The sequence below is a fragment of the Pipistrellus hanaki genome (assembly GCF_964339955.1).
Source record: "Pipistrellus hanaki genome assembly, chromosome: 10".
NCBI classification, from domain to species: Eukaryota; Metazoa; Chordata; class Mammalia; order Chiroptera; family Vespertilionidae; genus Pipistrellus; species Pipistrellus hanaki.
In genome coordinates this window covers 18,729,925-18,874,103 of record NC_140512.1, presented here as the reverse complement: position 1 = coordinate 18,874,103, position 144,179 = coordinate 18,729,925, and the positions used below count along the sequence as shown (strand labels likewise).

The following is a 144,179-nucleotide window of genomic DNA, read 5'->3' as shown; positions in this document are numbered from 1 at the left end:
AATAATAATGGTTTTCATCATGGTAAGTGGCCCTGACAGGTGCAAGTGGACAGTTTGCAATTTTTCTCAGGTTTGCTGTTATTTCTACAAAATTCTGACAGAGGGCAAGTGTTATTTGAGCATCACTTGGGATGAAGGCTAGCTTCTGCAACTCAGCCAGGCGCTGTATCCAAAATAAGGCAAATGACTATTTCCCCTGACTTTCTCCTGCTCATGCCCACGCCCAGTCTCTTCCAAAGCCAGCGGGGGCTTGAGCTGGGGCTTGGCTCTGGCTCGTATTTAGGGAAGGGAAGGTCAGGATCAGAGCAATGGTGACAGAGCAGGTGTTCTGGTCCCAGCCTTCCTTGCTCAAACCCAGGAGACTTTCCACTAGTATCCATGGCTGAATTCTAGTGCTCTGGGTTCAGCTGGTCGGAGTTTCTTAGATTAATTTGGCATCCTCACCATAAACGTCTGCTGGAAGCATCCAAAAGGCCTCTGTGGGTTTTGAACTTGGACTAGTCCAGACTCCCTTTGCCTCTCTACTCTAATTGTGCGCGCACACACACACACACACACCACATATCCCATTGACTTTCTGCCCAGGCTCCTGTCAACCAGCCATTAAGTGACCGTCCTCTTGGCTGGGCTGCTCCAGCCAACCTCAGCCCTGCAGCCAGGGCCCTGACACCCACCCCCTGGCCACTCTGATGAAGAGACTCCGAGCTCCCTGCAGGGACCTCCCATGACCAAAGACCCTCAGGGTCTGCTCTCCTCCAACCTCCCCTCCAGCTGAGGCAGATCACTCATAACCCACCCCAGGACATATGCTCGCTGTTTTTAATCTGAGCCAACAGGTACAAGCCAAGATTTTTGTCTTTGCCTTGACCAAGGAGTTAGTGGTATGAGGGTTGGTGGGGTTTTAGAGTAAGCTGAGTACAGATCTCTTCAAGCATGAGGAATCACCTGGAACACGTTAAGGGTCGAGCAGCCAGGGGTGATTTTGTCCTGATTACTCTGCCAGCACATGCTCTTTTCTTTTTCTCTTTCAGATAGGAAGGGGGTGGGGGGAGAGAAGAGAGAGAAAGGAGAAACATCAATGATGAGAGAGAATGGTTGATTGGTTGCTTTCTGCATACTCCCTACTGGGGATCAAGCCACAACCCGGCCACGTGCCCCGACCAGAATTGTACCTGGGACCCTTCAGTCTGCAGGCCAACACTCTACCCATTGAGTCAAACCGGCTAGGGCTACCAGCACATTTTCAAGCAGAAGCAGTGAATTGTCTGAGCCACTCCCCGGAGACTCACTGCTGCAACGAATAAACCCGCCCTCTGCCCGCCCAAGGCTTACTGATCACCCAGCTGCTGCTGGTTGAAGAAGCGCTTTTCTCCGGTTAGTGGCTCAGAGGCCCACATTCTCCTCCTCCCGCGGCTCCCTCTGCCTTGCTTCTGACAGAGCGGTCTGGGTGCCACCAGCTCTGGCACCCCAGGGAGCGCGTTAGAAACGCCTGGTCTCCGACCCCACCCTGCACCTACTGCCCAGCCCTGCCCTGTAAGAGCCCAGGAGGGGGGTGACTGAGGGCACAGAAGCCGAGAAGCTGTGCCCTGGAACCTCAGAAGCCTCTGCACCCAGACAGCAGGGCAGGAAGGAGGGATGGAATGTGCATGCCCCCCCCCCCTTCCTTTAAGTCCCACCTGCACAAGACAGGTCCCAATCTCACTCCCAGTCCCACTCCACTCGTGAGAACCCGTCATGTGGCCACAGCCGGGGCAGCTGTCTGGCAGCGACCACGTCACAGTCTGGACCTGGGAGGACAGACTCCGGTGGACAAGCAGACATTTCCGACTCACACTATTTTTTGTATTTTTTCCGTGAGAAGAAAGATTTCCCCTTCTCCCCTAGAAACCGCCTTGGGGTGAGATGACAGGGGAGTCTTTCCAGTTTCCTTTGGGGGTGGGTTCCTGCCCCCAGCTTTACTGAGGAAACACTGACAAGTAAAAGGATGTATGGTTTCAGTGTATAATGTGTGGGTTTGATGCACGTATCCTTTGTGAAATGATTCCAGTGAATGAACACATCCATCGCCTCACATAGTTCACCCTGTGTGTGCGTGGTGAGAACTCCCTCCAACAGATTTCTAGGATGTCCTCCATATTATGACCCAGAGCCGCCAGCCGCTCCCTTTGGGACGCTGGCCCGCCTCCTCCACCTTCACAAAGGAGATGAGAACTTGCCTGTGGCATGGTCCCTGAAGTTCATAGTACGGTATTGGATATGTGATGTCTCCTCGGAGTAGATCTGTGTCCTCACCACACACACCTCCTCGGTGAGCCAGCAGCCAAAGGGAGACACTGTTTTGAAAGCAAATACCAGGCCTCACCCCAAGCCCAGCACCAGGCCTCGCACCACATGTGTGGGCAGAGGAGAAATAAGCAGGACTCTATTAACAGAAAGAAAAAAAAAATTTTTTTTTAAATATTTTTCATTGATTTCAGAGAGAGAGGGAGGGGAGGAGAGAGAAACATCAATGATGAGAGAGAATCATTGGTTGGCTGCCTCCTGCACACCCCACACCCGGGATTGAGCCTGCACCCAGGCATGTGCCCTATGCAGGAATCGAACAGTGACCTCCTGGTTGGTAGGTGGACGCTCACCCACGGAGCCATGCCAGCTGGGCTAACAGAAAACTTTATGGTGAGACTCCCAAAATCAAATATGTAGGCTCTGAACAAGTGCAGAAGTCACACTGAAGGGATTGTAGGAGAAGAACATTTGGTCAAGGTCAGGAGCAGTAACAAATAGCGAGGAAATTAGCATTTGATTAGCATGAGCTGTGTGTCCAACACTTTCACTTATGCTGGCCAGTTTTATCCTCACAAGTATTCGCCCTACTCCTCCAAAATACTGCTTTGGTTAAAGGCGAGCTATCTCATTCTTTGTTGTGGGAGACCATCCTGTGCATTGTAGGATGCCACCTATCAAATATGACAACCAACACCATCTCCAGACATTGGCAGATACCCTGCAGGGGGGGAGGAGACAAAATTGTCTCCAGTTGAAAAACCACTGAGCTACCATAATCAAGATTGTGAGGTACGGGCAAATGAGAGAGACATAGATCAATGGAACAAAATAGAGAGCAACACATCCATATATACATACATGGTCAATTCATTTTCAACAAAGTCTCAATGGCAATTCCAAGGAGACAGAATCATCTTTTTAACAATTGGATAATCACATGCATAATAAATAAATAAATAAATAAATAAATAAATAAATAAATAAATAAATAAATAAATAAAGTACCTTGATGCATATCTCACCTTGTGCAGGCATGCCTCGGAGATAATGCGGGTTTGGTGCCAGGCCACTGCCATAATGTGAATATGGCAATAGAGCAAGTCACATGGATTTCTTGGTGTCCCGGTGCATATAAAAGTTATGTTTATACTATAATGTATTGTGTACAATAGCATTCCATCTAATTAAAAATACTTTATTGATAAAAAATATTATCGATCCTCTGGGCCTTCAGCAAGTCATCATCTTTGCTGGTAGAGGGTCTTATCTTCAATTTGTAAAAAACAATATCTGCAAAACACAGCAAAGCAAAGCACAATATGAGTGGGGTGTGCCTGATCCCGTTGTCAGATGCCCTTGATAGATCGTGCTGCTCAGTTCAACTCTGTCCTTTCTGATTTTCTGCCTCTGGATCTAGCCTGGCTTACATCCATGACCACCACAGGACCTCTCTCTGCCTCTATGCATTCACTTATCTACACCACAACCCTGGCTCCATCCAGCTCTCTGCATATGCCTCGTCTGTCTCTCCACATGCTGACTCTGATCAGAAAAAAACACCCAACCGTGCTGACTGAGCTCTCTCTAAATTCATGGCCACTGACCGCAGGTGGGCCTTGTCTGTGCCCAGCACACAGACAGGCATGTTCTGGTCCATTCCCAGGGATGAACCCATTCCCATACCACTCTCATGGATGACTACTTCCTGCCTTCTCATCACCCCTCAAATCACTAATACCTCCTCACTAACCCTCACTATTTTCCCTCCCAGCAGGTGACTTCGCTTCCTCCTTCGCTGACAGTGTAGAAATTCCCACCACATAGCTTTCAAGGCCTTGGCTCACATTTAAAAAAAGCATTCCAGCCGGCGGCATGGCTCCGTGGTTGAGCATCGGCCTGTGAACCAAGGTTTCCTCTCATCAGCGGATCAATGGTTTTCTCTCATCACTACGTTTCTATCTCTCTTCCTCTCCCTTCCTCTCTGAAATCAATAAAAAAATATTTCAATGCATTCTGCATCATGTCTCAGTACACACGCACACCCCCACATACATAATTTAAACAAAGGTTTCACAAAACTGTACATATCTTTTAACATGTTCTGCTGGTTTTCCATTCTGCTGAATTCCGTTTTCTAAGATGTGGGTGAGACCCACAGATAGGTATAGAGAAACCCACCCCTACCCACAACCCCCAGACAGTTCTCCTCGAAGACCAATCCTCTCCAGGGTCAGGCATCTTCCAGGCGTGGATTGTTGTGGGCTTGACGTTGTTTTTCCAGGCGAGTCTGGTGACAGCATCTTCTGTGCCGCCTGGAAACCAGAACCGTCTGCCTTAGCAGATAGGGGAGCTGCGGGCGGGCTGCGTGTTCTTGTGAAACCCAAGTGGCTGGGTGAGTGTGCCTGCAGGAGAGCCGGTGACGGCTTGCAGCTGAGCTGCAGGAATGCAATGTGGCTGATGCCATCTCTGTCCCGCAGGAGGGTTCATACATCTCAAAGACTACGCTATCCCAGCAACTGCTACAGCCAATCGTTCATGACGGCTGTGTCTCAATGTCTACATGGTCTCAGAGACACTGGCATTCGGTGCTTGAAGCTCTGATTGTAAAGGGTTTCAAAAAAATCACTAAAACATTAGCCACCTTACCTGGTTCCAAATGGCGTAATTCGTGAAGCTAATGAAAAATTATAGCAAAGCACTTTCCACGGAGTGCACACTAATCAGGGAAGCCCAGAAAAGCCGGTGCTGATGAAGTGCCATTAGGCTACGGCACGCAATGCCATCTGTGGGTAAATCTGGGTCTAATTTGCAAGTAGTTTTCTATTTATTTGAATGTGAAATGAATCCAAAGGATGGTAGAGGATAACGATGCTGACCCTTCAAAATTGATTTTATTTTAAATGTATTTGTCCTTTTTTTTTTTTTTTTTTTTAATCATGTGGTTCAAGATAAATATGTTTCCCCCAATAAACCCTTCTCAAGTTTTCACTCAGAAGTGCAACCCGAAGGGGAGAAATGCCGGCTGCCCCCACCCCACCTGGGGGTGAAGGTGCCAGGGAAAGGAAGATGCTGGAAGACTAAGAACTCAGAGAGAAATCAGGAGTGACGAAGGAGAGTTCTCTTTCTCTTGCCTCTCCTTTTTGGCCCCCAGGCCCTCCCCTTCCCTGTGGGCGGTGCCCTCTTTATGTGAGGTCAGGTGGCCTCACTCTCTCCTCTTTTGTGTTCATTAAAACATTCCTGCCTTGGGTCTCCCTCCGGTAGGATCACAAACAGGTTTAGTGGATTTCTCTATTCAGGTAACACTTTTTGTCACCACAAGGAAGCAACAGTCAAGTCCATCATGTAGGAAATTCTACAGGACAAATGGCCGTGTTTTTTTGCCACCACGTGAGTAGCAGGGATGTGGGGGGGGGGGGGGGAACAAAGGTGTGATGGGGAGAGGGGAGGAGGAGCTTATAAAATAAGAGACAAAGGACATTTCATCAGATACTGTCAAAGTAAAATGGGTCTCCAATTACCCATCACCCAGCTTCAACATTTACCAATATTTGGTTCTTCTGGCTTCAGTTATCCACTCCACAGATGTTTGTTTGTTTGTTTGTTTTGTGAAGAATTTTAAACAAATCCCAGCATTCATATTATTTCATTTATAAATACTTCAGTATGTGTCTCTTACAGAAACATATTTGGCAAGAAGACTTCACCCTTCAGAGAAGACCTCCACAGGGGTACCTCTGTGACTGAGGACATTATTGACATTTATAAAAGCATGTTGCTCCTCTACACAAACCCACAGGAAAAATTCCTCTGGGCTTGGCTTAGGAAAAACACCATCTCAACAAAATCCTGAAATTTCAGTGCATAATTACTTTTTTTTTTTTTTTTTTTTCCATACAAGGTGTGCTAGGAGCTCGGAGACAAACCCCATGGCCAATCATGGCACATGTCTGCACACTACAATTGAAGGTTTGTATCAACATCATTTCCAACCCTAATCTGCCCCTCTCCTGGCTGTTCCTTTTTCTTTCTCATCTACTTCAAATCCGAGTTACCTTATTGTACTTGTGTATCCCTGTCAGCAGAGATGTGCTGGTGAATGATTCATAGCTGGTTCTCTGAAAAAACACATCTACATAAATAGACAGATAGATACATATAATTATTAAAAATTTTGCTATTGTAAATGTTTAATGTACAATAAGCAAATATCAATAAAGTACACAATGCTGGTGATTATAAATTTTATGCAGCCAATTAATTCTCATAGAATGCTTTTATTGATTTTTTCCCAACTCTTTATCCATAGCTAACCTATGGTTGAAATCAACAATCAAGAATAGTTCAGCCTGGCCAGTGTGGCTCAGTGGTTGAACGTCAACCTATGAACCAGGAGGTCACAATTCAGTTCCCAGTCAGGGCACATTCCTAGGCTGTGGGCTCAATCCCCAGTGTGGGGCATGCGGGAGGCAGTCAATCTCTTATTATTGATGTTTTTATTTCTCCTTTCCTCCCTTAAATCAATAAAAATTTTAAACAGACTAGGTCAGACATGAATGTTGGTTGATATTTTTATTTACTTTAACAAGGATGGTGAAAGAGAAACAATAAAGGCCTATGTCATATGTTAGAATTTCACTCTTTCCTCAGAGCACGTTCTTTGCTAAATTGGTTAATTGTTTTCAAGTACTAGAGGATATTTCCTCATTCTTTGTGCTATTCAAAATGTAACTGCAATATACATGACATATTTTTAAGTTTATTCTGCACTGTTAACATTCTATTCATCATTTCATAAAGTCTAAACAATCAATAAAGCAATAAATGCAGCCTTGATTTGTGGCGTCTGCACATTTGCATGGTTAAATACTCCCACTAGGGCCATTTCAAGATACCAACATGAGGCTGCTCAAAGTGGGCTTAGGAAGATGTGCAGTAGAAACCATTCTGTAGCATGTTTACCACACAGATACTACAGGCATAAATGACCTCAACAGAAAAAATAATAGTGAAGCTGTCTGGCGTTGCTCAGTGGCTAGAGTATCAGCCTGAGAACTGGAGGGTCTCGGTTCGATTTGGTCAGGGGCAGGTACATGAGTTGCAGGTTCCCTGGTCCAGTTGGGTCATGTGCGGGAGGCAACCAATTGATGTTTCTCTCTCTCTTTCCTCACATTGATGTTTCTCTCTCTTTCCTCACATTGATGTTTCTCTCTCTTTTTCCTCTCTCCTCCTCCCCTCTCCCTTCCACACTCTGTAATATCAATGGAGAGGGAGGGGAATCCTCGAGGGAGGAATAACAAAAAATAATAATAATAGTGAAACAAAACTAGGAAGTGATGAATATGAGTATTTATTACCTTTGTTTTTAATATAATTTATTTAATTGTAAGTTGATATAATTTAATTTTTAATAATGGCTGTATTTAACTAATGACTTGCAATATTCCTGGAAGTTTAACAATAAATGTTTTATAAATCTGCACAAAATAACTCCAGCAAACCACTGGAGCCACCTAAAATAATTTCGGAATTAGTTGGGGTATGAAAACTGAATAGATCAACAAACTTGTGGGATTCCTCTCCTGCTAGGATTATGGATTGCTATTATGAAAATCCCTCCCTGAGAATACTAGATCCTGGATTACTTATGACAAATATACTTTTTAAAATACAGCTGAATTATTTACAATAGCCAAGACATGTAAATAACCCGTGTCCATCAATGAATGAGTGGATAAAGAAAATGTGTTACACACACACACACACACACACACACACATAGGAATACAGCTACATAAAAGTACAGCTACATAAAAGAAGGAAATCCTGATGGACCTTGAAGGCATTATGTTAAGTGAAATAAGTCAGACAGGTAAAGACAAGCACTGCATGATCCCATTTATATGTGGCATCTAACAATAACCAAACTCATAGAAGCAGAGATCAGATTGGTGGTTGCCAGGGCCAGGGAAAAGGGGACTGCACTCCAAGAAGACTGACAAAACAACCCCGATGAGGGTGTTCTGCACCAACAGAAACTGATCCAAGGAAGGATGCACTTCAGAAGATAAGACAGAGCTGAGGACGGACTGTGAGTGAAGACAATGGTAAACATGGAAGTAAATATAAACACTAACTATACAAAATAATAACAATTTCTAATTTTTATGATAAAAAAAGCATTGAAACACTTATCAGTGGATTGGAAAGAAGGAGAGGGGGCTCTGAATTAAAGAATCAAATGTCCTTAATGTCTCATAAAAAAAAGGAATCAAGATATGATTAAGTTTGTACTTTGGTAAGTTAAGACAAACACTAAAAAAATAAAAATAGAAGATATAACCTCCCAACCAGCAAAGAGGGAGAAATGAAATAAATAAAGTAAGCAAGCAAGCAAAGAAAGGAAACCCACTGACAAGACGGTGAGGGAGGTGAGGAAAAGCAGCTGTGTGTTCAATGGTGAAGTTGAGGAGAGTCACGGGAAGAAGGGACTGACTTGGGGATCTGAAAGAGAAGTATTTGTCCCCTTGACTCATGGACACCCACCCCTCTGCCCCCTTAAGGCAAGTTGTCTCCAAGCTCTGTAGCCACCTGGCAGGGGGGCGGGCAGGAGGGAGCGAAGGGCAGGCAGTCAGAGAGCCCAAGCTCTCTAGACACTCCTCCTGCGAGAAGAGGGAGTCCCAAATCCATAGACTTCTAGGAAGGACCTCCTGATTGACGTTGGCTCAGTCTGATGCGCCCTCTCCCAGCTGCCTCCCGGAAGTCTTTGTACAGTGACGTGGAGTGTCTGTCTGCAGCCCAGGCTCCTGGGGCGCAATGACGATGGAGTGGATGGGCCTGGACAGAGTTGCGTGGCCCGAATGCCAATCCCTGACCGCACCTTTGTGCAAACTCAGGACACAGGTGTCACCTCTGCGTTGCTTTTCCTCATCTGTGCTAACGAGGAGGTTGAACCAGACAATTGGCCAGGCCCTCTAGATCTCTAATAACCCTTGATAATGCTCTTCACTAAATATGCATCAGATACATTCCACTGTAAGCTTTATTTTCTGGGAATAGTAAACTCTGTGCTTCGTGCATAGAGTTTATAACGTGCTTGTAGGACATATTCATACAAAACACAATAGCAATGTTCTCTCTAATAGCCTTGAATTCAGTTATTGCCTTTCTTCATATCACTCTTCTAGGACCTCAAGTGAGATCTTTAAAAAATAAAATAAAAAACAGAAGAAGTGAAAAAGCCTCTGTGACTCTGCTTTACTTTGATCTGTCTCCTTGTGCCTTTTTCTCATGTGCTCGGGTGCATCAGATCTGTTGAATTGGCTCAAATCTCTTTTAAAAGATATGTTTTTATTGATGAGAGAAAGAGAGAGAGAGAGAGAGAGAGAGAGAGAGAGAGAGAGAGAGAGAGAGAGAGAGAAAATGGAGGGGATAAGGAGAGAGGAATGTCAATGAGAGAGAAACATAGATCTGCTGCCTCCTGCAAGCCCTCTACTGGGGACTGAGCCACAACCTAGGCATGTGCCCTGATGGAGAATTGAACTGGTGACCTCTCAATGAATAGGACGAAGCTCAATCAACCAAGCCACACTGACCAGGGCTGGTTGGCTCAAACCTTAAGTCCTCCTCTCTAGGGACTTAATGGACCTTTATCTGCCTGAATTTAGAAGCCAAGTCCTACTGACAATGCACTATTAAGAATTCCAAAAATGACCTTTAAGTAGCTAAATTAAATGGTCGCTGTCTACCAGGATTCTACTTGATTTAAATGATGCTTTGGATGCGATTAATCATAGAAAATTGCTTCACTAACTGTCCTCATTAGACTTCCAAGATTCTGCACTCCGTTCTCTGGTGTGTTTATTCCCGCCCATACCTTTCCCTCAGACAGCTTTAGGGCCCATCACTCTTGTGCGGAGGACACCCAACGCCTAATACTCCTAGTTATTCTCTTGCCTTAGTACTTCTCAGGCTCACATGTATCCACCTGCTTCACTAGAACAACAGCTGAGAAATGGAGCATCCTCCGGGACTGACCACTCACACCTCCACCCATCCCCACCAGCCCTCTTCCTTGTCTCCAACGTTGTGTTCAGGTGGATGGTCCAGATGCCACAACGTTCAGAGTCCAAGACCAGGATGCCAACATCTTGCCCCCACCGTATTGGATTTATTCTCCAAATCTGCAAGAATATTCTCTCTTCTTTGAGGTCTTCGCGGTGTTCACAAAAGTCTTGCCTCAGTCAGACCACTGGCACTTTGTGTAATCTCAGAGAAACCACTCAGTGGCCAGCGCCATCATGATAATCCCAGCCACTTCGCATCACTAGGCCAGGCCCATTTTATTCTTGTAATACTCCCAAGAGGCTGTGTATTCAGCTGGTTAGCACCAGTAAGTTTCAATGAGCGAGTTACTATCTACATCGATTCTCCTTGGTCTATGCCTATGCCGCACCAGTTGTGAAATATATGAAATAGGGCCTGGAGGTAGCTGCCACTCACAATTTGTAAGTGAAGAGACTGAGGCTCTGAGTTACATGGGAAGAAGGTAGGGCCAAGGCATCCATTCTGCTGGTACAGACCGTGACAGAGGTGGGGTCTTGGTGCCAGGGCGTGCGGCAGCTTCCTGGTGTGGCCAAGACAGCAGCTCTTTGGCAGCCCTGTTTGGTAATGTGACCAGGAGGGTTGTTCCTGGAAGCCTGACCTAGAGTCTACTTCTTCAAGCCCTCCTAATGCTACAAAATCCCTTAACAGATGTCTTTGTGCGTAAAGGAGTGCTGGTGGATTCTGTTACCCGAAACTAGAAACCTGGCCAGCATAACTAGTCACGGCTATGTTTTGGGTGTCAGAACTAAATTACAGCGAGGCATTAGGGGGCTAGCAAAGAAGATGGTGAAAAGTAGGACTCCTAGCAGGAGAAAGGGGAAAATGGAGATAAGAATCAAAGGCACTGTGTGGTTTCTTCTAATAATAAAATAAAATAATTTTTAAATAAAATAATATAAAATATTTTATATCTTGGTAATAAAATAAAATAACAGATTGTAAAGTATTTTGAGGTCATTAAGGAGAAAAGAAAGCCCGTTTTTTATGAGGTTGCGTATGTCAGGATCAATTACCTGCCTTCTTACTGCAGTTGTTTGACAACCTCATATGGATGCTCCCTTGGGAAGAGCACATTGTCTATTCCACTTGATATCTGGAAACTTTGTTTTGTCCTCCTTAGGATCCCCTGATCTCTAGAACCTCAGCGGCTTTGAGGTGGGAACTTCATAAATACTTGTGTGCGAGTGAATGAATGGCAAAATCCACCACAATGCCAGGCACTGAGCAGTTAATCAGTGTTATTGAAGAAAAGAATGATACGTATAGTATCACCTCTAAATACTTAGAGAACCGTATTGGAAAAAGTCTTTACCCTGGGGGGGGGGGGGAGATTAGAAAGAGAATCAGCAATAATGAAGCTCTGATGAGGGTCAGAGTGGGCAGGAAGTTGATATAATAAGATCAATAGACAGCAGGCAGGGAGAAGATGGTCAGATTAGGGAGGGGTGTTTTCAAAATGTGGTCTTCGGTACCTCACACCACAATTAACTGGGAAGCTATTCAACATGCAGACTCCTTCGCCCCATCCAAGACACACATTCCCTAATTAAGAGCCACCCCCCAGGGGGGAAATGTTAAAATATGTACACAGATAATAATTTAATAAAATTTAAAAAAAGAGCCACCCCCCAACCCTTACCCATTCCAACTTGAGAACCTGAATATTATTTGCTGGAGGTGAAGATAATGGTTCAGCTATAGAGCTAACCAGAGGGGCTGAGAGGAGAGCCAAAACAATGCTTTTTGAGTCTAGATATTGATCTTGACTCTTCTGAGATAGAACTTCAGGGACTTGAGGAAAAACTGGAAACAGAGATAGCAGGAGGTAGGTCAATCAGGTTGTTTTAGGCTTCAAATATCAGAAAGCCCACCCAAAGCTGCCTTGTTCGAATAGCAAAAGTGTAGTCTTCCAAAACTAAAACCAAAGTCCAGGTTTCAGGATTGGCTCCAGATCCTTGCTGCTGCAGTTCTCTTTTAGGGACCATTGCTGACTTGGGTCATAGTTTCTAAGCGAAGAGTCTTAGGAACCCTCCTGGCATCAGATGCTAGGGCTTCCTCGCCAAAAACTCTCCCATAACAAACTCTGTTCTCTATTTGAAGGTCTTCACTGGTTGGCTCCAGACACTCTTCTCATCTTACTCTGAGAGATCCTCATCCCAAAGGAATATTGCTGGAATCTCCCAGATGTTTATCATTCCCACTCTCCTCAAGTGCCACTGCCCTGCTCATTTCCACCTATAAAATCCTACTTATCCTCAGAAACCCAGTTCAAATCACTGCTCTCCATGAACTTATCCTTGATCACCCCAACAGGAAGCAGGGGTTCTCCTTTGAAATTCAAAGGGAGTCACTGGTAAACATCTATACTACTAAAAGTCTATGTGGTCCTTGCACCCTCACGCAACGTTCTCACGCCATCAGAAGATGACTGCCACCAAATGGCCACCCTCACGTTGTCGCAAGATGGCCACCACAAGATGGCTGCCCTCACATTGTCACAAGATGGTCGCCACAAGATGGCCACCCTCATGTTGTCACAAGATGGCCACCACAAGATGGCCACCACAAGATGGTTGGCAGAGGAGGGAAGTTGGGGGCAACTAGGCCAGCAGGGGAGGGCAGTTGGGGGCAACCAGGCCTGCAGAGGAGCAGTTAGGTGTCAATCAGGCTGGCAGGGGAGCAGCTAGGGGAAGATCAGGCTGACAGGCAGAAGCAATTAGAGGCAATCAGGCAGGCAGACAGGCAGGCAGGCAGGTGAGCGGTTAGGAGCCAGCAGTCCTGGATTGTGAGAAGGATGTCTGACTGCTGGTTGGACATCCCCCGAGGGGTCCCAGATTGGAGAGGGTGCAGGCTGGGCTGAGAGACATCCCCTTCCCCCATGCACAGATTTCGTGCACTGGGCCTCTAGTCTTCTATAATCATCTGATGAAGAAAACATATGACAAGGTACTCCACTCTTAAATATTGAAGGAGACTGTGAAGCCCTGAAGAGTAGGAGCTCTGCTATTGTGTTACTATCCCCCTCAGTAACAAGCACAGAAAAGGGGCTTCACAAATGAATAAATGAGTGAATGAATGAACAAACGAATGGACAAACAAAATAAAGGAATGTCTGAACTTTATGTCCCATCTTCTGAGCTCAAGAAACTGTCGACCCCTTAAATTGAGATAACGCTCCTCTTCATGATAATTTTTAAAAAAATATATTTTATTGATTTTGTAGAGAGAGGAAGGGAGAGAGATAGCGAGTTAGAAACATCGATGAGAGAGAGTCATCGATCAGCTGCCTCTTGCACACCCCCTACTGGGGATGTGCCCGCAACCAAGGTACATGCCCTTGACCGGAATCGAACCCGGGACCCTTCAGTCCCCAAGCCGATGCTCTATCCACTGAGCCAAAATGGTTTCGGCCTTTTCATGATAATTTTAAGCCATGTGCAGCTCAAACGATATGCTGGTGGGCCAGAGAGAAGGTCATCAATGATATGAAGCACTTTGTCATTGGCACTAAGTATAAGTAACTTCATCATTTCTATTTCCCTTCCTTTCTAATGATGAAGTAAATATCCGTTCCAAAATGGCAAATCTCTATTCTTAAAGTGCACTTGGATTTTACTAATTTACTTTGCTTATACATAATTCAAAGAAAGATTTTACTTCAAGGCTTTATTTGTGCCTGTCAGTTATTATTCCTTCTGGAAATGCCCTTCGCGTAGGTTTCTGGGTGTCTCTGTGTGTTTTTTAACTACATTCTCTCAAGCCTGGGAAGTGGAAGACTCCGTTTGGGTGATTGCTTCATGGTGATATTCAGTTTCTAGGACAATGTCAACCCTAATGAGGAGTGAGGGAAAGAAGAGGGATGAGATGTTGAAATACCAGAATATAGGCTTATGGTTTCTCGGAAAAGATCTTGTTTGAGCCAAAAGTCTGTAATTGCAGAGGAAATAGCCTTATTCTGAGTTTAATAGGCATTTCTCTTAAATGCCAGGAACTAGGTACCCCAGTGCCTGGATAAACATGTTACTTTGAAGAAGAAAGAATGAAATCCATCTTACTCAGGCACTGAGATATAGGAAACTATATCTATATATATTCTATACTGTGGGGAAACTACAATAAGAATTTCAGGGCTTAAGAGAAAAGTAGTGAAACCCCCAAGAGGGACAGGCCAAGAAGGCAGCGGCCCCATGCATCCGGCTTCCCAGGCTGCCTCCTGCCAAGTTGGGTGAAATCACTGTGTTGTCAGAGTTTCCTGCACCTTTGTGGGAGCAGAGATAACCCGTAAGAGGCTTAGATAAAACTTGGTTTTAAATGTTGCGTTTAATTGCATGCCCAGGGCATCAGAAAGGCTTTATGGACAGGAGAAGGGATCAGAGAAAAGAGGCCTTCCTGTCTGTGCCTCTGCGTGGCTGAGCCCTGGCATGTGCCCGCTTTCTGGGTACCTTGTGGTGCCCTAATTCGGAGTTGTCCTGCAGGAAGGCATTTAGATACCATAGAGCCAAAACAGCAAGCACAGGAACCACTTTGCAAGGCCTGGGAACCTAACGTAAGAGGGTCACGTGCCAAGCTGAAGCCAAGAGTCCTTGGCAGCCTGGCCGTTACTCAGTCCTAAGCTCCGTCCAGGGGAGCTGACCTCAGGCTGGCTCTGCCCTGGGCCATTCAACAATGGCCTCTAGCAAGACCACAGCACCGTAGACTGAAGGGGGCTTGGAGACCACCAGTCTAGCAGCCCAGATGAAGAAGCTGAGGCTTCCAGCCAAAACCAGTTTGGCTCAGTAGATAGAGCATCAGCCTGCGGACTGAAAGGTCCCAAGTTCAATTCCGGTGAAGGGCATGTACCTTGGTTGCGGGCACATCCCCAGTAAGGGGTGTGCAAGAGGCAGCTGGTTGATGTTTCTCTCTCATCGATGTTTCTAACTTTCCATCCCTCTCTCTTCTTCTCTGTAAAAAATCAATAAAATATATATATTATATTTTAAAAGCATTAAAAAAAAAAAGAAGAAGAAGAAGCTGAGGCTTCCAGAGATCAAGCCCTTGCCTCCCACTCTCTGACTCCTGACCGCAGAGCCCAAATTGCTTGCATCTCAGTGGGAGTGTGCACCCTAAGGCTGTAACCTGCGTGGCCATTGGCTATGAACTCGAACGCATTAAAACATAATGGTTTTACGAGCCTCAAAATAGAAACCCAATTTCTCTCCTGACATCTTCTATCTACCATCCTCCTTGCTGAGTTTTCCCTTAGCCTTCTGCCGCATCTCTTGCTGAAACAATTCAGGCTGTTATGCTCCTGAAGAATGTGCTGTAACTGCCTGGTGTGAATTCATTAATATGAGCCTAAGTCCGGAGCTCTTCTGTGACCGGCTTGGGGCGGTGGTGGGGAGATCTAGTATTATCCCAAAGCTTTGTTTGGAACAAATACCCAAGAAGGTAAGAATAATACGAAATGACATTTCCATTTACAAATTCTTTGAACACTGGAAGACTCAGCCGGTCCTTTTGGTGTTGTCTGTCATGATCTGCTTAATGTGGAGCCCTTGTTTTATGTAATCAATTCAAAAACCATAAGCTAGCTTCCTTTCATTAGTGTTTAAAATGCTATTAAGACCTGGGCATTCAGCGGTGAATGGTTGTGTTTGTGTTGTATAAAGTGACACATCTATTTTAATTGTGATTAATGCTCTCAAAATAGTCAACTAATGGCTTTAACTATTAATGGGAGGGAGAAGATACAAAGGATGTTAAAATGAGCTCATCAAACAGAGCAGGATTATATGATACCATCCTAGATGGACTTCAAGACTTGCTTTCCCCCCATTTAACATCTTTCAATCAATGACAGTGCTTTTTCTTTCTCAGGAACATACAGAATAATTATATACTCTATTGTAGATGGCATCTTAGACTCTATAAAACATTTTTCTGACAAGCTACTTGTTCATATGTATGTGTAATTTGGGGGGAAATAGAATGTAGCCACTTCCTTCAACCAACATTTGCATGTGGAAAATAAAATTGTCCATAGCATGTCTACGATGTGATGGAAATTCCAAGGATGTTTTCCTTCGCTCCATTCCACGGGGACCCACTTTCCATTCAGTGTCTGGCAAGACCAGATGGCCGAAGGCTTCCATCATCTCCAACATGTTTTATTCTATCAGAGAAACAAACTCCGTGACCATGGGTCTATGATTGTCAAAGATGGTCTAAAAAAAAATTAAAAAAAAAAAAAACAGAGAAAAATGGAATATAAAAGTTAACCTAGTTACAGTGGAATACACAAAGAATTGAGGCCCTAACTTCCACTATAGGATTACTAGACTCAAAAGGGCTTTTGTTTTTTTTTTCCTTTTCATAAAAAAACAAAACAAAAACAAAAAACACCACCACTACCACTGAGCTATATATATATATATTTTTAATCCTCACCTGAGGATATTTTTTTCCATTGATTTTTAGAGTGGAAAGCAGGGATGGGGTTGGGGGGTGGGGAGGCAGGGACACATTGATGTGAGAGAGACAAATTGATTGGCTGCTTGGTTTCCTCCTGCACACACCCACCTCCCCATGATACATTTTAATGTCAGTCATAGTGATGCTGATCCGCCCTGTTAATAGCACTTGCTATGTGTCAACATGCTCAACCTCCCACGGTGATACACGTCATCTCTGGAGTCCAAAAGAGGGGCGGGTGCCAAACAGGCCTTTTCAGCTTCTATGGTGTAGCCGAAGCATGATGCAGACAAGTGACAGCCGGTTCAGACATGAGCATCAAACAGTCTTACTAACAACAGGTTCGATGGAAAACTGAAAGGATGGGATTTTGTGATAGAATAAGGCTCTGAGCGCCAACCTTTCATCCCCATTTTATTTCTGGCCACCTTTCTAAAGAAACGACTCCCTTCCACACAAGAGGAAATGGCGTCTCAGAGCGGAAGGGGCTTCCCCCAGAGCTCACCACTGCACAGGGAGGGCCGGCCCCGCCCCAGGCCTACCTCCAAGGTCACTGACACTTAAACTGATGCTGCCGCGCATGGAGGCTGCTACTTGTGACTTTGTTCTTGAACAAGCGGACTGCAGGCCCCGAGAGCAGTCCCGCAGGCCGGGCCAGGGCAGACTCCAGGACTAGCACATTGCACCGGGCTCTCCATCGGCAGGGCTCTGTGTGCTGGGCAGACCCTAGCCAACCTGAGGCCTGAGCTACGCCCCTGGGGAGAGATTGAGGAGGGGGCGTCCTGCAGGGGGCGGTCCTGCTGGCACGTGGCCAGTGTACAAACCTAAATGCTTGAGGAGAAAGCTTGGGAGCGAAGGCTCTGCTCTCAGGGCAGCGTGCCTGTGGCTCTCCCTCCTTGATGGTGCTCCCACCCCCCACCCCACCTCTCACTCCGAGACTTTGAAGGAAATTCTCTTCTTTTTGACCCGGCCTGAAACCTTGGGAACTGGAGACCCAAACTCAAGCTCCAGAGTGCTCTCTTGATTTGACCTAAGGGCCCTCAACGGGTTGTAAAAGGACTCCTACAGCCCAATGGCACAGCCCAGGGTCCCAAGGTGGGTACACAGGCCAGACCCCCTTGGGGCCCTGCCCACAGAGTCAAGATAAAATCAGACAATGCCCAGAATGGGATTCAGGCCAGGGAGCTTTCTGGACGTCAGTCAGTTTCATTCAGTAGGCGTATTTGACTCAAACATCATTTGGTGTACACCAAGAACTTGTACAATTCAGCATAGGTGACCACTAGCCACACCACAGGAAACTCTCACAGAACCCAGCTTGATTTTTTAAAAGCTATTTTTAAAAATATATATTTTTGTTGATTTCAGAGAAGGAGGGAGAGGGAGAGAGAGATAGAGAAACATCGATGATAAGAAAGAAGCATTGATCAGCTGCCTCCTGCACGCCCCACCCTGGGGATTGAGCCCGAAACCTGTGCGTGTGCCCTGCCCGGGAATCGAACCATGACCTCCTGATTCATAGGGTAATGCTCAACCACTGAGTCACGCTGGCTAGGCTTAAAAAAAAAAAATAAAAATCTATTTTTAGTATAAATATGGTATGTGCTCATTGTAGAAAACTTGAACAGCAGAGAAGAGAAAGAAAATAGACATCACACGCATTTTCATCTCCGGGAATAACTTCTGCTAAGTTTTGGAGTTTCTCTCTCCAGCAGCCCATCCGTGTATGGGCACGCAAGAGCTGAACATCAGATTCTTGTCTCTTTCAGAACTGGGAGCTTTCGCAGGATCTATGAACAGTCCATGTCCTTATATTTAACGTCAAATGCAAATTTTCAGCTAGAATATAACCACCTGGCGTGTGTCCTTTACATTTTGATAGTACCCGTCTCAATGTGGCATGTACACGATAAGCTGGTCTGAAACTACACCCGCAATGACACCATAGAGCCTAGTTTTCCAAGCAAACAGATTCAGACTCTGTTTTTGCTCAGTCCTATTGTTTACAAGGGAAAAAACACAGGAATGAGACCCCTGTGCAAACTGGTGGAGTGAGGTTTTTCCCAGCGGCTGGAGGGAGAGCGGCTGTCTGCACACTAGGTGTCTGTGGTGCAGGGAGAAGTCCGCGGCCGGCGTGCTCACTCCGCTTTGAACTCCCTGAGAGGCTGCAGGTGATCGCTCAGCCGAAGTATTAAACCCAACGAGGACGCCACATCAAGAGATCATCCTTTTTGCTTTTTTAATGAGTTGTAGTCTTTTTATCCCAACCCTGACTCTACATCTGTTGCACATCAGGTGAAAGGGAAGGTTCAGAAGAAAGGAATTAGGCTTGAAAGGAAGCACGCATGTGCTGGGGGATTGTTATCACTGGTGGGGAGTGCTCGGGGCAGCGGACTCTATTCCTGACATAACAAACGTGGGTAAAAGGCCCCAGAACAAAGACGGAATCTAAGCCATGCAGATGAAATACCTGAACGGCACTCGGGAAAGATGAAACTGTTCCCAAGAAGAGAATTGGGGGACTAAGAAGAAAAGGTCAGACTCCCAGCAACGCTGTAATAGGCACGAGGCTGTGTTTCTTTTTTAAAACCCAAACACAGAACAGGCACAGTTTGCTGCACTTCGTGACCCTCCCCGGGGGCAGCCTGCCCATCTCCTCTCTGTGTCTTCCACCTCCTGCCAAAGGAGTGGGCACGTCACCCAGCTGGCCAGTCTCGGTTCCCCAGCCCCCTGTAAAGTCTGCGGCTCAGGGGACGGGTGTGTGACCCACGCAAAGCCTAGGAAAACGTCTTTGGGGGGCCGGGCCTCTGGGTGCACCTCTGTTTCTGTCTCTGGGCTCCTGAGCTCAAAGATCCCCCTGAGCCAGAGCTTCTGGGGCACGTTCTGTGGTTGAGCAGAGAACAAAGCCAACAGAAGCAGGCGGGAAGGGAAACAGGCAGAAAATGGGATGGAATCAAAGGAGGGAAGAGGAAATGGAAGGAAGCCACGAGGCAGTTTCAATGCCTGGTTTACATAACATGTCTACCTAACCTCCTAGTTAAGATGCTTAAAGAGGACAGGGAAAGTAAGGTGTAAACAGAAGGCGGCACTAAACAATGCACCAGGAGCCAGTGCAGAGGGTCTGTCACTACCTGGCAGGGGGCACTCCGAGTCCGGTACCTGGTGAGGAGTGGAGCGAGGCGGGAGGAACGAAATGGAATTCAGTCAATGGTTCCATCTCCCAATTCTGGGACTCACCTATTTTAGATTGAGGCAAGCCTGGAGAAAATTTAAAAAAAAAAAAAAAAAAAAAAAAAAAGTTGCTACCAGAGTTTTAATATGGGAGGGAGATCAATGGGAGAACAAACTTCTGTCCCCATAGTTTTAAATAAGGGCACACTAATAAGATGTGGTCTGATCAACTCCGTGGTGAGATGGTAAAATGCCTAAATTGAGACATGATTTCAAGGAAGTAGGAACACATGAAACTGACGAGTGTCTTGCCTGAACCCCAAGACTCTGTTCTATAGTGTGATTGCTGCCTGGCTAGTGTGTCTTAGTGGTTGAGCATCAACCCATGAATCAGGAGGTCATAGTTCGTTTCCCAGTCAGGGGGCGTGCAGGAGGCAGTCGATCAATGATTTTCTCTCACAATTAATGTTTCTATCTCTCCCTTTCCCTCCCTCTCTCTAAAATCAATAAAAATATATTTTAAAAAATAAAAATCATGTGGTTGCTTAATCCCAGCAACCCAAAACATGTGAAAAAGTCTAGTTTACTAAAGAGATGGGCCATGGTAAGAGACAAAAGTGTCTGTACTATGTTACCTGTCCCATGAAAAATAGGTTTCCTCAAATTAGAACAATTGATTAAAAATAGAACAATTGGTTTAAACAGACTTCTGTTAGAATAATAGAATAGCTAAATTTCCCCACAGAAAAACCTTTAAATCTCCTTTGAGAAACAAGATGCTTGTAAATTAAATATTTATATTAGAAAATTACAACTGCAGTCTACTCTCTGAGAATAAAAGAAATCCTAATTCTACTGCTCATGAACAGCAGAGAAAGGAAAGGAGAAGAAAAAAAAAGTCTCAGAATGGTACAGCTGAATGGGACTCCCCATTAAGTAAGTCCAATTCCATCCCATCTATGTACAGACAGAGGGTAAAGGGCAGCTACAGGGCACCTAGGAAATGCGTCTAAAAGCCAAGATACAGACCTAGGTTCCCCATACTCAGAGCAGGACCTTCCTTCGAGCCATTGAGATGGAAGCCATGCCATTGCAGATGAGAAAACATATCAGATCACCCACCCCGTGACAGAGCATGTGTAGAATCATAACGTTGAGGAGGGCCAATGCATCTAATAAGCCAGTCCTTGCCTCCAAGCATGTGAACGCCACAACCGCCTAACGCGTCTCTAGGTTGCAGCCCCCGCAGCTTCTAGGGGTCTTCAAACTACGGCCCGCGGGCCACATGCGGCCCGCAGAGGAGTCTGATCCTGCCTGCCAGGTTTTTTGGGCAGTGAGCGCAGCCGAGGTGTTACAGTAGGAATTAGTAGTTCATATAGTCCGGCCCTCCAGCTCTCTGAGGGACCGTGATCTGGCCCCCACTTTAAAAAGTTTGAGGACCCCTGTATGCCCTTCTGTGCGGAGAAAGCACTCGGCACTTGGTGTGCGCGTGACTGACCGAAAGTTCACAGTGCAATTCGTCTGTTGCTTCACATCCTGGAGCTGATAGAGAAAGGCCGATCTGAACCCGGGCTGTGAGCTGTCACACCCTCAAAGACAAAACCCGCAAGCCTTCTGTTTTCCTTTTCATTTCCACATTGAATGATCCAAGTGTTTCGGCCCAAAGCCTTGCTTTTCACCCCTGAACAAGCCCATGCCCGTTACAGGCCTTCGCTAATTCCATTCTCACGAGAACCACACAGGCTCCGCTCCCTTCCTCTCACAGTCGAGGATCAGGCGCTGAGTAACTTGCCCACAGTCAGACCCACGCGGCAAAGAGCCCCCGCTCTGCCTGATTCCAGAACCCAGGATTCTTATCACAGCGCAGAGGACTTGGGTTATTCAGCAATTTTTTTTTTTTTTTTTTAAAGAAAATGACTTAACTTTGCAAATAATTATAATGTAAGCCCACCACCCAAATGTGGAGAAACTGAGCTCAGTTATGATATATTGGGTTCACATTTGTGCTACGTCAGCTTTTTGTTAACTACACAAAAATTCTACCTTAGAGTGCTTAACACGCCTACAATGTTAAGTTAAAAAATTAATTATCAGACGAGAGCTGTCCGTAAGTGTCCCAGGGAAGAATGCGACACCTCAGTTTAATATTCACCGAGCAACTCTGACATGCCGCTACCAGGCTGTCCTAATCCGTGAGGATAAAATTGAAACTCCCCCTCGGCTTCACCAAGTCCCTTCCCGGCATTATCTCCCATCCCTTGCCTGTACACGTCCTTCTCCCAGCCTCACCGCTGGCACTGATGCGGACACTGCAACTGCGTGACAGCTCAGACCCTCCACACACTGTGATTTGTTTGCATTGCTGCCTCCCCTCCTAGCCTCATGTGAAATGAAATGAGGGACTATATTTTAATTCTATATCCCTCGTACCTAGCTCAGTGCCTAGCACATAATATTAAAAAACTAGTCATAGATTGGAGGATAGAAACACTGAATAAAATTGCAATTTTAAAAGTATGTGGTGTGTGCCCTAACCGGTTTGGCTCAGTGGATAGAGCGTCAGCCTTCTGACTCAAGGGTCCCAAGTTTGATTCCGGTCAAGGGCTTGTTCCTTGGTTGCGGGCATATACCCAGTGGGGAGTGTGCAGGAGGCAGCTGAGCGATATTTTTAACTCTCTATCCCTCTCCCTTCCTCTCTGTAAAAAATCAATAAGTATATTTCCAGTAGGACATGATCTCACTCATCTAGGGGAAATGGTGAACAACATAGACTGATGAACAAGAACAGACCCAGAGATAAGGAGCCATAGGTCAGACTGTTGGACCTCAAAGGGAGGGTGGGGATAAAAGGGAAAGATCAACCAAAGGACTTATGTGCATACATATAAGCCTAACCAGTGGTCAAGGACAATAGGGGGGTGGGGGCATCAGTGGGGAGGGGTGGGGGATTGGAATGGGGGGTTGAGGACAAATATGTGATAACTCAATCAATAAAGAAATATATATATATATTTAAAAGTACGTGGTGTGTTTCTCATACTTCCTAGGCTGGCCTCTCACCTACTGTCTTCCCCTGCACAGCCAAGTTCACGTGATGAGAATCTTTCAGCATGATTAATCTGACCTGGCAGTGCAGCCGAGAGCAAAAAGGGTACAGAGAGCAGGACAACTTCCCACCCAGTCTGCATTTCCAGTCAAAAACAAGTAAATGCATTTGCAAACACTGGGTATATAAGCAAAGGAATGCAAATTGACTATAGCCTTGGGCAACAAGACAATTTTGCCTTAATGCACATCTCTTATACTAAGTGTGGAAAACCAGAAATTCCCATACATGAATAATGGATGAAAACCTGTGAGAGATTTGACTGAGACAATCCCAAACTCCTGAAAATCTCTTAAAATTATTAAATAACTACAGGAAATCCAGTGATTAAATTTAGCAGTAAGAGTTGAATTTATTTAGCTTTGAAAAAACAAACAAAAAAAGTCTAAGTGACCATTGCATCTGAAATTGGATGACTAAACAGGCTGCATTCAGACACCCCCTCCCCCAAGGGGTCCCGGATTGGAGAGGGTGCAGACTGGGCTGAGGGGATCCCCCCCCCCCCCCCCGCCCCCCGCACGGATTTCGTGTACCAGACCTCTAGTTTATAAAGAAAATAAATTGCGTCCTACCCTGGCCAGTTGACTTGAGTATTATCCCATGCACTCAGGCCACTGGTTCCATTCCAGATCAAGGCACATACCTAGTTTGTGGGCTTGATCCCCAGTGAGGGGTGTGCAGTAAGCAGCCAATCAATGTTATCCTCACATCAATCTCTCTCTAAAATCAGTAATAAAAACATTTTTAGCCCTAGCTGGTTTGGCTCAATAGAGCATCAGCCTGCAGACTGAAGGGTCCCAGGTTCGATTCTGGTCAAGGATACATGCATGGGTTTCAGGCTCAATCCCCAGTGGGGGGCGTGCAGGAGGCAGCCTATCAATCATTCTCTCATCATTGATGCTTCTCTCTCCCATCCACTCTGAAATCAATAAAAATGTGTTGTGTGTGTGTGTGTGAGGAATGATTCTGAATTATGTTTCATATTTGGCAGGGATGCAGATGGTACCTTATGCAATATGAATGGTTTTGCTTGGAAATTTTTGTGTCTTCTTTTGGGTGATTACTTATTTGAAGAGGCAAGAGAACCACCAATGTTCATGTACATCAATACATGTCAGTTCTTGTATCAGGTGCTTTACATGTTATCTTATTAATCCTCTTAATAGTCCTGCAAGATAGGTTAGAGATTAAGTAACTTACCTAAAACTGTAAAACAAGTCTGACTCCAAAGCATGTGTTCTTTCTGTGGGCCACACTGCACAGTTAAATAGGGAGATATCAAATGAATTGGCTTTTCCTATTGCCAAGGCTTATTAGTTTATCTATAACCTCACTACAAATGCAGGAAGATAATTTATCAATAGTTTTGTCTTCCCCAGAATTTGCCTATGATTAAGTATTGTGATCGGTCAGGAGGTACACATGTACTATTACAGAATATACCTTCAAAGGGGAGAAAGAAGAGTGTACGCTCTATCATTAACTAACTAGTTGTGCACCTTAGGCAAGCTTTTAACTTTTTTGTGGGCTCAGATTTTTTATCTACAGAAATGAGGATTTTGGACTAGGTGGTGTTTAAGGCCCTAGGTGACTCACTCCATCCATCCATCCATCCATCCATCCATCCACTCATTCATTCAGTGGGATTTTTCTATATGTCAGACACTATATTATTTTCTGGGAATAGAGCAGTGAATGAATACAATGAAAATATAATGAAATTCACATTCCATAAAATTCCTGATCTTAAAATAGTCCTCAATGTGCCGAGGAGCGAGAGTAATCCTCAATCGTGTGGAAATACTCTTTTGAAAGTACACTCCCCGGGAGGTAAGCACTGTGGGGAGCCAGTGCTGTTGATAAACATTTGCGGGATCCTTCATATAGGCTTGGCAGAAAAAATGTTGATAATGTCTAACATCATTGATAAAAGGCCTGTGTATGTATGATGCTTTCATGTTCTGAGAATAACAAAATCTGAAATGTTAGGAAGTTTTAAAAAATTTATTTCCACTCCCTTCAAACCAAAAAGCTATAACTAAAGATTATGCTATAGTCAAATAAAATTATCATAGAAATGTATATGACTTGAAAATAAAAAACACCTCTAGCTTAACTCTGTCAGTCATACAATGTTTTATTTTAAACCTGCTGTTCAAACTTTCAAATACAACCCATGTGGCAAAGAAATAGTTAACACACAATATCTGCCACAATTCTATCTTTGAACTGCCTTTTTTGAATTACGTGATATTATAATTTCTTACATTCATGGTATTCTAAAAGGCAGCAATATCAATTTTTCTGCTTTGAAAACAGTTCATTAATGTTCTGAAATTGCTTAAAACGACAACTTTTTCTCTTTAGTATTTTACGGTAGCCCACATTAGTGAAATAACTCAACATATTATTAATAAATTGTTGAGAGGTATATGGTACACAGTTAAGTCAACTCCCAACTCCAAGTTAAAATGCACTTCAATCCAAAACAAGCACTTCCCTAAATCAGTATAGTCAGCTACTTTTCTCAAAAATATTTCCATTCTGAAATAAGTTTTTTTGAGATACAATAGTTTCTTCTCTTATTCTGAACAGAACTCATGCTGTACTTTTTTTCTCAAAATATATTTGACATATTCTGTGCAAAATGTTAAGTTCTGAATAGCTTTGTACCTTATTTTGAAAAAGTTTATAAAATATAATTCCTAAAAACAACTTCAACATTAGACAATAGAAGAAACATATCAGACAAAGCCTAATTATTCACATGAGAAAATAAGTATGTTCTTAAAGCTCCAGTAATACATTCCTTGAAAAAACTCAGAATGCACTTTGGTCATTATTAAACATATTAGAACATAGGCAAATAAAACACAATTGCTTTTGTTGTTTTCTACAGAAAGAAAATATACTACAGAGGCTGAATTGAGGCTGATCACAAGGAATGGAAAGAGCAAAGTGACATCGCGACATGGCTCTGTTCTCTATACATTCCTGATCTTAAGATGATGATTTAGGGATTAAAACTGCACCAATCAAAGAAATCATTTACACTTATTTTAAATTCCCTAAAATGTTTAAAAATGTGAAGATATTCAACATGATACACCTTGCACCAAGAAAACAGATTGTTTCAAATAAATCCTGTTTTAAAAACTAGATGCCCAGTTTTAAAAAATTGCAAATACATTTCATGTTATAATTATTTCCTAAAATATTCTTGATTGTACAAATATAACAACTTAAAATCAAGGCCCAGTAAGATACTATCATATTTGCCCTATTTACCTAAGGTGCAAATACGGTAAGTTCTCATTTGGACACTTGGCAAATTATTTGGGGGGAGGGGCAGGGGGGGGTGGGTTAACTTTCCAGGTTAAAAACATCTAAAATAGCCCTTATATAATTAACTGGGTGGAGATGGGGAAGGGGAGATGTACCAGCTTAAGTTTAGAGGATAGCATTTGCAAGCTGAAGCTGTCTTTTCTGAAAATTTGGGTATACAGTACTTTTATAATTATCAATCAGGAGTATTTTATTGGTTCTTAAGTTGTTCATTTGAGTGTAGTATGAACAGCATACACTACAGTGTACCATGGGGAGAAAATTATTTTACTTGAGTAAACATAATGTACTTTAGTAACATCAATAGGCACTTCACCTGTGAGATGAGTATATACCTCACTCAAAAGGATACCATGTCATGCCCTAGTACACTATAACATATCCCATGTAAAGATAAGCATTAAAAGCAACAATTTTAAAAAGTGCACATTTTGAGCATGCACAGTTAGAGCTGTGCTAACAGCCCAGTGTTTCAAATAAATACTATAACTAGTAAATTTTTATCAAAATATCTTACAGTATGGTAACCATTTACAATTATTGCTCTATTAAGAGTTTTATCATCAAAAAGAGCACTTTGTTGACCTGTTACGTAATACTATATATATTAATACTGAAGGGTGCTTAACTGCAGCTTAATCAGTTTAGATCCTGGCATTGATCCAAAATAATTTGAGAGAAACCCTGACTGGATCTTGATTTACTGAAGAAAAAGCTTTATGGGTTTAGCTGAGGCCACCGCAATATTTCAAAGTTAAAGAAGTTTTCCTCAAGTAAGGCAAGTTCATGGCATTGATGGAGAAACAGTGCTTAGCAATGGCTTCTATTCTCACGATCTGTTGTTTTGTCAATCATGTATGATCAATTACCAGGATCTCAAGTATATGGATATCAGTTTTATCACCCTTTTCATCAACAATTAAGTACACATCAATGCTAAAAATAAAATATAAAGACTGAAATAAATGTAAAAAAAAACAGTGAACAAGTAAAATAAATATAAGAATTGCACAAGACAGTGGGATGTAAACACTTCAGTTTCCCAGCTGAGACTCCTGAAGCAGAGTCAGGGATGCTGCTTCCAGGCAGCTCAGTCGGTACTCTTATTCTGGAAAAGAGGCTACATCTTCTTTCCTCTGAATTGTCATGACTTGATCTTCCACAGCTGGTGAAAAATAATAGCAGTGACTATTAGAGCCAGTTTTAATATCATAATTTATTAAGTTACATCACATAACGCTATTTTTATCTAAATTTCACTCATAAGTATTGCTTTACTTTTTAAGCTCTTTTATCACTTTATTTTCAAGAATTCACCCTAAACATGTAAAGTGAAAATCAGGTTTCTTTTGCTTTCTTTTACAGGGAAGTGGCAATACACATATACAACTAGTTTAATATGAATAGTTTACACCTTATTCACTAACAGCTGAACATATGTTGGAGGGCGTATGCATTGCTATCTTATATAATAAAAGCCTAATATGCTAAGTGTCCAGTCATCCGTTCAACCAATCAAAGCATAATATGCTAATGATATGCTAAGGTCATTCAACCGCTAGCTATGATTTGTACTAACCACCAGGGGGCAGATGCTCTGACTGGTAGGTTAGCGTGCTGCTGGGATCCAGCCAATTGGGACTGAGCAAGAAGGGCCGAACATGCCCTGGAGCCCTCCTGTGGTCCCTCCCCGGCTGGCTAACGTCCTGTGTCCCTTCCTGGACCCGATCATGCACTGGTGGGGTCCCTCGGCCTGGCTTGCATCCTCTAGCAATCCAGGGCCCCTTGGGGGTTGTTGGAGAGCTGGTTTTGGCCTAATCCTGAAGGCCAAGCTGAGGGACCCCATGAATTCTCTAATTATAGATAAGTAATATAACTTTAGACCCCCCAAAAGAAATAGGGCTTTCTTTTTTATCACCTAAGTCAGATTCAGAATATATGAGTAAAAATAAATAACCCCACTTATTCTACACAAAAGTTGTATTTATAATGAAAACTGTTCCAAACTAAAAGTTCCAACAATATTATAAACCAAGAATGCTTATCATTCTGTGAAATTATTTTATTAATTGTATACAATATTATCAAAATGATTCCATTACTGATCTCAAAACAGCGAGGGTAAAATAAATGCCATTAAAATATAACAGTGCACTAAGTAATAATAAAAAAAAAATCTGTAAATTCTTACCTTTAAATTAAATCCAAGCAAGTCACTGATAACACCAGAAACGGCTGACAGGATGACAACCTGGGTGATGTTATAAAGCAGTGGGTTCATTGTAAGCCCATATAACCTAAAGGGACTGTCCAATTCCTAGAAGAAGACAAAATCATGAGCCAGATTCATTAAGAATTATCAGTTAAACAATTCAGGGCAATATATAATGAGGATTTTTTTAAAAAGTTACAAGTTATGACTAGTTCTAGAAAGAATAAACACTTTAAATAAGTAACTATACATTTTTTCTGATTGTTTTGTTCTTTTAAGGCGAAGGTGACTTCCTTTAAAACAACTCTATAACTAATTGATGGGAAGGGGGTGGGAGATGAGGGAAAAATGAAGGGATTAAGGAGTAGAAATTGGCAGTTACAAATAGTCACAAGGTATAAAGTATAGTATAAGGTACACAATCAATAATACTGTAATAACAATGTATGGTCTCAAATAGGTACTAGATTTATCAAGACATCAATCACCTCATAAGTTATATAAATACCTAATCAGACACCGGAAAACTAATATAATATTGAATGTCAAATATAACTGAAAAAAACACACACACAACACTATATAACAAAATTTGAAACTCCAACTTCTCTCCCAAATGAATGACTAGAAAAGTGTTGTCTAATAGCTAAAGTTTGAGAAATTTCTTAGTGTAAGAATATAAATTTAAATAATATCTTTTTGCAGAAGAATGAGAAATTTAGCCAATATTCTGCCAATATTAATACATATGCAAAAATTCCTTTGAGAAAATTAATTTTTGGATGAATGAATAAATGAATGAATGAATGAATGAATTGGCTTATTCAAACATTTAAAGTCCCAGGCCCTGTGCCAGGCTCTGGAAAATTAAGATTCAGTGCTTACGCTGAAGGACCTTACAGTCTAACAGACCTGCAAATAAATAATTTAACTATTACAGTTCCACAAAATAAGTATGTATAAAAGGCAGTGGGACTGAAACTTAGTGGCAGGGAGAGTAGGAATGCCATCAAGACAACTGACAACATGGCACCTTTGAATTGCTGGACGTTGCTCAGCATTGTTAGAGCCAAAGAACAAGGAAAGAATTACTTCAAATTTATAAAGCTGGCTATGTATGTGAGGGTCATTCTTTAGGCTGATTGTACTGACAAACTGACACCAAAGGAATTTAATTAGGGGAGTAACTAATCAGCTGTGCAAGTGAGAAAGATCACCAGTCAGCAAGGTGGAGGATGGATGAGAGAGTAGTGAGACCAGAAGCAGGAATACCTTAAGAGTTCAGTGTACCTAAAGCTTAAGTGAAAGATGATGAGGGTCTCACTTAGGGCAGTATTGACAGGGAAGAGGGGATGAATTGGAAGATATATAAGAGGCTGAATCAATGTGCCAGAGAATTTCTTGGCTGTGAACAATGAGAGAGAAGAAGCAATTTATATTAAGTCCCAGGTTTCCAACTAGAAGGCTGTATGATTAAAAAAAAAAAAAATAATGCTGTTGTGCATTTGTTATTTTTATATTTCTCTCTACTCTGACAGATGGCAGCTGCTCTTAAATCTCATCTTTACAGCTTCCTCCTGTCCAGCACAGTGCCTACACTCTGAAGATACTCAATATGTATGTATCAAACAAACCCACACATCCCTGCTGAACCCTTTCAATGCCTAGTATACTGTTAGGCACAGTCTAAAGCAAAGTAATGCTTTTTAGTTGAGTGAAGAATTAACCATAACACTAAGGCCCAACTAATTTCATACTGTTTTCTGAACACTTATAAACAACTCTAAGAATATTTCATTTGTTATAAAAATTGAGAATTTAAAAAAGATTTTCACTAACACTGCAATGCAGTAATAAAAATATTTTATTAAATTACTTCCAAAGAGGTAATCTGAGATCAGATATACTGAAATTATATTTTTTATCATCACCAAAAATGATATAAAAATGTTTACTGGCAATATATCCTATATAATAAGACCCTAATATGCAAATCAACAGAACAGCAGAACGACTGGTCCCTATGATGCACACTGACCACTAAGGGGCAGATGCTCAATGCAGGAGCTGCCCCCTGGTGGTCAGTTCACTTCCACAAGGGGAGTGGCACTCAGCCAGAAGCTGGGCTCAAGGCTGGCAAGCACAGCTGTGGTGGCAGGAGCCTCTTCCGCCTCCGCAGCAGGCAGACATCCCCCAAGGGGTCCCAAACACGAGAGGGCACAGGCTGAGCTGAGGGAACCTCCCTCCCTAGTGCACGAGTGTCATGCACTGGGCCTCTAGCATTATGATGATTATGTATTACCACTTTGTAAGTTAATGCACATGGGCCAAGTAGAAGATTGCTTTGAGAAATACAAAATGAAAAAAATTTCCAAATTGACATCAAATCTCCTTTTGTGAAATCTATTTTAAGTTATAGGAGGCAAAAATTTCCAAAGATACCAACGCCTATAATATTCTAAACAATATTAAAAGTCTTAAAATTTCAAGTTATCAAAATTTCAAAATTAAATTATTTGAATTACTTTGGTTTTGCAATGGGAAAATATAAATTGTGTGATATGCTTAAATATAACTTGGAAACACGGTGGGATAGTCATGACCAAATACAAGGTAGAATCTACAAAGGACTCAAATATAATGTCAAGCAGCCTATTCTACATTATATCCATTTGAAATTTTATTTTTACCTTTAGCAGTTTAGTAGCCAGTTTTAAAACATTGTTCACTATTGTCAGTTCCTCTTTTTTGTTAGGTTTCTTCTCCATTTTCAAGTATAGGTTTATCTTTTATAAAAAAACGGAAACAATTAAAAATACTTCAAGTTATAACAAATACTCATTTTTAAAAGATATTTAAAGACATTCGCTAAAATATTAATGGTAGGTCTCTGGTTGTTGAGATTATAGGTGATAATAATATTCTTATTGTATTTTCCAAATTTCTTACAATAAACTTATAAGAAAATAATTTTTAAATATAATTAAAAGCTACAATAAGGAAATGTAAATAAATGTCATTATTTAAAAGTTGAAACACTTTAATCCCACCGTCAAATCAACCTCAGAATATAACAACTAAAGTGAATCAATTGGATCCTCACCTGTTCAGTAAGTAATATTGAGGTATTACTATATTTTTTACTTGTCTCTGATCCAAGAGTAACAAATCTCAGCAGAAAAAGTGTTAATGAGATACACCAGATCACCAGTTCCCAATTGTAGTGACAATCAAGGAAGATCTCATGCACATGAAGCAACTGAAAGTGTTTAAAAAAGGAAACATGAAGAAGTATTGTCATTCACACAATGTCTTCTTAAGAAAAAAAACACAACATATTTTACCTCAAACAGATTGATCACAAATATAGTATTACATTTAAAAAAACATTTCACATTTATTAATATTTCAAGCACCTAAAAATTTAATGTAATCAAAACCAATGGGGCCTCTACCCATTTTTGTCAAATTTTAATATTTTGCAATATTTCTTTCAGATTATTGAAAAATAAGGTAAAAGATTCAGTTGAAATCCCTTTAAACTTTTCCTTATTCATTATTCCTTCTTCCCTATTCTTTCTGTTATCTTTTCCATGCAATTTATAGTTCAGCTACATATCTATTTCTAAACTATATTATTTTATATATACTTTACAATTTATAAAAATGTTATCACATTGTCCACACCATTCTTTAATTCGCTTTTTATTCCACGGAACTTTGTTTTCAAGATTTATCCATGCTGATACATGAAGCTCAAAATCATTCATTCCAGCTTCAATAATGTGAAAGAATCAAGCACAATATACTGGTCTCTTCTCTCCATTAACATTTATTTTGTTGTCAATTTTCCTTATTACACACAATGCTTACATTCTTTTATACATCTCTATGTGCATAGAGGTAGAGCATTCTTTAAGAGTTAAAATATGGGAATAAAATTGCCGGGTCCTTGGATATTATTCACATATTTAACTTTATTAGGTATTACGAATTTGTTTCTGAACAGTTGTAGCAATTTATACTCTCAGCAGTGTTATCAGTTTCATTTGCCCAATTTTTGCCCACAAAAATATTTATCCAACTTGGTATTATCCAACTTCTTAATACCTGTCAATCTGATGAGTGTAAATTGTTTTCTTACTGTTTTGGTTTTACTTTTTCTGATTTTTAGGGCGGATATTTCTCATATGCTTATTGATCATTGGATTTCCACTTCTGTAAATTAACTTTTTCTATTCCATACCCACTTTTTCTATATTAGTTGTCTATTTTTCTTATTGATTTCAAAAGTTTATATATTTTGAATAACAATGCCATTTAAGTCACATATTTTGCCAATATCCTTCCTTATACTCCATTTTTTTCATTATGGTGTCTTTATAGAACTTAAAACTTTAAGGGAGGAGTGAGGGAGAAGACTATATGAAACTGCATGAGTTGGCAAAATTCTAAAATATTTTCTATCTGGCTCTTTGCAGAGGAAATTTGCTGCTCTCTTGCTTCTAGGACAAAAATTAAATTTTTTATGTTGATGTAACCATTTTTGGTATTCTTGATCATCTAAAATATATCACATTTTTAATAAATTGTCTATGAAGTCACTTGGATGTTCTGTATAGATAGTAGTCATATAGTATATGATTTTGCTTTTTTCCTTTTCAATCTTTATACCATTTATTCTTTTTCCTGTCTTCCAATGGTTAATATCCTCTATCAAAATGCTCACTAGAAGTGGAAGAGAGGTTAAACGTCTTATTTGTTTTTAAAATGAATACCTCTAAGGTAATAAATATTTATGTACAATGTTTGCTCCAACTTTTGAAAGATATACTTTATCAGATTAAGGACAGTACTTTCCAGTCATTGTATTATAAATCTCCAATGGAATTTACCAATTTGTTTTCTTCATCTATTGAGATGATCAGATGTTTCTTGCTCATTTAATCAACTAAAGGAGCTCAAACTAGATTAGTGGATTTTCTAAAGTTGAAAATCCTTGCATTCCAGGAATAAGCTATGTTGGTCATAGCATATTTTATTTTATTTTATTTTTTTTTAAATATATTTTGATTTTTTTTTGCCCCCCTCCCTCCCTCCCACACATCCCCTCCCTCCCCAGAGTTTTGTGTCCATTGGTTGTACTTATATGCATGTATAAAAGTCCTTCGGTTGATCTATTATCTCCCCCAGATCTTCCTCCCCTCCCCGCTGTAATTTGACAGTCTACTTGTTGATATACTGTCTCTATATCTATCTTTTGGTTCATCAGTTTATAATGCTCTTTATTATACACAAATGAGTGAGGTCATGTGGTGTTTCTTTTTCATTGATTGGCTTATTTCACTCAGCATGATGTTCTCCAATTCCATCCAGGTTGCTGCAAATGATGAGAATTCCTTCTTTTTTATTGCAGCATAGTATTCCATTGTGTAGATGTACCATAGTTTTTGGATCCAATCATCTGCTGATGGACACTTAGGCTGTTTCCAAATTCTGGCTATTGTAGATTTTATTAAACTCTGGTTTCATCTTCCTAGTATTTTGCATCTGTTATTAATAAGGGAAATTAACTCATGGTTTCCTACTTTCATACTGCCTTTCTGGTATTGGTATCAAGGTCATATTAACTGCAAAAAATGAATTGGGGAATATGCTGTTTTTCTATATTTGTATAGGATTAGGACTACCTATTTTATTGGTATCAAACCTGGGACCCTTCAGTGCGCAGGCCCAACGCTCTATCCACTGAGCCAAACCAGTTAGGGCAGGACTACTTGTCTATTTGAATATTTAGTAAAATTCACTGCTAAAAACAGATGCATCTGGAGGTTTTTGTTGGTGGCAGATTTTTAAATCATTGAGTCAATATTGTTTTATGGTTATAGGCCTCTTCTGTTTTTCAATTCGTTTTCGAGTCAGTTAAACTGTCCACCTAAGCTTTCAACTTTAATGATATAAAGTAACTTATACTAGTATTCTTTTTTAAAAATCCTCAACTCTGCCAGTATTTCAATTTAATACTTTGCTTTTTATTTTTAAACACTTGTTATTTATGTTTTAAATTTTCCAAATTTATGAGGTCTTTTGTTGCTGTCACTTTTCTAACTGCATTATAGCTAGATCAAGTGGCCTGGATAATATCAATTAGAAATTACTTTGTAGCTTAGAAAATGGGAGTTTTATAACTGTCCTTATGCCTGAAAAGAATATGTATTCTCCAATTTTAGAATAAAATTCTGACTATCTTGTTTAGATGCATATTTTCACTATATTTTTTTTGTCCGCTTAACCTAGCAACTACTAAAAGAAATGTGTTGAAACCTCTCAATGTGGTATTTTGCCATAGGCTTTGGTTATATATAGATATATTTAAAGTTATATGATCACATGCATACAATTAGTCTTCTTAATGAATTACTTTTTAAATTTTTCTCAAGCTTCTTGGATCATAGTCTATTTCATTTGATATTAATGAAAATTGCCAGCTTCCTCTTGGCTAGTGTTTGCCTATTACATTCAAAAACCTTCAGTGTTATTATGTTTCATGGCTTTTGTTGCTAGCAATAAATAGATTTTATGTGTTTTTGAGAGACAGAAGAATTATAAGATGTACTTCAGGAACATGGAAATTAAACCCTGAAGAAAAGACTGAGGTGTAATTAGAAATTTTGAGTAGAAATTAGAAATCAAGTCATTTTCCTTTGGTTGCTCTTAAGATTTTTCTTTTTCTTTTTGGTGTTTTGCAGTTTCTCCACAATGTGTCTAAATGTGGTATAAAAAAGTAACATCTTTCATAAATTCAGAAAAACTCCTAGCCATTCTCTCTCCAAATATTGCTCTCCCTCTTCTTTCCATCTGCAATTTGTTAGATGTATGTTGAATATCCTGTCTCAATCGCTTTTTCATATATCAACCTGTTGAACACTGTCTTATATTCTGGGCAATTTTTTCCCCTTCTCCCAGTTCACTATCTTTAGCTGTTTTCAATCTGCTATTTTTTCAGTTTTTAATATCAATGCCATATTTTTCATTTCTCTGAAGTACTGTTTGGTTCTCTTTTAAAGCAATCTCTTTTTTTGTAGTGTTAACCTGTGTCTTTAATCATTTTAAGCAAGCTAACCTTATATTGTAGTTTCTATCTGCTCAGTCTATTGTCTGAAGTAGCTGGAGATCTATTCCTGCTGTTTATTGATCTGTTGATGCACTCATATTCTATTGTTTCTTCACGTGTTTTGCAACCTGAAGAGGCTTTATCTGTGAAAATCTTTTGAGTCCTAAGTAGAAGTCACATACCCGAGAACAGTCTTGGTTATGCATCCACTAGGTATCCAAGAGCTTACAATCACCTTTTATATAACTTTTTGACATAGGAGGTTACAGGACAAGACCTGTAATGTACATTTGAACCCTGAACCTACAGTTCTTAGGAGAGACTTTCCCCCAACTCCTTGCCAGAGTGTAGGCAAAGTTAGAGAAGAGATTCCTTATCGTCTTCCTGTGCTGCAGGGTAGACTGCTTTTCTTTTCTTTTCTTTTTTTTTTTTAAATATATTTTATTGATTTTGTACAGAGAGGAAGAGAGAGAAATAGAGAGTTAGAAACATCGATGAAAGAGAGTCATCGATCAGTTGCCTCTTGCACACCCCCTACTGGGGATATGCCCGCAACCAAGGTACATGCCTTGACCGGAATCGAACCCGGGACCTTTCAGTCCCCAAGCCGACGCTCTATCCATTGAGCCAAACCGGTTTCGGCTAGCCTGCTTTTCTTATTCCATCTTTTCATGCAGACTACAGGCCTTTGAGGGTTTTGGCTTTTGTATAAGTATGTGTAAGAATGTGTGCATGCAGGTCGAGGCCTCATCTTCTGTCCTCATGTGGGCATAAAATCTCAAGTCTCTAAGATACTAAGACTGCCAATGTACCTCACTTTCTTATCCTAGGGCTGCCATGCATTAACACGTATACTGAACTGCTCTGTTGTTCAATGATCTCTTTATTTTGGTCCCTTACTGTCTTATAAACTCAGACATATAAAAGGCTGGATTTTATTTTTTCAGCATCGTATGATGCTTTAAAGCAGAATTTTCAGTAGGTCTTTTACTTGAAATAGAAGTTTAAACTTTATAGCACAAAATATATTCTGAGATACTCCTGTTTCCTGATTAATCTTGGTCAACAAGAATTCTTTCACAGAGCATGAGGCAGTCAAGACACAGTAACAATTAAGGTATAAAATAAATGCTAAATGTGAGTAAAGCAGAGATCCATGGAAAACAGTATGAAACAATTGATAACTATAGTCACTCATAAGTTTGTTTTGGGAAATAAAGATAAACAGGTGAACTAAAGGCAAAAAACTAATTATCATGTGTCCAATCAATACACATCTGAGAATATGCTAGCCACCAGTGTGACACAGAAATGAATAACTTCCAAATATTTCATTTACTTATTCTACTGAAAAAAATAATAAACTGCAAGAAGCCAATTTCAAAATTGTATGACTAGGTTTACTTATATTATTACTTTCATTCTTTTTTATTAGAAAACGTTTGAAGCTGAATATTTATAGGTCTGATTATCTAAGTTTTACACAGAACAAGTTAACTCACCTGAGCACAACAAATAAATACAACTGAGATCGTCAACAAGAAAGCAGAGGAAACTATTACATCAACTGATCTCTGAGGACCTCGACGCTGGGGGGAAAGGGAAAACACTTTTAAATACAGTCACTAGTTAGCAGTCAATTTCATGCTTTCAATTAAGGTGCTTATCCATCACTATAAGTTGATCATCCTATATAATAAAAGGCTAATACACAAATTGTCCCCTCGACTGGGAGTTTGACCAGGAGTTCGACCAGGGGGCAGGGCGGGCTGACCAGCCCTGTCTACCCCCCCCCCCCCCACGGCCAGCCTCACCCCTGATCTGATCAGCCAACCTCTGCCAGGCTGGCTGAACACCACCTGTGCATGAATTCATGCACCAGGCATCTAGTAACTTATAATATTGAAAATATACCTAATTTGCTAGGTGAATTTTTATTAAAGTGTTACTATTTTCTAAGGATTTGCAACACAATGGAAATGGTGAATATATAGCCTAGAATTCTAAGCATAACTTCCAAACATTTCATTTTTTAAAACACTGTTCATTCAACAAATGTTTCTTAAGCACCTGCTCAGAATGAAGTACTGTGCTAGGGGGTAAGAAATACAGCAGAGAACAAAACAGACATAGTCCCTACCTTCATTAATAGGGTGTCAGGCATCAATTTCAAAAGCATAGATAATACGTTGTGATAATAATAAGTTGTGATAAGTGCTATGAAGGAAAGGTATAGGATGCGTTGAGAAAATTGGTGGGAAGTTTTATGTAAATATCACTTCCTTAGAGAGTTCTTTCCTGGCCCACCTGCCTAACCCCCAAATATAAGATCGTGTGGGCCTGGGAAGATTTCCCTAAGGGAGTGATATTTATACCAAACTCAGATGGCACATGACAATGGTTTGGTGGAAGGAAGAGCACAGAACGGGAATGATCATAGTGCATTGAAAGAACTGAAGCAGTTTACAGTGGCTGGAATGTAGGAAGAAAGAAAGTGAGACTATTGGCAAGAGCTGGGTCATGAAAGGCATTATAAGCCCTGGAGATTTTATTTTTTATCCTAAGAGCAATGGAGAATTTCAAAAAAATTTTAAGTATATGGTCAAATCTACATTTTTTAAAAAGAGATCTCTGTTGGCAGAGTGAAGTATTAGAAGGAGGAAATCTGAATGCTGGAAGGCCAGTTAAGAGACAACTCCAGTAGCCCAAATTGTTTTCAATTAAGGTAATGGAAAAGGAATCAAATATAAGTAAATTAACTCAAGATACATTTTGAAAGTAGAATGGTGGAAACTGGTGATAAACTGTAAGTTGGAAATGCAAGAGAAGAAAGTAAACTTCAAAGATAACTCATAGATCTGGGGTTAAATGCCACTGAAGTGTAAACTCAGAAGGGTAGAGAATTTCATTTCATGGGTAGTAGATGGCACATGGTTAACATCCTATCTAATAAAAGAGAAATATGCAAATTGACCATCACTCCAACACACAAGATGGCTGCCCCCAGGTGGACACAAGATGGCTGCCACAAGATGGCCAGCAGGGGAGGACAGTTGGGAGGCACCAGGCCTGCAAGGGAGGGCAGTTGGGAGTGATCAGGCCTGCAGGGGAGGGCAGTTAGGGGAGACCAGGCCTGCAGGGGAGCAGTTAGGCATCAGTCAGGCTGGCAGGGGAGTAGGTAGAGGGTGATCAGGATGGCAGGCAGAAGCGGTTAGGGGCAATCAGGAAGACAGGCAGGCGAGCAGTTGGGAGCCAGCAGTCCTGGATTGTGAGAGGGATGTCTGACTGCCCGTTTAGGTTAGGCTGATCGATGGGCAGTCAGACATCCCTCTCAGGGTCCCACATTGGAGAGGGTGCAGGCTGGGCTGAGGGACACACCCCTGTGCACAAATTTTGTGCACCGGGCCTCGAGTTAAATAAATGTTTGCTGAATAAAGTAATCAATGTAGAAAAGAATGTAATATCTATATAACATTGATAAAGAAGGGAAATTCTGTGTGGCTTCTCACTAAGCCATGCAACAAAGACATATTCATCCTCTGTACCACAGAAATGTCACAGTGACAAAAAAGAATCTTCGCCAATTTGTAACATTTTCCAATGGAGATTAAGTTAGTTGAATTTATCAAGTTAAATAAGCAATATGAATATTTTAAAAAGAAATGATTTTAAAGAGAAAACTAGATAAACAGTGCGAAAATTTTTTCTTTTATTGTTGCTTCAAAAAAAAAGTGTTATGGGGGAAATAAGGGACATACATAATACTTTTAACAATAAAGATTTTTTCAAAAGAGAACAAAATAAGAAGCATTAAAGATCTAGATATGTTAGAGGATATTTGGTCTTTAGGTAACTCCATATATAATGAAATTCATTGCTATTTAATGCAACAAAGAAATAATCCTTAGTGTTTTTCTAACATTAATTCAGATGTTTCCCATTTCTCTCCGGAGTTGTGTTTTTTATCTACTTCCATAAGTAGAAAAGTTATTTAACAAGATTAAAGAAAAGAACAGCATGAAAGGAATGGCTTTTTATAGAATTATAAGCTAGTATTTTTAAATAGCAATAGGCCACTTCACAGAGGTGATCCTGATTACAGATATTTTAGAAACTCTTTTTTAAGCAGTGGGCTCCCTCTACTGGCTTGTGACAACCATTTTAGGTAGAAACAAAATCTTTAATCTCGTTTTTGAATGAGTAGAAGTTGGTGAAATTTATGAACAAAGATAAATTAAGGACAACTTGATCTTTAGTCATCTACCTCAAATACATTTAAGCCGTTTAGACTTCAGGTGTTTTACTATAAAGAACCAGTTAAATATTTATTTTGGATTTCTGCATATTGAGTATAAAGAACACACAGCACTATGTAAGTACTTGTGTGAGTACACATTAAGACATACCTACATATTGACAAAGAAAAGGGAATTTTTGTTTTAAGAGTATTTTTGTCACTACCATTCTACCTTAAGATAGGACCGAAGAGATAGCCACATTTTTATATTTTGTACTTTCTTCAACCGGAAATGAGGAACCTCAGATTTTCGAGCCCTCCTTGCCGATGTTAAATGTCCAAAAAGCTTTGCAAAAAGTAAGCGCTAAAAAAGACAAAAGGCAAGCATTAATTTTCCAGTATATTACCACGAAAAAACAAAAATCAACAAAATATCGACTGCTAGAATTTTATTTAGTTAAATACTATAAAAACAAAATGAGAAAAGAATTAGCAGCTCAGAATGATTTAATGAGATACTAAAATACTTCAAGAATACTTTGAATATTAGGGGAAAGACAAAATGTTCTCTATTCAGAAATCTACTGTATACTCACCTGTTTATAAGTTCTTTCTGCTACACAGAGCAAAAAAAAGAAAATCCACACAAGAGACACACGAACCACAAAACTTATAAAAACCATAGAAAGAACTATGATATCTTCATTAGAACCGAATGCAATTGAGTAAAGTTCAGAAGCCGAATGTGTAGTGAGTTGTTCCAAGTCTGTAGCTTGGGAGAGTCGGAAAACAAATGGAGTTAAACCCAGGATTAGAGAGATTGCATTTCCAAAAATCTGGTATCCTATTCCTGGTATATGGCTATTCACCTTTATAAGAGAAAAGAGAAAAAGAAAAAAAAACAAACTTATACAAATTTTACCTACAGTAAAATGAATTTCTATTAGGCATAATTTTATTTATAGCAATATAAAATCAGTTTCTTAAAATGTATTAGTTTTACTACATGAATAATAAAAATAAAATTTACTCAAAGTTGAAGAGTCTATAATGTGTAAAAAGTAAATCGTTATTTCTTCAGTTTTCAAAAATAGTTCATTATAAGATCCCTAATTCACTAAGTAGATGCAAAGAGGATTAACTATCTTGGTCTTACCCAGATCTTTAAAAATATTCTATGTATCTCATAATTTCAAAAGTTAGAAATATCCAAATACTGCAATATTAAAAAGAATGAGATCTCACATCAACTTAAATTTAGTTCATTAAAGATTTAAAAAATCTAGAATTATATTTAATTATTCAATAAATTTGTGATTTGTGTTTTCTTCCAAGAGCTCAATATACAAATGGATGTATCTTTAAATTCTAAAACCATTTAGAAGAGAGAAAATGTTAGAGGGGGGACAATTAAATAAGAAAAGGGAAAAGATGGTAGGGTAATTATAAAAAAGGAAACTAAAATTTAAATAATGGAAAATATAAGAATGGTAGAACTGGGAGAAACCTTAAATATCACCTAGCTAACTTTTTATCATTCTATAACCTGCTAGCTCACAGATAGTTAAGATATAGAACAGTAACTAGAGACTCCTTGTCAATAGCTTTTCATTGCTCACACTGAGACATGAAAGAGGAAGTATCAATAGATCAATTTCTATACCCAGTTATTTTAATTCCTGTCCTACATGAAGTGTGTAAAACAGTTCTAGCATAACAATATACAAGAAATTAGAACTGCAAGTTAAATCATGACTAGATGTTCAGAAGAATCGGGTAAAACTTTAAAGGAGCTATGATCTGATTTTTTTTAAAAGTAAAATTAAAATCCACAGTATTCTCATCTAACTCTACTTCCAGCTACTCAAGATGTTTACACCCAGCTGCATTACTTCTATACATTTAATTAGGCAAGGAAGTATCAACACAAATCTTCTGTTTGAATTATTTAATGTTCTGGGTACTAATAAATAAATGAGCAAAGGGGGGTGATAAAGAAAAATATTCATCAAAACTATATATATCTAGCAGCTCTTTAATTTGATCCATTGAAAGCAAAAGAAAGAATAATATAAAAGAAGAAAATTTTAGATTGTATCTATTCTTGGTTGCAAGAATGAAAACAAAGAGATGAGTGGTATCACTTGAAATCAATGACAAAGGAAATACAAATAACTTTTTTTCAGGTTGAAGAGTGAGGTGAGTAAGTTATAAATATAACATTCCAGTAATTAATACTAGGGCCTCATGCACAGATTCATGCACCAGTGGGGTCCCTCGGCCTGGCCTGCACCCTCTTGCAATTTAGGACCCCTCAGGGGAGGTCAGAGAGCCGGTTTCAGCCCAATCCCTTCAGGCCAGGCAGAGGGGTCCCACCAGTGCACGATTAGGGCCAGGGAGAGACAGCAGGAAGGCTCCAGGGCTGGCCCATATCAACCATCCCAATTGGGGCTGATTGGGGCCGGCCAGGGAGAGTCTGCGGGAGGGCTTCAGGGTGGGTGGGCTTCAGGGCATGTCTGGCCAGTCTCACCCAGTCCTGATCGACCAGACCCCAACAGCAAGCTAACCTGCTGGTTGGAGCATCAGCCACCTGGTGGTCAGTGCACATCACAGCGACTGGTCGAACAGTTGAACGGTTGGACACTTAGCACATTAGGCTTTTATTATATAGAATATTAATAATCACTGTTTTATCTTTGAACTAAAAGAATAAAATTTTAAAACTTACTCTGTTCATGATCATCCCACTGATTTCAAGTACAGACATATCTGCTTTCTTACAGTCATTGCCTTCCCATACTATAGCACTTATTTTTTCTAATCCTGGGTGGGAACTGTGGAGCCAGGGCAAATGACTCTATAAAAAAATAAAAAGAAATTGGTAAATACGGTTATCCCATTTCATAAATAAGACACACACACACACACACACACACACACACACACACACACACACATATATATATATATATATATATATATATATATATATATATGTATATGTATATGTATATCTATATTATAAAAGGCCTGTGGCCCTAACGCCGTAATGACCAAAGACCAGCTTGGGTGGGCGAGGCTGTGAGCCAGTGAGGCAAATTTATATGAACATCCGCATTGAATAAGAGTTTTTTCTTCACATTCTTGCCAACATTGAAATTGATCAATTAAAAATTTTTAGACAATTTGATCAATATGAAATTGTATCTCATTGTTCTACTTTACATTTCCCTAATTACTAATAAGGCTGACCAATTTTACTTGTTATATATTAGCCATCTAGGTGAGTTGCTTGCTCACATCCTTTGCCCATTTTTCTACTGAGTCGTATACCTTTTACCTATTCATCTGTTAAAGTTCTTTGTGTGCTCTGTGCAGTAACACTTTGAGTTATTGTGTTGGAAATATATTCTAGCTTGAGCTTGTCTTTTAACAATATTTATGACTTAATTTGTAGCCCAAAGTTTTATACTTTAAGATATTCAAATTTGTCAATCCTCTATTTGAGAGAGAGAGAGAGAGAGAAAGAGAGAGAGAGAGAGAGAGAGAGAGAGAGAGAGAGAGAGAACGCACGAGCAAGAGGGAGAAACATCGAACAGTTGCCTCCCCTAAGGGCCCTGACCCAGAATCGAACCCACAATCCTTTGATGTACAGGACGGCGGTCCAACCAACAGAGCCACACTGGCCAGGACAATCCCCTATTTTTAGATGTTTGCTTGTGCTTTTTGTATCTCGTTTAAAAAATCCTTCTCATAATTGAAGAAACAAAGGATTTTCTCCTATAATTTCTTTTAAGTATTTTAAAGTTTTGCTTTTTCACACTTAGGAACTATCTGGAATACATTTTTATGTATGGATAATCACTTGATCCACAAGCACATACTAAGTAATCTATGCTTTTCCACTGATTTGGAATACCACTTATGCCATATATTAGGGATCCATATAAGCATATGTCTACTTTTGGGTTTTCTATTCTGACCCATTGGTCTATTATTCTGTTTCGGGCTGCTTTAACAAGATAGATTGGATGGCGTAGAAACAGAAATCTATTTCTCATAGTTCTAGAGGCTACAAAGTCCAAAATCAAGGTGCCAACAGACTCAATGTCTGGTGAGATTCCCACTTTGTGGTTTAGAGAATGCCCTCTTTTTAAGGGCACTAATGATAATCATGAGAGCTCCCCCCTCATGCCTAATTACCTCCCAGAGGCCCACCTCCAAATGCGATCATATTTTGGTGGGACACTTTCAGTCTATAGCATAAACCTATACCATACTACCTTAATTACTATATTTAAAAAAATACATTTTTATATCCAATATGGAAAGTTCCTGTAGTTCTTCAAAACTGCTTCTGCTATGATGTTTTGTTCTTTAATGTGAACTTTAAATCTGTCTTAGAAAACAGAGCATACAAAACTGAAAACAGAGACATACAAACATACTGTAGAATTTTAATAGAAAAACCAGTGTGATGGACACCTCTTGTTCCTGCTTTTAATAAAAATGCTCCTAAAATTTCAACATTAAAGGTTCTTTGATATATATATATATATATATATATATATATATATCTTTTATCATAAGGTTTTTTGATAGCTACCTTTTATCAGATTAAGGAAGTTCCCTTCTACCTCTAGTTTTCTAAGTTTACTTGTTGGTTTCATTGTTAGGATTTCATTGAGGACTTGGATAAGAAAGAGAAGAAAGTAAGAACAGTGAGGATTTTAAATGACTAACCGGTTTCTGGACAGTGAACAGATGAATGAAGATGTCATTCACCAAGATTTTGAATGTCATAAGAAAAACAAATTTATGAGGAAAGGTGGTGTATTTGGTTAAAGCTGAGGCAATGGTGTAACATTCAAATGAAGATGTTCCATTGACCTGTGTTGTCCAATATAGTACACCCTACTCACATGTGGCTACTGGGCACCTGAGATGTGACTAGTCCAAATCAGATGTACTGTAATAGGTTTTGAAGACATTTTGTATTAAAAATATACACTGAGTGGCCAGATTATGATGATCTCTAAACACATAATAATTTGGCCACTCAGTGTATTTGTATCTCAAATGGGTACCAAAAGTATTCTAGACTTTTGCTGGAGATCAACCACTTATTTGCCCTGAGCTTTCTCTAAGCCAGTGCAAAGGGGAAAACTGATCAGGTGCACGATTTATAGTATCTTTGATATCAAGTAAATGAGGTACTCAAGAGAAGTACACTGAGTGGCCAGATTATTATGCGTTCAGAGATCATAATAATCTGGCCACTCAGTGTATATTATTTCATTATTTTTCATATTAGTTATATGTTGAAGTCATATTTTGAATATAGGGTAAAAAAAAAGATACTAAAATTAATTTCACCTTTTAAAAAATTTTAATGCAGCTACCAGAAATTTTTAAATTACATAGGTGACTCTCATTATATTTCTATTCAACAGCACTATTATAGGAACTTGGAGATACAAATCTGATATTTATGAAATATAGCTCTGTGAATTACAATCTTACACTGGAGTTAAAATCACAGGTATAAATAAATCTGACCATGAAGTCTGTTGAGTGAGAAAAACACTATTGCATTTAAAACACAAGTTGACTTATAAAAATCAATTTACCAACAACTTTTCAGAAACATATGTGTGCAAGGTCAGAAACATAACCATAACATAAATGATGAGATTCTATGCTCCAATGAATCCAGACTACTGCTCACATTAAAAAAAAATTTTTTTTACCAGAATATTTTAATTAAATGTAAGCTCTTTCTTCACCTCTGTAAAATTTGTACATTCAAAGGAGAAAAGCCTGTAGAAACCACCAGTGGCTTAAATTATCTACTACTAGAAATTAAAATCATCCTAGAGACTTAAGGGACAAATTAGCCCATGACAACTGGAAACAGACCTGGTGAAAAGGATCATCTCTATATTCTTTTTTCACACATGGATTAACTTGAGGATTTTCCACATCGGTCTCACTGGTACAAGATGATCGGCATTCTGCACAGTGTAACAAGTCTTCCCATAATACATCTTCTGTTTCAGATTCTGGCCTTGTGCTCTCAGAATCCTGTCTGGAACTTGAACAGCGAGAGCTGCAACTAGTACCGGATTTGGGGGCATCCTGAAATCAAGATATTCTTTGACATTAATACAATTTATGTACCCTTTCCAATTCAAAGGATTCTATTAGAACCACATATTGTTACTTTTTGCTAAAACAATAAACACACTGTCAAATAACAGTGAAACAGCAAAATATTAAAAATACATATTAATTTTTAAGGAGTAACAAAATTTCCTCATATCAAAACTTATTTCACATTTCAGCTGAAGAGTTACTTTGCATTAAAAGATTATGACTTCTTTCTCTTTGTATTTATTTACTGTCTAAAGTTTTATATATGCCCCCCCCTCCCCGACTTGACATCCCTTCACCAATGACTTCTTTATCTTAAACTTTATACAAAGTTGAAACTTCAGGCAGGCAAAAACTAGTCTACAATCACATGGACTGCAAAGTCACCCACTTTAATTGATGGTTTAATGGAGTTTTCTTACTTAGTCTATTTTAGCAATAATTGATTTAATGTATCTATTGTCTTAGTTTCTCAAAACAACAAGTTCAATAAATTGATAAAATGAATAAATAATCATAAATTATCTCAAACACATGAATAGCTACAAAGTGCCAGTTCATGTGTTTGAGATAATCTGATATGAAAGTGAAAAACTAAAAGAAAGAAGTTATTAAATAATTCCTAATAAATTTACTATTTTCTTAGTAAGTTAAGTTTTGAGTAAAATTTTAATTTAAATAAATTCAAAATAATTTTTACTGAGTAAAGAATAACAGCCATCCTTATAGCAAAGTGTGATGAAATTTTTAGATTTTATTTTAGTTATCCTGGCACTAAGATTTAATTCTACCTTTAAAATGTTTTATATTTATTTTTCTATGCTATCACCAAATATCATTCATTCTTCGTTTGCTAGAAGAGCCTCCTAATTGACCCCTACCCAAAAGGCCTTCCCTCTTTCCAGGTTAATCTTCCAAAAGTACAACTGTTCTTTCACTCCTCTGACCAAAATCCTTCTGTGGCTTCCCACTGCTGTTCTCCTGGATAAAGTTCAAATTCCGTCACCTACCACGCTCTCTTCAAACGGCTATTTTTGGACCTTGTTTTCCATTTCTCAGTACACAGGCTTCTCTTGCAGTGACAATGGGCTATTCCTTAACTCCTAAACACAATTTGTTCGTGGCCACTCCAGCCTCTCAGTATATTCCCACCTCTCATTATAAATCCTTCTCTCCTTTAGAGCCCACTCAGCAAAGTGTCAGGAAATTACTATCTCTACCCCTTTCCAGCTGCTTACCTTAGAGACTATAGGGACAAATCAGCCCACGACAATGGGAAATAAAACTATAATACCTACCTTAAAGAGATATTAAAAGTTAAATGAGCACTATAGTTTTTAATACAAACCTGTACAAAGCAGAGGTTCAACAAATGTTAGTTTAAACTCTTCTATTCAGAGTGAATACTTTGTCCCTGAAATGAGTTATTTTATTTATTTGACAATAAATTTTGTCTTGCTATCTAGCATCTACATTATCTGTGTTAGTTAAATGTTCATGTATTTCATATATATTCAAATAAATCATAACTCTCAAGTATACTGTAAGTCTACCAAAGACAAAAACCATCTTTACCACAGGTAATATAATATCTTGAATGAGTGAGTTATATTATTGATAATTAACTTGTGTATATTAGAATGGGGCACCATGGATATTTAGTGTGTGATAGAGCATTTGTAGTAGGGTTGTTTGAGAGAAAAGTAAAAAAAAAAAAAAAATTTTTTTTGAACGAATTGAATAGAAAAACAAATAAAAAAATAAAAAGAGAAAACAAAATTACAGAAAAAGGGTAAAAATCAGTCTGCTTTTTTTTTTTTACTCCAAAAATATTTCAGATTCACTGTCAAGAAGAATACTTGAAACATAAGTAGTTTTCATCATAACAATTTTCATTAGATAACAAGGACAAGTAATAAGCAACCAGTAATTAATTGCTAATTTAAATTTTTTTTCATAAAACTAGCTTATTATCTATCACTAATTCTGATGCAGACTTGCTGTTCAGATATAGAAAAAAGTATCAGATTAAAGGGCAAATGTTTAACTGAAACTAATGGGTGATTTCCAGGAATAAGGAAATACCTATAATTCCAGATAAAAGTATTTTGTCAAATACTGATTAATAATAGGACATTTTATAAAGGCATAACATAAAAATTATTGCCTAGAATTGCTTATATTTCAAACACTATTTTATCTGCAATATTTAAGTGATTAATGGCCACTGAATTTCATTACAAATTGCTGATTACAGACTAAAAATAGGTAATTTTAGAATTAAGGAAAAACAGCTCAACTTAATAGCTCATTTAATTTGATTCACTCTGCTTATTTCAAATCTTTAGATAGATAAAACAGCATATAGTCAAATGAAGAGGAGAGGATTATTTATTTAAAAGGAATAAGCATTTATAATATGAATGCTTTGAATCAAGCAATTATACATAATTTTATTTAATCCTAACAATCTGATGAGGCTGCTCTGCTTCTCTCTCCTCCGGATTATACAGGCAGAAACTGAGACTCAGAGAAGTTAAATACTTTTTCCAAAGTCATTTAAATAGTTTGATTCCAAGCCCATAGTTTCTGCATTGTACTTTCCACCAAATGCATTTATTAAATGGAATAAATTATGAGAATCTTATCTACAATAGGAAAGAAAAATTAAAAGAAACTTGTAGAGTTAACAAAGCAGGGACAGAGAAGAAAATAAGTCAAATGCTTAAACAAAGCTATCAATTCCCCAGGAAACCTTCTACATTCCAGATAATCAAGTAATCCATCATCTTCCCAACAGGTGACTGAAAGAAGCCAACTAGATATAGTGTATCACAGAAAACGATAAGAAAGTGGGGGAGTATGGAAAGAGGGGTTAAGTTCACACTGAATGACAGAACACCACCACATTCCCAACCCCTTTGGTACCAATACCATGGCAGCCTAATCTAGTGTTGGCTCTCCAATGGACCAAAGACTGGATAACTTTTCTTGAAAACAAAATGCCCCTGAGGAGAATCAAGTTGGTGGCATAGGTAAACATGGGTACTTGATGCCTTCCATAACATCAAAATTACAACTAAAATATAGAACCACCATCATTCAGAACCACCTGAAATCTGGCTGAATTGAAGTCCTACAATTAGAGATGTACAGAAAATACACTGAAACTGGTAGAAGGGGCGGAGGCATAGAACCACACCTATATGTGGTGTGTTTTTCAATTCGGAGGAATATCTCCACTGTGGAGGCCTCCTCTGAGAAGCAATTAATTAATTTGCCTTGAAGGGAGATAATAAAATGTTCTTAGTTCTTTAGAATAAAAACTAAAAATACAGTTGAATGAAATTCTTTTACTATTTAAAGAGCTTCAAGAGATGTGATAACTTCGAGAGATGTGATAAATTAGAAAAGGGTTTAGAAAAAAACAAACAATAAAGAAAAACAGAAAAAATGAGGGAAAAAAAGATTGAATTTAATAGTACGGGCAACTTAATAACTGGTGACAAGAACATAAAGAAAGTCACTTAAGATAATAACTTTGAAATAATCAATTAGTCATAAAGACATTCAAATTGTGGGAAAGACTAACCCAGGAGTTCACAGATTGTCTCTCCAGGATGGACTTCTTTAAAGGTAAACAATGAACTGAATGTATGAATCTTCAGAGAAAATATACAAAATGAGTACAAATGCATGGCTACTTATCATATTGAATATATGCAACACATAAATCTAAAACTGCTACTCTATCAATCCAGAATATATAACAATAAGATATTGATACTGAGGGGAAATATGTTCGTTTAATAATTATTGTTAATTGTTAAAAGAAGTTGTAAATAAGTAACATAAAAAAAAAGGTATGGCCCTAGCCGGTTTAGCTCAGTGGACAGAGCGTCGGCCAGCAGATTGAAGGGTCCCAGGTTTAATTCTGGCCAAGGGCACATGCTCAAATTGCCAGCTCAATTCCCAGTAGGGGGCGTACAGGGAGCAGCCAATCAATGATTTTCTATCATCATTGATGTTTCTCTCTCCCTCTCTTTCTCTCTCCCCCTTCCTTTCTGAAATCAATATATATATATATATATATATATATATATATATATATATATATATATATATAAAAGATATGTATGTATACATGTAAAGCCAAAGTATATACCTCATTAGGGTAATGTTTCTTATAATGGTGTGACTTTCTATTCCGAAGAATGCTCTCAGAAGTCCTGTCCACATTACGGCGTAATGGGTATCCCGTTTCAGGTCCTTCCTCGCTAGAGACTTCATCAGAAACATTTGTTACTGTCCTTTGGGTATCCTAAAATGGGAGTACACAAAGAGGATTATGGTAATTTCTAACTTAATTTGCAGTTTTGAAAGTGCAAAACTTTCAATTATATAGCTTCACATATAGCTTTAAATACCTTCAAACCCCTGAAAGTGACTTGTGCTACTTAGTTTTCTGAAAAAATATCTTAAATCAGTGACTATCCTGGCACTTCATCTACATATAAATTTGTAAGACACATCCCGATTTCACTGTGCTTTCTTCACCGCTCTAGTTGTGGAACTTCCACTCAGTCACCTTTCCCGAAACTCTGGGTGGTAATTGTTCTGCCTTTTAGATGTGGTTGTATAAAGGCAGCAAATATACGTGTGTTTACGTATGACACCATCTTGGTTCTCTCAAGAATTTTTTTTATAACTAACAACAAATGTGTTGACACCAATGCTAATAAAGGTAGGAAAACAAGGTAGTATTTTCTTATGGAAAATCAGGTTTCTAGTTTAGTTTCTAGAATAACTTAATGTTCAGTTTAAAACAAATTCTTATATACATGGAAATGGGGCAAGTAAAGCTAAGGTTTAATAAGAATCAACTATGAAATTATTCAAGTGCTTTAACATTTTGAAAATATTTGAGTCATTAATCAATTTAAGAAGGCAATAATTATATTGACAATGAAGTTTATTCATATTACTTTAACTAATTTTCAGCTTCAACAGTGTGATTTTTAAAGGCTCAGAGAATAAATTCAGGAGAAAAAAATATAGTTCAAAAAATATAGTCCATTAGCTAATGCAAAACCATACAAGCAAATTATTTTTTAAAAATCACACTTACTTTACTGGGAATGTTCCTCAGTGTTCCCTTGTTCCAGGTTGTCTCTTCTGATCGGATAGTTTCACATTGAGGTTCATGGCTTTGTACTCCACCTTCACTGGTTTTAACGGTCTTTTTCCCATCAAGGGATACATAGCCATTGTCAGTCTCAGTTGATTTATCAATTGAATTCTTTGTTTTCTTTGATCTAAAAAAAAAAAAAAAATTCAGAAGCATGTTAAATGGACTTACCTTATTTTGGATGGTTACTGATAGAAATTATGATCTGTTAATAATAAAATCCGGTAGTTACTTCTCAGAATTTTAATGCCCACCTCATTTTTACAACAAATAATTTAGAAATATAGTATCCATCATATAAAATAAAAGTGTATATCAGTGTCATAGTTCAGCTTATTTTACAGGTTCTGAGATCTTACAAATAACAATTCTAAGAGACATGGCTTAGCTTATCAAACAATTCTTGGTCAAAATTACCTGGTCTTTGAGCAAAATCTAGGATAAAAACTTTGTCCATTTTATTATGATTAATAATGTTTTTAAAGTTTTATTTTAAAAAATATATCAGTAATTATCAGGTTAAGTTGCAGTTAGTGGTTTAAATCAGTTTTAACATTCTCATTTACCCAAATATTTTCCCATTAGTATATATACATAAATATCTTGGATAAATTTATTTTAATACACAATGGAGATATAGAACCTTTGTTTCGTAAACGTATATAAAAAAGGAAAAACTTTATATAAGGTTCTAAATAATGAAAGTAGAAATAAAGAACACAAAATAATAAAGAAGTAACCTCTTTCACCCACTGAAATATTCTGAAAAAATATCAGTAACCGTGTAGCTACAACTGAGGTTCTTTATTTAGGAATTAAAATTTTCTCAGTATGTAAGATACGATATAGAAAATAATAAACAAGACATTTTTGATTAATAGGCAAATGCTTGAAGAGTCTCTAGTGGGTGAAATAATCGCTATCTAAAGGTAAATTTAAAATATACAAGTCTCATGACATATTAGTAAAGCCAATTTGACCTATAGTACTAATAAAAATAACCAATTTAATAGAAGTAGGACTTGAGAAATCACAAAAGAAATTAAAATTTATAAAGTCAACTATACTCTGATGGTATATATTCATTTAGAAATGTTTACATATATCCCAAAATAAACTTTATGGTCTCTATTTTTCATTATCTATAGCATTATAATTGATCAAAACAAAATCTGTAATAGATTTGTCATATGTAAAGTCATTAATATTCATTACCTGAGATTGAAGTGCCAGAAAAGAGACAGTGCTCTAGCCATATAAAATCTTGGATACAAACCCTGATAAAAAGAAAGCAGCATGCCAAAGATCTCTGAAGACAGCGCCGACACTGTATGAGGTGCTTGTACAGTGGCTCTGAACGGTTGCCTCCTGTGAATTATCTGTGGTACTAGAACCATCTCCTTCTCTGTGCACTTCCAAATGGGCTGCTTTTCTTAATTTCCTTTATTAGAAGAGATTAAGATTGGAAAGTAACCTTAAAATTTTAACAGCCATTTTCTCAGTAGTACGTTCAAAAGTTTTGTAAACATAAACACAGGAATTGTAATGCACAGTAAAATTCAAATTTACCCAAACATAAAGTACATGTTCAAAACCAATTTCTATAAATGGTAAGATACTGTTCCTTGCTTATACTGCCAGTCAATGAATATTAGGTTGCAAGGTCACATTAGACAGGTATTTACAAAAGTATTTCTTCCCATTTGAATGCCACTTAACTGCAGGGAGGAAGAAAATTTGAATAAAAGAATTATAATCTAACTGACTATATGTGCTATTTATCTATTTATCTTTTCAAAATGAAAAGGGCTTAAATTTTAACAACTCCAAACTGCATATGTCACAATCTCTTAGCAACAATATTCAAAAGAGGAATTGCTCCAAGAGACCCTTCAAACAGAACTCCATTACACAGACTGGCCAGTGAGACCTGCTATGTTTACTTAACCTAGGGCAATATTACAGTTTCAAATAGCATGTATTCATTCATTCATTCATTCATAATCCTCACCCGAGGACATGTTTATTGATTATTTTATTTTTTGAGAGAGAGAGAGAGAGAGAGAGAGAGAGAGAGAGAGAGAGAGAGAGAGAGAGACATCAATTGTTTGCCTCTTGCACATGCCCTGACCAAGAGTTGCAACCTTTATTAAACAGGATAAAGCTCCAACCAACTGAGCTGCCCAGCCAGGGCTCAAATAGCATTTAATAAATAAAATTCAGCTGAAATTTTTTTCTTGGTTCTTGTTTTTGGCAAAGCATCTTATAAGTATAAACCTTTTTAAAGAGTGGGAATTATTAGCAACTCCAACTAACATATATTCCCTACATTGATATTAGGTGCCTAGAAATTAATGTTAGAAAATAAAATAAAAACAAAACAGGTGTGTGTTCCCAAAAGTACCTTGAAGCAAATACAGAAAACAAAATCACATTTGGTAGCTGATTCTGAAGCTCACTGCTTTATTTGAAAGAGTAACTTTACAAGACAGCATTTTATTGAAGCCAAGAATAATTATATTAATAGATTCAAATTATAGAAATCTACAAAAAAGATCATTTTTAAACAGGCAGTACCTTCTTCTTTTCCCCCCTGTACTGAGAGGCGGCTTGGGTGTCCTTGTTGAAACAATCTGGCAGTGCACAGTTCCCAGGAGCAGCATCAGCCATATCGGCCCGATCACTTCTGTCAGAGGTATGTTATGTGGGCTGGAAGCGGAACAGAACAATACTATTGCGGCAACTACGAAAAGGGAAAGAAAACACATTATAGATCTGATAGTCACCCTTTAAAATCTTTAAAACTTGTTTTAAACATTGCTTCTTCCCAGATTATTTTTCTAAATTTAAATAAGTTTAATTCTTTTTTTTTTTTTAAATATATTTTATTGATTTTACACAGAGAGGAATTGAGAGGAACAGAGAGTTAGAAACGTCGATGAGAGAGAAACATCGACCAGCTGCCTCTTGCATACCCCCCACTGGGGATGTGCCCGCAACCAAGGTACATGCCCTTGACCGGAATCGAACCCGGAACCTTTCAGTTCGCAGGCCGACGCTCTATTCACTGAGCCAAACCGGTCCCGGCTAAATTTAAGTAAGTTTAAATGTTTCTCCAGACAAGCTCTTTCAGATTGACTAGCCATGCTTGCTCTTCAGTAATAAACTCTTGGAACAAGATAACACTCAACATGGTCTCTAAAATACACACCTTAAAACTACAATGACAACTGGATGCATATGAATCTCAAGCCACTGCAGGTAAAATTCCAGAGAGGCAAAAGAGCCATACTAACCTCGAGTGCACTTATTTCTTTGTTTAACAAACACGGAAGTCTATGATAAGGCATAACGAGCTTCTTTTCAATAGAGGTCTATGTACTCAAAATTAATAACATATATTTACTTGGACATACTTTTCAGGAAAACACTAAACACCCATTATTGCTAATCATTTCCACAGGAAGAAGAAATCCTGTTTTTGCTTGCTCAGCATCCCTTAAGCCTTGTAGACACAAATTCTTCATCTTTTGAGAATTTGCTTCCTTCATCTGTCACTCGAATGTTCTTATTTCTCCTACCTCAGGGACAGACCTGTAATCTAGATTTGTTACAGTCTTAACTTTGGGCATAGTAATTAATAAAAAGATGGGCATGTGATTTAAGCAGGGCCACACAGAAACGTTTACAGGGAGTAATAGAGGTGCCTAAGGCCTTTCTCCTAGATAAAACACTAAGGACTATGAAAATAAGGAATTGCCAGAGTACCTCAGCCATCACTTAAAAAAAGCCTTCCTAAGAATGAGACCAGTTTAAGAAAAGTAGTGGGGACTGCATAAAAAGTGAAGACATCATCTAAGCCTCTAGATCCAGTAATACTTGAGTCAAGAGCCTAGGAGTACCTAACTCCTTTTAACAGCAATTGGAGAATTAGAGTATTAGGAGATTTCTGTTCATTTTGTTAGGTGTAATAATTATAATGTAATTGTGTAATATTTTGAAAAGATTCATATTGATGCATTCAGGGGTAAAATTCCATGATGTACATAACTTACTTTGATAAAAAAAAAAAAGTAAATATGCCAAAATATTAATTATTTAATCAAAGAGATAGGCATGTGGGTGTTTAAAGTGACTATGTATATTGTCATCTAAATCAGAACTCTCTTGAGAGTGAGATGAGACATGTTAATAAAAGCATAAGGACAACACAAGTCAACTTTGATAGTTAGATAGTCCCAAGCAAATAGTCACTTTGGTTTTTGCACAGGTCTATCTAATTTCTTGGGGTTTTTTTCTGAAAACTTTCATGATAAACAGTAAAGACAAAAAACACTCTTTACAAAAGCTAGTTTGCATTTGGTTTCTGTCACCTGCAACTGAAAGAATCCTGGCCTAGCATACCAAGGTTTAAGCTTAAAATGACACTTTACCACTTAGATGTTTAAGAATTGTCATACAACAAATTTGAGCTTTATATTCTCCTGAGTAGTAAGATTCTTTGAAAAGGAAAAAAAAAAAATGAACACTTAAATTTTTAAAAATGTCAATCATCTTTATGAATTACCCTGAAATTTAACTCAAGTTCTCTAGTTGTTTTATAATAGAATCTGGAATTTGGAAAAATATAGAGTTTATGTTGTTTTTATTATGAAATCTAATGTGTCCTTTATCCAGTTTTTAACCTTTTTGAGAACCAGTGGTTCTCAGCCTTTCTAATGCCTCGACCCTCTAATACAGTTCCTTATGTTGTGGTGACCCCCAACCATAAAATTATTTTCGTTGCTACTTCATAACTGTAATTTTGCTACTGTTAATGAATCGTAATGTAAATATCTGTGTTTTCCGATGGTCTTAGGCTCTATAGCGGCGGTTAGCAGGGTCGCCTAAGACCTTAAATCCTTTTGTGAGAAAAGCAAACACAAGAAAGTAACTCTATAAATAAATTAAGATAAAAGTACATTTAAAAGAACTAGCATATAATGTAATGGTGTTATATTTAGCAACAACAAAGGTCAACTCCTTGAAAGCAGTGACAAGCTATATGAAAATCCTTGGAAAAGTTACTATATTTAATTGCAGGCATTCTAGGAATTTGTCATAAGAAAGTAATTCAAAGTATAAAAAAACTTCACAAACTGTATGTTCACTTCAGCATAAATTATAATAACAAAAGACAGCAAAGAAGCTTAAATGCCAGTGTTGTAGGGTACTGATACGGTATTTTCTAATAACTTAAAATTATATTTATAAAAACTCTGATACTTGCTATGACATAAGGCAGAAATAAAAATACAATCATTTACACAGAATAATCTCAACTATATAAAAAGTGTTACAAAGTAAACTTAAAGGCAAGATTATAGATGGCTTTTCTCTTCAGTTTTACCTACATTTTCCAAATTTTCTGTAATGAATATGTATAATTTTTTAAATCAGAAACACACACACACACACTCTTAACAAACACAAAATCTTCATAGTTCACTCTCTTTTATAATATGTATATAAGATGTACCCTGGCTTAAGGAAACAGCTTCACCTAAGTAAAATCTGTAGTTTTTATTATATTTTCATTTACTTAAAAAATATTATCTTTTACTTAGAGTTTGTGAGTAAAAACATGCTGAAATAATCATTTAGGATTAAAATCGTGTTTTAAAAAAAGACATTCAAAAAGACCGAAAGAGTACCAACCAAATTATAATCACTGCTTTGCTAGAGTGATGGAATGTGAGTGGATTCTTTCTTAAGACTCCAAGTGCTTTTGTGTTGGATAGTACGCATTGTATAGTATAGGAGGCACACTAGAATGCTGCTGTGGTGAGAGGCAGTGCCACACAGTTGTTAATGTGTGGCTCTAAGTTAGTTTAAACTTGAAATCTGGTGATTGTGTGACTTTGGGCCCTCAGGTTCTTCAGGATCCCATGTCTATAATCTAGGCATAATAACAGAACCTATACTTCACTGGGTGGTAGTGAGAATTAAATAAGAATCTGTGAAAAGCAATCACAATAATGCACGGTATGCACAATTTAAGGACAGAATGAGGCAGTTTCAGAGGCAGGACAAATGAACTTGTACAAAAAAAAAAAAATGATTATGTGGTATGTATATGTGGGAGGTGCATTTTGAAGAGACTTTCTAATTTTTAAAAATCCTCTCAACTTGTTTTTTTCTTTAGCCAACCACAGATTCAAATTTTCACAAAATTATATTGGAAAATAATTGCTTTGTTTTCTCATTTAAAATATCAAACCAGTGTCTAATAAGTGAAATATTACAATAAATGTTTATCTTTATACTCGTGATTTTTTAAAAGCCTTTGGTAACCCTATTAATGTAATATCCTGAAAGTTAAAAGCAAAATGCATTTCTACCATTTAATTGTACCTTGAAGAAGATAAAGGACAAGAAGCCAGAAAAAGATGACTTTTGATGTTACTTGTAACCACCACCGGAAGAAAAAGGGAAAAAATACAACTCGAACAATCCCTTTTCTAGTCAGAGAAGTCCAAGGACTTTCAGGTTTTGCCTTAGCAAATGCAGACCCTGAGAAAAGTAAAATAAGACAACAGAGTACACTTATTAGTCTTTAATTTCCTTAGAGAGAAAAAATTCAACATTTGAAGAAAAGCAAAACATGTATTATTTTATACTATGCTATGAATAAGAAATGTCCAATTTTGGGTAACACACTTTAAAAAACATTCTTCATGCTATCATATTAACTCAGGTACTTTGAAAACAACTTTTAATGAAAATAACAGAATTTCTCCTACATATTTTATAAATATATTCAAATGTCAGTTCCAATTAGGAATTCTAAGTTATCACTTTAACCCCGAAAACTAATACAATATTTGTATGTCAATTATAATCCCATATAATAAAAGACTAATATGCAAATTGTCCCCTCAACCAGGAGTTCGACCCAGGGACAGGGCCGTCCAGCCAACCACCCACGGCCCTGACCCTGATTGGCCCCGCCCATCTCAATGGGGGGAGACAGCTGGACCCCACCAGTGCACAAATTCATGCACTGGGCCTCTAGTTTAAATATAAAAATTTTTAAATGTTACCACTTTAATTTTTATAACCAAGCCTTATTATAGCCTGCTAAGCAAACACGAGATGTTTTTCTTTTGTATGTACTTCTTGTAATGATCTTTAGCGGGAGGAAAAACTAGTCAATGGCTTTAAATGCTTCCATTTTCTGCTTTTTATGAAATTTCTGCTTACATTTCTTCATTTAAGCTCACATTACTTTTACTTCTACACACATATAAATCTAACCCATTTTGAATTGTTTTTACAAGGTCAGTTTCTAATTGCATTAAGCATTTATTTATCCAAGGCTCACCTCTCACAAGATCAACATCTATGAGGTCTGGTTTCACATGCGCTGTTTTCTTTGGTTTATTCCTTAGTCCCTATAATATATTAAAAGTAGTATTGGTGAGACTGGATCACAAGAAAACATTTTATAATGTATGGGGACAAATTTTAACTAGACTTATTGTGGTGATCATTTCATCAAATCATTATGTTGTACATCTAAAACTAAAATAACATTATGTCATTATGCTCTAATAAAAAAATAGTATTAGAATACTATATATATATTTAAATCCAGAAGAGCAGAAAAAATATAATCTTTCCAAGATAACTTTAGAAAAAGTAAAAAAGATAAAGTAAAGTTCTAAAACAAAGACAACTGCTACCAATAAATTTGGATGTACAGCCTAAGAGAGCCTTTGTTGGCCCAGATTTGCACAGGAGAGTGTTGAGGCTGGCTGGGGGAGCAGTGGCTCTGAAGGACCTCCAAGGTGTGATGCTGAGGGTGTTGCTGCAGAAAGCAGTGGACCACAGAGCCGAGGACAGACAGGGATGCAGACTTCTCAGCAGATGCCAGCATGTAGGGGTGGTATTAGCTAAGACCCAGAGAGAATGATGCATATCTCAGAGATGCCACTATGTTCACATGCGTAACCAGACCCCAATGCCACCTAATCAAATCAGAAATTAGAGGCCATGCCCAGTAGGTGGAAGAAGAGAAAGCAGGACTCACAAATGTAATTAATTATAAAACTTAAAATTACTAAACACTAAGATTAAGTTTTTGCCATCAGCATATAGAATGGGAGTCAGGTTGGAAATCAAAATTAGTGGGAGAAGGGACTATGAAAAAATAAATTATAACTTAACTCTAGGATATTAAGGTTGGAAGAGCGCCAAAACCGGTTTGGTTCAGTGGATAGAGCATTGGCCTGTGGTCTGAAGGGTCCCGGGCTTGATTCCAGTCAAGGGCATGTACCTTGGTTGCGGGCACATCCCCAGTAAGGGGTGTGCAAGAGGCAGCTGGTCAATGGTTCTCTCTCATTGATGTTTCTAACTCTCTATCCATCTCTCTTCCTCTCTCTTCCTCTCTGTAAAAACTCAATAAAATATATTAAAAAAAAAAAAAAAAAAAAAAAGATTGGCCGAGACTTGTTTGGCTCAGTGGATAGAGCTTCGGCCTGAGGACTCAAAAGTCCCGGATTCGATTCTGGTCAAGGGCATGTACCTTGGTTGCAGGCACATCCCCAGTAGGGGGTTTGCAAGAGGCAGCTGATCGATGGTTCTCTCTCATCGATGTTTCTAACTCTCTATCCCTCTCTCTTCTTCTCCCTCTCTGTAAAAACTCAATAAAATATATATTTAAAAAAAAGATTGGAAGAGCTTAGGTTACATTCCTCAGGAGCCAAAAGCTAAGAAATGACATAGTGTTTAAATGACTTGTTGATTACTCATTCAATTAACCAAGTAATAGCTATTCAGTGCTTTGTTTGATCCTTCCAAGTAATCCAAGTAACTAACAATGACCACTAAAAGTAAGAATCTGATTAAGTACTGTTTGCATCTAAAGCAAAGAAGACAGCATTTGAGCTCAGAATTAAGTGAGATGTTTAAACAAAGTACCCTGAATTCAAGATGCAATTAACCTCTGAACCCCTGCAAATAGTCTGTTCATCTGATATTACAAACAACCCAGGGATACAAAGATACAAAAACAAAAGAGAAAGGGTCAGGATTAAAGATATACTATCCATGATAATTTTACATTCAGTCGATCTTCATATTCATAGTTTCAAAATTTGCAAATTCACCTACTCACTAAAAATTATTTGTATTCCAAAATCAATACTTGCTGTGCTTTTGCAGTCATTTACAGACATGTGCAGAAAGATATGATATACTGACAGGAAATTTTGTCCAATAAACCTAAGTTGTGTATAGATAGCAAATTATTTTCACCACTTAGAATTTTTGAGGTTACATAAATTTTTGAGTACTAAACTCTGTGCTATTTTGTTTGAATGTTATTTGCTCTAAACCAATTTAAAAATTTCCAATTTAAAATATATACTTAATTAAAATCATTAATGTTAGAAGATTTATCATTGTAATATTTCTTTTTCTAAACCCTCAAAATATTCTCATAGGCTACCTTGAAGAGGAAGTTTTATCAAAACTGATAACTTGTTGTGACTCTACAGTGTAATTGAAAATAATTGCTTTAATGAAATATAAAATAGAAAATGAACTACATATAAAAAGACAAGTAGAATGAATATGGTGAAAAACAACATAATTATGTAAATCAAGGTCACTTACTGTTTCTTTTGTAAGGACTAAATTCTTAAAACAATCTTGGTTAAAAATCTTATGTATACAGCAATAAATGAAGTTTTAGATTTGTTGTAAAACGTTGGCTATAAGGTTATTTTCAAATTACAGTAAACCCTCGATTTTGCAGACCTCGATTTAACAAACTTACTAGATCTCTCTGCTGCTCTTTATTTGCTTGCCTCTTCCAACTCCCAACTATTTCAATTCACCAAACTATGGATATCTTACTTCTCTTTCCTCCTTCTTTACATCTCCTCTTCCTTTACCTACCTATTAAATATTTCTTTCCCAATATTTCATTCTTTGTTTTCTTCTTTCATCATTCAATGTAAATCCAGTCACTCCTACAGCTTTATTTGTAGAATATATAATTTATATATATGTGTGTACACACACACACACACACACACACACACACACACACACACTTACTTTACATAGAGAGGATTCCCAAATCTTTCACCAATATATCATCTGGATATTTTTAAAACAGAATTCTTTATTTGCTTCTCTTCTAGTATTTGCCATCACACTTAGCAAAGTTGTTAAAATATAAATTTAATCGAGGAAACTTTTCTACTTAAAATCCTTCAATGTTTCCCAGATTTTTTCTAGACTGTTGTAAGGCAATGTAATGTGACTACCATTTTCATTTCTAGTTTTGCTTTTAACTACCCTAATTTCCTTCTTCCACTCAACCTATTACCAATCAAGCTCCTTCAAGAGTCATGTTCCTTCATTACTTTATGTACCATATATTTTCATATGCTCTTCATTTTGTCTGGAATGATTTCCTCATTTTCCCTAAGGTCTCTCAAACTTAGCTCATGAGTCACCTCCTTTGTGAAATATTTCCTCATCTCTACAGAGCTGCTTCCCCCTGAGCTCCCCACAAGAGACCTACACATCTTTCTCTTACCTGGATTAATTTCATCTGTAATTATGTAACTTGTCTACAAAATTAGAATCTATTTCATTATTTTGTTCCTATGATTTAATCCTGCATTTAATACATGGTAGGGTACTTACTGAATTTTTGTTAACTATTAACTCCTCATGAAAATAGTTTAAAAATTGAAATTAACAAAAAGTATCTTGTGCTTTATTATAGATGTCTAAGTTGTCTAAACACAGATTTTTTGGATAGATTTTTAGTTAACTAGAGACACTGGTTTTCAATCTCATGTAAGCCTTTATGTACAAAAAAGAAAATGTCAAGCAACTCAAGTAACATTCTCTGGGCCCAGATTAATTTTAGCTCGTGCAGGACCACACTGATTAGTATTACCTATGCAAATGAAAAATATAAATCTTATTCCAAAAAAGGAGTGATTGCTGAAAAACAATAAATTTAGTTAAACAATAGTTTTCATGCTAGCAAGGGGCCTTTGAGAATCTCTTATCAGCATAAGTGATTACATGTTCAAGAAGGAACTATCTACTACAAAAACATTTTAATTAATGCTTTATTTTCCTAAATTCTTTTTAAAAATGACCAGATTTTCAGCAGCTCTGTTTGCGTCCAAGTCATTCTGTTAGTAGCACAAAAAAAGCAGATCTCAATTAAAAAGAGTAGCATTTGCACAGGATCATTCAGGCGGGAAAAAGTCCTGAAACACTTACCAGTTTAATAAACTGTATTGAGCAATGACAGCATCAAAAGGGAAGAAAAGCAAACTAGAAGTATAAGGTGACAAGTGAAAGGGGAAAAAAGCTGACAAAAAAATAATCATTAAAATTAAATTTTAAAAGAATAGAAATATGCTAAAAAGAAAAGAAAATCAGAGGTAAAGACAGAACTATGCTATCATAAAAGGGTTTACCTTCTTCATTTAAAAGTTTGGATAGAATAATATTAATTTATACCTTGAAAGTATATGGAAAGTATTATATAAAATGTGATTAATAATCAATTTATAGAACTTTGTTTCAGAATACACAAAATAAAATAAACATATTACCTTGATTTCTCTTTGTTCAACAGATTTTTCCCATATTTGTTGATCATATGCTCCGATCTGTGAAAATAAATAAAAGACAACACTACATTAAATGACCACTGTGGGTACCCATCCTATGGGTAGAACTCTGCTTGCATTACAAGAACTCAGCATTCATTCAGCACAGCTTAGCTTCAGTTCTGTCTCAGACTTCTGTGATCAATACTGTACTACCATGGCTCTCAAAGTATGGTTTCTGGACCAGCAGTTTCAGCATTACCTAGGAACTTGTTAGAAATGCATACTCTCTTCCTAGAAACAATCTTCCAAAACTGAATCAAGAAGAATCAGAAAATCTAAACAGACATATTACAATTAATGAAATTAAAGCAGTAATAAAAACACTCACAATAAACAAAAGTCCTGGATCGGATAGCTTCACAGGTGAATTTTATCAAACGTTCAAAGATGAACTAACACTTATCCTGCTCAAACTGTCTAAACAATCCAAGAAGAGGGAAGTCTCCCAAGCTCATTGTACAAGGCCAACATTTCAAAACCAGATAAAATCACTATAAAATAAGAAAATTATAGGCATAGATACAAAAATCCTCAACAAAATATTAGCAAACCAAATCCAGCAATACATTAAAAATATGATACATCATGACCAAGTGGGACTGATTTCTGGGATGCCAGGTTGGTGCAAATCAATTAACTTGATACACCACATTAACAGAATAAGGGATAAAAATCATATGATCATATCAATAGATATAGAAAAAGCATTTGACAAAATCCAGCACCAATCTATGATGAAAACTGTCAGCAAAGTAGGAGCATACCTCCACATAATAAAGACCATATATGACAAACCCAGGTTATGCATCAACTAAAACCACACCCTTTCCTGTATTAACCCTCAGAATAGTATATTATAAGGCCACATACATATAATCAAATCATGAATCATGACCAAGTTTCTATTGCCTAAGGAAAGCCAGTTAATGATATAATAAAACACTGACTCAGATTAGAAAAAAGCCTTGAAGAGTATTCTTTAATTCAACAGAGAGATGGTTATGATAGGATCTGCCTTTAAGAAGTTTCAAATCCAAAGAGAGTTAGTTATAATTCAAAGCAGAATAAAATAAGCATTATCTATCTATCTATCTATCTATCTATCTATCTACAATATCTATCTATCTATATTTAAAAGCCAAGCAACCAAAATGCCAGAACAACCAGTACAACCTGTCACTATGAAATGCAAAGCGGTGGCCAACTGGCCCAATCAGGATCCCAATCAGGCCCCCAACCCTGATCGGGGGCAGGGCCAGCCTGGCCCTGATCGGCCCCCATCGAGGCAGGCTGGCTGGACTCCACCCATGCATGAATTCATGCACTGGGACTCTAGTTATACTAAATATTAGTGAGAGATGGTCTTCAAAATAACAGTATCTTACTAGATATAGGAGCATGGGAAAAAGATAAAAATGACAATTTTTGGCTTAAGTATCTGGGACTGCATTAATATCATTAACTACAACAGAGAATAAAAACAGGTTTAGAAAAGGCTGTTGGAACTACACAACAGCTAGAAATTATGGCTAGAGTTCTAGAAAGTTGAGAAGGTACAAAATTTGGAACTCGGTGGCATAAACTATTAAGAGAAATAAATATTTAACTGGAAAGAAGTACCGGTATTAAAGTCAGGTAAGAAGACAGAAAAATTAGTCAGAGGTGTAGGAAAAAACTGGAATAATATACTATAGTAATAGCTAAACAAGAAAACATTTCAAGATAGAAGGTCAAGTTAGAAAAGCTAAAAATATTGAAACATTTTGAGGCGGTCAGGTAGTTAAACATGATTGTGTCAAATAGTCTTGATCTCACTTAAATAGTAGGCAAAGCCATTAGCTGAGATATGGCAGTTGGGGAAAGGGAGCAATAGGGAAGGTAAGAACAATGACTCAGGGACTCAGTGCTAACTACAATAGATAGTTAGGTTAGGGACACCAGGAAGAACAGACATATCTGAATTGGTATTAGAAGCAGTCAGCTGAGTTATGTTTGTATTTTTTCTTTTATCACCATGCCTCTCAAAAGCTCCGGATAAGAGAGAAAGACTTAAAATACACACATACACACATGCCCTACCACTTAATACATGAATGATATATGTAAGCATGAATGATATATGTAAGCAGAAGGGTTTAATAAATAATGGTATTCCTGTACAATAGAACATTATAGTCATTAAAAAATTTATGTGTTAAAGGGATGGACAGTAATGTGAGAAAGAACTTTTGGTATGTTATACAAAAAAACGAAATACAGTATGATCCTAATTTGGGGTGGAAAAATTCACAATGTTAACAATAGGGTAACAATGTGATATTATTTTTTTATGCTACATTTACTTTTCCTATGATAGTTATGTATTACTTTTACATTAAGTGTTTGGCACTGAGCTAGGAGTTTTTGAATACATTTTCTCCTAGAGGGGGCAAGTTGTTAGGAAACCAACTGCCACTGCTCAAAAATCAATTTAATTAAGTCCCAGTATGAAAATAAATAAGGTTTTTTCTATGAGTTGTATCATAGAAATTTTCAGCCAAGAAGTTATATCTTAATAACAAAAGTGTGAGAAACTAGCATTATAAAAGAGCAGATAGCTACCTACAGTCTAGAATATCAAGGGGGAAAATGCGTTAACGAACCAAAATGGTAAATACCAAGTGCTCAAGAAAAGAACAACATGCTGTATGGGACTCTTGCAGCAGATGGGTAACTTAAATTGCATTAGGTGGTGATGGAAAAATTCAGTCGGTTAACACAGGAAAGGGAGGGAATGAGAGGAAAAGAGCCTGGCAAACAGCTTCCTGACAGAACTGAGAGAACTCCAAATTCTGGAAGAATCCAATGAGAGAAGGCCATCACCAGCAGCCATCTAAGAGAAAGCAGCAGCCAAGACTGGCTCACTTGATTCCTCTCTTCTGTTCCCCTTTAATGAAGAGATTAAAAAGAAACCTGGCCAGTGTGGCTCAGTTGGTTTGAGCATTGTGCCAAATGCTGAAAGGTGGTAGGTTTGATTCCTGGTCAGGGCACATATTCAGGTTCAGGGTTTGATCCTCAATGCATGTCAGGAGGCAACTGATTGATGTTTCTCTCTCATATCAATGTTTCTCTCTCTATTTCTCTCTTTAAAACAAGAGAGATTAAAAAGATTCTCAGAGCTAGTAAGACTTATTAGATATAGTGTGATTTCAGGGATCTCACAATAACCCCCCAAAATGCCCAAGGCTCTATCTTTAATCTTTAAGATTGAAAAGCAAGTATCTAGTTGATTCAACACCTATCTCTCATTTATACTTAAGTAAAAGAATTAAACTACTAAGCAAAAAGGCCCTTCTTTATTCTGAGGGGACTACCAAGGACCATATCTCTACGTGTTTCCCTGAAAATAAGACATCCTCCAAAAATAAGACCTAGCGCAACTTTGGGAGAAAAAATTAATATAAGACACTGTCTTATTTTTTTGGGAAAAGGATATTATATTTTATTGTGCACATGTTCCTTCCTCTCACACAGATCCAAAGCTAGATAGCTGACTCAAGAGAGTCAATCAGATTCTCTCTCGATTCTAAATGTTAGATAAATCAGAGAAACAGATAGCTAATAGCAGGGATTAAAATTAACAACAAGACTCCTATAGAAAAGTTTCTAGAAATTCTGCTGCAGAGACCCCAAAATATCCCTGGTTTGTCTTTCTTTACCAGGTCTTGGCTGTGTGCTATTGGCACAATTTATGTGTAGTGAAAACTAGAAGCAGAATACATTGGTGTTTTTTCCTAAGTCCAAACCTTAATGAGAACATTGCTGTTAAGGCAAACCAATACTACTCTGCATAATTTACGAAGTTTGTTTATTTTCCAACTTGCTGGTACATGGCTGTATGTTCTCAGTAGATTTATTAATAAAGGTACTGCCGATTAAGAGCCTTTTCCAAGAAGTCATCTTTTCTACTTACCCTAACCTTGTTTCATAAATTGTGAAGACCTTGCTAAGAGGAAAATATTTACTTTACTGTCCCTTTTATGGCCCAATTGAAGATGATGAAATAATGAAAAAGCTCTCAGATATTCCTTGCTAATTGGCATCTATTATTTAATAATTATTTTCTTAGCTATACCAGAAGGGGAAAGGGGAGTTACATGATCAATTACTTCATCAATTATTATCATACTTTCAGGAAATTGGAATAATATTTAATTATAATAGATAAGAACAAGATTAAAAAAAATGTCCCTGGCCATTGTGTCTCAGAGGTTGAGTGACTCATGAACCAGGAGGTCACATTGCAGGCTCAATCCTCAGTAGGAGGTGTGTAGGAGGCAGCCAATGGATGATTCTCTTTCGTCATTGATGTTTCTCTCTTTCCCTCTCCTTTCCTCTCTCTGAAACCAATAAAATATACTAGAAAACAAACAAATCCTACAGTGTAAGCTAAAACAGGAAATGATCAGTAATATATTAGAAAACAAACAAATCCTACAGTGTAAGCTAAAACAGGAAATGATCAGTAATATGTCAAATTTCTAGGATTGATTATTGTTTTTGTGACAAGTAAGTAATCTCTTTTCCTTTTGATTTTATCGGAAAAGACGTAACTGTTAAACTACAACAATTCAAAGACTTTCTCAGACCCCACAGGACTGAGTCAGAATCTCCTGGGAAATCAATACTTAGCATGGCAAAGAAGATCTATTTATGTCTTATGCCGATTTATATCTTATAGGATTTCAAAACTATAGTAAATTCAAATTAAAATTGTAATACTCAAAGTAAAAAACAACTAAAAGAAATAGTTATGCAAATTAAACCACAAAAAGATACCACTTCACACACCCTAGAATGGCTATAATAAAAAAAGACAGGCAATGACAGGTGTTGGCAAGGATATGGAGAAACTAAAATCCTCATACTCTGCTCATGGGAATGTAAAGTGAAGCAGCCACTTTGGAAAACAGTTTGGCAGTTATGACCTGGTAATTCCACTCCTAGTTATCTACCCAAAAGAAATGAAAACACATATGACCATACAAAGATGTGTGCCGAAACTGGTTTGGCTCAGTGGATAGAGAGTCGGCCTGCGAACTGAAAGGTCCCGGGTTTGATTCCAGTCAGAGGCATGTACCTTGGTTGCGGTCACATCCCCAGTAGGGGATGTGCAAGAGGAAGCTGATTGATGATTCTCTCTCATCGATGTTTCTAACTCTCTATCCCTCTCTCTTCCTCTCTGTAAAATATCAATAAAATATATTAAAAAAAAAAAAAGATGTGTACATGAATGTTTATACCTGCATTATTCATAATAACAAAAAAGTGGAAACAATCCAAATGTCCATTAATTGTGAATAGATAAAATATGATAACTTTATAAAATAAGATTCCACTCAGCAATAAAAAGAAATGAAGCATTCACACTTACTATAACATGGGTGAAACTCAGAAACATTATGTTAAGCAAAGAAGCCAGACACAAAGACCACATATTGTATGATTCCATTAATATGAAATGTATAGAAAAGGCAAATCTTACAGAATCAAAAGATAGATTAGTGGCTGCCAAGTGGTGGGAGTGGGAATAAGGAGTGACTACAAATGAGCAAAAAGTTTCTTTTGGGGATGAAATACTCTAAATGAAAAATAGTAAGAATTATTGAATTGTTATACTTAAACAAGTGAATGTTATGCATGTAAGTTATACATCAATAAAACTGTTTTGTAAAAAATAAATATCTATATTTTTATATGATTTCTTTAAACAAAATACCATTACAAGCATTTACAGGAATATATTTAAGTAAATACTTTCTAATAAAAGAATAATATGCAAATTAACCATCACTCCGCTACACCCACCAGCCAATCAGAGTATGCAAATTAACCCAACCAAGATGGCTGCGGCCAGAGAGGGAGGCTTGGGTTTCCCTGGCGATGGAGGAAGCCAAGCTTTCCGCATACCCTGGCCAGTCCAGGCCTCCACTCAAGGCTACAAAGTTTCAATTATAGAAGACACATAAATCCCAACAGAAATGGCAGCAGCCACAGAGCGAGCAGGAGGCGTGGCTCTGCTCCAGGCTACAAAGTTTCAATTGTAGAGATAAATAAATCCCAGATACCAGGGCCTCTGTTTGGGTTGCTGGGGGGCATGGCCAGCCTGAAAACCACCACAGGCCCCTCGCTCAGGCTGCCCCACGCCCCAAGGGAACTCCCACCCTGATACAGGACACCCTTCAGGGCAAACCAGCTGGCCCTCACCCATGCACCAGGCCTCTATCCTATATAATAAAAGAGTAATATGCAGACTGACCATCACTCCAACACACAAGATGGCTGCCCCCATGTGGTCAAATATCCTGTCCCCATGTGGACACAAGATGGCCACCACAAGATGGGCAGCAGGGGAGAAAAGTTGAGAGGGACCAGGCCTGCAAGGGAGGGCAGTTGTGGGCAATCAGGCCAACAGGGGAGGGCAGTTAGGGGTGACCAGGCCAGCAGAGGAGGCAAGTTGGGGATGACCGGGTCTGCAGGAAAGGGTAGTTGGGGGGGGGGGGGGGGGGGGAGAAATACCCAGGCCTATAGAGGAGAGCAGTTTAAGGGACCTGGCCTGGCAGGGAAGTGGATAGAGTATGATCAGACTGGCAGGCAGAAGGGATTAGGGGCAATCAGGAAGGCAGGGAGGTGAGAAGTTGGGAGCCAGCAATCCTGGATTGTGAGGTGGATGTCCAACTGCCCGTTTAGGCCCGATCCTGGTGGGCCTAAACAGGCAGCTGGACATCGCCGAGGGTTCCCACATTGGAGAGGGTGCAGGCGGGGCTGAAGGACACCCCCCAACCCCATGCATGAATTTTGTGCACTGGGCCTCTAGTCCTATATAATAAAAGGTCAAAAGCATCATGACCATACAACCAGGAGGCAACCAATCAATGATTCTCTCTCATCACTGATGTTTCTATCTCTTCTTCTCCCTTCCTCTCAGAAATCAATAAAAAAATATTTATAATAATAAGAGCAAATAGTTAGCATTTACTATTTATCAAGTGTCAGATACACTTTTCAAGTATTAACTCATTTAATCCTCACAACTCTATGATGTAGATATTACTACTATCCCTATATTATAGTTACAAAAACTTAAGTTGTATAGTTAAAGAGTAAGTAGTAGAATATAGGAATTCAAATCCAGATAAACTGACTCCACAGTTGAGCCCTTAGCTAACAGTAATTTCACTCACATCCTTACATAAAAACCACCATTACACAAAAACCACCCTTACACAAAAACCTTGGTTCTGATCCCTAAGAGAGAGGGTAACACTTAACTGCTGATCATTTCCAGATACTTCTACTCTACTGACTAGGGCTACCTTGCCAGGAGGGAAGCTATCAGGCCCTGTTAAAAAAGCAAATAAGAACATACAAAACTCATCAGGAAGTTCAACTTAGCCTTAAAAATATGTAAGCCAGTTAATATTATCAGTAATCTTAGGGTAACTTCAAGGATTAAATGTATTAGTGAGCTAACAAGATGTGACAGACACGTAAGAGCTCAATAAAGGTCATTTCAATTTATTACCTCATGCTTCCTTTTCCTTTATATTGCTGCATAAGGAAGGAATATATATGCTTTATTTGCATTCTTTTAGTATTTATCACAGGATATACTCTGGTTTGTTATTCTAAAACATAATTCTGACTAAACCATGTGTACGCAATATGACTCAAGACTATAGCACCTTCCTTGTTTACATATTTCTAAACGTTTACTATAAATAGCATAAAAAGTTGTATTATATTTTTAAAGTAATTTAAATGCCAAAAGTATTAACATATCTTGGTTATTTAATTGTATTTGTATTTTAGAAAATACCTAACAGATTACTGCTGTTCATTCAATCATTTGAAATAAAAAATAAGACTATAAAACAGACTTAAATTATTCCAAATCAAATACGTTGTTTGATTTCCACTAATTTATACAGGGTAAAATTAAAATGGAAAAATAATTAAGATAAATTGCTGCTGGGTGTTTAGTCCAGATTCCCCAGAATTAGAATCTAAGGGACCTAGACCATTGTCTTCACTGGTCAAGAAAAGATTTGCTATAATTGCAAGAATCAAAATGGCTACTAAGAATGAGTACAGGTATGCCTACAGAGGTTACACCTTTAATCCTCAGTACAGAATCAGGGAAAGCTATGCAGAGGAAGAAATAAAATATTCAGAGAATTTGTTAAATGTATAATGGACTATTTACCTGGTTAAAAAGACTGTGCTAAAATACTAATCTTTGTCAAGTACTTTGTAAAGAATCTGCAATCTCATGCTGTACAGACCAGTATTAACTTCTTGTATTAATGAGACAACTGAGGCTTTAAGAGGCGTCAGAAAGTTCTACATCTAGTATTTTGGGGCAGAAATCCAAATTATGTCTTATAACTCTAAGCCTTTTCCCCCTGCAACACATTTGTTTATATAACTTGGCCAGCATTTTCCTAAGTATGTTCCATGGATACTCAAGGAAAAAATAATAAAGTCAAATAAATTGAGAAATGAAGTATTCTCTGTTAGGTAGCCAGTAACACTGAACATTATTCACACTAATAAATCCGGTGGGGTGACCGGTGGGGCGATTGGGGACCCCACTCACACCTGCCTTGGCCATCCAAAAAGTACACAGTATCCTTAGGTTTGACTAATCGCTAACGTGTTCTAATTACCACTTATTTCCAATTCAATTAAATTTTTAAATTGTCTGATCTTCCCACACATAGGAAAAGCTTTAAATATTTTGTTAATAGGGACCTGAAGAATAAGAATAAAAAATGTTTTAAAATGTGAAAATAAACACAATTCACCATGAAAACTAAAAATCTAAGATACTACATGGAACAATATGCATTTTAGGGAGTGTAAACAATACTCTTAGGAGTAAACAGTACTATTTTCAAAAAAAGGCATTTATTCTTTTGAACTTTATAAAGAATACATTACATTGGTAAAGTGTATTTTGAAATGTGTAGGATGACACAGCTAGTTAAGTAGTTACAACAATAATCCTAAAATATCAAAATAAACATTTCAATGTTTCAGTTTGGAAAATACTGAAAGTTTATTTTACTGAAAAGATTCAGCTGTCGAATTGTGAACATATAAGAAAAGGATCAAAACTGCAGTTCCTCTTGATACAAAAGTTATAAAATTTTACAACAGCTCTGCTAACCTAGCTTTCTTTTAAAAGAAACACAAAAAAAGTTTAATGCTTTTATAAAATTCTAATTATATTCATAATCCTGGACATTATAACTGAAAATAATTAATCTAGCTACTTTGAAATTGTGGATTAAAAATGGAGAAAAAATATTTTTAGGCATCATCCTTCTCATTTATTTAGAAGTAAAATTGGCACAGAAGTAAAATATTATTCCCCTTTTCATTCGAAAGGTCCTGAAATCTATTTGTCATTATTTTAGGTAATATTTGACATATACCAATAGCTCTCATGCTCGTGCTCGCGCGCTCTCTCTCTCTCTCTCTCTCTCTCTCTCTCTCTCTCTCTCTCACACACACACACACACACACACACACACTCAACTCAGAAGCATTTTCAAAATAAAAGCACTTAAAAGGTTAAAAGCTTTCATTATCAACTTACTTTTTTTTGATACCAGACTATAGCATCAGTGACTTTGGACGCCATTTATTCCACTGAAATCACACGTTTGTCATTTTAAGCTGTTCAAGAGAGAAAAACATACAAATGACTTTACTTCCACCTTCCAAAGGAAACTGAGCAACATGCACATCTAGTACTCTGGTTACTTGTACAGCAAAGTGTGTATGACTACACTTACATTACACCCTTCCCTTCCTCATTACTATTTTAGCAACAGGTTCTCTTAAGTAAACAAAATCAGTTGCCATAATAAAAGAAGGATCTTTCTATGTGATTATAACACTTGAATTTTCTTACAAAATAGTTCAATTGTGTTTTTTTTAAAAAACACTTTTAAAATAAATTTCAGAATTTCCAAGGTTATACTGGAAATTTTTCATTTATAAATTCACATATGATAGGAATTCATATGTGAGTGGACTCAGCAGATGATTTTTGGTATAGCTTCTATCTAGGAACTAATGTAAATTACTGTTGCTAAAGGATGGGTTGATAACAATATCAAAATTTATAATCATTTTTAATTTTCCCTTATACCTAGTAAACAAAATTGAACTAAAATAAACCTAACATTTATATTAAATACTAAGCCAGTATTAGAGCTAGTTACATAGGAATAATTAATATGAAGGCCTTCCACGATATCACAGGTTACTAATATTTAGAAATTTACCACAGACCATTTCATAAGCATCTTTTTTTGTCTAAAACACTTTTCAGAGAAGAATTAATTCCTAGAGATAATTAATCCCAGGCTGATTCCAGTAATACTCTTCTGGTTTTAAGACCAGGCTGGACAGAGGGCACCTCTGGTATGGTGATAAGAATAAGCCTAAAAGGTTCAAACACAGATACTTGCCCCTGAACTCATTACCAGGATCATTCAAGGCCACCTGATCTCAAGAAAATCCTGAAGTAAAGCACCCAGCTGAGCTGCTCTTAGCACATGCAGATCTGCAACTGGAGCCAGATGCTAGCACTACACAATGTGCCCAGTCAACAAAATACCAGAAGTTTATTTATCATTGCGAGGCGTCCTAAACAATTCAGATCAACCTCTAAAATTTAAGGCAGCATTTACACTTAATGCCTATATTTTTTTTTACAGTGCTATAGATCAGATTATTTTATTACCTTCCTAAGATACTGATTTCATCCTTTTTAAAAAAAATGTTTTTACTGATTTCAGAGAAAGGAGGAGGAAGAGATAGGCACATCTCATCCATTGGCTGCCTCCTGCATGTCCCCTCCTGGGGATTAAGCCCGCAATCCCGGCAGGTGCCCTGCGCTGGAATAGAAGTGGTGCATGGGATTACGCTCAGCAAACTGAGTCACACCAGCCAGACCTGATTCCATCTTTAATTGATCCAATTTAAGCAAACTATGGTTTGAAATTCCTGACAAATGCTCTGGCATTTGTTCTGGAAGGAGTAGAGTCAAAAGACCCAGATTCAGATATTGTCTTCCTCTACCTAATATGTAACACTAGAGGCCTGGTGCACAAAATCTGTGCACTTGGGGGAAGGGTTCCTCAGCCTGACCTGCACCCTCCCACAGTCCGGGATCCCTCAGGGGATGTCCAACTAAACCAGCAGTTGGATGTCCTCAGCGCTGCCTCAGAGGCAGAGGCTCCTGCCACTGCCGCTACACTCACCAGCCGTGAGCCCAGCTTCTGGCTGAGCAGCGCTCCCCCATGGGAGTGTGCTGACCAGCCAGGGACAACTCCTACATTGAGCGTCTGCCCCCTGGTTGTCAATGTGCATCATTGCAACCAGTCTTTCCGTTGTTTGGTCTATTTGCATATTTTGCCTTTTATTATATAGGATGGAAGGAATCAATCTCTTGAACTCAGTTTCTTTCACTAGTACAGTAGGAATAACTGTACCTACCCATCCCTTGACAAGAACAAATATTCTGAGATGTTCTAAAAGAAACATAGCTGCAGAACTGCCAGGGTTGACCAGCAGCCCCTGAATGGCAGATGAACAGATTATTCCAACTGTTTCACCGTGGGGGAGAAAATAAAGGACAGTCTGGCCAAAGAAGCCAGGCCGCCCAGATTGCCTGGCACTTTAGCCTTTTATTGCATTTTTATCTTTAGATACAATCAGTAGGGTGAGTGATCTTGGGAGGACACATGTTTATGCTGCTTTTGACACGCCCCTAAATTTCCCCTAAATCGGAATTCTGAAAAATGGGGCAGGTGGCCTTCCACACAAACCATTTTATCAGAACGTCCTTACAAACTTTCCAACCAAGTCTCAGGTTTTCTCCACTAGTACAATATTACACCTCCACTATATAGGTGGGTAAAAGTAGGTTTACAGCTGCTCGTATAGAAAATTCAAATTAATAAGCAACAGTACACAAATAAAGTCTGTATTTCGTGTATTCCCAATTGTAAACCTACTTCTGCCCACCCCTGTCTTTGTTTAAGACAATCATGCATGTTTTCCAAACTGGTTATAACTCTCCCTCTCTTTCCACTCCTGGCCACCACGTCACCAAAGCAAACTATCAATACAAAAAATGGTACAAAAAGTATGAGAATATCAACTTATTACTTTACTCCCGCTTTCCCTTTACCCAACTTTTATGATTATTCCAGATCACATACCAAAATAAAGATCCTCTTTCCTAATTCCTCAAAAGTGTAAATAATATGCATCTCATATGCAAAATGTGAAAGGACATTTTATTAATCCAATATATTAAATGTATAAAGTATTTAATATATTTGAGGAATACTTAAATGGTCACATATAAATACTAACAATTTTTTAAAAGCTTCAATGGAAGTGTGGAAAATGTTGCCTGCTTTGTTTAATAAATGGCCTGAAAGATAATTTATATACTATGGTTTACAACAAGCTACACTTAGGATAATTTTTAAAAAATCAACTATAATAGTACACTGGGTATATAAAATGTTTGAAATGTTTCAATTATGTTTATTTGGATTTATAGAAATAAAAATTCAGCCGAAACCGGTTTGGCTCAGTGGATAGAGCGTCGGCCTTCGGACTGAAGGGTCCGGGGTTCAATTCCGGTCAAGGGCATGTACCTTGGTTGTGGGCACATCCTCAGTAGGGGGTGTGCAAGAGGCAGCTGATTGATGTTTCTCTCTCATTGATGTTTCTAACTCTCTATCCCTCTCTCTTCCTCTCTGTGAAAAAATCAATAAAATAAAATAAAATAAAAATAAAATAAAAAGCATCCCTTATTTTTTTTAAAAAAAAAAGAAATAAAAATTCAGTCAATTTTGTTTTAAAAAAGAAAAACGCCTTTCTTTAGTAATGGTAAAGTTTGCTCTGCAAACTCATTTGATTTTTGCACTGTGTCAACAAGACTTTATGACACCAAGTGGCTTATAGCTATTTTTAAAACAGGTTTTATAGCATATTGGGATAGATTTCTAAATCAGACAAAGTACACTCAAAGACACACAAATTTCAATGAGTATAAAAAACAAAAAGTAATAAATTAAATAATTTTATGAATAAAGATTTCTAAAGCTTTTCCAACTTCTTTGATTCTGACAATTCAGGAATACCAGTTTACAGACTATTATCTTAGTTCGTGTTATATAACTTTTAAAGCTAAATTATAACATTAAAGTTAATTTACAGAGAAAAAATAGCATAGAAAGTTTACAGAGTATCTTGAATAATTTTAATCTTTTTCAATCAACTGATCTGAGAGATGGATGGATATTAAGATATGAAAATAACCCAATTATAAAACTAGAGTTAACTGCAGATATAACATTTCAATCTTACTATAGACATTTACTCCAAGTTATTTCTATTATTTTGTGTGAAAGTGATTATGACTACTTGGGGTTTTTTTCTTTTATTTTATTAAATTCAGGTGACATTAGTTAATAATATTATATAGGTTTCAGGTGTCTAATTCTATAATACATCACTTGTATATTGTATTGAGTGTTCACCACCCCAAGTCACGTCTCCTTCCATCATCATTTATCCTACTATTCTCTCTTCTACCTCCCTTTCCCTCTGATAATCACCATACTGTTGTCTATGTCTGAGTTTTTATTTTAATTTTAATTTTTTGCATAATCCTTTCACCTTTTCCACACAACCCTGAAACCCCTCTCCCCCTGACAGCTCAGTCTGTTCTCTATCTACGAGTCTGTTTCTATTTTGTTAGTTCATTTTGTTCATTAGATTTCACATATGAGTAAAATCATACGGTACCTGTCTTTCTCTGACTGGCTTATTTCACTTAGAATAGTGCTTTCCAGATCCATCCATGCTTTCACAAAGGCTAAGATTTCCTTAGTTTTTATGGCTGAGTAGTATCCCATTATATAAATAAATGTATCACAACTTTTTTATCCACTCATTTACTGATGAACACTTGGGCTGCTTCCAAATCTTGGCTAGGGGGCATACATTCTTTTGAATTAGTGTTTTGGGTTTCTTAAGATATATTGTCAAAGGTGGAATCACCGGGTCATAAGGCAGTCCCATTTTCAATTTTTTGAGGTATCTCCATACTGCTTTCTACAGTGGCTGCACCAATCTGTATTCACAGCAAAAAGGTATTCTAGGGTGCACTAGAATACCCTTTTTTTTTCCTCACATTTTTGCCAACACTTGTTTGTTGATTTAAAGATGATAACCATTCTGACAGGTGTGAGGTGATAGCTCATTGTAGTTTTAATTTGCATTTTTCTGATGATTAGTGCTTTTCATATGTCTATTGGCCATCTGTAAGTCCTCCTTGGAGAAGTGTCTATCCAGGTCCATTGCCCATTTTTAATTGGAGTGTTTGACTTTTGGTGTTGAATTTAAAAATTCTTTATAATTTCTGGATATTCACCCCTTATTAGATGTATCTCTGGCAAATGTTCTCCCATTCAGTGGGTTGTCTTTTATTGTGTTGGTCGTTTCCTTTGCTGTTCAAAAACTTTTTAGTTTGATGTAATCCCATTTAGTTTTAATTTTGTTTCCCTTGTCTGAGGAGATATATCAGAAAATATATTGCTATGAGAAATGCCCTAGATTTTACTGCCTATATTTTCTTTTAGGATATCTATGGTTTTGAGTTTAACTTTAAGTCTTTAATCCATTTTGAGTTTATTCTTTTTTATGTGTATAGCTCTTTTTTATTGTCTAGCTCATTTTTTTTTGCACATATCTGTCAAATTTTCCCAACACCATTTACATCATTGTATGTTTTTATCTCCTTGTTCAAATATTAATTGATCATAAAAGCATGGTTTATTTCTAGGCTCTCTATTTTGTTCCATTGATCTATATGTTTGTTTTTATTCCAGTACTATGCTGTTCTGATTACCATGGCCTTGAACTATAGTTTGATATCAGGTAGAGTGTTTTCTCCAACTTTGTTTTTTCTCAATATTGCTGTGGCTATTCGGGCCGTTTTGTGGTTCATATAAATTTTTGGAATATTCGTTCTAGTTTTCTGAAATAGTTATTGGTATCTTGATAGCAATTGCATTAATCTATAGATAGCTTTGGGTAGTATTGGCATTTTAATTATGTTAATTCTTCTTATCTACATACACAGTATATGCTTCCAGCTACTTGTATATTTTTAAATATCTTTCTCCATATCTTATAATTTTCTGTGTACAGGTCTTTACATCTTTGGTTAAATTTATACCTAGGTTTTAGGGTTGTGTTTTTTAGGGCTTTTGTGTGTGTTTTTTTAAGCAATTGTGAATGGGATTGTTTTCTTAGTTTTCCTGATAGTTCATTATTTATGTATAAAACTGCAACTGAATTCTGGATACTTATTTTATATCCTGCTACCTTAGGTAATTCATTTATCACTTCTAATAGTTTTATGCTGAAATCTTTAGGGTTCTCTATATACAGTATTATGTCATTTGCAAATAATGACAGTTCTTCTTCCTTTCCAATCTGGATGCCTTTTATTTCTTCTTCTTGTCTGATTGCTGTGACTAAAAGTTCTAGTACTATGTTAAAGAAGAGTGGTGAACATGGACATCCCTATCTTGTTCCTGATCTAAGTATAATGGGAACACAGAACAGGATGAGAAATCTTTAGAGGGTCTAAATACAAGTCCGAAGGGTAGAATATAAATATGACTCTAAGGGTAGTAGGGAGTGCTATAACGCTTTTAGTTTTTGCCCATCAAGTGTGACATTGGCAGTGGGTTTGTCATATGTGGCCTTTATTCATCCAGTATCTGATCACTTAATAAAAAAAATTATTTATGAACACCTACTTATACTGTATTGTTCTAGGCACTGAAGATACAACAATGAACAAGAATCAAAGTCCCTACCCTGATGAAACTTATATTGTAAGAGAGAATATAGAAAATGAATATCAAGTAAGATAATTTTCAATGCCATGAAGGAAATAAACAGAGATGTGATTGGGGTGGAGAAGGATGGTCAAAGAAGTCCCTTATGAGCCATAGCAAACAACCTTATCATAAAGATAGGAACTCACTACAGAGATTCCAGTAAAGCAGTGATGATCTAATTTGTAAAAACCACTCTGAGAGCTGTGCAGAAAATAGACTGGACCACAGAGTTCAGAGTGGAAGTGATAAGGCTAGTTAAGAAAGTCTTATGCCCATTGAGCATACCTACTAAACATAAAAATAAAGATGTCAAACAGCATTTAGATACATGAGTCTGAAACTGAAAATAAAGATAAAGATGTTTACGTGCGTATATGCATTTGTCACAACTGAATATTTATTTAAGATGTATGACTTTCACAGATCATTTCAATAAAATCATGTGATTGACTCATGTCACCTAAGAAGAGTATAATTAAAAAGTTAATTATACTCTTTAAGGGTCCAGCCCTAAAACTACTACTATTCAGAGGAAGTGAAGTAAGAAAGGCCAAGCACAGAAAATGGTGATATAATGTCACAGAATCCAAGAGAGAAGAAGCTCATGTAACCACCATGGATAGTGACATTGAGAACAGGCCAGGTGAATTCACCATGCCAGTTCTGGTCTGCCTACCTCATTGCTTCTCATATCAAAGACTATAAATCTTTCTAGTTTTAGTCATGGTTATTAACAGCCAAACCAAGTCTAACTGAGACTGCTGGGTATATGTAGGAGTTCAGAACCAGTGATCCCTCCACAATGTGCCTCTGTGGTATGCAGGCTGTTTTGAGCTAAAGGCAACCATGATCCCTGTGGGCTCAAGAGAAACACCTTTGCCTCTTCTTAACTATCTAGAAGAATATGACCTATTTATATGGCAGTGCAAACTTTTAACTGCTGAACAACTGCTCTTCTCACATTCCTGCAATGACCTTCCTCCCCTCTGAAGTCCCAAGGTGATCTTTAGCTCACAATGTCATATACACCACATTTCCCCCTTTCTGTCTGAATCTCTCATGTATGTGGGATCTCTTGACTCTCTCATGTATTTCGGGTTCCCATACATATGCATGGAATTAAATTTGGCCATTTTCTCTTGTTAATCCATCTCAGGTTTATTTATTAGCTCCTGAAAGAATCTTGAAGGCAGAGGAAAGTTTCCTCATCCCTGTGAAAAGAGCTATGTAGCAAATCTGACAAGTTCAGGGGCTACATGACAGGCCTGACAAGCTCAGTAACCCAAAAGTAAGCTTGAAGAATGATCTGATCAGATGTTCCTAACTGGGCAGGTCGTGGTGGGCAGTCACGCGCTAGGCCTATAATTTTTTTAGTGAAAAGCTCAATCTTTGCCTTAAGCAAGTCTTGTCCATTGTTCATATGGCTCTTACATAACACACCTTTTTGAAATGTAAGAAGAAGTTCTTTTCCCTACCCCTTTAGAGGTGAGTCAGAACCACTCTTGTGGGAACGCCTTATCTTGTTGCCTACTCACCATCCCTATGTGCTGCAAATGTTAAATATCTTGTACCCACCGATATAAAAGATGTTTCTCTTCATTTTAGTTTTTATCCAGTCAGAGAGACTTTCCTACCTTGCCTTCTCCTGCTTCTTTCATCTACCACCAAGGGATTACATGTAACCTTCCTTAATCTCTCCTGATTCCAAATGCATTAAAAAGAACCACAAAACGGCATTCTCTGGGGCATTTTCCAGTTCTTTGAGATCTTGCTTCCTGGCATGTCCTCAGTTTGGCTCAAACCAATTTTTTATAGGTTTGGACATTCTTACATTGACATCCTCCACACGTAATACTTTTGGCTCATGCTTTTTCCCCCATCAAACCTTTGTAAGCATTGTTCTACTTCTGGAGTTGACCATAAGAAGCTTGCAGCTGGTTAGATTACCACCCCTTCTCTAGGTCACGTTCTCTTTTTGGCCAGGATGCCAAAATAATTCTCTCCTTAGTTTTTAAATTAGTAACTACTAGAATATAGTCCATTTTAATCTTTTCACAGTCTCCCCTCAGTCCACAGGCTGACACTCTATTCACTGAGCCAAACCAGTTTCGGCTAATCATTTCTTTACTTTCATCATTTACCTTCCTAAAATACTGACTTCGTCATGTTTCTCTCCTCAAAAATCTATTTCCCACTGGCTAACAAAATTAATCAGTACAGTATACAAAAAACCCTTCTTTTACAACCTGATCATAGATTACTTTTACAATCAGTAGTGTCCATCAATCTCTGCCTTCCACACATGACCTCATACCTTGCCTCTCCAATCTGCCATTCATCTACATATCCAATAATCCTAAATGTACCATATACTTTCATGCTTGTTCTCTAGTCTAGTGATATTTCTTTTATTGAAAATAACTTTCTCCCTGTCCTAACCTTGACAAGTTACTTCATATTTGTTTAACCCCAGATCATTACAGGAAATTAAATTGTGAGAACATCCAAGCAATGGTGTTCAAATTATTTAATTACTTAAAGACTAATTTATGATTTAAATATTTCAAACTACCAGGGGAAGAAAGTTAGACTACAACACAGGCATCTAACTTCACTCCCTTACAAAGTGCAATTGAAACTATAGGGAAGGCATACATAAAAACCCAAAAGAGCAAGGTCTGGAGTTTCTGGGTTGGGAAATGATTCCAGGATAGCAGCATGGAAGCTTCACCTTCCCTCATACCTTGCCCTGTATATCTCTTTCCATCTGACTGTTTCTGAGTTGTATCCTTTTGTAATAAACTGGTAATCTACTAAGTACCCAAAATGTTTCTCTGAGTTCTGTGAGTTGCTCTAGATTTAAAGTAACCCCAGCAGGGGGTTGTGGGAACCTCTAATCCACAGAATTGGCATTTGGAGGGTAAGGGGCAATCTTGTGGGACTAAGCCCTAAACCTGTGTGATGTGATGTGTCAGAAGAGAGGCACCCAGCTGGTGTTGGAGACTTGCTTGGTTTTGGTACCAATGGTTGAAATTGGTACCAGAAGTGTACTCTTAAAACATATATGTGTAGCCCTAGCTGGTTTGGCTCAGTGGATGGAGAATTGGCCTAGGGGCTGAAGGGTCCTGGGTTCGATTCCAGTCAAGGGCATATGCAGGGTTGTGAGTTCGATCCCCAGTCGGGTGCATGAAGGAGGCAGCCAATCAATGATTCTCTCTCATCACTGATGTTTCTGTCTCTCCCTCTCCCTTCCTCTCTGAAATAAAAAAAAAATATATATATATATATATATATATATATATATATATATATATATATATATATCTAAAACAAAAACATGTATCTGTAGAACTTTGTTAAAGATTACAATGTGAAATAAGTTTTAGCCTTCAATTCCAAATAGTTATAGCTTCAGTAAAATGGAATCCTAATGTTATAAATATGATTCAATTATGTGAATATATTCCAAATATTCATTTAACATATTGGACCTCTTACCTAAAATAGTCTACTTTCATTATTTGCAGACTCTGTTATTTGTAAATCTGCTACTAGCAAAACTTTACTTGTAAGCTTGAAATAAATACTCACAGTACTTTTTTTGCAGATATGTACAGAGTATCAAAAAATGTGAGTTGCCTAATGTACATGTTTCCAGCTAAGGTCGAATAAGGTGATGCACTTTTTTTTTTAAAACAATTCTCAAACTGTTTAAACAAGTGCTCTTTTTGTGGTCTGCTTAGTGATGCGTTTGTTTTTTGCTCATTTTCTGTTTAAAATACTGCCCAAGAATAGTGCTGAAGTGCTGTTTCGTGTTCCTAAGTAGATCACAGCAGTATTTTTAGTCACTGTTGCAATATTTTCCCATGATGATAAACGAATTACAACACTCTTAGAGAAATAAACACTTCTCATTAATTTCCCCAAGTAATAATCTAGTCATGTTTTTCAAACTCACTCTTGCCGTTGTTGAGAAGTTCTATATAATAAAAGCATAATATGCAAATTGACCAAAGAGCACAATGACCATTAGGCGGGGGGCAGGGTTGGCAAGCAGGTGGCACCAGGCCAGCCAAAGTGCATGCCAGAGGGCAGAGGAAGGGGATGGTGATGGGGAAGGAGTGGTGGCGACCAGTGGCGGGGTGATTCAGGTGGGGCCGGCCACTTGCAGTTCCCAGATCAGCCTGCCCAGGTCACCTCCTGCAGAGGGAGGCCAGACTGCAGCTTAGGCCCACTCCCTGCAGGCCCAAGCCATCAGTTGGACACCCCTTGAGGGCTCCCAGACTGTGCAAGAAAGTACAGGCTGGGCTGAGAGACCGCCCCAAGTGCACAAATTTTCGTGTACTGGGCCTCTAGTTTGTTTTTAAAAGAAAATGCGCCCTACCCGGTTTGGCTCAATGGATAAAGTGTTGGCCTGCAGACTAAAGGATCCCAGGTTTGATTCCAGTCAAGAGCACATGCCTGGGTTGCTGGCTCGATCCCCAGTGGGGGACATCCAGGAGACAGCCAATCAATGATTCTCTCTCATTACTGATGTCTCTCTCTTTCTCCCTCTCCCTTTCTGTCCGAAAAAAAAAATTTTTAAAAAGCAAATGCAATTAGTTGCTTACCTTTTAACTCCTCATACATTCCTACATTTGTTTCAAGGGAAAGAGGAATGTCCAGGAAGACAATCACATTCATCCAATCAAACTATACAAAATATTTTGGGTATGGCTATGCAAAGGTATACATTTTTTTAAAATATATTTTTATTGATTTCAGAGAGGTAGGGAGAAGGAGAGATAGAAACATCAATGAGAATCATTGATCAGCTGCCTCCTGCATACCCCCTACTGGGGATCAAGCCTGTAACCAGGGGTTGTGCCCTTGACAGGAATCGAACCTGGGACCCTTTAGTTCACAGGCCGATGCTCTATCCACGGAGTAAAACCGGCTAGGGCCAAAGGTATACATTCTAAAAGGTTGGTATTTGCCCAAGCTGGTGTGGCTCAGTGGTTGAATATCTACCTATGAACCAGGGGGGTCACAGTTTGATTCCCAGTTAAGGCACATGCCCAACTGCAGGCTCAATCCCCAGGAGGCAGCCGATCAGAGAGCCTCTTTCATCATTGATGATTCATTCTCTCTCTCTCCCTCTCTCCCTCTCTCTCTCTCTCTCTCTCTCTCTCTCTCTTTCTCTCTCTCTCTCTCTCTCTCTCCCTCTCCCTTCAGCTCTGAAATCAATAAAAATATATTTTAAAAAAATGTTTAAGCTTGGTATTTAAAAATACACTAAAAATACTACTTTATGTGTTTTCTATTTAAATTATCATTTTAAAAACTTAATATAGAAGATCTTCCACTTCTAGCCATGATAAAGTATCAGGGACCCCATTATTCCTCCCACCTTACAAACTAAAATAATGGATAAAATCTGTGAAACGTTTTAAGACATCTGGCAACAGGCAATGAAAAACAGTAATCTCTGAAAAGAGGACACAAAAATAAGTGTGCCCTGTGACTCCCAGGAGCACTGCACGTACAGTTTCCATGACACAATGTAGGAGGGGAAAACCAGAGTCTGCTCGAGAAGCCCAAGTTGAGAAGACAGATTTGATTGTTTAGGGAAACTAAGGCAGCCAAAGTTCCTAGGGCAAAGTACCAGAGAAGAGAAAGTCGCATAAAGAGAGTCTGGAGCTCTGCAGAGGAACCCCTAAGTCTTCATCTGAGTATTGATCAGCATGTGTATATAGGAAAACCCACTGGACCAGGGATAGAACCAAAAAAAAAAAAAAAAAAAAGGGCAGGTTGGACAATTAACCCAAGTTCACAGAGAAGTGGTAAGAGTTTACAGCCAGAGTAAAGAAATCCTATAATAATGGCAGTAGCTAAAATATTCTGAGTGGTACTGCCCCAGTAGTAAAGCCAAATTAGTCTTGTACTAATTTGTTAGGTCTTCCCTAACGAAACTTAGAAAGCAAACTGGGGAGGGTTAAATTGTATCTAAGTAACTCAACTATGTGCCAGAACAAAGCTCAAACATTTAAAAGAATACAAAAAGCAGCTCCAAACAACAAAATTCACAATGTCTGATATCCAAACAAAAATCAGTAAGCATGCAAAGAAAAACCAACACAAACAGGAAAATATGATTCATAAGAAGACAAATCAGTTACTTGACGAGAACTCAGAAATGACAAAGGTGTTAGGATTAGTAAGCAAGGACATAAAAACACCTGTTACATACAAAACATTGCTGAAAGAGATTAAGAAGACAAAATAAACGGGGGGGGGGGGGAAGCTTCTGTTCACAATTTTTGTATTATATTATTACTACATTAATATTATTTAATATTCACATACCTAAAGAGATTCAATGCAATCCCCATCCAAATTCCAATGGCATTTTTTTTTTTTTTTTGCAGAAATAAAAAAACCTATCCTAAAACTTATATGGAATCTCAAGAAACCCCAAATAGCCAAAATAATTTTGAAAAAGAACAAAGTTAGAGGACTCACATTTTCTGAGATTTCAAAAGACATTATAAAGCTATAGTAATCACAATAGTGTAGTACTGGTATAAAGGCAAATACATTGATAAAATAAAATAGAGACCAGAAATACACCCTTATATATGGTAAAATGATCTTTGACAAGAATGCCAAAACCACTCAATTGGGAAAGGACAGTCTCATCAACTAGTGGTGCTGGGAAGACTGGATATCCACATGCAAAAGAATAAAGGTACATCCTTTTCTTTTATAACATATATAAATAATTCAAAATGGATTAAAGACTTGTCCAGCCAGTGTAGCTCAGTGGTTGAGCATTGGCCATGAACCAGGATCTTCAACATTTCTGTAGATATACTTTTTATATGTTTGTGTGTGTGTGTATTTATTATTGATTTCAGAGAGGAAGGGAGAGAGAGATAGAAACATCAATGATGAGAGAGAATCATTGATCAGTTGCCTCCTGCATGCCCCCCACTGGGGATCGAGCCAGCAACCTGGGCATGTGCCCTTGACCAGAATCAAACCCAGGACCCTTCAGCCCACAAGACAACGCTCTATCCACTGAGCCAAACCTGCTAGAGCTGTAGATATATTTTTAACGGCTCCTTTCCCCTACTGTTTCTGAAACTGGAAAGCTGCATATAGTGCACTTTTCCCTCTTTTACTTCCTCTCATTAAATGTCAAAATTAATCATGTTATGATTATTATCAGGTAGTGGTTCAGCCATAGCCACTTCCTGTCCCAGTTCCTGTTCACTATTCAAAGTAAGGTCCAGTATATTTTCCTTCCTAGTACTCTAAAACTACCTGTTCTAGGAAGCAGTTGGTTTTTCTTATCTGAAAACTCACTTATATATTTTGTGTCATTTTAGCAATTTGTATGAGACTAACAAATTGGACTAAAAAGGCAGCTTTCCTAAATGTTATTTAACATTTTCAACTTAAGTCATGATTCTGGTCATCAAGTGAATCACATTTATAAATTGAATGTATTTATGGTTCTGTGCTATTCTGAAGCATGAGACTTTTTCTTGTATTTCCAAGGACAGTCCCAATTTAAAACATTCTGTCCTACTGTCATATCTCAAGTTTGGATTTGGAAAAGACAGTCAACATATATGCAAAGGGTACTTTGCAACATTGATTCTATGTGGCTACAGCCTAGGTAAAGAGGTTAAAGGAAGACAACAATCATTTTAAGATTCTTCTTCTATTTAAAATAATCCCAAAAAACATTCCACAAATTAAGTACAAATGCCTCCAGTAGTATTAGTCTTCTTCAACAACTTAGAAAATGAAAAAGTTGTTTAGATGGACAGGTTTAAAAATGAAGTTTTCCTTGCCCAGATAGCTCAGCTGGTTAGAGCATCGTCCTCATACACAAAGGTTGTGGGTTTGATCCCCAGTTAGGGCACATATAAGAATCAACCAATGAATGCATAAATAAGTGGAACAGATTGATCTCCCTCTTTCTCTCAAATCAATAAATTAAGAAAAACAAGGAAATGGATGTTGTAATTGACACTGGGGAAAATAAATATTATAGATAAATCTTAAATAAAAATATAACACTGCATAAGCTGTTGAGGTTTTCCTATAATTTTAGTATCTATGTATGCAATTCCAACTAGCAAAATTGGGTAGTAATCCCTTTTCCCAGGCACAGTTATATACAATTATGATTTAAATTAGGCCTTCACAAATGGTTTTGTGTTTTTTGTTTTTTTTTAATTCCTCACCTGAATATGTGATTTTATTGATTTAAGAAAGGGAGAATGCCAAAATCACTCAATTGGAAAAGGACAGTCTCCTCAACTAGTGGTGCTGGTAAAACGGAATATCCAACTGACCAGGTGGCTCAGTTGGTTGGACGCACCAAAAGGTTGTGGGTTCAATTTCTGATCAGGTTATAGGTTTGATCTTCAGTAGGGGCATGTATGGGAGGTAACTAATGGGTGTTTCTCTCTCCCTTGCCCTCTCTCTGAAGAAATTCAATGAAAAAGCATATCCTTGGGTGCAAATGAAGAAAATAAAAATTGGCCCTGGCCAGTGGGGCTCGGTTGGGCGATATCCATGCACGGAAAGACTGCTGGTTTGATTTTCAGTCAGGGCACATGCCCGGGTTTCAGACTGGATGCCTGGAAGGGGGTGTGCGGGAGGCAGCCAATGGATGTTTCAATTTCATATTGATGTTTCACTCTCCCTAAAAATCCATTTTAAAATATTAAAAAAAATTTTTTTGAGAGGAAAAAAAAAATGGACAAGAGAAACATCTATTGGTTGCCTCCCATACACGCCCCGACCCCTAGGATCAAACCCACAACTTTCTGGTGCACTGGACCAACTGAGCCGCCCGGCCAGGGTCACACAGAGTTTTCATACAAAGCCACAACTGCTTGCCATTCCTTCAACTATCCATATTCCTGTTCAGTTCTGTGTAAAATGCCCTCCTTCTCTGCCAGTGGAATCAACCACGCACCCTTTAAAGCTCCAGTGATAGCTCCCTGCTAACCCTCAATCCCTCTTCCTCCACTGTCTCTTAAAACTATTTGTTCATTCTTCTTTATTCACGGCTTACTAATGTGCCAGTACTTTACATATTTTGTTTAATGCTCAAAACTCCCCTTTGAGGTATTATCATCTCCACTGAACAGATAAGGAAACTGAAGCTAAAAAAAGGTTTGGTGTCTTGTTTAGGGTCACAAAGCCAGATAGGAATTCAAATGCTGATCTGTCTCAACTTTAACTGCATTCTATTTCCACGAAACCAGGCTTCACAGCAATTTCTTACAGAATGTATCCTCATTTGTTCAAATACCTATCTCTCCCACTAAACGAAATTCCTCAAAGACAGGGAAAGGTGACTATCCTTATATCCCCAGCAACACCCAACAGCGCCTATTGTACAATGACCTTAAAGTATTAATGAATATCTACAATACTCTTATTCAGGTTATGGTGTGCAGCATTGTTTGCCACTAGTCTCCTTCTACCGAGTTTCTAAGAAGCCACGTTTATTGTGGTGGTAAAGCATCACGTAGGCTTCGTAAGCACATTGCTTAGATGTGACTCACACCTCCATCAACTTATTAGCTAAGAAACCTTGAACAAGAAGTTCATCTATGTTTTGGACAATTCATTTATAAAAAGGGAGTAATGCAGAATTTACAACATAGGATTATAGGATTAAGTGAGATAACATATAAGCAATCCAACTACTTTTTGATCCCCATTTTTTTTGGCATGCCACCCTGAATTTTATTAGCCTCAGTCTAGTAATTTTTTTTTTAATCACAACTTCTTTGCAATTTTACATGAAATGGATTAGCCGAAAAGGTTCATGGTTTTTTGCCAAAACCGGTTTCGCTCAGTGGATAGAGCGTAGGCCCATGGACTCAAAGGTCAAGGGCAAGTACCTTGGTTGCAGGCACATCCCCAGTAGGGGGTGTGCAAGAGGCAGCTGGTAGATGTTTCTCATTGATGTTTCTAACTCTCTATCCCTCTATCTTCCTCTTTGTAAAAAATCAATAAAATATATATATTTTTTTAAAAAGGTTGATGGTTTTAAAATTGCTTAGTACCGTGGTCGGCAAACTGTGGCTCTTTGGCCCCTGGAGTGTGGCTCTTCCACAAAATACCACGGCCTGGGCGAGTCTATTTTGACGAAGTGGCATTAGAAGAAGTTTAAATTTAAAAAAATGTGGCTCTCAAAAGAAATTTCTATCATTGTACTGTTGATATTTGGCTCTGTTGACTAATGAGTTTGCCGACCACTGGCTTAGGCCATCTATTGATTCTTAGGACTCTCAAGTTTGCTCTTGGAGGCTCGACTATGCAGGAGTGCTGCCCTTGTACTCTCTAGCTCATTTGCTTACCACATGTTTATGCCCTAGCAGAGAGTGGTGAAAATGAGAACAGAGACTTCCTACCTTACCGACACCTCCCTTGTACTATGCTGACAGCTAGCCTGTGTGAGAGGCAGGCTATTTCCCCCGCGAGACATTTTCCTGTAACAGCTTGTGTCTGGTCTCAGGCATGGCTCATTCTCCCCAAAACTACATTCCTTCGAGACACGGAGCCACTTCAACCAACAGTGGATACCCATTTCCTTCTCCTAGCAACCCTTCCTCCAAAAAGTTAGCGTTTCAAATGGTTATGCTATTTTAAGGCTCCCTAGGCTAAAGTACATAGTTTCCAAATTCTCAGAATTCCCCCTTCCAACTAAAAAAAAAAAAAAAAAAAAGAAGAAGAAGAAAAAAGAGAAAAAAAAATGTTATGAGCAAGTCCAGTTTGGGAGAAAACAAGAGCAAATACTAAGGCTACAGTTAAAGTATGGGGGGTGTGAGGGAGGGTGTAAAATCCCAAGATGTCTAGTGTGCTAAAGCTAAGCAAAAACTATAAAATCCCAAGTATCACAAGTAACCCCCCACCACCAAATTTTTTTTCAAAGTAAGCAAGATATACCATTAACAAAAGGATCAAGTGCACATTACCAAACATTTAATGCATTCACAACGGATTTAAAAAATTACGACTTGCTACGCAGACACTTACATTAATAAATTGTTCCACATTCTGTACTTCCCTACTCAGTATATGTTGATATAAAGCAGTTCCTTTTTTTTTTTTTTCTTTTCTTGCCAGGCTAAAAATAAAATGGGTGATAGGCCAGTGGCAGAATGAACCCCAACATGATACAGGAGGTTCTGCGTTGGGAAAAGCCAGACAATAGCAGAAACACGGGCTGTCAGCATGCAGCAGGCAGATAAGAAGAAGAAGAAAAAGGCGAAGAAGACGCGGATGGACCGCCGAACCGTTTCCCGGCAGGAAACATCCCTCAAGGCCAGCGCGAAGGACGGGCGCTCCGCTGGGCAGAGCGCTGCAGCCAGCACACCAACCACGCCGCTGCCTGCTCCGCGGGCGCGGGCGGCGACCCTCCCTTCCTCCCTGCAGCCGCTCCCCCCATCCCGCTCCTCCGATCCCGCTCCCCGGCCGCCGGGCTCGGCCCCCCGGCGCCCTGCACGCCCTCCCGCACCCGCCGCAGCCCCGGCCCGGCGCGAGGGGAAGGAACCAAAGGAGGGAGAAAGGCCGCGGGAGGGAGCGAGAGAGGGAGGGAGGGAAGGCGGTCGGCCCCCTCCAGGGGGAATCCAAGCCGGCGATGGCTCGGGAGGAGGGCGGCGGAGCCTCGACCACCCGCCAAAAGGTGGCCCGAGGCCGCGGCGGAGCCCGGCGCGCAGGTGCCCGCGGCCGCTGGGGAAGTCGCCGGCGGCAGGGGGCGATGCGTTGGCCCGGGAGCCCCCCACCTCCATCCCGCCCGCGGCTCGCCTCGCCTCGCCTCGCCGGTGCCGCTCCATCCTGGGGATTCGGTCAGAACCCAACGACCTACCCACGCGGCGCCTGCCCAAGCGCGAAGGGGATGCCCGATCTCACCTTAGGAGCGGGCGCCACGCCGCTAGGAGGCAGCTGGGGGTGCAGGGAGACGCCGAGGCGAGCGCCGCCGCCGCCGCCGGAGACCTAGGACTCGCAAGGAGGCTGCCTGCGGGCGCGCTGCCTCCACGGCCTTCGCCCCACCCCCTTTCCCCGCAGGATTTTTGCGCCGGAGCTTGCAGTCTCCGCGCGCGCTGGCCGGGAGGGCGACGGGAGGGGCGGAGCGCTCCCGCGGGGGCGTATCCGAGCGCTGGTTCGTTTGATTGGCACCTACCTGTCCAATAGGGGCTACGAACACGCCAACCTGCACTTTGACGGACTTTCCTTCTATCCAGTAGTAATGGGGAGGCGGGGCAAGTGGGTGTGTCTTTTCGTTGCCGCCCTTCTGGCAAACCGGAACGTAAGGAAAGATCGGTTGGTTTGCACTGGCGGCCAAACGGTCCAATGAGCGCAGGCAGAGGGGCCTCTGGACGCAGATTGGCGTCCTCTCTAACCTATAGGGAGCCCCCAGGGGCGGTGAGAGCCGGCCCCGGATGTGGGCGCGGCCCCGAGCTAGAAGTGAGAAACCCTCTACCGCGGTCGTTTGGAGAGCGGAACTGGGATCTCTTTTTTGGTTATCATGTGACGGGTCCTGGATTTAATGGGGGGAAAAGTGTGGAATAGGCCAAGGATCCACACTGGCGAATCCCCCGATCTTCCCGTCCCTCTTCGGTCTCCGGCCGGCGGCGCAGCCAGGTGAGTCTGGGGCTCCGACGCGCTGACGTCCTGCCCGGGCCTCCAGGTGCCAGCGCGGGCTGTGCCTGCGTCCCACGGCCCCAGCGTCTCCCCTTCACACCCCCAGCCCCAAACACACAGGAATGTGCTTGGCACCAGGCTTCTGTGTGCATGGTGGATCCCGTCCTGCAAGAACCGCGTTCAACTCCATAATGCACTACTTGGGTCCCAGCAAAACGGGGGGCGGGGGGGGGGGGTGGAGTCTGGATGGGACCCTCGCCCTTGGAAGACGGAGGACAAGGGTCACTTAGGAACGTCCTGCAGTTTTAGGCACAAGGAGGCGCGAAAAGCAGATACGTTGGTAAGCAGACCGCTGTTCCTTGGAAGGATGGTTACGTTGGCCAAGACTGTAGCAGCCAGGCCTTTCGAAAGCGGAAAGCGGCTCATTAGTTAGAATTCTGAGTTCTGTGTTGTGGGCTCATTAAGCAAGACTGCCTTTGGCATAAGGCAAGCCCACTTGGAAGAGGAAAGGCAGGAGCGAGAGAAGGAAAATGGGGGTGGTGTGGGAAGCACCGTGGACAACAAATGAGACCACACACAACGGACACCGAGACACGAGCTGTGGGCAGGGCGCTTTATTTTTCCATTGTGGGCGAGGTGGGGGGGGTGGAGGGGAGGGCAACACAGAGTTTTAATAGATAAGGAAGCATATGAACTAATAATACTTAACTCTCTTCAAGGTGCCAGAAGTACCTACCTCAAATGGTAAATATTTAAGTTGAGCAAATCTTTGTTTTGGAATATTCAGACCCCTCCCTTTGAGGAGAAAGAAGAGTAATAGGATACAAATAAGACTGCCTGGATTAATAATTTATTAATAAATTAATAAAATTGGGGTCGTATTAATCATTGTAACTCAGCGAACACAATCCTTCAATCCTCATTTAAATATCAGCAGAGTGCCTCCCGGTTGAGGGCATTTTTAGTACAAGTACTTACAGAACTTTGTTGCATCCCACATTGTAAAACTTGCAGCCACGAGACTTTGCATCCTCTCCACCTTCCATCTTAACATACCTGTATCGAGTGCAGGTTCCCTTCTTATGACTAGTTGCTGCTACTCAGTCCTATAAGGAAAAGAAAAAAAATGAAGCCTGACTCATCAGATGGAAAAGTTACATGTAAGCAACTATATTACCATGGACTTTTGAAAGGTTCCCAAAATGGCCAGATAGATTAGAGATCAGGATTGAGCAAACTTTAATAAACTCTATCCAATAGTTATCAATCAATACATACCCTCCACCTTTTCATCCAAGTTCAGTCCCACATCCCACTGTGACATCCTTTGGCCAGGAAAGGAGACCAGCACAGAAGAGAAAAAGCATCTGCTTTTCATACTGCAGTATGAAGCACCTGCCAGCTAAATAAACAAGCTGAGTGCAAGCAGATGGGTATAGGGAGAGGAAGGGCACTTAGGTGACTCCTAAGTACTACTGAGATAAAACCCATTGTCTAAAGTAGTAGAGATACAGCAAAAAACAAAGTTCTAAAATATAATTTACTAAACACACTAGCCTAGGGCGTTTGATTCATCTAGCCAGTTTCTTCACCCTTTCCTTGTTTTGTTTTTCTGCATTTTTACTCTTACTACCCATGCTGTTGTTACCATCACAACCACCATCTGATCTTTTCCTCTTCCCTTCAGGTATCTATCCTCTCTCATCTTCAATCTCTCTCTCCCCCGTGGGTTCATACTCATTCTTAGATTTCTCCTTTATTGAAAATTTCTTCTTGAATCTCAGTCTCATATGTCTTACCTTTCATCTTCTCCAAATGTTTCAAGGGGAAGTAATATGTTGTCAGCTGGTATTATCTTCTGTTGGCTCCTTATCCACTGCATGTCGTCTGTCTTCTGATTTCCCATTCTACTTACCTTTTTTCCAAATGGTCACAAGACTGATATAAAAAAACTCAAATATATATAGAGCATACTGTAAACCTATGTGAAGATTAAATAAATACTTAAATATAAGTATTATAGATCAACGGCCTCCCAATCAAAATTCCAAGCTTTTAAGAATTAGTGAAAAAATGAAAGGACTAAAAATAGTAGAAAGTATTCCAGAAAACAGTGAATAGGTACTAGGACTTCCAGATATTAGAATGCATCCTAGTATTAGTGCAAAACAAATATAGAACAGTAAGACCGAAAAAGGATGTAAGAAAAGCCCCAATTGTTGAATAATTTAGCATCTAATAATTATAAAATGTCAAATTTTAAGTGATAGTTATTGAAAAGTAGTGAGAAAGTATATCACAAAGCAAAAAAAAAATTAGACTAAAATAGGTATCTATAAGAATTTAAATGAGAACATTTAAAAATATAAGACCTATAGATTAAACTGTGTGAAAATAGTTTTATCTATGTGTTCTATATTATTTAGCCCAATGATGTATTTATAATCTTAATTATACTTAATGTCTTAATTTTTATTAACCATTCCTTTCTTACTCTTCTCTCTTTTTTTTCCCACTGCTTTGATTTTGGATGCTTTTTCTTAGTACTCCTTGAAATTGAATGAAAATTTGTAAGTGTGTAGATGTTAAGAACAAGTTAAGAACATTCCTAAGGTATAGGAATCATGTCATGAGTGCCTGGACTTGAGTGATAGCAATGAAAAGCAACAGACTTTCTTGAGACATATTGAATAGCTTATATCTAGGGGGTATATTAAATATTCTCCTGGGCTAAAAGAATAATCGATATAATGTTGTCAAAGATAGCTACAAATTTTATAGGTTTTGAAAGGAAGAATGATAGAATGTTTTTAAAATTGGGAAATCTGTGAGTGGGAAAGATGCAGCTTTGTTCACCAGAATTGGAAGTGATTTTTCTGGTATCAAAACCATCTTGACTCTCTTTCCTTCTCTTAGGGTGTATTTCCCATTTTTCGACGCTGCAACAGCCTCTTTAAAGTGTTTAAATGAGAATGTCCTTGGCTCAGAGAGTACTGCTCACCTGGCTTTTCACATTACTCTTCTTGATCATGTTGGTGTTGAAACTGGATGAGAAGGCACCTTGGAACTGGTTCCTTATATTTATTCCAGTCTGGATATTTGATACTATTCTTCTGGTTATGCTGATTGTGAAAATGGCTGGGCGGTGTAAGTCTGGCTTTGACCCTCGACATGGATCACACAGTATTAAAAAAAAAACCTGGTACCTCATTGCAATGTTACTTAAATTAGCCTTCTGCCTTGCACTCTGTGCTAAACTGGAACAGTTTACTACCATGAATCTGTCCTATGTCTTCATTCCTTTGTGGACCCTACTGGCTGGGGCTTTAATAGAGCTTGGCTATAACGTCTTTTTTGTGAGAGACTGACTTCTAAGGACATCGTCTTATTGCTGTTCAACAAGCTGTCATTAAAGCGTTCTGAATCTTTGCAAGCTTGAAGAATACCGAGGAAAATACCAAATGTAGTTTTATACTGCTTCCATAAAATAGTCTTGGTAAATCATGGACTTCCAGCCAATCCAAAGCTTAATTATTCAATATTTGAGTTGTTAATATCTTTATTATCTCTATTTAAATAAAGTTTGTTTTGGACCTTGTATTTCTACTTGACTTTTAAATCTGTTGTAGGGATGGATCAATATTCAAAGTAAATATAAGCCTTCTAACCTATATATTTGGGGAGAAGTTTAATATATCATAGCCCCATTACAACCAATGTAAAGGTCATTTGTGCCTCTAAAAATTGAAGGGGAAAAAATTAGTTACTAGAGGGTGCTACTTCATGTTTCCATTAGAAAGAATCGGAGAGTTTGACAAATTTTTGTCTAGGCAAAGTACTTTGTTACCTCTACCTTTTGTTTAGGACAGAAGCAGAAACTTGCCAGACAGGAGGATTTTGTAGTTCAGTAAAAACTATACATGCATGTATTATCAAAATGTAATCTCTTACAGGGAAAAGGAAAAGAAGGGATAGCCCACATGCAAACAGTTGGCCCAGGAGTCAGCAAAATTTTTCTGTAAAGGGTTCAGGGGTCCTCAAACTTTTTAAAGTGGGGGCCAGATCACGGTCCCTCAGAGAGCTGGAGGGCCGGACTATATGAACTACTAATTCCTACTGTAACACCTCGGCTGCACTCACTGCCCAAAAAACCTGGTGGGCCGGATCAGACTCCTCTGCGGGCCGCATGTGGCCCGCGGGCCGTAGTTTGAAGACCCCTGGGTTATATATTAAGTACTTTAAACTGTCCGTTGCAACTACTCAATTCAGGTTTTATGTCAAGAAAGCAGCCATAGACCATGGCTACAAATTTCATATAATTTCCACATTTGACAAAATATTCTTTCCATTTTTTGTTTCAACCATTTAAAACTCACAGTCCATACCAAAAAAAAAAAAAAAGATGACCTGTGGGCATTATTTGCTGACCTCTGAACCAGGTCATAAAACAAAAGTAGAAGATCTATATAAGATAGCTGAAAGGAAAGGAAGAAGAGATCTCTGAGGAAATTGGGTAAGAATTGTATGTAAAAGCAACATCATAAGTGTATTCTTACTTAATTTGGTATACTGCCACACTAAACAAACAACTTAACGCAGCATAATAAGTTATCAATGTGTGCCGCTCCAGTTCTGACACCAATTCAGGTATGTGGTTTCCCACCACCACCAAAGAACTAATTCTGACACTACCTGGAGATGGCATCACATTTACAGATTAAGGGTTCAGTCCCAGAAGACTAATCCTCAAACTTCAGAGGCCAACCCTGGCCCATGTGGCTCAGTTGGGTTGGAGCGTTCTGTCATACACCAAAAGTTTGGATTCCCAGTCAGCACACATACCCAGGTTGTGGGTTCAATCCTGACAGGATGCATGCAGGAGGCAATGTTTCAAGTCTCATTGATGTTTCTCTCCCTCTCCCCTCCTTTCTACAATAGAATCAATAAAACAAAACCAAAAATAACCAGAAGCCAATCCAACATCCAGGTTGTGCTTCTAACTGGCTATACTAGTAATTGGAGGTGTCCATGACCCCTTCCTCAAGTTAAATTAGTTCACAGGACTAAGAGAAACATTTTACTCACTAGATTACCAGTTTATTATAAAAGGTCATAGCTCAGGAGCAGCTACATGGAAGAGATGCATGGGGCAAAGTATAGGGAAGGGGCACAGCTTGCCTGCTCTCTAGGTGATCACTCTTCCTCTATCTGTTCACCAACTTGGAAGCTCTCTAAATCTGGTCCTTTGGGGATTTTATGGCGGCTTGATAACAGTCATTAGTTACATCATTGGTTATTGAACCCAATCTCCAAACCCTCTACCCTGGGGAGGTGAAGGGATTACTGAAAAGTTACAATCCTTTAATTACAGGGTTGGTTCCCCTGGCAACCAGCCCCCATTCTTAGGTTGCCTAAGAGTTCTCCAAGTCACCTCATTTACTCAAAAGACATTTTTATCACACTTATCACAAGGAAATTCCAGTGCATTAAATTCCTGTTCCAGATATATATTTTTAATGTTTTTTTTTTATTAATTTTTTAGAGAGAGAGGGAGAGGGATAAAAGCGTTTATGAGAAACATCATCGGTTGGATGCATCTTGCAAGCCCCTACTGGGGATTCAGCCCTGACCAGGAATCGAACCTTGATGTCTTGGTTTCTGGGTCAACACTCAGCCACTGAGCCACACCGACTGGACCAGCTATATTTCTTATTAGAAATCACAAGTTCACAGCCTTAGTAATTAAGTACTGAAAGACATAAAAGATAGATAGTGCCCAACCGGTGTTGCTCAGTGGTTGAGTATCACTTTCTAGGCCTTATGGCTTCTGTTGAAGACACAGAAACAAGAACTTTTAGACAACGAGATGAAAATAAAAATCAAATGTAAAAAAAATAATTACAAAAGCAAAGGTAAAAAGATTATGGTTATCAATTTTAATATTTATTGAAAGGTGGAAGACAAGGAAAATCCTCTCAAACTCCAAAAATAAATCTTGCGCCTTTGCTAAATGTAAAATGAATTTTGAGTTACTTGAATTACATGACAATTAACTTGTTAAAAAAAAAACTAAAAAAAAAAAACTGAATGCAATTTACCAAACTAGTGCTAACCTATTATTTACAAAAATGATCTCACCTGCCATGTGTGTTTGAGGGGAAAAAAACTGTTACACTTGGGAATACTAATGAAATACTTTGAAGATTTAACCCAAGAAATAAAATATTTCCTACCTTCCAAGATCCACCACCCAAAGTTATAGAGTGAACTAAAAATGAATATATGTGGAAGCAAACATAAGTATTTCCAATAATCTTACACACATGCACACACATACATAGAATGTGCTAGATTAACCTAATCTTTATTGAAGGTCAACAGCCCTAGTGAAAGAAAGATCATGAATATGGCTTTTGTAAAGTTTTCAATCAATTATCACAAACGCTTAATTCTTTCGCTAGCTAACCAGCTAACCTGAGTATGGAATATGTATTACTTAGTTAAAAGGGTGTAAACAAAAATGATTTTTTTAAAAAAAGCACTGTCATAGATACCACTGAGGTACTTTGGCTTTTTTCTGACAGTCTGTGTATCAATTTAATAATTTACATAACTGTTTATATAAGATCATATAGAAGATGTATCTTAAATGTGTTATTGTTCTGGTCCAAGAAATTTGAAGTTACAGCAAAAAAACGTGTTTTCAGATAAAGAATTGGAATGTACTAACTAGGAAACCATCGATATACTGCAATATTGAAATAGAAATTGTGTGTAACAAAAGTAGTCAAAAAATTCTCAGATTAAATCTGAAGAGGATTTTAAAATCATAATCCATAGGACAAGGAACTTTAAGCATTATTCAATGTAACAAGGCTATATTGTGAAATCTGAATTTGAAATTGATTTATATTTCACATCCACAGAGATGTAGGTATTTTACAAAACGTTTTCAAAAGATGGAGAAGTTTGACTCTAGGCTATAAAGGAAACAAAAGGAAACCACTGTTTTGTTATATATATCTTTAAATTAAAAGTTTCATTAAGGCCCAGCCAGTGTAGGTCAGTGGTTGAGCGTTGACCTATGAACTAGGAGGTCTGATTGATTCTTGGCCAGGGTACATGCCCGAGTTGCTGGCTAGATCCCCAGTAGGAGGTATGTAGGAGTCAGCCAATCAGTAATTCTCTATCATCATTGATATCTATCTCCCTAACCCTTCCTCTCTGAAATCAAAAGTGTATTTAAAAAAAATATTTAATTAAGGCTCATATATTTTGGAGGGATACCCAAGATATTTCATTACAGTATAATCTTATATATCTATGTGTATGCTTCTGGAAAATTGGAATTTAAAATCCTGTTAAATATATTACCCTTCAATTAAAACCAGAAAAATATCCCCTATTTCTCAATACTGGTTTGTTATGAACTTTTGTCTTCCAAAATGGTGGGTGCAAATACATAAATTTAGCTTTAAGAGAAGAATAAAGTGAGGGGTAGGATAAGACAGAAAGATATATAAGTCCTTATTTACATTATCATGATTTATACCTTCCTTATTCCATGAAAATCCCTATGTTGCAAATATATTGATTTCCCACAAACAATTGAGATTTCCAACAATATTTGCCTACTCTTTTCAACTAGGGGCCAGAAATGATATAATTGCTATAGTTTATATTTTTCTGATGAAATCCCTCTTTCTAAATGGCTTCTTTCTAACCAGAAAAATAAGCAGTTTTATGGGTATCACAAATGAGGCTGGGGCAGAAAGCACTAAAATGAGAATAGCAACTCTAGCCCAAATGGCAGCATGAAGAACCCCAGTTGAAACTCATCAACCAAAGTATAAGCCCAGGAAAATAACAAAGACAAATAAAATAGATTTGTAATAAGCAGAGTTGCTGAAGTCCATCACAGTAGACAATTACTTTAATAATCTTTAGCTAGGCACTGGCAATCCTGTTTCCTACCCCAATTTTACTTTTTAGAACTTCTTTTGAAAAAGAAATGCAGTTGACCCTTGAACAAAAGTTTGAACTGCATGGATCCACTTACACACAGAATTTTGTCAATTGACCTGTGCAATTCAAAACTACGTTATTCAAGGGTCAACTGTACTCTAAGTTATTTACCTTGATAAGGTAGGCAGAGGGATCCTTAGAAAGGAGAACAGATTTTGTTAGTTACATCTCTGTATGAGTCGTGTCCTTATTTTAAGATTTTATATTTGCCATATTTTCTACCTGCTTTGCAAGAAAAATGTAAAAGGATTTCAACTGCCACAATTAAACTTTCTGTAAATATTTTTTACTCAACTATTGTTAGTTATAGCAAAGGCGCCTATTAATAAGAAAATCATCTCAACGCATCATTCCATATACTACAAATAAAATTTATGTTAGGGTTATGTAATCTGGCCACAAAACTTCATTAATTAGAAGGGTTAGATATCACTAACAGACTTGTTTTGCCTAACTTTACAAAATTATTTCTGTTACCTAAACTGCTTTCTGAATGTTGAATATAAATATTTTAAAATGAATTCCTGGGAGTAGGGCTACAAAGTTTCACATATTCATCTTATTCAGCAATTTAAGAAGTTATTAAAATGATATATATATATATATATATTCCCATACATACACACACATATAAATATGCTTTCATAACTGAATCTTGGTTTAAAAAATGCTTATACAATGTGGGGATTTAAATATTCACTAGATTTGAATATGTACATTTGTACTCCTTTACCATTCTAAATGGATACACCAACAGACACATGATTAAATAAATGATTTAACTGAATTATCAGTTTGTCTTTTGCACACCCGACAGAAAACATATTTATTATGAACCTTTATTAAGTGGCTCACATTTCAATATAAATCACACTAAAAAATTTTTTAAAGCTATTTACACTACAGTGCTGACACATTTAAAATGAAAAAAAAAATTGATATAAATAAGCTCTATGGAAAAGCCTTAAATTGTTGAAAAAGAATTCTGGCTCATATTACAAAATATATATATTTATATATGTTAATGTCAGCTCTATTCTAAAATCTACAGCTCCAACACAAATGACGTTTTAAGGACTCCATTTGTTTAAACCTGCAATGTTTACAGTGCATCTGGCCCTAAGTGCTTGGATACTTCACAGTTATGGACAGGCACTGAGGAATGTTACAAAGCTACATAAACTATATTTTGTAACAGACTTGAGAGCAAGTCCTTGGCTTGCTTTCATAATTCATGAATCTTTATTACATTATTAAGTTGTTGTTTTTAAAAAAGATTTTAAATGGTATGTACATTTTTAGCACAAAATGTCATCATCTTTTCTATTTTGATGTGAATGTACTGAACTATGTTGCCTTGTATGAACGAGACTTAAGAGATTTTCAGGGCACAATTCCTCCTTTAAATCTTTGTTGCTATTTTCAAATTTGGAGTCCACTTCAATCTTAAATTCTGTAAATTGAACATGATCCAATTTTGCTTTAACATTCTTGCCATCCATATTATTCGGTGTTCTAGTTTCTTCAGAAACATAAACATTCACAGATTCTTCATTGATTCTTACAGATGCAACAGGTTCATGTTTAATCTGCTGTGCTTCATATTTAGAATGAAGTGTGTCTGAAAAAATAGAATCCAAAGAGGTTTTGCTTACAGCACAAATCCTATTATCACTGTGAGGTCCAAGAACTGATGATGTAGAACCTGGTGATGTGCCCGTTTCATGAGTATCTGTTTTGTGAGCAGTGTCCTCCTCTGAGTGATATAACTTGAGCCGAACGTGCCATGCTAAACTACATACAGCTGAAACTGTCTTGAACTGATGAACAACATTCCTTGGAATAAAATAAATGTCATTATCATACAGCTGAATCCTGGCATATCGAATGCCTTCTCTCCTCAGTTGATTAAGTTTTGCATCATCAACCCACTGGACACACTAAAAAAAAAGAAACAAGGAATAGCAATAAGTCTTTTTCACAATAAAAATTCAACTGAAGACAATAATGATTTAAAATATACCTGGGATAATGGAGGCTCATGTAAATCTAGCTGCATTCGTTGAACTACTTCTAAGAAATCTTCAGCATGAAAACAAATGACATCTTTGGTTATTCTGGGTTGATTAAGCCTAAAAAAGAATATGAAATAAGGAAAAATGTGCCATGAATGTTTCATTCTGTTAAGACCTTATTAAATTCAAATTAAAAATAGTTTTCACAGTGAAAACCAAATTACTGCTTTAGAAATAAAGTTAAATTATAATTAGCAGACCACTTTACATATTTAAACAAAGGGATAATACCATGGGTTTCAACCTAAAATAGGTAAAACAAAACAAAACACTCACCTCATTTTATTATAGCTATGTGTAACCACAGTTTGAAAAATTAAAACGATCTGAACTGGCTAATTATGTAAATAAAAACTAAGTATTTTGTCTTAAAGTTAAGGTTAATATTTCAACCTTAGAAATATTAGTAATTCAAATTGAGAGATCTGAAAATAATATATAAAAGTTAGAGTTAATTATATTTGGATTCTATTTTTTCAAACACACTTCATTCTAAATATGAAGTACATTATTATTTCAACCTTAGTAATATATTCAAATTGAGAGAGCTGAAAATAATATATAAAAATTAGAGTTAAATATGGGGGAAGAGAATATTTTCTTTCAATAAAAACATACATAACTACAATGATACTTAAAACCCCTAAATGACTCTTAATAAAAAGACTAATAAGCTGTTACCACTCTATTTTCTTTTAATATCTATCCATCTACCTACCTACCTATCATTCATTTCACCTGAGGATATTTTTCCATTGATATTTAGAGAGTGGAAGGGAGAGACAGAGAGAGCAACATCAATGTGAGAGAGACACATCATTTGGTTGCTTCTGCATGCACCCCAATCAGGACTGGGGATCGAGCCTGCAACCAAGATATGTGCCCTTGACCAGAATGGGACTCTTCAGTCCGAGGGTGACACTCTATCCACTGAGCCAAACCGATTAGGGCTATCTGCTTGTCTTTAAATATAACCCTAGAAAAATGCCCAAATTCTTTAACTAATTGGGATTGTACAAATACATCTTCACAAAAAAAAAAAAAAAAAAAAAATGGGGGAAATTTTTTTTGATGAAATTACAAGCAACAAAAAAATTATACCAAGCAAATTACAATTTAAAAAAAAAAAATAGTGATAAAGAGAAAATATAAAACTCATGCATCACAATATATTAAGAAAGAAGGATGAGGATGATTGCAGGCTTCTCATCAAAGACAAATGCACACCAGAAGACAACATACTATCTTAGATATTCAAAGAAAAAGTCAATCTAGAATTCTATAGCTATCAACAATATCTTTCAAAATGTGAAATAAAAACATTTTCAGACAAACAATAGCTGAAAGAATCTGTCACCAGAAGATCAGCTCAACAGAAAATGTTAAAGGAATTTTTTTCAGACTGAAGGAAAACGATACTTAGATGAAAATATAAATCTATTCAAAGGAATGTAGAGCACAAGTAATAGTAAATATGAAAGGTATTTTATTCTCATTTTTAAAATCTCTTTGGGAATGTTTCCTTATAGCTAAAGTAGTATATTGGGGGTTTACAGCGTATGTAAAGTACAAACGTATGATAGTAATTAGCAAAATGTCCAGAAACTGGGGGAGGGGGATTAATAAGTGGCAGTATGCTATTGAAAGGTTCTTAACACATTACATAAAGAGGTTTATATTTGAAGCTAGATTCTGGTAATTTAGAGCAACCAATAATAAGCAAATAGTGAAGGTATAAGGAATGCTAAAAAATATAAGAAGGGGGAAAGGAATAAAAAATAAGAAGCAGCCGAAATCGGTTTGGCTCAGTGGTAGAGCGTCGGTCTGCGGACTGAAGGGTACCAGGTTCGATTCCGGACAGGGGCATGTACATTGGTTGCGGGCACGTCCCCGGTAGGGGGTGTGCAAGAGGCAGCTGGTCGATGTTTCTCTCTCATCGACGTTTCTAGCTCTCTATCTCTCTCCTTTCCTCTCTGTAAAAAATCAATAAAATATATATTTAAAAAGTAAGAAGAAGAAGAAGAAGAAGAAGAAGAAGAAGAAGAAGAAGCAGCAAATGAGAAAAAGATGATAAATTTAAATCTAAATTTACTGATACATTATATGGAAATGGTCTAAATACTCCAATTAAAAGAGGGTTTATCACTGAATTTTTTAAAAAGCAAGTTATATGGTATCTACATTAAACATATAGATACACAAATGAAAAGATAAAGAATGGACAAAGACTAATCATGAGAAAGCTAGACTGGATGTATTAACATCAGACAAAGTAGATTTCAGGACAAGGAATATGACCAAAGATAAAAAAGGATAGTTTGTAATGATAAAGAGGTCAATTTGAAAATAAATAATAATTCTAAATGTGTAGTCATCTATTACCAGAGCTTCAAAATGTATAAACCTTGAAAACAAAGTGTAGTCATCTATTACCAGAGCTTCAAAATGTATAAACCTTGAAAACAAAGTGTTCTATTACCTTGGTTGTGGTAGTGGTAACATGCCTATATACATTTGTCAAGTGTACATCAAACTCTATATTTAAAGTAAATTACACTTCAACTAGAAGCCCAATACACGAAAATTCGTGCACGTGTAGGCCTTCCTTCCCCCGGCTGTGGCACCAGCTTCCCTCTGGCCGCTGGCAAGGCACCTGGGACCCGGGTGGCTTCCCTCCAGCCCCGGCTTCGTCCCAAAGGACATCCAATCTAATTAGCGAATTAACCTTTTATTCTTATAGATGGTTGGTTTTTAAAAAAATTGAATTTCAAAGAAGCAACCTCAAATATATAAATCTGCCAGGTGGCCAGGAGATGTGGCTCAGAACATCAACCTATGAACCAGGTCGTCACGGTTGGATTCCAGGTCAGGACATAAGCCGAGACTGCAGGCTCGATCCCAAGTTTGGGATGTGCAGGAGGCAGCCAATGATTGATTTTCTCTCATCATTGATGTTCTATCTCTCCCTCTCTGAAATCAATAAAAATATATTTTTTAAAAATTAATCTACAAGATGGAGCAAATTAAGTTTATAGGTATAACTACACAACAGAGTTTATTCTTGTATTACCATTTTTTATTAATTACTGAATTACTTTCCATTCAAACTGAAAAACTAGTTTTGCTCCACCCTGTATATGAATCCTTCATAATACCTAAAGAGTGGTATAATTTGATCAATACTTCATAAGCCTATCTAGCTGATGATTTCTATAAAGTCTAAATCAATACTGGTCTTTTATTTAAAATTGGTATTAAGCCTGGCTCTAAGATAAAGTCAAGAATCTGAGACTAATACCCCATGTCTTCTTGAGAAAAAGAGCAGAATTCAAAATACTAAGAGGGAAAAAGTTAGTACCAACTTCCTTAATACAGTTTAATTCAACACCAAGGAATCATAAAGGGATCATAAGCCACGTTTGCATCATAGCCAAGAAGCCCTCTTATAATACCTACAAAGTTATTTTCTTGCAATCTTTAATATAGGAAGCAAACTGTATTTTACAATAGTAAAATTGTAAAATAGTAAAATTGTAAAATACAAAGTAAATAGTAAAATACAAAGTATTGCTAGCTTTGAATTTTTCCAATAGTAAAACTGGAAAAATTCAAAGCTAGCAATATCTCATTCCAAAATCTGTCTCAAGCATATTCTCAAATCTGGCCAACTAACTTAGTATAGTAGTTTGGCAATAGTCTTCATACTATGAAACTGCTAGCCACAGAAGTGTTTTTTTATTCAATAGTAGATAGTTATTGGGAACTATGATGGGCCCATGAAGGATAGTACACAATCCCTAACCTCAAATCAAATACATAGTGGAGGAGAGAGTATGTACCAACAATAACTTAAAGAAGCTTAAAAAAGATTTTAACCAAGTATTACGGCCATGAAGCAGGAATATTTATCTTGAAAGAAAGTGCAAATATGGCCGAAACCGGTTTGGCTCAGTGGATGGAGCGTCGGTCTGCGGACTGAAGGGTCCCAGGTTCGAGTCTGGTCAGGGACATCTTCATTGGTTGTGGGCACATCCCCGGTAGGGGGTGTGCAGGAGGCAGCTGATCAATGTTTCTAACTCTCTGTCCCTCTCTCTTCCTCTCTATAAAAAAACAATAAAAAATAAATAAAAAAAGTGTGGAGTCAGATCTGAAATCAGTCTCAGATTTACCATTTATTAACTATATAACTATGATAATTTTATTTGACAGCCCTCAGCCTCAGTTTCCTTGTATGATCAATATAAGCCTAAAAGTAGCTGATAAAAATCAAATGAACATTTGTAAATAGGCATATAGTAAGCACTGAGTGAATCTTAGTTTTAACTGTTTTCACCTATAGTTACTTGGAAAAAAATTACTTCAGTCAAACCCAAAAGACTAAATAAAACTAGGTTCTAGTCATTGAAAATCTTTTTCAGTGCAGTTACAATATCCAACTATAGGGAAAATAAAATTCCGCGCCCACCCTCCCCCCCCCCCCGCCAGAAAGGAAAATGATTGAGAAACTTCCCAAGAAAACATTTCATTAAAATAGCAGTAGTTAATATATACCACTCTCCACAGTGCACGGCCTTCAACACTCCAACTGCAGCTGTAGTCTTTCGTTCAAAACCTTGTCCTATATGATCTGCATGAGCTCTTGTCCTGTCTTCAAAGAGCATCTCCCGGGGCTCACTAGTTCGAGGTAGGTACTGCAGGTTTTTTATTTCATTGGTAGTTCTGTTTAAAAAAAAAAAAAAAAAAAATTACACTTATATTTTATATAGACGGGGGCAGGCTTATGTGTTAAGGATTAATTGCCCTCAAATATTTGTATTGATGTACTCTGTTTCCCCGACAATAAGACAGTGTCTTAAATTAATTTTTTCTCCCAAAGTTGCGCTAGGTCTTATTTTCAGGGGATGTCTTATCTTTCCACGCGCTAGTCAGGGGTCTTCAAACTATGGCCCGCGGGCCACATGCGGCCCGCAGAGGAGTCTGATCCGGCCCACCAGGTTTTTTGGGCAGTGAGCGCAGCCGAGGTGTTACAGTAGGAATTAGTAGTTCATATAGTCCGGCCCTCCAGCTCTCTGAGGGACCGTGATCTGGCCCCCACTTTAAAAAGTTTGAGGACCCCTGCGCTAGATCTTATTTTCGGAGGATGTCTTATTTTCAGGGAAACACGGTACTAAGGCTTAACTGCCAACAAGAATTGAGTAATCACATAATTCAGTGAAACTTCATCTGCTCCATAATCAAGTTTTATTTTTCAAATGAATACTTACAAATAAGAACACATATATAATCCACTCTTTTTCTTAACACACCCTTCATAAGTGAAAGTTCTTTTTATTTGTTTTTATTCCTCACCTAAGGATATGTTTTTATTGATTTTGAGAGAGAGGGAGGAACGGAGAGGAAAGCAAAGGAGAGGGAAACAGTGATGTGAGAGAGAAATATCAATCAGTTGCCTCCTGTATAGGCTCCTGAGGTCAAACCAGCAACCTAGGTATGTGCCTTGACTGCAATTGAACTCACAACCTTTTGGTGTACCAGACAATGCTCCAACCAATTGGACCCTTCGGCCAGAGCCATAAGTGGAAGTTTCAAGGCAACATAAGCTTAGATAAGACACTAAATTACAGATGGTGTGGTTTATCCAGGTTTCCCTGTATGCTGAATCTTTACCTGAAGTTTGGGTCTAACCTGAGGAAGCATGCCCCAAACAGGGCATGTGGCTAACATAATGTATAATATATATCTGGAACAAGGAGGTAACTTTAAAAAATGCATTAATATTTGTAGAATACCTATAATATGTCAGGTATTACCTAGGCAATGAAGCTAGTGAACAAAACAACAGTGAATAAAATAAGTTCCCTACTCTGGTAGAAGTTCATGTCCTAGTGAAAGGAAAACAAATAAGTATCAAGAAAACAACAAGCATATAAGTGGCTTCCACAAAACACGCATGGCTTATTGGGGACAGAAAAGAATCCCTGAGCTTCTTCTTACATTGGCCCTCTTCTCTACTGCTCACACTTAGAATCTGCATGCACACAAGCGGCTGACTACTTAGCCTCACTCACTGTAAAAGCCCTCTCAAATGTTGCAGTAGAAGAGGAAAAGGCTGAGAAGAATTTCTTTGATTGGGAATCATTGTCTTACTTATCTTTCTGTATGGTTTGTTACTTCCAAAAACAAATACAGATTGTCCCATAATTTTTTCCTCTTATCCTAGCCTATCCCTTAGGGTCTCTTCCTTATTAGTTCCCTAATTTACCATCAATCTCTACTACTTAATAACTGCTCTTTGTGCAATCCTGCATTACAATCTTTTTACATACTTACATAAACATACTGGTGACTCTATACTTTTTTTGCTCTTTGCAATTAATGTTCTACAGGTATCAGAAAGCTACATGATAATGTTGCTTACTGTGGAAAGTTAACAGGCTTGGGGGTAGGCTTATATGTTAAGGATTAATTGCTCTCAAACACTGCATTGATATACTAAGGCTTAACTGCCAACAAGCATTGAGTAATCACATAATTCAGAAAAAGAAAATTTTAAGTCATCTGTTCCAAAATTTCTCACTACTATTGCCATTATATGCTTTTATATTGCTTAAAAAGGTCTCTTCTAGGCTTCAAACTTTTATTCTATTATTTTTATTTTTTACCTTGTTTAAATATCAAACTTCTTTATGAAGTAAGAGCTATGGCTTCTCCTTTTACATGGACTGCCAATTATGTCATCATTATGCATGAATAAATCTTCCCTTTCCCAATATACTTTTACCTATTTGTGTACTCTATCCTATTCTAATGATCTTTTTGAGCTTTACAGTAATTTTTATTATATAACAACACAAGGACCCCTCACTTCTCTTCTCTTTCTCAATTGTCTTGGCTATTTGCTGGCTTTATTTATTCTTCTTTATAAAGTTTAAAATAATTTATCCAATTCTAGAAATATTAGTCCAATTGAAATGCTAAGTTTCAAAGAAATATTATGTTTATCAAATCCAAAATACAGTACTGTTTTCCATTTGTTTAGATCTTATTTTATATCTTCTATAAGATGTTTTAGTTTTCTTAATATGGGCTCTAAATATTTATTAAATTTATTCCAAATAGTTTATAATGCCTCTAATGTGAATGATATTTTTCCCATTTCTAATTACAATTTATTGTCATCTGCCTTCATTTCTCAAGTCTTATTTATATTTGGTACATTTTTAAAAATTATATCAGCATATGCAGCCATTTTTAAATTTACATTCCAATTATGCCCTAAACCCTCCTCTCCTTCTTCCTCCAATTTTCAACACATACACACACCCAAACATACAAACACCCATCCCCAACAATACAAATTTGTATATCCAACATACCTTTTCCTTTTGAAAGGTGACTTTGGCATATCAGCCACAGGGATCATTTGTTCTCCTGGGCGTACCCACATGATAGGACCATCATCACTATCTTTTCGACTCTCTAATTTTAGACTAGATAGTGTCCCCCATGGCAGTGTACACTAGAGGCAAATAATTATATAAAAATGAATTATTTTCAAAATATATCTTTATGCATTAAAGAATATTGCCCCCCTTGAAAACTTTCATGTATACTTTTATACTTATGCCCTTGAAAGATATACCTATACTGAATATATTCCTACATATGCACAATTTTCCATCAAAAATTCTATTCCAAACACACAAAGAGAATTATTATTTTGGAGTGATTTCCTCCCCCAACTCTGTCACGGACATGATTCACTATATTCCTCATTTGTTATTCTTTTTTCTATCATATATATGTTAATAAGTTGCCAAAATAAGCAAATATTCTCCATGAGAACTTACAAAAAAAAAACAGATACCTCTTTGATTAGTTATAATCAAAACCTAGTACCAAGAGGAAAACCAAAATTTATTTGTTTATAGTTGCTTGAAAAGATTATTAGATTGAAAAGCAGAGAAGAAAATCTTTGGGGGAAAAAAGAGAAAAATGACAGAGTCCATGGAATGATGACAATGGCATTAAAAAAACACACAAAAAAACAACATTCATCCCATACCCCTTTTCAAAAAGGGGAGAATTGTCAAATTAAATTTCTCCAGAAGGAATGCATTTGGCTCATTTGTTTTTAATTTAAAATCTCAAAAAAATATTTAAGTAACAGTATTTTAAAAATACCATTGAAAACAAATGCAACCAAATTCCATGATATCACTAATTGGGATAAATAAAAAAGAAATAAAGTTCAATAGAATAAAAAAGAAATGAAAGGGAAATAAAAAGTACATATAAAATGTATATATAAATATACACACACACATATTTATGTACACACACACACAACTAGAAAATTGAGCAAGCAGAAGTAAAAAAGAGATGTTCAACAGATTAAGTACCAGTAGTAGTGATAAACTGATTTAAAAAAAAAAAAAAATCTTTAGTTAAAAGTATTACATTTGTCCCCTTTCCTCCCATTGACCCCTTCTAGCCCATTCCTGTCCCCATCCCTGCACCACCCTATTGTCTGTGATAAACTAATCTTGTCACATTTTAACCTTTGAGTTACTAATTAAATAATCTATCTCAGATATTTCTCTAGCTAGAAATCATTTAAAGACTTTAAAGGGACCTTAAGCTATTTATTTGTTTGTTTGTTTGTTTGTTTTAATATATTTTTCTTAATTTCAGAGAGGAAGGGAGAAGGAAAGAGAGAAACATCAATGATGAGAATTATTGATCGGCTGCCTCCTGGACATCCCCCACTGGGGATCAAGTCTGCAATGCAGGCATGTGCCCTTGACCAAATCGAACCTGGTCAAGGGCATATGCTGATGCTCTGTCCACTGAATCAAACCAGTTAGGGCTAAGCTATGTATTTTAAATGCCTATTTTATGGATGAGGAAAATGAAGCACAAAAATGGCTTGCCTAACCCAGCTAGGTGTAGCCAAAAATGGAATGCAGCCCGACAGGGTGGCTCAGGGGCTGAGCACTGACCATGAACCAGAGGTCACCAGTTCGATTTCCGGTCAGGGCACAGGCCCCAGCTGTGGACTTGGTCTCCAGTAAGGGGTGTGCAGGAGGCAGCCAATCAGTGATCCCCTCTCATCACTGATGTTTCTCTCACTCTCTCCCCTTTCCTCTCTCTAAAATCAATAAAAGCATATTTAAAAAAAAAAAAAAAAGGTGGGGGGGGGGGCCTGTGGGGGGAGAAGAAGAAAAATGAAAGGCACATGTACAATTTCCCAGGCCAGTTTTCCACAATGCCAAATGGCCATTCCCTTTTCCTAAGCACTTATACATCCTTCCTGTACTTCTTAAATCCCCTAATATTCAATCTATAGCTAAGAAACAGATGAAACCTAACTTCCTAAAGTGGCAGTAACAGGCAAGTGTTATTTTCTGGTCCACGACTTAGCTTTGCCATAATAATTAGTACCAGAGAAGTCATAAACATACACTACACTAGAATTTAATTTCTCATCTCTTCTTTTCCTTCCCTCCAATTCAAATAAAATAAAAAATGTTACAATTATGAAACAACCATCTGTACCACCTGTAGCGTAAAAGTAACACCCCCAATTTAGATTGCTTGATATTATTTTTTCCTCTTACCTTTAAAAATGGCGAATCTTCCAACATATCGAGGAACTCAGGGAAATAATCTCCCACTTCTTCATCAACGGCTCCTACCAAACTGATTTGTCGCATTGGGCCAGCTCTGTAAGTACCATGAGAATATGTTCTTTTTACCTGAAGGATATTGAATTAATTAAAAGTTATACATAAGATAATATTTGCTCTCACTGTGTAACACTAAATTATATTGTCCAAAAATATTAGAACATAATGTGAGGCAAGCAAAACAAAAAACCTTTACAAACAGTAAAAAAATAATTAAAGAAAAAACCATCTGCACTAAATCAAGCTATTTTACCTTCCCTTTACCTACACATAGCTTACAAAAACAGTTGAGAAACGGCATAATTTTAGACAACTGAGCATAACTTCTTATAATACCTAGTGGCCTTGAGCATGAAATTCGTGCATGGTCAGGGGGGAGGGGTGTCCCTTAGCCCAGCCTGCACCCTCTCCAATCTGGGACCCCTTGAGGGATGTCCGACTGCGCATTTAGGTCCGGATGTCCGGGCAGTCAGAAATCCCTCTCATAATCCAGGACTGCTGGCTCCCAACTGCTTGCCTGCCTGCCGTATTGCCCCTAACCACTTTCTGCCTGCCAGCCTGATCACCCCCTAACCACGCCCCCGACAGCCTGGTTGCCCCTAACTGTCTTATCCTGCCAACCTGGTCATCCCTAACTACCCTCCCTTACAGGCTTGGTCCCTCCCAACTGCCCTCCTCTGCTGGCCATCTTGTGTTTTGGAGTGATGGTCAATTTGCATATCACTCTTTTATAGATGAGTTCATTTACTCAACAATGCCACTGTAATTATATTAAAAAATTTATATAGCTAAATTTTTCTAAATGGTTCATATTTTTTTATCAAAATTTTCAAAAGTACATACTGTGAAAACATTACATTTAACCATCACCAGTAGTTGATTTGTCTAAAAGGCCAGAGGGAATGATCTTTCCTCCTAGAACTTATCATGTTAATTAGGATCCAATTTATAATTCTAACTCTGATGAAAAACTATTAGAGATTAAGAACCAGAGTCCTAGGTCCCAAATCTACCTTTGCTATCTACCAGCAATATGACCTTCAGAAATCACTTAAATTCCCTGAGTTTTAGTTCCACACTAAAGGTGCCTGTAGCGTGTTAAACAATGGGTATTACTCAAATATCAACCAAAATAAAACAGCCTTCAGCTCAACAATCACTGGTAAATTAATTTTCACAAGTAGATTTAAATCCTAAAAAGAGACCTATGCCTTTTCATATGCTAGCAATAGTAAAGAAGTCTTTTTTAAGTAAAACCTATACATAAACAAATATTAAACTAAACCCCAAGTATCTTTTTCTGGATTAGCCTTTGTGGCCACATATTTAGGGAGATAAAATTGTCTTTTGCCTGGGTCTATCTATCCCAGTTTTAAAAAGATAAAACAAAAACCTTACTATATTATTAAACTAGTAGAGGCCCGGTGCATGAAATTTGTGCATGGGTATGGTCCCTAGTCAAGGCCAATCTGTGGGGCAACTGGCGGGGTGATGGGGGGTGGGGGGGAGGCCACTGGCTGGCCTGGGGGGGAGTTCCTGTGTTGAGTATCTGGCCCTTAGTGGTCAGTGCACATTATAGCGATTGGTTGTTCTGCCAATTAGACTTGCATATTAGACTTTTATTATATAGGAAAGAGAAGGGATAGATACAATAAACAATCAAAAAACAAGAATTCATTACTAACAAATTTAACATTCAGCTTGTTAAGAGTAAATTTTCTGTGTTAAAACGATAAAAACCTGTATCATTTAGTAACCTACAAATACATTAAGCTTCTTGAGTGGTAATATTAAAGACAAATTATATGTTTTACCTTATACCTTAAGTACTTCACTATCTTTGATTTAACCAGATGTTGTTATCTTAGGTTCAAATAATAATTTTGTTGACTAAAGAAACAGCTGACCTAGCCAGGTCACTTCATTCAAATTACACCTCTACATTAATTTCCAAGTTTACAAATGTTTAAAAATAAAATGAAACACGTCTAGTACAGACCTGTATATAAAAAATTTTATCACAAAATAAAAGAACAAACTTGATCCCCCCATGTCTATTTTGGGGTTACCCAAAAAGAGGCTATATCTTTTGAAAATTTTTTAAGTATGGTCCTATTAAAATTCATAAATATTTCAAATGATATTGGAAAAAAGTAAAATAGATAGATAGATAGTAAAATAACATAGACTCTATAATCTTAAATATTGTATTTGAATCTTTATAGTTAATTCTTCTCACCTCATGGATAATACATATATATTTAAAATTCACTTACATACATAATTTGCTCAATAAAAGTACAGGTCCCTTTCCTGTCTTCACCAAATTGTGCTACAATTATAAAGTTCATTCTGTTTGTCCACTAGTGAAGCAACAGGTAAATTCCACTAGAAAGCATGGTCTTCTAAAAAAAAAAACTATTAATACTTAGCTGTCATGTTTAAAACAAAATAGCAATTATCTTCTAAAACATTCAACGTAGGACTCTGATAAACTAACGGGATGTCTACAGCCATCCCACCCAAAATGTGCTCAATCTCATCTGATTTTATAAGCTAAGTAGGGTCTGGCTTGGTTAAGTACTTGATAATCTAATAGAATTTATATATTTAAACTTAAAACTAAAATTTGAAAATTAAATAAAAGTCATCAAAATATTAGTTTGTGAAACTAATTTAAATATTAAAATACATTGTAATATAACTTTTAATTATATACCATTCAAAACTTTCTAGCTTAAAAACCTAATACTTCAAACATATACTAATCAGTTGGAACCAATTATTTAATATTTTAAGCATGGAAAATTACATATAACAATGCATTCAAATTCAAAAAATATATACCTCTTAATAAAATATATAAATTGCACTTAAGCTGCTAAAACAAAATACAAAAATATAACCCACACAGTTTTCACACAAAAAGTAAATACTTTCAGTGGCAACAATTTTACTGCAATACTATATATATAAAACAAATAACAGTTTCCCCTATTACATGGAATAAAAGTAAATCTATAATATAGGAAAATTTTTACAAAGCTCAATTCCCCAAAACTCATCCATCCAACAGTTAAAATTTAAGAGAAGTGGGGTGAGGGAGGAAACAGGTAAGGTTTGAAAGACTTTCTAAAAATATATACCAACAAAGACGATGACTCTTAAAAGGGTATTCTTATTACATATGTTTCTACATTTGGCATTATTTTAACTAATCTTTAAAATAATAAAAAATACAAATTTACAAAGGGGAGGGAGGCAAGAGGCAAGCACAGCTACAGCTCCCATAGGACATCATGACAAACCCAGACAGAAAATAAAGGATTAAGCTGCATATGCTCAATAAAAAGGTTATCTTCATTAAAATCTTAGTACTTAAAATTATATGCTGTATTGTCTAGAAAAATCACTTATCTGAAAACCTCACACCCTGATGACACTGGACATGAGCTTACTATATTTCTATTCACTTCAGTAAAAATTAAGCTACCCATCAGCTTTCTGATACAGTTAAAAAATAAACCTCAAAATATGAAAACAAGTCATTGCTTTAAAATGTATTCTGTATACTTCCTAAAAGAGAAATGTAGTTATAGAGTATACATACATGCTCCCAATTAAGGTATAGCATTCTCAAAAGATGACACAATAAAAGACAGTAATGATATTTGTATAGTACTTGCAAGCACTTAATTTAATTAGTAAGTTTATATTTAATTAGTGCTTTTTTTGAACAGATGTTTTATCTAAATCTCTATACAGTCACTGTAACTCCCCCCCCCCAAAAAAAACTACCACTATTATAAAACTGCTTTTTAGCTTTTCCCCTTCTATTTTTTCCTACAAATGTAATAAAGGGAAAAGAAAAAAGCAGAAAATAGGAGACTTCTAATACCCAGTGCCAGTGTGTCCATAAAAAAAAAAAAGTCTCAGAAGTTTTAGTTAATGGGAAATGAACTATTTAATTAAATTGTTTAAACTAAAATCTTGTTTATTATTTCTCATATAAAACAATTTATGATTCTGAGGTTGGCTTGTTACAAAAAGAAAAAAAGAACCTTACCAAAAGGAAATATATTGCCAAATATAAATCTCTAATCTTTAATATTGCTTTCTCTTACTTAACTTATAAAAATTGCTGCAAAAAGAGAAACAAATATGGTAATTCATAATTAAAAAGCCATGAAGAATGACTCACTGAAACAATTTGTTTCCCTAAAGGTGTTCCATAATGGTATCAGTCCCTGAAAAGAGGATACTAAAGTCAAATAAGTTTGGATAACTCTTCCTATCCAGGAAGTTCACCACACACATTGGCTACTAAAATTTCTGAGAAGTCACACTAAATAAACATAACTTATTTGGCCCAGTATTACACAAATTGTTTTTACTTTAAACACTGTTTTTTTTCTTAAAGTTGTTTTAGTACACTTAGCCATACCCAAAATGTTAAAAGTTACAAAGAATAATTTAATAGTGATCCACAAGTCATTCAATATTGGTAACTCCCTTTCTTCCCCTATAAGTTACAGATGTTTCTAGCTCGTGTAAGCACCAATCTGATGTTTCTACCTAGTGTAAGCACCAAAAGTAGGATAGTTAATAGAGCCAAAAATTTAAGGGGTTGAAGGAAAAAGAGGCTGTTGGTTCAATGTCTTCTGGTTGGTTTCATAGTGTTTGGTGAGGGTGAGGTGGAGAAAGGAAGATGAGAGAGGGGAGTTTCTTACTCTAAAAAACAAGGTCAGCTCATAACGTTCTTTGGAGGCAATCCAAACATCTAACATAAATGAGTTTGCCACAAGGGGGAGCCATTCCCCATAACACCTGGCATACCTTTTCAAATAAAAATAGGTAGTAACATTGAATCAACACTTTATTTTTTAAATATCCACATAACTGCAACTAAAATAACAATGAAAATGTTATTACTAATTTTAAAATTCGTACAATAAAGGAAGAAGAAAAAGGCTCTCTTTTTCAATTAGATCAGCCAGTACCTGCCATAATATTCAAAGGTGTGACAGGCACAATTGGTCAAAATAAAATTTAGTACAAAAGCAGGCAATGGTTCAAAGACAGCACAGCAAATCAACTTTATTGGCCTAGCACAGCATGAATTAAACAAATATTCCTTCTTTCTCCTCATTCTGTAGAGAGGCAAGGCTAACAGATCAGATCAGGACTAATAATTGTTTCACTATTAAAATATTAACAATTTAATCAGGAATTAACACCCTGGCTTAAGTTATCTGGTACAAACAACTTAGAACCAGGATAAAATATAAAACATTCAAAGAGTTTGGGGGGAAGGGGGATGGGAAAATAGAATCAAATTGCTTCAATTTTCACAGGTCTTACTATAGGGTTCAGACTGTGTGCTGATTAAATACTGAATGAAATTTCAGTATTTAGAGAGAAATGTCATGTACTCCTTAACAGATAAAATTCCCAATTTACTTGCCTTTTTGCTTTCTACCAACAATAAATGAATATTTGAACAAAACAAAGATGTTAGAAAAACTAGGATGTGGAAAATTACAAAATTATTTCCGTGTGTGTGTGTGTGTGTGTGTGTGTGTGTGTGTGTACTGCTCACTTCTGAGTAATATGACTATGCCACTCCAATCATTAAGAAATGACTCTAGTTTTGGCTATGTGACTCCTTTGGCCAATAAGACATTAGCAAACACAACACGCAAAAGCTTAAGCACCAAGGATTACCCTCTGTTCTGCTATTAGAACCCTGCAACTACTACCATGTGTATGAGCCCAGGCTAGTCTGCTAGATCATGAGAAAAACCTGATCATCAATCCAGTTGACAGTGCAACCAACACCAGGCATATGAAAATGAGGTCTCCTGCCCAGCCCACATGGCTCAGTGGTTGAGAATCAAGGTTCTATTCCAGTTTGATTCCCAGTCAGGGAACATGTGTGGGTTCCTGGTCTTGATCCCCAGTGCGGGGGTGGGAGAGGTACAGAAGGCAGCCAATCAATGATTCTCTCTCATCATTGATGTTTCTATTTCTCTCTCTCCCTTCCTTATATATATATTATATAATTTTTTAAGTGAGGTCTCCTAAGACAAATTGATCTGCCAACCACTAGACACACGTGAATTAAGCTATGAAGACCCAGCAGAGCTGACAAAGGTAAAAAGAATTTGAAGAAATAATTTTAAACCATTAAGCTTTGAGGGCTTTTGTTTTCTGCAGCAAAAGAAGTGATATATAATAGATAGGTTACAAACTTTCAGCAAAAATCTGTATGTACATTTCTATTCTAAAATAGATTTTTATTATAGTTGATTGATATTACACCACTCACCTCAGAGCCCCATTAGAAAAATGACATGAATTATTGACACAATAGTAATTCCACCTGTTCTTCAAACTTTTCAAGCAACTTGCAAGGATAATTGATGAAGATGGAAAACCAAAGTACAGGATGTTTTGATCCTTGGTCAGTGTTTTGAGTGTGTGTGTGTGTGTGTGTACACATATGTACATATACACAAAAACCTCAAATTAATTTTTAGTGTCTCAAGGATAAAGGCTGAACAGATACAAAATGAATGTTTCTGAAAACTACATACAGAGTAATAGTACAGAGATAAATACCATCACTATAAAGATCATAGAAATTACTCATAACCTGTCATCTTTTTGTTTCCACAGAATTTACGGCAAATTATTTTGATTGCTCTGATTTTACTATTTAAAATAAAGAGTGAGAAGGGGACTAATCTCCTCAGGATACAAACCCAACATGAATATTTTTGGTTTAGGTTCCACAAGCTACGGTAGTCAGGGCCATCAGGTTAAACAATCTGGGGAATGATATTCACATTATTGTGAATGGCTGCAGAGACAATTTATGCCGTCATACAGCACAGTGGCCATGCTGATAGTATTTATTCTTTTGGTCTGATCTAAACCTGGAACTGAAATTATGGAAACCTATCTGAAAATTCAAACTAATGGGTTTTTATTTTTTTAAAATATATTTTTATTGATTTTAGAGAGGAAAGGAGAGGGAGAGAAAGATAGAAATATCAATGATGAGAGAGAATCATTGATTGGCTGCCTGAATGTCCCCTACTGGTGATTGAGCTGCAACCCAGACATGTGCCCTGACCAGGAATCGAACCATGTCCTCCTAGTTTATAGGTCAATGCTTAACCAGAGAGACACCCCAACCGGGCATTAATAGGTTTTTATTTACAGTCCAAGCTCCACCATTTGCAAAGGTTACAATATTATAATACAAAATACAAATTTTAACATTATTATATACAATTTATTTTGTCTATTAAAAATGTTAATTACATATACTCATTACCATTATAATGAACTTCTTTCTTTGACACTGCTAAATATATTTTCCAAAGTAAGATTAAATGAAAAGAATAAAGGTCAGATTCCCACTCTTCTCTATCAACTCACTCTCTTCTCATACATTAACTAGAACAGGTTCTACTGAAACCTACGCTATTGAACTTAGTTAATGAAAACTCATCAATGACCAAACCATCCAGCTTTATTTCTGAGCAATCACTGGAACATGAATTGGCTTTATTACCCACAACTTATCTTTGTTATCACTGATATTAAGTGAAACTTAATAGCCAATACTGATAACACCCTTCCCTAAAATACTAATACACGTAACTCAATTAATGTTATCATCTCAACCAATTCTTTTTTTTTAATCTCACCAATTTATTTATTTGTTTGTTTATTTATTTTTTAAATATATTTTATTGATTTTTTACAGAGAGGAAGGGAGAGAGATAGAGAGCCAGAAACGTCAATGAGAAAGAAACATCGATCAGCTGCCTCTTGCGCACCCCCTACTGGGGATATGCCCGCAACCAACGTACATGCCCTTGACCGGAATTGAACCCGGGGCCCTTCAGTCCCCAAGCCGACGCTCTATCCATTGGGCCAAACCGGTCCCGGCTATCTATATATATAAAACCTTTTAAAGGTATATGCCCTTGACCGGAATCGAACCTGGGACCCTTCAGTCCGCAGGCTGATGCTCTATCCACTGAGCCAGACTGGCTAGCTAGAGCAGCAGTGGCCTTTTAAATGGGTCCACATTCTCTTTCAAAAGCCAGCAGACTTCATTCTGCCTCTGCTTTCTAAAATAATATATGGGGTGTCCCCCAAAAAAGTATACACAGACTTTGATTATGAAGGTAGTGTTTATTAAAAAAAATTTCATTTTCAGTGTATATGAAAATTTCATTTCATTTCAACAGCTATCAGCTAAAGTCTGCATACATTTTGGGGGAAAAACTTGTATCATCACCTTAGAGAAGGAAAGGATATAGAAATTAGCTTATTATATGCAAATTTTCTCACATAATCACACAATTAACTAATGATCCTCTTATTCCACAATATATTTAACTAGAGGCCTGGTGCATGAAAATTCATGCACTGCAGGGAAGGTCCCTCAGCCTGGCCTGCCCCCTCTCACAGTCTGGGAGCCCTAAGAGGTAGGAGGCAACCCAGCGATCAGGGAAAGGGGATACCCCATCACACTTCTGCTGCCACTGCCGGCAGCGCAAGCCTTTGCCAGCCCTGGTTACCTGAGCCTCTGGCGGCCCTGGATGGCTGGGCAGCTGCCATCCAAGGTGTGCCTGTGCCGCAGTCTGACCCTGGGAAGCTGGGGGGCTGTGGGGACTGGGGGACTCAGGAGGCAGGTATGCAGAGTGGCCAGGCCCACTGCCAGGCCTGCTGCCAAAGCAGGGCTGAGAGGACTGAGAACCACCATCTTGTGGCTATGGGTACTACCATCTTTGAGGGCATGGCAGTCAATTAGTATATTCCCTCCTTATTGCCTTTGGGTGCTGCCATCTTTGAGGGTGGGGCAGTCAATTAGCATATTCCCTTCTTATTGCCTGTGGGCACCGCCATTTTGTGATGGTGTGAGGGTCAATTAGCATATTCCCTCTTAATTATTTAGGTTAATCAAAATTTATTCAGCATCTACTATGTGATGGATCCAGTACAAAGTACTTTTAAAGCATTGTCACACAAACCAAGAAGATAATTTTAGGCGATTTTCAGATAAGAAAACTGTTTTAGGACTAGAAAATACATGGCTGAATTCATTTAATTTCCAAGGTAAATCCTTGCAAAAGAAAACAACAGAATCTTAATTATTCCATAAGTTACCTTAAGAAAAAAAATGTAAGTAGAAACTAATTTAAATTGTGATGTTCACATTGAGAATGTATTTTATTAACATTCCCAAGAGGTTTCATTTCATATATAGTCTTACCTTTTTATTTCAAACCTATAGTGAAATGAGAAACAAAGAACAGAAACTTGTCTAAAACATAATTAAAAGTTTCTTTAAAAACAAACAAAAAAACACTAAAAACCTCTTACCTGAGCGTGAAAATTGGACATAGTTGTTGTCTCTATATCCTTCTTTCCCAAAATCTCCATTTTCACTGGTGAATTGGGAAAATTAAATGAAAAGTAGTCTAAAAAGTCAGGTAAATAAGCAGCTGCCCCATGAACAATACCCATTACATAGAAAGCTGCAGAGTTTTCATTTTCACTGAATACTAGACCCACAAACTCTTCTGCAAACCTCTCCATCTCCACAGGAGACAGGTGAGAGAGTTCATTACTGTAGGCATGGATAACTGATGCACCTCCATTAGGCTGGTGCTCAATATGAATCAGTTGTCTGAACTCCAAAGTGTCCAACCTTCTAAGATTATTCTGAACCCGTGGCTCCTTTAATGAGACAAATGGAAGCTCACTGTTCTCTGTAAGTTTGGAGCTATAGTTCTTGGTATCCAAATTCTTTCCACCATAATCCTTTATGTTATCATTTAAGATGCCTTTGGCTTCTTGATCTTCAACATCAGATAGCAATCCTGAGCAGATGGTTTGAATAGATTTGCTATACATTTTTGGATGCTTCCGTTTTTCATTCTCTTTGTGTTTCTTTTTCTTTTTCTTCTTTACCTTTTTAATTTGTAAGTCTTCTACATTTGTTTTTGGTTTCTCCTTCCCACCTATTGGGAAAAAATTTTTTATGAAACTCCATATTTTAGTTTCTTAAAAAACCATGCGTTAGGAACTATTTTATAAATAATAAGCAAAGTTAACTCAAAATTAAGTTTATCTTTGGGACTCATTTATACTAAGTTATTCTATATTCCACATATATGAATATATGTGGTATAGTCATATAAAGTTGTTATTTTTTCCATTTATAGGATACTGTATTTAATATGTCCTTAAGGACATTCTATGAGTGAAACAAATAACTTCTATACAAATTCGAAGTGAACCGATACTTTTGTCCCCATCATGTGTCCCTCATGGCATCTAGAAGACTGCTACCAATGAACATTTAATGAATCTATTAATGAAAAGATTTCTCTTACCAACAGACTACCTGAGGTTTATAGGTTTTTCCCTTACCTCCTTTTCAGTCAGTTTTCTACCATATGAATACCACTTACTCCTAACCCTGAAAACAAAAAATCTCTCAAGTTAATAGCAATTCTAAAAAGGGAAAGTTTAATGTTAATAATAAACTATCACTTCTAAAAATTCGTAAGTATGCAATGAAGACCAAATTGGTATCATGCAAAGCAAAAATAACAAGGTGTCAACATTATTTTTTACATAGGTTTGTAAAGTCATAAAATGCACTAAAGTCATTAATTACCTAATAAGTCTATGTGCAACTACTTAAGAAATATATTAACAAATTCATACTTGCTTTCTTGGTATAAACTAAACATCAGATTCAGACTAATATCTTCAGAAAAAAATTAAATGAAATAATGAAATAATGAAAAAGGAAAACAGGGAGTTAATAAAAATGAAAGATAAAAGAGGTTCATATATGTAAGCCAAATCCAAATGAGTCAAGGAAAAAAGAGTAGCCAATTAAAAAACAACTTAAGTGTATAATTAATAACTAAACTGGAAAAACATGTAAAATTGGACAAATTAAATGGCCTGTCAAAATAAACAGAATTTCATTTAAATAAGTTTCATATAATTACGTATATGCCTAACATGTTACTCATAGTATACATGTTACTCTGAAATAAAATAGGCACAATAGTCTATTTCCTAGCCATGAGAATGGATGAAAAAATAGTATAAAAGTCAGAAACTAAAAAATGCAAACCAGTAAATCAGTCAAGAGATTCTTATATTGAACATCAAGGAATTAAATTCCCATGACAACTACTCTGTAATTAGATAATAAAGTGAGCACAGCGTGCAGAAAGGAGTTAATATGGCATGCTTGCAAGGTTGGCCATTAGCTGGCATCTGAGAACTTGTATTTTGGGAAGGTTCCCATCATTCCCTGATACAGGTGACTCAATGTGCCTAAACTGATTGTGCAACAATGCAGTTTATTTCAAATACCTCTTTCCCTCTGGGAGTCTGGAATTCTGATACAAGCTATAGAGAGGGTGACTATGTGACCAGCCCCCAATTAAAACCCTGGGCATTTAGTCTCTAAGGAACTTCACATGTGTTGTCACAATTCACTGCTAGAATAATAAAGTGCATCCTGGGTGACTCCCCCCTAGGAGAGGACTCTTGGAAACTTGCACCTTGTTTCCTCCAGACATCACCTCATGTCCCTTTTCTCTTTACCGATTTTACTCTGCACCCTCTACTAAACTAAATCAAAGCCATGAATCAACTATATGCTAGTCTTGTGTGTCCTAAATTTTTAAAATTTTATATAGTCTCTTATTCATTTCCTGTTTTGGAATGACATACAAAATGCAATAGATGTATATGAAGGAAATTTTTAAACACTTTAAAACAAGACCATTTTGAGTATCAATTTTCTTCTAATAAAATAGAATTGCTGTTTACGTAACTGGGACCCTCAAGAAGTGTAACAGTAGCCCTAGCCGGTTTTGCTCAGTGGGTAAAGCATCGGCCCTATCGACTAAAGGATTCCGTGTTCAATTCCAGTCAAGGACACATACCTCAGTTGCAGGCTAATCCCTGGCCTTGGTTGGGGCATGTGTGGAAGGCAACCAATCGATGTGTCTCTCTCACATTGATGTTTTTCTCCCTCTGTTTCCCCCCCTTCCTCCCACTCTCTAAAAATCAATGAAAAAATATTCTCAGGTGAGGATTAACAACAACAAAAATGTGTAACAGTAAAAGGTTGATGGGGGACCCTCCTCCCACAGGTCCACAAACACATGCACACAGTGGATCCCAGAGACACATACACAGAGCACCACAAACACAGAGAGCTAGAGAGAGAATCAGACACAGAGAAAAATGCAGACACATACAAAGCCAGAAAGAAAGAGACACACAGAGACAGAAAAAAACCCATACACAGAGATACAAAGTGTATGTGCTATAATAAAATATAAATATATATATATATATATACGTATATATGTATATATATATATTTCAAAACAACCTTTAAGAACACAAATTAACTGGCATTAATTGCTGCCATTAACTTTAGTATACTTTAGTGTTAATTAAAAAGAAGATTGAATCTGATTTCATATCTAATATAGGAATCAATATATATATAACTCTGTTATCATACATAAGAAAATAATAGTAATTAGCTTAGCTATTTTCAACCTTTGATCTTTGGAGCTTTTTCCACCTGTTAATATTTTCACTCTTCCTGAGATGATTTAGCTACCTGTGACCTTTAGTACACTACCATTAACCTTGGACATTGGCTTCTTTAACCCCTATTCCAACTATCCTTTTTTTTTTTTTTTTAAATATATCTTATTGATTTTTTTACAGAGAGGAAGAGAGAGGGATAGAGAGTTAGAAACATCGATGAGAGAGAATCATCAATCAGCTGCCTCTTGCACACCCCCTACCAGGAATGTGCCTGCAACCAATGTACATGCCCCCAACCATAATCGAACCTGGGACCCTTCAGTCCACAGGTCGATGCTCTATCCTTCTGACTCTCTATCCTTCTCCCTTCCTCTCTGTGGAAAATCAATAAAATATATTTTTTTAAAAACAAGAGAGAGAAAAAAAGTTGAAGTCCATAAAAAAAAAAAAGGGGGGGGGGGGCCCACAGTTATACATACTGTCCCTACCAAATTGATTCTGCTGCTGCTCCAGGACACAAATGACAAAGGATACCTTTCCCTGATGAAGGCTCTCTTGGGAAATGGACACACACACACACACACACACACACACACACACACACACACGGCAAATTGTTTTTGCTATATAATAACAATAGCTAACACTTGGTGCTTACCATGGGACAGGTACTATTTCCCAAAATGAATCAAGTTTTTATTCATTTAATTGTCTACATACTAGCAAATGAAGAGAGGAGAGTTCGTTGTTGTTTTTTAATCACAAGAGTTAATCTTTCATACGTTTACAAGATTCTCATCCATTTATTAATATTAAACTAGAGGCCCGTTGCAGGAAGATTCCTGCAAGAACAGGGCTTCCAACAGGCCTCCCCCCCCACACTTTCCCTGCCGCCCCTGCCCCCCACTCCCTACCCCACGCTTTTCCTCCCGCCTCCGATGCCCCCCACCCTCCTTGCTTTCCCTCCCGCAGCGATGCCCCCTGCACTTTCCCTCCCACCACCACCAGTGCTTTCCCTTCCCTCCCGCCATCTTTGCACCCCACCCCCTGCTTTCCCTCCTGCCATGGCTAGTCCTCCAGCCCGCCCGCTGGGCTTAGTGAAGGTATGGTCAATTAGCCCTTTTCTCTCTTATTAGTGTAAATATCTGAGGCTCAGAGACTGTTGCTGGCACTTACAACCATGTAGGGCAGTAACTACAGTATTACTTAACTTTCCCACTTTACAGTAAATACATTTTCCCCTTGTCACTCCGAAGGTCACCAATTCCTTTCCAAATACACCTCAATTTTTCCCCCCTTATCATCACTAGATTTCAGTTTAACTTAGTTCAAAATATCTCCTAAATTAAATTGTTTATCTACTTTAAACTCAAGGTTACTATTTCTTATTACTGGGAGAGAGAGGCGGAGAAACACTTTTATTTTTAAGGTTATTTTAAATTTTGTTTGCATATGTAATCTCTAGATTCACATATTTAACATTAATTGTATGCTAGGAATCTAACATTTAACTGAATGGCAGGAATTTACATGACTGTACATTTAAATGGGTAAGAAAAAGTGACTACTATTTGAGTAAGCCATTAGGGTAAAATTAAGTAAACATTTCCAGCATTAATCACTAGCCGCTGTGCAGATAGCTTTGGTGTGGTAGATTTGACTTCTGCCTCAAAGGCTTACAATGTAATTAGACAACATAGATAAAATACATTGCAAAAGGGCAATGAGCATTAACTAAGTAGCCATCAAGTTAACCTCTGACATGTTTCTTCAAGGTCAACATAATTTTACAGAAAATAAAGTTCTTACAAGTAGAAAACAGAGATCAAATAAAGTGCCATCAAAGAACATCTGAAAACATGACAAAGAAGGAAATGAAAATACAGAATCTAATCCTGCTTATCTGAAATATCATAAACTAACCAGTTACTTCATTGCACATGTAGTGCTATGGCCTTTTCTCCTTTATGTAGATATAAAGGCTTATCAACATATAAATTCAATATAAAACTAAAGTGAAAATGTTTTGCTCTGCAAATTGTCAACTTGATAGAGCACCTAAAGAATTTGTTAGCCGTCTAGCAACAAAATGCCAATGATTCTTCTTCTTACCCTGCTGAGTGAATTTAACACTGTCTTTAATCCTATGCTACCACAAATTCTCCTGAAATATTTCAGATTTATTCTAAATTAGCTCAGAATAAATGGTTCCCTCCAAATCCCTGACTATGACCTGATTACATCAAATATTTGTAAGATCACTTCCTTTACCATCCCTATCAAGCTAAAAATAGCTTTAGCCTTTTATTTTAGATAATTTAAATATGAGACTAGTAATGCAAACACAAAATGTGATAACCCATTTTTAAATAATTTAAGGAACCTAACAGTTTAATGAACCTTAACCATTTATACTTTTCAATGATCCACTAATATACTAAATACATATTTACTATACAGATTCAATCTGCCTACCATTACATTAAATTTTCATTTTCTGACCAATTTAGTCTCAGAAAAATTCAGCAACAAATAACATGTCTTATTTTAATCACTAAGCCAGTAAGTATACTGAACAATACAATACAATCATTGACTCACTGAATATAAACTTACTTTTCAGCAACATCTTTACTTCTCCATTTTCTTTCTTGATCTCATTCATTATTTTATGCTTCTTTTTTTCCTTCTCTTTTTCCTTATCTCTCTCTTTAATTTTGTCTTTGATTTTATCTGAAACACAAAAAAGGAAACGTTTTCAACTATTTTAGAATTTTTCCAATGATCTATAGTGCAATTTCTAAAATTTCCTTTCCTATACTGAATATGGACTAAATAATACATATCAACCTCGTGGCCCACAGTTATAAGAACTCTAGAAATTATCATTTATAATCTAGTAATTCAAACTTTGAGTTTATAAAATTACTAGAGGCCCAGTGCATGAATTTGTGCACCAGTGGAGTCCCTCAACCTGGTTGGAGATTGGGGCCAATCAGGGCAATCTCGCCCTGTCCTAATCAGGGCCCATTGAGGCTGATCAGGGTCAGCTGGCCAGGGGAAGGGACCACGGGAGGTTGGCTATGGGAGCACAATGACCACCAGGGGGCAGCTTCTGCATTGAGCGCCTGCCTCCTGGTGGTCAGTGCGCGTCATAGTTACAAGCGCATCATAGCTACGGGACATCACAGTCACTTAGACTTTTATATAAAGAGTTTTGATGTCCTATTAATTCATATTTTTTCAAACACCTGCGTGCCCAGCGAAAGAGGAGTAGAATGTAAAAATAGTGACATATTCCTTGCCCTCAAAAAACATACAATTGATTACAAAGCCACGATGTAAGCACGCAAAAACCACAAGACACCTTCAATGTAGCAGAAATTACATAGTTACTAGAGGCCCGGTGCACAAATTCATGCACATTGAAAGGAAATTAATTAGAAGAAATATTTTAATATCGCTATTTGTACTTTATAATAAGAAGTATCAACCAAATTTACAATTGACAATGACAGATTGAAACACACGTGTGCAACTGTCACCAGCGAGAGCTTTATATGTATAGCGCATGCGCTAGTCAACTTAGCCTTTTATACCATGTTTCCCTGAAAATAAGACATCCTCCGAAAATAAGTCCTACTTACAGGTTTCCTTCTGAGTGAAAGATAAGGCATCCCCCGAAAATAAGGCCCCCTAGGCTAAACATGAGAGATTTGGTCCACTGATTCTGAAAGAAATGGAGTCACAAGAAATTCACCAGGAAATTCAGGAATTGGATTGTTATGATGATGTTCCAGAAGATGATGACATGATTGTCATTGAATAAATGAGTAAATTCTTGATACTGTAGGATTCACAGTTTGTCTGATTTGTGTTGACAACTACCGTACTACCGTACTGTATAGAGGTAATAAATTTCTTTTATTTTCATTAAACAATGAATGTGTACCGTATTCTTCTTCATGGAAAAATAAGACATCCCCTGAAAATAAGACCTAGTGCTTCTTTGGGAACAAAAATTAATATAAGACACTGTCTTATTTTTGGGGAAACAGGGTAGATGTAGAATAAACTTGTGTAATTAGACCTGCTTTCTGATGTAGCTAAACTTTTTCCAGCCCAGGGAAGTACCTCAACTTCTCTTTCAGGTAATTGTCAGCAACATAGCAATAATTATATCAGCATGAAGCACATTATTATTGTAGATCACACAGGGAAAACATAGGGTAAAATATTTAACTGCAGCAGTGTTTGACTATATTCTACGCAGTGAGAAAATCTGAAGTCATTTTCAAGGTCCACCACTTCTTTTCAGTCAGGTCAAGTTTATAAGTTTTCTAAATCTCTTGTTTTCTGGCTAATGAAAAGAAAATAGGATTCCACCGAGATGAGGGAAAACACTTCAAACGCATTTGGTTAAAGTGTGAAATGTTTGCACCTGGCTATAAAGCAAACTGCAAGGAAGTTAATCGTCCTTAGGGAGAGGAAGCCTGGCATAGCTACATGACATCATTACCCAGCACCCACAGTTTCTGGGCTGTGGGCCACATTTTGCACAAGGGGTCTCGGCAGTGTCAGCTGCAATTTAGTGGGGTGTCACTTCGGGGTGGTGGTGGGGCCTGTGTCCCCCTTGGGGGAAGCTGAGTGTTGCTTTGTGGGTGCCATGTCCGTGGTGCCATTTCTCTGTGTGCATCATGGCAGCTCCTGAATTAAGCGTCTGCGCCCTGGTGGTCAGTGCACGTAATAACGACTGGTCAGATGGTTGGACACTTAGTATATTAGCCTTTTATATATACAGATATGCATACTTCCTTACTTAAATCCCTCCTTACTTTCCTTTCTATACTCATTCATGACCAAATGATCAAATTACTGGATCAATACTGTCCAATAGAAATATGTTTACAACATATGTAAATTTAACCCTTTGCACTCCGCTGTCCCCTCTCAGGGGACATTGCAGTTTATTAGTGATTACGGGGAATTGAGTTATTTCAACGCACTCCGCCGCAAAGTAGCGTCGAGTAGCTGGTAGCCAATGTCCAGAATGGTTCGGAGTGCAAAGGGTTAAAAATTTACAAGGGTGAAATTAATTTTAATAATATATTTTATTTAACCAATATATCTAAAACATTCCAAAATAGGACCAATACTAAAAAATTAATGTGTTAGTTTACATTTTTTTTATAGTAAGATTTCAAAATTCAGTGTATATTTTACACTTACAACACATTTCAATTCAAACTATCATAGCACCATGTTAAGTGTTCAAGAGCCACATACTAGTGCTTACCAAAATCATTAACTCAAATGTAGACTACTTAATTCTCAAATTAAATCAAGGTATTTAATAGGCTTCTTTAAAAGGTACAGTCATTAATAATAACAAAAAAATCAAATTAAGGTATTTTTATTCTATCAAACTAACAATGTGCTTTTCTTAAAGTGATAATACTGAAAGCAGATGAGGGGACAGGGATTCACTGACTTAATATGCATAGCTAGTATAAGAATTTGGTTACAGAGGTGAACATCTGTTCACATATAAATTATAGAATACGCTCTTTTCACATTTCACATTAGTTTGCTACTCTTACTTTTTGATACTTAAAGTCGTTAAAATTCTATTATACATATAATAGACACATATATGTGTCTAAGCCAAAGAGCTTAGACACATATATGTTACTATCTTCTAAATAACTACACATTTTAAAAAATAAACTACTTATATATTTAAAATCACAAATGAATAAGTCATCTGAAATTTTCATAATTCCATTTTCCAGTTACCTCTGTTAATCTCATTACCCTAAATTTTATATCACTAACTATTAAACTGTAAAGTTTACTAAAGTATAATATACATACAGAAAGAGTATGTGAGTATACAGCTAAATTTTCAGAATAAATGAACAAGCACCTTGGGACCCTATACTCCCTTCTAGTCTTTTATTTTTTTAAAATCTTCACCCAAGGATATGTTTTTCATTAATTCAAGAGAAAGAGGAAAGGAGAGGGAAAGCAAGAAACATCGGATGATCCATGTGAGAGAGAAACATTGATAGGCTGCCTCCCACATACACAACAAGCACGAGTGAACCTGCAACCCAGATACGTGCCCAACAGGAAACTGAACTTGTGCTCTCTGGTGTATGGGACAATGCTCAGCCACTCCCTTCTAATCTCAATGCAACACCCTGAAGGTTAATCATAATCCTGACTTCTAACCACATAGATTTAAAACAATTATAAAATTTTAATGGTATGTATATAGAACATGGCATACTATAAATCTGTAATTGCAAAATACAAATATTTTACAAAATAATATTATATTAGCTTCTCAGGAATTAATACTATAATATGGTACAACCTACAGTTTTTATAGATCCTGTTTATAAGTATACTTATTTGTAGACTTTTCTCAGAGCAGTTTAAGGTTCATATAAAAATTGAACAAAAGGTAGAGAGATTTTCCACATATACTTCCTGCCTTTACACATCCCAAAATTTTAAAATATTTATAACTAATATACACATTCAGAAAACAGAAAGACAATAGTTCAAATTATTAAAAGCCATTATTTTTATGCGACAAAGGTTTCTAAGTTGCTGCAATAGGATCATATTAGTTTCATAACACAGGAAAAAGGGTCTTGGAATATGCCTTCAAGTTCAAATAAAGATAAACAATTCAATGAAAGGTAAGTTGAAGGTGTGTAGTCATTATATCAAAAACATCAATAGAGGTTCTGGTCAATATGGAAGTGCAGGCAAATGCGGTACTCAGAACCTCTCGCAACCACATCAAAATTACAACTAAATAACAAAACAACCATCATTCAGAATGCCTGAAATCTAACTGAACACAGTCCTCTAACTAAGGATATAAAAGAAGACACAATGAGAATAGAAAGAGGGGCAGAGAAATGGAACAAGTTAGTTCCATGCCCACATAGGCAGTTAAACATCAGGAGGGCTATTGCTGGAAGAGAAGTAGCATAACTTCTGACTGTGAGAACCAGCAGAGATATGGCTGAGTGAGATCAAAGCTCCTGGAGACCCAGACATTACTATAAAGGGCCTGAACATGGACTTATTTGAACTCACTTGCTTTGAGTTTTAAAATATATATATTTTTTATTATTATTTTACAGAAAGAGAAAGGGAGAGTTAGAAACATCGATGAGAGAGAAACATTGATCAGCTGCCTCCCGCACCCCCCCCCCCCCCCACTGGGGATGTGCCTGCAACCAAGGTACATGCCCTTGACCGGAATTGAACCCGGGATCTTTCAGTCCTCAGGCTGAGGTTCTATCCACTGAGCCAAACCAGTTTTGGCATTGCTTTGAGTTTTAAAAGCACAGGTGGCTCAGTTGGTTGGGCGTCGTCCTGTGCAACAAAGGACTGCCAATTAGATGCCCAGTCAGGGCATATGCCCAGATTGCAGGCTCATTCCCCAATTGGTGGGCAAGCAGGAGGCAACAGATTGATACTTCACTATCACATTAATGTTTCTCTTTCTATTTCCTCCCTCCCTATGTATCTCTAAAAATCAATAAACTATTCTTTAAAAAATAAGACATCAGGTGAGGGAAAATAGTGTCAACAATAGGGGGAAAAAGGACAGAGTAACTGAACGGATAAGATCCTTATATATGCAGTTTACAAGAGACTCACTTCAGAGCAAAAATTTGTATAAACTGAAACTAAAGGGATAGAAAAACTTATTTCATGAAAGTGGAAACAAAACAAAATAAAGCTGGGGTAGCAATATTAATACTAGACAAAATAGACTTTAAAACAAAAGAGTATAAAAAGAGGCAAAGAAGGACCTCCACTTCTGGGTATTTATCCGAAGAAGAAACCCACAACACTAAATCGGACATATGTTTATTGGAACGTTGTTTACAACAGCCAAGTTATGGAAACAACCCTAAGTGTCCATCAATAGATAAATGGATAAAGAAGAAGTGGTGCACATATACAATGGATATGATTCAGCCATAAGAGAGAATAAAATCTACAACAAATGAATGGACCTACAGCTATTTTCAACCAGTGTGCAGGGATAAAACATGCATTACCTGTTTAATCAGGGCACAGACCTCTTTTCCCTTAGACTGCCAAATAAAAAAATGACAACAGCCAATATAACAATACCCATCAACAGCCAATATAACAATTGAATGAATGAATCAAAATTATACCTTTTTTATGTAAGATCAGCAAAAAATATATTTTTTGATGTGCCACAGAATTTTAGTAATTAGTTTGTGTGTGTCGTAAGATGAAAAAGATTGAAAATTGCTGACCTAGAGAGAATCATGCTAAGTGAAATCAGTCAGAGAAAGATAGCCCTGACAGCTTGGCTCAGTGGATGGAGCGTTGGCCTGTGGACTGAAAGGTCCCAGGTTCGATTCCAGTCAAGGGCATGTACCTTGGTTGAGGGTACATCTCCAGTAGGGGGCGTGCAGGAGGCAGCTGATCAATGATTCTAACTCTATCCCTCTTCCTTCCCCTCTGTAAGAAATCAATAAAATATATATATTTTTTAAAGTATTTTAAAAATAAAATGAAGAAATAAACCAAAAGGAAGGCATGGGATCAATAAGAACAGGACTTAACTAAAGTGAAAGAAATTCCCAGAATGTCAGCTAAGGAAGTCCCAAGATGACAACTCTGCAGCAGGCCTAAGAGGAAATAATCCAGACTAAAGCCGGAAGGACAGCTACAAAAAGGATGGATAACAACAGGAACAAATGGAACTGGTAAGTATATCTGACACACGTGACCATGGGGAAAATTACACTGAGAAGCATTTTATAAAGCTGCTGGAGGGTACAGAAAGTCTTTTCTAGACAAAACAAAGCAAATGAAAAAATTAGGCATTAAAAACAAAAAGGTTACACAATAAAATGAAATTATAATAAACTATCTCTGCAGTAACAAATATTTGGTCATAATGATGAAAACTCTGAATATGAATTTACCCTAAAATTGTGGAATAAAAATATTAGAAAGATGAGGAATAGCCTAGTTTTTAAAACCTTTGAACATCTATCCCTTTAAAATCACTGACATTTACTTACCGCCAATTATTCCATTCTAAGAAAAGCCTCTATTTTCTTAAAGTTAAATTCTATAACTACACTTTCAAGTAAAAAATTCAGTAAAATGTTCTGGTTTTGTCTTGGGATATATCACATGGTCATTCTAAGAAAAAAAAGCCAATAAATGCAAAGCAAAAACTAACAAAAATTAGATGATCTATGTAAGTTTTGTTGTTTTTTTTCCGAAAAAAAAAAGAAAAGGAACGGTTCTTGAATGTGTGTGTCATCCTTGCGCAGGGGCCATGCTAATCTTCTCAGCATTGTTCCAATTTTAGTATGTGTGCTGCCGGAGCGAGCACTAATCTTACAAGTTTTGTTGGTTACTGGAATAAGATAAGGCATTTTGTTATCTAATACGTTTGTTCTGTTGTTTGTTACACTATAACTCTGAATGTTGGATACCTTCAGTACATGTCCCACCTTTACTTCCACATTTACTGATTCAGTAAGTTATTCAGTCTTACATGGGCTGTGAACTCTTCAGCAGATTACCTCTGTAAGCACCAAGGCCTGGTTATTTTGTTTAAAAAAATCTAAAATGTTCTGCACATTTTTTATAAGAAATTTAACTTTTACTTAATAACTTAGGCTGTCATGCAAGATAGCTGCAATACTATGACAGAAGCCTTAGGTGGGTAAAGCATCAATCCATATACTAAGGGGGCCTAGACTGGTATGCTTTTATAATTCTCTTGTTTATCAGTCTTAACTCTCAATGATCCTTCCTGTATCTGAACTGACCCCACCTTTTAATTTGTTATGGAGGTTAACAAAAACCAATTATCATGCTTCTGACTCAAATAACGTTTACTAAATGCCCTACCAATAATAATACAAATAATTTGTTAGAATTGTAGCCAATGTAGTTCCTACTAAAGACTTGAAGAAAACAGTTCTAATAAAATAAAGGAGCTTAATTGCTTAATGAAATTGAGAGGCTAAATCTTTTGATTTTTGTTTTTTGAAGGATCTATTCCTTGTTTCAGTGTCTTAATACCTAACTTACAGTTCCGATTCAGATTGTTCAATTAGTGAGCTATGGGATAATTGAGAGGGTTCACTAAACTATCTTACGTGCTATCCAGGTGAACTATCCAAGTTAGGGTAACACTAAAAAATAGGAATATGTATCTAAAACAAAATACCTGGTTACTCATTCATTAAGATTTTCACAAAAAGCCCAGAGAAATAAGAACTGTATTACATAATAGGACTTTTATATTGGCAATTATAACTATACTAGAGGCCCAGTGCACGACATTAGTGCACTGTGTGTGTGTGTGTGTGTGTGTGTGTGAGAGAGAGAGAGAGAGACACACACAGTGCACTAATGTCATGCACTGTGAGGGCATAGGCACAGCCCAGCCCTCTCGAAGTCCAGGAGCAGGTCTAAGCCAGCAGGCAGACATCCCCCAAGGGGTCCTTGGTACTGAGGCCACTGAGCTCGCCAGCCATGAGCCCAGCTTCTGGCTGAGTGCTCCCCCTGTGGGAGTGCACTGACCACCAAGGGGCAGCTCCTGTGATGAGTGTCTGCCTTCTGGCGGTCAGTGCACATCATAGCGACCGGTCATTCTGCTGTCCGGCTGATTTGAATATTAGGTTTTATTATATAGGATTGAATGCATGTATGAAATCGTGCTATTTCAATAATACTGTTGCTTAAGAATCTTAATTGATTAAAACAACACCTTAATTCAGTATATCAGAGCTATAGAAGGATATAAGCATTATTTTCACCATTAAATTTACCATCAAGATACTGAAAAGCAATCCTCTTTGATTTTTAGTTTTCTTTCCTCAATAAAATAGCTGTTAAAAAAAAAAAAAATCTGCCTGTTTGAGCGGTTACAGTTCAATTCTGGGTCAGGGCATATGCCTGGGTTGCCAGCTCAATCCCCAGCATGTGGTGTGCAAGAAGCAGCCAATTAGTGATTCTCTCTCATCATTGATTTTTTTTTTCTCTCTCTCTCTCTCTCCTCCCTTCCTCTCTGAAATCAAGAAAAAAATTTTTTTTAAATGAAAATCTTAAACATGTTAATATGTATGTAGTCACTAATCCAAAAAAACTCAATAGGTCATGGAAAAAATCTTTCCCACATCTTAATATAAAGGTATCATTGCTTATATTCTGACTTGATTAGATAAGCTGTAGCCTTCAAATGGAGGATTCTAAATGTAATTTTAAAGTCGAGAAAATTTTTTCTTTTAACAGCCATTTCACTTTAAGGGCCATTTTAAAGTCAGAATTGTTGAAGAATGCTTACTTATTTTCAGCCATTCTAATACAACTGACAACGGTATACTCAGATTCACTTCCTCATTCAAAGAACTTTAGGACAGTTGACACACAGCAATGCACAGACTTCAGGCACTTATAACTTATAAATATAACCATTAAGAAAACAAAGTAGCTTTGCCGGGACCGGTTTGGCTCAATGGATAGAGCGTCGGCTTGGGGACTGAAGGGTCCCAGGTTCGATTCCGGTCAAGGGCATGTACCTTGGTTGCGGGCATATCTCCAGTAGGGGGTGTGCAAGAGGCAGCTGATCGATGACTCTCTCTCATCGATGTTTCTAACTCTCTATCTCTCTCCCTTCCTCTCTGTATAAAATCAATAAAATATATATTTTAAAAAAAAAGAAAACAAAGTAGCTTTAAAACACTAACCAGCTAAAATTCCAGACGTAAAGTAGTATAAAAACTACTTTCCCAGAAGCAACATTCTCCAAAGCTGAGATCTTTACTTTGTGCAGGAGTACCAGATGGCGATGGCTTACATGTCAAAGCTTTATGACAGGCAAAGACACCAAGAAAGAAGTAACTGTTGCTACCTACTCATTCACAGAATTTTTAAAATCGGTGAAAACAGCCATTCTAATTCAAATATACAGAGAATTCTTCATGATGTAAGCTACCATCAGATCAACCCTGTGTGACAATTCATTTTTCTTTTCCGAAGCAGAAATACTTTGACACTACTGTTATCAACGCACGGGTATGCACTTTTCAGCTTCCGATCACATAAAGATCCGATTTCCAACCAGCCTCCATGCTATGCCATTCACTGTCAGATCCTTGAGTATCAACAGCTGAATAGGCAGAACCCTCTGTTTTTTTTTTTTTTTAAAGAAATGCTTCCTGAAAAGTAGATGGCTAAGCTACATTTTAAAACTGTCTGAGAAAAGGCGTGTAAGGATTTGCCTTTTTCGGATGCTAACACACTTTTGCAGCCACTGAGCTCTGGCCCCAAAAACGTGAACGCTGCAGAAAAGGAAGAAGAAGAGGGGGGTTAAAAAAGGCTGCAAAAGCTTTCTGAAGGATGGTATTTCAAACAGGAACACTCCAAACACTCCAGCCTATGGAGCGGAAAGAAGAGGGGAGGGAGGGGGGTACCTTACGAAACAGCAGCACCCTCCGGGGCCCCGCACGCCACCTCATTTCCCTAATAGGGATGGAAAGCTCGGGCCTAGGGTAGCTCCCGGCTGACGCCAATGCCCTCCACACCCCCCCCCCCGTTTTTTTTTTTTTTGACAGCATTTTCTGGCGCCAGAGCCTGGTCACAACGATGAATTCCAGGGGATCAAGCCTTAAGAATCAATCGGGCGCTTTTTATTTTATTTTTTATCATTATTATTATTTTTTTTTTTGCAAGCAACATACCCTTCAGGGAGATCCCGTTTCCCTCTCCCCTTTCTCTCTCCCCAACACTCCCGGGCGGGCGGGCCATCCAGACGCGACTCCACAAACCCTTCGGCGCGGTAACGGACAGGCAGACACGATATAGACAACACGAGTTTCGGCCATTCCCACCCCGCACCCCCCCCCGCCCCCCACCCCTCCCTGGGACCGAAATTGCAGGCTCCATTTCCTGTCCCCGGGAGGGCTGCAGCCCCGGCCGCGGGGAACCGGGCGGGCGCACGCGGCCGCCGCGCTCCCTCCATCCGGCCCGGACCCGGTGCGCGCGGCGGGCGGCGGGGCCGGGCGCCCTCCCCTCCCTCCCTCCCTCCCTCCCCTCCCCCGCCGGCGCCGGGCACCCACCTCGCGGCGGCAGCAGCTTCACCTCCCCGTTCTCCTCCCGGGCGGCCCCGCAGGCCTCGCCCGCCCCGCCGAGGCCGTGCCGCCGCCTCTCCTTCTCCCGCTTCTCCTTGGTCCGGCGCGGCTTGGCGGCGGCCGGCGGGGGCGGCGGCGGCGGCGGCTGAGCGCGCGGCGGCGCCGGGGGCACCAGCAGTTTGCGCGGCGCCGGCTGAGACGAGGAAGCGGAGGCTGCGGACGGGACGGCCGCGCCGGCGGAGAAAGGGAAACTGTTGCGAGCGGCGGACGGCGAGGGCGCGGCGGCGGCCAGAGCGGCGAAGCTCCACGGCGCGGGGCTGCCGTAGCTCTGAGGCGGAGGAGCCGCCACCGGCGGCTGCAGCTGCTGCCTGCCGTTCCCGCCGCCGCTGCCCCCTTCTCCGTTCAGTCTCCGCGGCGCCTTCTTCTCCTCGGTCCGGACCTTCTTGGCGGACAGGGGGACCGGCGGGTCCCGGCAGGCGGTCTGCAGCTTGCCAAATGGTTCTTTCCCCGAGACGGGGGGGACGGCGGCGGCGGCGGCGGCGCCGTGCGCTGGGCTCGGCGGTTCCGCCATTTTGCGCTCCTGTTGTATTTACTCTCCTCGGCTCCGGGCGCGGGGCAGGGGCGGGGCCCGCCGCGAGGGGCTGGGAGGGCGGGGCCTCCTGCCACCGGCCTGGGCCGTCATTGGGCGAGCCTCCCTGATGGATCCCTCTGAAAGCCTATGAAAGGCGCGAATCTCGACCCGAGGGGGCGGGGTCGCCGAGTGGACCGGCTTTTGGAGGTCACCACTCGGCGGGACGCGTCTCGTGGCCCGGAGAGCGGCGCGGGGGCTTCCTCCCACGGTCGCCGGCGGGAGCTCCGGGGTCAGGGAGTTTTCCGGGGAGAACCCCCAAGTCCGGAACCCCGAAATCGGCCCCGGCCCTGATCGCGCTATATGGTCTCGGCCTCGATGACTTGGTCACATCACTTTCTCTTCGTCGTTCCCTGGGCTCCTCCGGGTCCCTCCCCGCTTCTTCGCGCCCAGAAAGCTGGATTTCGCAGACGCTCGGCTCCAAAGGAGAACATTTTTACTTCGTTTTTGGCCCTAGTCAATGGATGGATGGGAGGTGCTAAAAGTCATTTGGTGTTTTTTTGAAAAGATTTGTTAACTGCGGTTTAAAAATCGTGCACTCTTGAAAGTTTGAGGGAGATAGAACTTCCTGCACATGCAAGCCTGGGACTTTGGGATTACTTCTGAGCGTAAAGGTAAGCGTCTCCGTAGGGGGGGAAATATGTTCTCACTTTTGTGATTGCATCCTTGAAGATTTTAATTTTATCATAACTATTGTAACACAGACTCGCTAAGAAAAAATCCGTTAGCAATATTTATAGATGTTTGGAAAGCAAGGTGTTGTGTTTTTGTTTTGTTTTTTCCCCATTGTGTTTTAGCGTTCAGACAGCATCCTGCGTGTTGGAAGTGTGCGCTTTGTTTTCTAGTTTAGAAGATAAGGATTTTGGGGGGGGATGGTTTACAGTCATAAGGTTGCATCCAACACTAGGTGGGAGCACGATTTTCAGTGAGCTCTAAGGTCTCCCATGAGACCAGAAGTCAGAGGAATAGACTGTAAAAATAAAACAGTCAAATCAGGAAATGACCAGCCGAAGGTTTTTTTTTTTAGTCCTAGAAAGGGTTTTTTTTTAGTCCTAGAAAGGGAGACCTAAAAGGCCTACAGTTTTCTGGAAAACAGTTCAAAGTCACTATCCAGGATTGCCAATACTTACTTGTGACTTAATAAAGTTGGATTTTTGAGCCCCCCCCCCCATTTGTTTTTTCTATTTTTAGAATACATTGGAGTAAAAAATGTAATATTGGTTTATAGAATTGTTTTTATAGGTGCCTCCAAATTTTAAAATGAAAGAATTTACTTACATTAATACATAATAATGAAAGCAAGTGGAAACTGTAGCTGGAATTGACCGGCAGCTGGTGTCTTCATGAAAAGTAGCCTTGGTGGAAGAGAGGGCAGAGAGGGTGGAGCTGGAAATCATCTGCTGCTGACTAGCTTTGTGACTGCAGTCAGGATGCTTCATTATCAGAATCTGTTTTGTTAAGTGAATAAATTTGATTGCATGATCACTAAGGTCCCTTTAAAACTTTAAACTTATGCTTTCTGTATTCAAGAAACTTATCATCTCTGAAACCATTACAATTAAAATAGCTTCTTAATTGTTGACCTTCCAGATATAGAAAAGTGTCTCTTATATACATTAATAAACTTGTACCATTTATCCCCTCATCTCCCACACCGACGTCTGGAAATCTGACTATATAAGGCTCCATCCAGCTAAAATAAACTCTCATTTGTGTGCTGTGTTACTCCTTGCACTACACTGTTTTAAATTTGCAGAGCCTGGGCAAGAAAGGCTATGCAGCTCACATACCCTATGTCCAAATATTTAAGTTATAAATCAAGCTGAGAAACTATTTTTATAAAAACTATTCTACTTTGCTACCTTGACAAATCTGCTTAAATAATAATCCTGAAGGTAAAATTTTCAGACTTTGAGAGATGGACTGACCCATTCTCTTCCCATTCCTAGCTGCTTCACCTGCCACACCAAAAGGGATCATAAATGAATGCAATCAACATGTCCAAGCTTATGTCCACGCTCCTCAACCCCTGCAAATAGTGATGTGTAATCAACAACTAGGTCTGCCCTCAGATCTAGCCAGTCTAAAAGAGGAGTGCAGGCGCCCCAGCTGGTTTGGCTCAGTGGGTAGAGTGTTGGCCTGGGGACTGAAGGGTTTCAGGTTCAATTCCAATCAAGGGCACATGCCCAGGATGCGGGCTTGATCCCCAGTAAGGGATGTGCAGGAGGCAGCCAGCCGATCAATGATTTTCTCTCTCTTCCTTCCTCTCTGAAATCAATGAAAATATATAAAAAAAAAAAAGGAGTGCAGGTGACCTCATAGACATCTTGCCCTTTGCAATAAAAGGAGGGTCCTTATCCAGATCTAACAGGAGCACTATTATAAAACATACCCAGTTATCTCTTCTCTCCATGTGGTCAGCCATTCCCTTTCAACTAGATCATTACTAACAATATTGAACTAGGAGAGAATTCCCACCATCATCAATTCCTACTGGCTTCATCTCTGCTAGCACTAAAACCATCCACTTCTCTTCATCTCACCTGAAAGACTATACTAGACTTTCCTGGCCTCATTGTAGGTATTCTAATTTTCTCAAATCTGTTCTCTATTCTACCCAGAATGCACTTTTTCTTTTTCTTTTTCTTTTTTTTTTTAAAACATTTTTTATTGATTTCAGATAGGAAGGGAGAGAAAGAAAGAGATAGAAACATCAATGAGAGAGATCATTGATCAGCTGCCTCCTGCACGCCACCTTTTGGGGATCGAATCTGCAACCCGAGCATGTGCCCTTGACTAGAATTGAACCTGGGAACCTTCAGTCTGTAAGCCGATGCTCTATCCACTGGGCCAAACCAGCTAGGACCAGAATGCTCTTTTCAAAACCTAAATCTGATCATATCACTTTTCCCTGGTTCAGACCTGTCAATGGCTTTCATTGCTCTTAGGCTAAAGAACAAAATCCTTAATATGACTATAAGACCCATCATGATCTAGCCCACATGTGTCAAACACAAGGCCCGCGGGCCAAATCCGGCCGGCCAGGCCTTGCAATGTGGCCCGCACCACGCTGTCATCACTGCACTCCGCTGTCAGTTTATGACATTGTCAGTTTATGACTGTTCAGTAAACCATTTGGCCCGCGATTTAGGCTGGATTTTAGATTTTGGCCCCTTCTCTGATTGAGTTCGACACCCCTAATCTAGCCCCTTCCTCTTTCGTGTCAAAAGAAAAGGTCTTTCAAATTGGGGGGGGGGGGGGGGACCAAAATGATAATAATAAATGATAAAAGGGGGAAGAAAAAAATTAGAGGAAAGAGATAAACTGTTTTTATGATTGTTTGGATAACAAGCAATTATGTAATGACCATAACAGAAGCAGATATCATGAATAACTCCTATATTTCTAGCTTGCATGACTTGATGTACAGTGATACCATTTACTGAGCAAGGAAACACAGAAGAATGACAAGTTTGGGATACTCTTTGGCCTTGGTCCTGGCGATCATAAGGTGCTTGTGAGACCTCACATCCTTTGGATACAGGTGCAAGCCAAGGCTCACTTCTTAGAGAAGCCTCCTGTCTGTTCCCTATCAAGACTAGATTCCTGACCTGTTACGACTCAGTTGATTGAACATTGACCCATGAACCAAGAAGTCATTAGTTTGATTATCAGCAAGGGAACATACCCAGGTTGCAGACTGATCCCTAGTGGGGGGCATGCAGGAGGCAGCTGATCAATGTTTCTCTCGTTGATGTTTCTATCTCTCCCTCTCTCTTCCTCTCTCTCTAAAATCAATAAAAACATTTTTTAAAATAATAAACTATTAAAAGACTAGATTCCTTTCTTTGATAGTTGTCTTATCTTTCGCTCATCTACCCTCCAGCCATTATTTTAACTGACATCAGTTAAATGCTAATTGCCCATCCAATATTTTTGCCTCAGTGTTCTTGGACCTGCATTTCCATTCAGTTTCATCCACAAACTCCAATGGATCCTTCTTGATCTTTTTCATTACTCTTTAATCTCTGAAATTCTAAAATACAGTGTTTGAATATTCATCTTTCTCACCCCTGGACACCATACCATGCTCTTGCCCTTTGACCTCAAGATAGCTCCTAGACTCCGGGTCTTTTTTTCCCACCTGATTATGGTTGCCAGATAAGACGCAGGACACTCAATTAAATTTGAATTTCAGATTAACAATGAAAAAAAAATTGTGTAAACATGAGCCATATATTATTTGGAATATGTATGTATGTATATATATATAAAGAATACCTTCCATATATATATATTGAAAAGGAAGGTATTCTTTATATATATATATAGATATATAGATATATAGATATATAGAAAAGGAAGGTATTCTTTATCTGAATGTTCCTTTTTTTCCCTGATAACTCTGGCAACCCTACACTGATTCATCCTTCTATACTTTCTTCCCTATCCAACCTGGAACCTGAGGTACATAATTTGTTCTAAACATTTGCCAGCACCTCAATTCCTCACACTCTGATTCTCTTCATCTCTGTGCTGCTAAACCTCACCCTCAGGTCATCACCTCTGCCTGCTCTCCTACATCCAGGCTGGTAAGCATCTCCCCATTTAATTATTGGAGATTCTTAGGGCTGTGTCACTGCTCTTTTTTTTACTCTGCATACTTCTGTGTGATATTATACATCACAGGGTCATCTGATACATCATGAATGCTGACAGTTCCGTCTTTCCTGCCTTGACCTTCTGCCTGATTCCTGACTTGTCCAGATGCCAAGTGGACGTCATCACCTGTATAGCTGCAGACACCTCAGACTGTATAGCACCCATTCCCACCCTCCCATGTATCAGTCTCCTGCATTGCTTATCCACATTATCAATTCAGGTGACAAATCTGGATGGGACGCCTCTTTGACTTCTCTTTTCCCTTCACCTCCTCATTCCGGCACTCTCTATTTCTAGTCAGTTTCTCTTCTCCATTACCACTGCTGCTGCTTGCTTTCAGGCCTCAGGTCATCTTGGATTATGTCAATGATTTCCTTCCTAACTGGGTCTGTCTGTCTCCAATCTTCCATCTTCTACTTGCTAAGTATCTAGATTTTTTTTTTTTTTAAATCTTTTATTTTTATTTTTTATTTATTTTTCTAAATATATATATTATTGACTTTGTACAGAGAGAAAGAGAGAGGGATAGAGAGTTAGAAACATCGATGAGAGAGAGTCATCGATCAGCTGCCTCTTGCACACCCCCTACTGGGGATATGCCCGCAACCAAGGTACATGCCCTTGACCGGAATCGAACCCAGGACCCTTCAGTCCCCAAGCCGACGCTCTATCCATTGAGCCAAACCGGTTTCGGCTAAGTATCTAGATTTTTTTTAATGAGAAGTTTCTTAAGAAACTGTGCAAGCCAAATAAACATCTGTGGTCTGATAACCCAATCTGTCTCTCCTCCCTTCCACTCTAAAAAAAAAATCAATGGAAAAGTATCCTCAAGTGAGGATTAACAAAATAAAAGAAAAATGTTTAATCTTATAGAATGCTTGTCCCTCTCGAACCTCTGGCACTATCCTGAGGGAATAGCTTCTTTTCATGGAGGCTGCCTGTAGTTATGGGCAGTGACCAGCAGAGTTGATCAAGTCTAGGGACTGGGAGAGAAGTGTTATGGATTGCTCAGTGGATAATTCATGGAACATTAAGACAACACTTTTTTCCAACATATACTAAAAATAGACTGTGTGTATCTGCAAGTCTGATAGTTTTATAACATTGATTAGTATGTCAGTTCTCAATGAATGATGATTTACTAACCTCACAGAGTAGCCTGTTCCACTTTTGTATTGCCCTAGTTGTTAGGAAGGTATTTCTTTCACTTAACCAAACATTTCCACTTCTGATTCCCACTCATTGTAAACCATTTTACTAGGACATCAGCAAGTAAGGCCAATCTTTTTGTTGGAATTTTAAGATTTAATTTAATTTAATTTGGGATGGCTTGCCTTTTTTAAAATATGTATTTTTTTAAAAATTGATTTCAGAGAGGATAGGGGGAGGAAAGAGAGAAACATCAATAATGAGAATCATTAATCAGCTGCCTCCTACATGCCCCCCAGTGGGGTTGGAGACTAAAACCTTGTCACGTGCTTTGACCAGGAATTGAACCGTGACCTCTTGGTTCTTAGGTCATTGCTCAACCACTGAGCCATGCCAGCCGGGCTGCCTGGGCTACTTTTAATCTTTTTATCTGTTTCAAGAGAAAGTG

General features: G+C 38.1%; 3 protein-coding genes across 5 annotated transcripts; 1 reads left to right on the top strand and 2 right to left on the bottom strand.

Moving 5' to 3' along the window:
* Positions 1–25,106: 25,106 nt before the first annotated feature.
* Positions 25,107–91,161, bottom strand: PHTF2 (putative homeodomain transcription factor 2). The gene is made up of 18 exons (XM_084897823.1): positions 90,979–91,161; positions 72,702–72,781; positions 62,999–63,055; positions 58,729–58,798; positions 57,759–57,917; positions 53,943–54,108; positions 52,642–52,806; positions 51,306–51,492; positions 50,343–50,498; positions 45,944–46,162; positions 42,753–42,881; positions 40,621–40,893; positions 40,257–40,388; positions 37,290–37,376; positions 31,777–31,932; positions 31,364–31,459; positions 28,653–28,778; positions 25,107–27,626 (listed from the first exon to the last, which is right to left on the bottom strand). Exons 2-18 carry the CDS (start codon positions 72,744–72,746, stop codon positions 27,606–27,608), a joined length of 2,244 nt encoding a protein of 747 aa, XP_084753949.1. The 5' UTR covers positions 72,747–72,781; positions 90,979–91,161; the 3' UTR covers positions 25,107–27,605.
* Positions 91,162–91,517: 356 nt separating this feature from the next.
* On the top strand, positions 91,518–95,310 carry TMEM60 (transmembrane protein 60). Of its 3 annotated transcripts, none has more exons than XM_084897868.1 (3): positions 91,518–91,710; positions 91,849–92,050; positions 94,627–95,310. In XM_084897868.1, exon 3 carries the CDS (start codon positions 94,677–94,679, stop codon positions 95,076–95,078), a length of 402 nt encoding a protein of 133 aa, XP_084753994.1. In that variant the 5' UTR covers positions 91,518–91,710; positions 91,849–92,050; positions 94,627–94,676; the 3' UTR covers positions 95,079–95,310. The 3 variants fall into 3 exon arrangements, with proteins under 3 accessions (XP_084753994.1, XP_084753995.1, XP_084753993.1); XM_084897869.1 differs by having other exon boundaries at positions 91,817–92,050; XM_084897867.1 differs by lacking the exon at positions 91,849–92,050 and having other exon boundaries at positions 91,520–91,710.
* A 4,775-nt stretch (positions 95,311–100,085) lies between these two features.
* Positions 100,086–140,551, bottom strand: RSBN1L (round spermatid basic protein 1 like). Its single transcript, XM_084897818.1, has 8 exons — positions 137,281–140,551; positions 126,740–126,856; positions 120,905–121,545; positions 111,431–111,568; positions 109,187–109,329; positions 106,362–106,529; positions 101,759–101,867; positions 100,086–101,675 (listed from the first exon to the last, which is right to left on the bottom strand). Exons 1-8 carry the CDS (start codon positions 137,861–137,863, stop codon positions 101,034–101,036), a joined length of 2,541 nt encoding a protein of 846 aa, XP_084753944.1. The 5' UTR covers positions 137,864–140,551; the 3' UTR covers positions 100,086–101,033.
* Between the last annotated feature and the right edge of the window lie 3,628 nt (positions 140,552–144,179).

What these genes read in the sequence shown, in the direction of transcription:
- TMEM60 (XM_084897868.1), top strand. Translation starts at nt 94,677, where the DNA reads ATGAGAATGTCCTTGGCTCAGAGAGTACTGCTCACCTGGCTTTTCACA.
- RSBN1L (XM_084897818.1), bottom strand. Translation starts at nt 137,863, where the DNA reads ATGGCGGAACCGCCGAGCCCAGCGCACGGCGCCGCCGCCGCCGCCGCC. An exon ending in AGTAAAGATGTTGCTGAAAA is followed by an intron (nt 121,546 to 126,739) that starts GTAAGTTTATAT and finishes TTTTCCCAATAG; the next exon opens with GTGGGAAGGAGAAACCAAAA. An exon ending in GCCGTGCACTGTGGAGAGTG is followed by an intron (nt 101,868 to 106,361) that starts GTATATATTAAC and finishes ATTCTTTTTTAG; the next exon opens with GCTTAATCAACCCAGAATAA.
- PHTF2 (XM_084897823.1), bottom strand. Translation starts at nt 72,746, where the DNA reads ATGGCGTCCAAAGTCACTGATGCTATAGTCTGGTATCAAAAAAAA. An exon ending in GAGATGATCCTTTTCACCAG is followed by an intron (nt 42,882 to 45,943) that starts GTCTGTTTCCAG and finishes ATTTTTTTATAG; the next exon opens with AGTCATTTGCCCTGGCTCCA. An exon ending in TGCTTGGATTTAATTTAAAG is followed by an intron (nt 27,627 to 28,652) that starts GTAAGAATTTAC and finishes ATTTTTCACCAG; the next exon opens with CTGTGGAAGATCAAGTCATG.